Source organism: Impatiens glandulifera, chromosome 7 (assembly GCF_907164915.1).
Source record: "Impatiens glandulifera chromosome 7, dImpGla2.1, whole genome shotgun sequence".
NCBI classification, from domain to species: Eukaryota; Viridiplantae; Streptophyta; class Magnoliopsida; order Ericales; family Balsaminaceae; genus Impatiens; species Impatiens glandulifera.
The window spans coordinates 1,891,485-2,022,204 of record NC_061868.1 but is presented as its reverse complement, the minus strand read 5'-3'; the positions used below and the strand labels follow the sequence as shown (position 1 = coordinate 2,022,204).

Here is a 130,720-nt window from a genome sequence, read left to right as displayed (position 1 = left end):
TGTTTTTTTAATTAAGAAATTATGTGACTTTTCGCACGCCCAATCATGACAAATATCATAATAAATACATTATTTATTTTGCTTTCAATCAACTTTATTTTTTAATATTTTTAATAAAAATCTTTATCTCTTATTAGTTATTAATCTTTTATAACACTTTTTTTTTACTTTTTGAAGATCTACTAAATAAGTAAACATTTATGTTTTATCCTTTTGTTTTCATCAACATTCTTAAAGTTATATATTTTTTTTCTTAAATTTTTATCATCGTATAAATATTTAATTGGGTAATGAGGTACTCATCGGGGATTGAGTACCCTATAAATCAAGGATGATAATAGATATATTGATACTCATCGGGGTTGGGATCGTGTAGTAAAATATAAATCGGGTTCGAGGATGAGTACTTAACTATTTGAAGAGTATGGTACTCCTTGTCATCCAACTTCATACTCTAATAATGTTTTCACATATTTGACTATGCAAGTAACATTAACTTGATCAACAAAAATGCTTTCTAGTTAATCAGAATTTCAAGTTTTTTGGTATTACTAGTGCTAAAGCCCTTTTACTAACCTAAAGTTTCTCATTAACCATCTCCCCCTATCTATCTAGTACTAAGGCAATGAGGATATGGTATTTTAAGCGAAAAAATAAATTAATATCTTTTAATTTCAAAGTTATATTTTATTAAATAAATATAATAATTTTGTATTAATTTTAACAAAAGTAACATATTTTGTAAGCAAATATGAAAACTTCTTATAACTCGATTACCCACAAAATAAATATCAAAGTAAATAGAGTGAATAAGTAAGAATTATGTTGAATTGAATTTTGTCATATCATTGTTTTTGAATCTTCCAATGGTTCACAATATTTTTCATCACAAAGTCTCATACTTGACCCACAAATCTAATTTATGTAAGTGTTCCAAGAGAAAAATGGTCAAGAAATGGTGAGCAGAAGGAAGCACAATACAATTTCATCCCATGAACAAAACATCATATAATCATAATAATAGCACTAAAAAAAACACTAAAGAAACTCTGAATAAGAATCATCATCATCATTTGTACAGAAACCAGTTTTCCTTTTTCTTCTCTAGTCAGTCAATGCTGCCCTGCCCACCCAATTACAACAACAACAACAACAGTACAAACAAAGGAAAATGAAACAAGTTAGTTACAATCGGAGATAACAATAATCGATATTCAAACCAGTCCCAGCAGCTCCAATGGATCTTCTTCTTCCACCACTTGCTCGCTCCTCTTCGCCTCTTCTTCTTCTTCTTGGTCGTCAATCTCCTCGTTCTTGATTGTCTTTTTCTTCTTATCCTCCTCATCACAGACAGCAGCAGCAGCAGCAGCAGCAATTAGATTACTATTATTATTAATACAGTCATGGAACCTGAAGCAACCTATCAGATGGTCGTTGGTCATTCCACAACACTGCATAAACGAGTATACTGCTGTCGGCCCCACACCTCTAAACCCTCTTCTCACTAAGTCCTTGCTTATCGCATCTGCTTTCGATGTCTTTATTGGCACCTGACGAGCATATCGAAACTGTCCAACTATCGTTTTGTTGTTTATGAACCCCCATATATACTTGTCAAACGTCCCAAACTCTTCTATTATCTACAAAATTTTACCCATTTTTTATTATTTATTACCACCCACCCAATTTCATACTATATCCTATTTTCAAATTACAACATACATACATACATACATACATACCTTGCACATCTGTCGTGCATTCTCGATAATGCAACGCAGCTTTAGTTCTGACAGAAGTGAATTCGCTGGGCATCCTGCCATCACAAACTTCTTCTCATTTATTTTTGACACAGCATTCGGATCAAACTCCACAAATACCTCCCTATAAAATATCCATATTATTCAAAATGTTTTACAAAATAATAAAGGGTATTTTAATCTTTTTCACTAATCAATTACCTGAAAGCATGCCTTTTGTTGAGTATAGCAGGCCATGTAAGTTCGGCCAGAGCTGTCGAAAAGCTCAGCAGTTCAAACAGCCTCCTGCAAGTTTATTTTACACATTGGTTTATTTATAGTGAAAGGAAATTAACTAAGCAATTTATAAATTAAAAAAAGTTGGTTACATACTTGTCATCATGTACCGGGACACCCCATTCTTCATCATGGAAGGCTGAATAGCATGGATCTTTTTCACAAAAAACAAATGAAATGGTAACCAATCAGTTTCTGAAAGTAAATAACATTCCATAGATGTTAATCTATCGCAATTAATAAAGAATATCAATGATTCTACACATGGAAAGTATTGTAGACAGAAGGATGTGTGATAAAAGAAATTCTTAGACACATGTTTTTCTTGGGGGAGGCTAGCACAACCCCACTTAAGTTATACAATCTTAGTGGGAATTGAACCTTAGACTTTTGGTCTATTAGGTAAGACTCATTTTCATTTGAGCTACCCTAGTAGGTTAAAAAAGGATTTGTATTCGCTTCTGCAATTTATGAAGGGCATTACAAGAATTGAACTTAGGACCTCTTGATGCTTCTCTTTTGTCGTATATTCTGTTTAGGCAACCCTTGTCGTGATGTAATTGTTTGCTTGTTTCACCACAAATTATTCAACTTTTCAAATAATGAAAATCACTTCCTTTATAAGAAGATCCAAAAAGTTGTTTATTAAATATGTATAGAGAGTGAGCAAATGAGAGATAAATACCTTCTCATGTTATACCAAGCCTGTCAACAGTCGGATACAATAACAAACTTATATGGAAGGGAGACTAGGGTTCCGATGGGCCAATCACATGACAACACGTGGCCGGAGAATTAATAGAACTAGGGTTCCGCACCAATTATTTTATATTTAAATAACAATAATTAATTATAATACGTGTTGTCGTGTGATTGTCCCATTGGAACTCTAGTCTCCCTTCATAATCCTTCTCCAATACTAACATTCATTTAACTACCATCTCCTGGATACAATTTACTATCATACTAATTAAATTTTGAATATAATGAAAAAAACTATCATAGAAAGTGATTTCATATTATCAATGTTAGAGAAATGTTTTCTAAATGCATAAACAACTACTAAATTGAAGTTTTTTCTAATCTTAACATCTTTCATGTTCCCACAACTATCCTCTAACAAGCAAAGAGGATCTTTTGTACTAACATTAAGAGTTTGTTTAATGTAGATTATTTTCAATAACCTATTTTTTGGAACAGTAAAAAAACCTTGTTTGATTAAAAAGTTGACATTTAGGGTTATTTGGGTTAAATGACTAAAATATGTTTTATATTTAATATTTTAAATGTTATAAAAATAAAGTATGGATGTTTTAGTATTTTAGTTGATTAATTGATTAACCCTTCATCTAAAAAGGCCTAAAATTGCTTGAGGCAACAGAACCTTACAACCAGAAAAACTATATTCTAGTGAACAGTAAAACTTCCAGACAAATAATTTATACAAGAAAAATCCAACCATCAATAAAACTGCAAATATGACAGTATAAACTAAGGCCCTTATTGTCTCCAAGCTTCTTATCCTAGTGTAGGATGTCACAGACCAAGTACATAAACATATAATCTTCGTTTATCTACAATTTACAATGTTATGTGTACAAGAAAATACTGAAGAATGTGAAGATGATACTTCCTATGCAATTATCTAGTCCAGGCCTTAATAACAAAATAGGATTCCATGTTCATCTTCAATAGTCAACTTATCAAACTAATAATGAATGCAAGTAATGAGATTAATTATTGCTGGAGTTGCAACTAGCAGAATGCTTTTGGAAGGTTTTCAAGTATGTTTTATAGGTGGGTAAAGTCATTATTATAGGGCAACCTTTCATCTCCTATTAATAGAACCTTCACTTCAATGCTCTCCCTAATCAAGAGATTTAGCACAACTAGGTCCCAATTTCTTTGTACTACACAAATGGATGGAATTCGCATCAAGACTAGCATACACATAAAGAAGATATATATATACAATGTCTTGTAATTCACCCATACAAAACTATAAGTATAGTAATTCAAATACAAAATGCAGCAATAATCAGATATATTAAGCAAGAAAAGTTCTCACCAGTATTTGGTGTCACCCAAGCACACCTTCTTTTAACCGGTGAAGAATCAGCATCTGCGATGAGTTTATCAAACTTCTCCGACTTAGGACTGTTTTGCTTCCTCCGCATTGCAGTCGGAGTCAAACTCTTTAACCTCCCAGTCGAAGCACGACTATGCCACGAATCCGTCGATGCATCCGACGAGCACGACGCATTAAGCGACAAATTCGACCTTAACAGCTTATGTTCATGTTGCTTCACAACCGGCGGTGAAGTGAAACACTGTGAAGCTCCCATTGTATTAACAACAACTTTCTTCGTCTTAACATCATTCAATTCCTTCGTCTTCTCCACTTTCCTTAGCGGTTTCGAGACCTGACTTCGTGTATTATTATTAATCGGCGTTGTCTTATTCCCAGCCGGACCTAACACCTCCCTTGCCTCCGACTCAGCACAGTTCATAATAGATTTGATTTACGTAGAAACGATAGAACATGAGAATAAAAGAAGAGTGCGAACCTGCATTGTTGATTTGAATTTGAAAAATAAGTGAAGTTGGAAACCCTAGATAGTGGAGAAGGGGAAGTGAGAAGGGAAATGCAGGTGGTTTAAGATGAAATTGGAAGTCAACAATGGCGGATAGAGAGAGAACCTAAGTAAGTAGTTAGGTCTTTCTTCTTCTTCTTCTTCTCCAGTTGGCCGGTGTTTGATTTCTGGATTCGATCTAGAAAGGGACGATGGCAATGACAGTAATGGACTTTTCTAGAAAGAAATATGAGTTGAAGAGAGAGAAAATAAAACGACCTCCAATAACAAAAAAAATAAATAAAGTAATTACTTAAAACAGAGTGGGACCACATTTTTCAGTTACTATTCTCCACACAATTTGGGCTTTTCTAATCCTTATGTGGCCCAATAATATAACATAATGTGTTATTATGAAAATGTGTATTCGATTAGGCCCAACATAAACAACTAATGTATAAAAAAATTATCGAGTTTATAAATTATTTTTAATTTATATTTATAATTTAAAATTATAATAATTATTTGTTCAAATAAATAAAATCTTTTAAATTTTATAACTATAATTTTTTATTTTTTTTATTATTATATTATTTTTTAATTAATAATATATAATTTTATATATTATATATATAATTAAGTAGTTTGTATTTAGCCAATTTTAAGAAATTATATATTTTAATATAAAATTAATTAAAAATTAATAATAAGTAAATAACACTATAAAAATTATATTTACAAAATTAATTATATCAATTAATTAATTTAAATAAATAATAACTTTAATTTTTAATTTAATTAATATAATTTTTTTTAAAAAGTAAAACCGTATATAATCGTAAAATCGAAATTATTTATAAACTTGTAAAAACGTAAAATCTTATTATCGTAAATTTAAAATCGTAAGAGTTTACCTATTTAAGAGTTTACTTAGAATCAGACTCGTTAATCATACGTGAAATCGTAAGATTTTAAAAGTTAACTCGAAATTTTAATAGCTTTGACTATGTCCAATAGGTTATCAAGCTCATACGTACTCGAGAAAAACAATTAACCGATTATACACATGCTTTCCAAAACAAATATAAAAAAACGTAATAACAATAACATTACGAATGATATACATCAAACGACTACGATTGAGATTTCTTTTGAACCAAATAATATATAAAAAAGTAAAAGTAATTGAGTTACTAACTTAAATATGTAGACCTAACATATTAGTTATAATTGAACGTTTTTTAATTCTTAATTTTAATCCAGTTTAATTTAATTAAAATAGTAAAAGATTTATTTTAAAAAGTTATTAATTATATATTATTATTATTTATAATAAATAATTAAAAAAAATCAATAACATTAATTTATTTGAATAAATAATAACTTATTTTTGAAGTTAAAAATACAAATTCACTTTTAGATAAAAATCAAACAAATTTATAAATTTTGTAAAATTATAAAATCTCAAGATGATAAACTTAACCTTGTAAACTAGTTTAAAATTTTACTTGTTATTGTCAATAGTACGGTAAAATCCATACAACTTTAAGAATAAACTCGAAATTTTAAGACCATTGACTAATCTAGTCTTAACATAGTGAGGTAAAACATTGCATGGATTCAAACATTTAAAAATACAGAGAATCTACAATGCTTCAAAACATAGTAACCACTATGAAATGTGAAGGGTGATGGCCTTTTGTTAGAAGTATTTGAAAACATTGGTCACATATAAAGAAAAGTATTTTAAGAAACAGAAAACAGCACAAGCAACTACACAAATATGCAACAATTACATTTATAGAATTTGTCTTTTGAAGAAGAAGAAAGAACATGACAAGGCACGACGGTTAGTTGATATAAGTAAATAAAAATGTTCATACCAAATCGATTTGTCCACTATACACAAGCGGTTTTATTGCCTTATATCGCAAGAAGCATACATCCTCAGTATCCATGTCAAATGGCTCAGATTCACCACTGCAAAAAGCCAAAGAAAGAAGATGCTAATCTATCATTGAACTTTTTCATTTTCCACAGTTCATCACCAAAAGGAATGGTTAAAAAACAGTTTAAAGAAAAGAGGGTGCACTTGCCTGTCATCAAGCTGAAAAGCGCCCAAGTATCTCTTGGCTCTACAAACAACGAATGTATCCAGTTGCGGTTCTGGAACTATACGCCATCGAATATACAAGAAAAAAGGTATAGCCATCAGTGCAATTATATACAATTTATCTTGCTTCTTAAATCATTCTGCTTCCATTTAAAATAGACAACAAAAGACTTGAATTTTACCAACTTATATTCACTACATATGAATATATGATCAAGCTTGCAGTAAAAACCCTCTTAAGTTCAATATAGCAAATGTGACTAAACCCATAAATAAGCCCTCAATTTATTTTGTCAATTTTGTTTATTTTTATATCCCCCCTTCAACTATGACACCATTTTGATATTAACTATTTTCAAACTAATTTTTGTTGTTCAAACTCTTAACAAGACCATATAAGATGATTTTTGCTTACTGGTTTCTTTTATTTTTTTTGTCATGGGTAGATGATAGCTTGAACGGAGAAAATACTTTTAAAAATCGTTTAAAAATGTATTTTCAAAGGAGTCAAACCCACAACAGGGGGCTTCCACTTAAAAAGAAGATACTCTAAGCATTGAGCTAGACTACATTGGCAGTTTTAAAATATATAGGTTTTATAGCTAAAGGAATAGGCAAGGATACAAAGATGCTCCCCCGGCACATATCGCTTTAGAGGCTCATTTCGGTCAGCCAAGTGCTAAAATCTTGGCACAGTAGCCTTTATCTCATCAAGTGAGGCAAGAAAAGTCCTTAATAAACGAAGGTTGGACTATGGACATGGAATAAGAAGAAGAGTGAACCATACTTGGAAGAAGCAATGGATGAAATATTTTGAAATGGAACTACTCTAGGGGATTGAGATGCTACTAATGGGAGGGTCTCTTCGAGTATCTTCGATAACTTGCTTTATTGGAGGTACTACGAGAGGTCCCCTTTGCTCAATGAGGAAATGGGTTGGGTATGGGCCGAAGAGGCGATTTTATCAGATTATTGTCCCGGATGATTCAACTCCAGAGTTCGTTCAATGACTTATACACTCATTGAGAAGATGTAAAAGCAAGAAAACTATGGATTCACATGAAAATACAAACGACATCACTTCGGATACTACTCATGAATCCTAACCACTTCAGGTACTACTCATGAATTCTAACCACGGGGTTAGTGACGAATCAGGTAACAAAAAAACATCATGTTGAAACTCATTATTTTTCGGGAAACACTTCTGAGCAAGGAGAAAAGGAGCATCACTGGCCAATAACAGAACATCACCTCTCAGTTGAGGAGCCTCCACAACATTCTGAGGACCCAATTCATGAAGAGGCTGAGCCTAGCAGCGGCGCGCTGTTTGAGGAAGTAGATGTCTCTCTGCGTACCATGATGTGAGTGGAGGATGATCCTACCATGCGTGACTACGTCTTCTATTGACCATGTGCCACCAAGCGTCATGGAGATCAACAGAGGAAATGCTTCTGAAGCCTCAAAATCTGCCGCACCGATATGCTAGGAAAGATAGGTTTAAGAACTCATAGCTCAGTGGTAGAGCGTAAGAACTCATGTTCACAAGGTCATGGCTTCAAGTTTTCACACTCAAGCCATTTAAAAAAAGGCGAGGGGAAATTGACGAAGCTCAAGAAAATAGTCGGGTTGTGGTGTGGCAGTGCTAATGCCAACTACAATGACAAGAAGTTGGATAATATTGAAAAGATATTGAAAATATTTTGTTAAGAAGGATGAAAGGAAGAAGAAATCCAAGGATGAAAGGAAAGCCCAGAAACTTCTAAGTGAGGTAAACCGCAAGAGGTACACTAATCATAGGGATGCAAATGCAGAGGGCGTCAAGATCAGTGTTGACCTTGGCAAAACAGAGTTGAATCTTCTTTTTTATTTTCTATGATGTTTGGTATGAGTTTTTTTTATCTATGCGGTTAGTTTTGTAGGTTCTTTTGACGTTCTAATCTTTTGTTAATTGTGGTTTTGTCTATGGTTATGACCACATGTCATAACACTATGTATGGTTTAGATTTTCCCACAGTACATGCGATCATCGCGGTTCCATGAATCTATGAAAAAGAGTCACTTTAAAAAAAAATAACTTTTAAGAGCTTATTTAGGAGTTTATCATCTATTCATCACGAAGCGCTCTAGTTCATTTGCTTCACTAATACATTTAACAAGGGCAATACTTCTAATAATGAATGTCACTCTAAAATTAACAATATATACTTCTAGAGAAAGAATAATCTTCCAGCACACTCAACTTACAACAAGAACTTCAATATCTTCAAGACATGAAATATTATAAAATATAGTCGTTTTGATATAGTTTTGACAGTATAAATATGTAAGATGTTAGTGTAATCATAATTTGTTGGATTAAAAATCCCCCCTTTACCTCTAGATTTGATAAAACATTAGCAGTAGATAGAAAATCATTGCACTAATATTTAGATGGAAAAGTTGCTTACTCATATCATCTTCCTCACTTATAATGGATTGTTTTGTGCTTGATTTATAACGATCAGGAAGTTTTGAAAGCACAGATGTATCAAGATGGTTTTCAATATCATCAATGCACCTGCAATGATAGAATACATATGGGAATAAATAACAGTCCAATTCCCTGAGGACTTTCTATCGTGAATCCAACTGAAACAAAACTATGGGAGAACTGTAAAGTCTTCACCTCTTGGCAAACTTCTGCTCCTGACGAGAAAGCCTATCCCAGATCTCAGCAGTTTTCTGGATGTGGGACGTGTATTTCTCAATCTAATAAAACAGAAAAATAAATAAAATTAAATTAAGTGAAACGTCTATTAGAAGTTCATATCAGTCAGGTTGGTTTGGATAAAGCTAGAAAATAAGAACTGGACTCTACACGATAAAGTAGAAAGAGTAAATAGCAGTCAATTAAGTAACCAAAATGTCTTCAGCCTTGTTTGGGATTATTTCCAAATTATCCAATCAACAATCTACTCATTTATCACATCACTCAAATCAACAACCAAAATACCCTCTATTTAAAAAAAAAATTATTATATATTCATACTCCTAATGTCTTTTTACTCAAATAATCCCAAGTAACCTGGTTGTTCATAATCTACATCAAACAGAGTTATATGAAAAATAACCACTTGGTTATTCTAACAACCCCAGATCAAACAAGGTCTTCACCTTCTTGTTAAGACAGAAGTATGTTATAGTAAATGTACTTTCGAAAATAGTTAACTATATGAGAAAACAATGTGATAGAAATGGATTATCAATTATGGTAGAACAAGAGATAAATGAATGGAGCAAAATATTAAGTGAATTAAGGTAGAACCATATATCCAAAATGTTGAATTATAACTACATTCAAGTTGCTGGAATATCTACATGTGTTAATTAGTTAATGGATTTCATATATTACTATTGCTTAAGCAGCTTAACAATAAGAATACACATTTGTCACATGTGCGTCTTCCCAAGTAGATGGGGGCATATCTATCTTATTTGACCCCAAAAAACAATGATTAAATAATATAATAGGCCACAATTATTGCATATCTAAGGCAAGCATTCTGAATTGTTGCATGAGAAAGTTCTGATAAGAGATGAGCACCTTTAAAAGACGAGTACGTAAATAAGATCTCAACAAGAAAAGTGTTCTATCCAAGTCCATTTGGTACAGCGACACCGTAAGGGGATCATTGCCACTCCCCATGGATTCTTCAATATTCTCTTCCTATTGAAGAAATGAGTTCATCATCAGAATTTTAATAAACTAATGGCTAATATAATCTGAAGACTGAACAAAAGGGACGAGGTTTAAGTTTATTTTTTCATTGGGAATACCATCAATTGAATCTGTTCTTGGGATCTTTGAACCAAAGATGCCTCATACTGAAGTATCTCTGGAGCAGCCTTCTCATTCCGCCATGCTCGCTTCAAGATCTCAACATCAGTAGTGGATATCAATGACTCATAGTCATCCATCGCAGATGATTCAAATCCCTCTCCTGATCCAGACTCCATCTGACTTCCTGAGACATTATTTCAGGATCAGAAAAAAAAATGTTAACTGTTGTGTCTCTTGTTTCATCTCTATAGAAATTATAAATGCAATGGAAGTAGCAAACGACAAAGAAAATGAGCATAATAACAAGTGGTGGGATGTATTATAGGAAGGGAGAAAATCTATCTGGCAAAGCTAGGGGAATTTTGATAATTGAAAACATCCACTAGAAAAAGGCAATCTTTTTTGTGACCCGGGTTTATTCTCGGGGGTGGCTAGCACAACCCACTTTAACGACCTGGTGGGTTGCAATTTAATGAAGTTAAGCTCAAAGATGATAAGATTTCTAGAATACTAGGTGTGTTTTGACTTTAGTAATTAGTTTTAGAATAAAATCTCATTGAGGCTTTCTATCAAACAGTTGGTGTACACAAAAGTAATGCACAATAAAATCCCCAATTGGGTCCTGGTTCTTGACTGAATTCTTTTGATAAAATGAAGAATATCATGTTTCTTCAAAATTAGATTTCGTTTTTACCTCTAATGCCGGATTGCCGCTTCTTAGTTTGACGTCTCGCCGCAAATTAACATGTAAACTTCTTATGGAGAAGGTAATGGAGGTCGCGTAATCCCATGGTGAAAGGATGGCTGAGATAAAAGAGGAATTGTTGATAGACTGCGCTAGTGTGAAAGGAAAGAGGCGGGAAATAGAGTATATTTAGGGCTAATAATAATTCTTCCGTTTCTATTTCGATAGATTTCAAATATTACTATTAAATAATATATAACTAATTAAAATTTGGTTTCAAATAATAATTATAGTGATTTATAGCAAATTATTTATTATTATATTTTATAAATATCTGAATCTAATTCAATTGGTTTAAAAACTTAAAAATTGATATTTTAGGTGATATTTTTGATCAAACTCATTGTTAATTGGGTTTAACTATTTAAAAAACAGTTTTGTAATTCAATTGATAGTTATAATAATATGTTTTTACATAACTATGAGAATAATGCTACTATTTTCTTAAAAAAAAAAATCTTTTACCTTTTAATATTTAATATCTTGTTGGTTCAACCCAAATACCAGTAGATTTAATATACAATTGACTAGTTTCAGGGCCGACACCGAGTTTTGGGCTGCCCAGCCTAGACTAACGTAAACTTTGATAGCTAAAAAGAATATATTGAGGTGAGAATAGAATCAATACAAAATAATAATAAAAAATTCATCCTAAACGACTAAACTAGATATTTTATGATTTAAAACACCAATAACATCTTTTTTTTCTTTTATTAGATGTGTTGCTCTGATTATACCACTTCTCACATACACTCAAAATATGAAAAGAAAAAAAAAATGCACTTAAAAATATTTGAACTCTTAACACAATATGAGTAAACTAACAATTAACCAGACAATGTTATTTTTGTTAATACTAATATAAAATTATAATATTTATTCAACATTACATAAAATAAATCTCGTGAAAAATAATAAGAATTTTTTATTTTGGCTTAAAGCACTTAAAATCTCAGGACCGCTATTGTGTCAAACCTATCGGGTTTCGCCCATTTGACATTCCTAACCCCTTTCAGACCCTAATATTAGGTATACAACTCAATGTTCAAAGTGTCTCATTCCTAAGTAGAATGTAGTCAATTCGACCCCTCTTTGGTGCGTTTCAAAAATATTGAGTACACGTTTTGGGTTGGGGTCAGTGACTAGTTTTACATGTCTGATAGCTCAAACCCATCGGTTTCAAATAAAAATTATCAGCACAACCTAGAGCTAGGCTAAAACAATATTGTTGACTAAGATGCATTCATTTCAACAAGAGAAATAGATCTATAGTTGGCCTTATACCTTTCACACATAAAATTAGAACATCAAGATGAAATTCCTCCTTTTCCAACGCTCAAAGTTACACGCAAATCCATTTTTAGCATTAGTTAGTTTATAAGGTATTGGTTGCATTACATTGACGAGGCTTTGGCAAAACTCGAAAATCTGGACAAAGGATCCTGAACGAGAACCCGAGGGTTCCCTTGTTCCACCTACAACAACAAAAAGAATCAAGAGAAAGTTGAATCAGCAAAGAGTTTTATTTTTCAGATATATATTCTTCTTCATTTTTTATTGATTTTCTCAAATTTAAATTCAAAATTACCAGCATGCCACTATCGACAACTAGGATGTCGTCCATGCCCATCACTGTTGAGATACGGTGAGCAATTGTGACAACCGTTATGCCTCTACATTGTCCAGTAATCGCAGTTTGTAATTTCGAAGCAGTTTGAGCATCAACATTGGCAGTGCATTCGTCCAAACAGAGAACCTTACATAAAAAAGAAGTTAATTTCAGAATTTTCGAGACAATCCCATATTCATATTAGCTTTAGAACAAGTGTATACAGATTAAAAAAAATCTACCTTAGAACACTTGAGCAGAGCGCGAGCAAGGCAGAGAAGTTGCCTTTGGCCAACAGAGAAAGAATTTCCACATTCTTTTACAAGAATCTCCAATCCCCCAGCTGCTTGAACATCCTCTTTCACCTGGCATTTCTCCAAAGTATTCCAAATGGTGGAGTCATCATTTAGACTGAAGGGGTCTAGATTAGCTCTGCAAATCAAAGTAAGAAAAAGGAAAATTAAACTCATGGATCAAGACAAATTCCCAACCATGTATTGCATACCTTAGAGATCCTTCAAACAAAAACGGGTTTTGTGGGACAACAGCCAAATGAGAACGAAGATCTCTAACAGGAATATCATATATGTTTTTGCTGTCTACTAATATACATCCATGACTTAATGGATTGAGGCGGAATAGAGCATTCAAGACACTAGATTTTCCCGCACCTGTTCTTCCCACAATTCCCACCTAATCATGTAGACAACAATACATTAAAAGAGTTAGGGTGATTTTGATAGAACTTAAAAATGTGTTAAAATGTTTGAATACTAAATTTTAAGTGCCAAATTAGTTAAGTGTTTAAAAAATAAATGTTGAATAAACAAATGAAAATTTCTGAATTTTAGGTACTCAATAAGTAAGTTGATTTAATGAAATGTGAAACTAATGTAGGAAAAATACTTACAAGACTATTTTACCCTTGTGGTAACATAATTTGATTAATTTATACGGGTTAAAGTTGTTTTTTGTGTACTCTTAATTATTATAGAGTTAAGTCATTCATAACTTACTAAATATACTTAATTCAAATAAGTACTTAATTATTTAGATTAAGTGATAAGTTGTGTCATTAAGCAAACATTTTGAGAATTCTTGGCAGGAAAATGCAATTACCTGTGTCCCACCGGCAATAGTAAAACTGATATGGTGAAGGGCAGCAGGCAGGGACGGCATATACCTCAAGGTCACATTTTGGAATTCTATTTGTCCTTCAGAAGGCCATCCCGGTTCTAGTTTAGAAAACCCATCCAGTTCCTCTTGACAAATGTCCATATACTATAAAATGAGGATATACATACAAAGTTAGTTACAAGAATCTGGTAAGGTTGTTGGTAACTCGCACTTCGTAATACCTGAACAACCCTCTCAACGGAGACCATTTCCTTCTCAGTTTCAGTGAAACTCGATAAGAAGCTGCCTAGCAAAGATACTAAAGGAGCAGCATATGAAAGAGCCAACCCTACCTATTGGTGAAAAAATTAAACAGGAACTTGAATTATTGCCTCTTAATACTTTGCACATTTAGGAAACTCTTAGGAAAAACTTACAAGTCCTGGGGTTCCCAAGTTAATGGGTAGATACTCACGAGATCCAATAACCGCCATTACAGCAACGAAAAAGATAACAAATGCCCCTAACAACTAAGATGAAACCTTGAAATTAGTAGAGAATACATAATAATGTGATGAAGGTAAGCGGTCGAAATCTGGGCATACCTGAAGACGCAGAGAAAGCCATAAACTTGCTAATGTTTCTGAATAACTGGTACGCTGATACAATGTCATATGCTTTATGAATCTGTTCATAAAGAAATCCTGCTTGAAAAGAGCATGAATAAGTAGTTTTACATGAGTTTTGAAGACCATTGTAACTTGTTATGTTCTTCTAAGTAGGCAGATGAAAAAATAGGAATCTCAATGAAAATTAAAATTAAAAGTTGAGGGAGGGAAAAAACGTTAAAAAACATGTATGAACCCGTTAATTAAGTGGTGGCCTTTGTTCTATCAATGAAATTCCGATTTTATAAAAAAAATGTAAAATAGATGGACAGTAGAAGCCAGGACTATTATTGTATTAGATAAACCAACCTCAGATTTGAATGCTCTTATGGTCGATGATCCACAGAGTGTTTCTGTAAATGATGCATAAATGGGAGAACGGGAAACACTATCAAGTCTCCGCAATTCTCGGGATGTTGACCTGTAATAGAACTAAAATGCAATATTTTTCAGTCATAGAAATAAATTAAAATTATAAAACCATTTGTAGCAACATTATGTATAAATACCTGCAGATTGCTGTAGATATACCATAGTGGAAAGAGTAGAAGTAAGAATACAACCTGCACATGTATGTTTAAAAATTGTTAAACATCACTAATATGAGGAATGAACAAGACTGTAAATTAAACATAGGAACAAACCGAGCTCGTGTCTTACCTGAACATATGATAAAACTATAGCAATGCCCAGAAGAGAAACAAATGTTGCCAGAAGAATGTTGAGAATGAATGGAAGAGCATCATCAACAGTATAAAGATCCGAAGAAAATCTATAACAGAAAAAAGAAAGATAAATCAGAACAACAAGAATTCAAAGAAGAATTGAGATACTACATTTTTTTGTTGGGTTGGGAGGATTGGAAGTCTAATACAAGTTACCTGTTGAGTATTCTTCCAGTTGGCGTTTGATCAAAGAAACTAATTGGTGCATTAACGAGTTTAGCAAGAAGCTCATTATGCACCCTAATAGCAGCACACAATCCACCATATGCAAACAAGAAAGCTCTTGCCAATGTTAGCGAAGAATTGATAAGACAGAATACAGCCAGAATACCCTGTATAGGAAATTAAACGTTAAATCTAACCCAGAATTTCCATTTAGCCAAAAAAAAGAGAGAAGAAAAACAGAATTTCCAGGAGGAATGGTGTCATGAGATACAAGCTTTGAAGATCAGATTCTTTAGATCTCCCTAAACAAACATAAGTTATCTTAAATAATTTTGGATCCAGAAAATGGAACATGAAGAATGTTGATCCAATCTTCTTTTCAAGTTAAAACAAAACAATAAATAATCATAAAGATCTATTTATTTTTCTTATTTGTTAAAATAAATAATAAGCCCAGTCGCACTTACAAAAGCATGGCATCTTGGAACAAAAGAAGTGCCTCAAAAGAAGAAACAAAGCCCTATGAATTATACACTGCACCAAAAGGCCTCAAAAGGAAAAGCGGTAGATAACAAGAAAAGTAGCAAACTTTCCAAACTATCTAATGAAGAAAAAGTGAGTAAACATTGAGGGAAAGATAGTATTTAATGAGAATTTTTCAAAGAAAAAAAACTAAGAGGTTGAGGCATCATGTTCGAATTCTCACTAAAAGTACATCGATTAAAGTGGGGGTCATGATGGTGGGATTATGTGCTAGCCTCCTCCAAGGAAAAAAAAAACTCTGGTGTGAAAATAAAATAAAAATATCCTAAGGAGGTCATAATAAAGAAAAAGAACAAAACCCTGGTCGCAAAAAATAGAAGAAGAACAAATTGAGATCCAAGTTGAAAAATGAGATGAAAACGCTAGAGTGCAGAATAAGTTTTTCTTTATGGGAACAAATTGATATCAGAAGAGGGAGGATAGAATAGAAGGAAAAGAGAATTCTGAATCAACTTTTCTCCTCTCTGACAATTCTTCTTCATGGTTATATGAGCACCCACACTAATATGTTGACAGCACTACCCACTACCCACAAGAATGATCAATGGCTAGTTCGGGAAAGAAGGTTTGCATATCAAATGGAATGAACAAGGACAATAAAGTGAATTTCCAAAGGTATAACACAGGTAATAGACCGTTACCAAGTAAAAGGCCATCGGATATTCACTTTGGCTCCCAGCTGTTGTATCAACCCAATAGGAAAGCCATAGGTCATTTCCATTGCGAGATCCTTGCATAAGGACTGCTGAAAAACATGTTGCTATAGTGATAAACCAACCACAAAATGCTGCATAATGCCTGCAATATAATTTTCCTAAGCTGTAATGATCAAATTGTCAAGTAGGAAAACTTGAATAGTTTCTATCTCTGCAACAAGCAATATGAAAAAGATACAATCCCGTGTTTAACGTTGAGAACATAGCTCTCGAATAAAAGAGCTTATTGCTTCCACTTACTTGTATATAGCAGGTTCAACTCTTCCTTCTTTCCTTGACTCAACTTCAGTGATCTCTACCGCTTCTCCACTTTCGGGAGTTACAGCCTGTTGGTCTGCAACTGACAAGTCTGGATTTCTATCTTCTATATTGTCTTGGGAAAATAAAATGTGCTTTGATGAGAAATCCATATAGTGGCAAGCTGAGAGTTCAGCTGAACTTCCCAACCATTTTATATGGCCTTTATCCATTACAACAATCACATCAGCTGAAACTATTGCCTGCCAAATACCGATGGTTATATAAATATCACAATCACTGTTTACAAGTATGCATCTAATTAAATAATTATCAACTAAACTCTACCTAAAAAATAAAGGTTTGGAAAACATTACCTGCATATTATGGGTGCAAAGGATGCGTGTGTGATGTTTCATAAGCGGACTAAGCATGGCCTTGTGTAAAATTAAGCGAGCCACTTGTGCATCAACAGCACTTAAGACATCATCAAGCAAGAATATATCGGCACCATGGTAAATAGCCCTGTCATTATAAAGTTTTTTTTGTTTTTACAAAGCTAGTTACTATGAAATTAAGGTTTAAAGAGATAAAATTACCTGGCTAGAGCAAGGCGCACTTTCTGTCCACCGGATAAATTGAATCCCTTTTCTCCAACATAAGCCGTATCACCTCCAACCATTTGTGAAATGTCAACATTTAATGCACAAGCTTGTAACACATCGTAGTACCTGCTCAAGATTGAATAGGAAGTAAAACGACATTTTAAAAGAACATGAAATTTGTACAAGTACTCATGTTAATAACCTGACAATCATACAATATTTAAAAGGGACCTAGAGCGATTTGATAAAGAAGTTCAATTCTGGCCATGTTTTTTGTTGCCTTTATCTCTCATTTTTGTATGAAGATAGTTTTTCAAAAAAAAAAATTGTATGAAGATAGAAAACAAAGATTTAGAATTTCAAGCATTTTTAGTCTGTTCAATTGGTCCCATTTATTTGGATGCTTGTGACCCCTACTACTTCTACTCATTAATAATGTCAACATCATGTTCAGTAAATTGACTCTTAAATTCAAATCAATGCACTATATCAAATCTATAAAAAAAATAACATATTTTTTTTCAAATAGGCTAAAAATTTATTAGAACACTAACCTTCTTGGGTCATACTCCTTGCCAAACAGAATATTGTCGCGGATGGTTCCAGATAGAATCCATGGAACCTACAGTTCCAAATGACAAAGAAAGAATATGAGATTTATAACCCAAAAGAGCATATACAGAGGCCTATCTGACTGAAGAAAATGGTACAACCTGAGGAACATATGCAATAGACCCTTCTGAATGTACCAATCCTTCAAACAGCCTTAGTTCTCCAAGAATCAAATTCAACAAGGATGATTTACCTGAACCAACCTGGAACACATAAACATAAATATTAGCTTCAGAAATAGATGCTAGATGATCAACTTAAAAGATCTTGGGGGTATCTGATAAAATTCTTTATTAAGATGAGAATAGAAGTTTTTACCCAAAATTGCATAATCCAATAACATAGGTAACTTATTTATATAAGAAAGACACAAGCCCAGCATAGCTCAAGGCCCCGCTGCACAGATCCTTGATCTAGTTAGCATCTACTATCATTTATTAATCTATACTGTTCATTCTTCCTTTTAACATGTATTGTCCCTTTGGATGATTCGTTTAGGGTTCTCCATACTTCCTATTTTGGTATGCCACACATTTTCAATTGGGTTCTTCTAAATGAAAGAACAAGCAACTGGACGACAAAAAACAATTGTGGCTGTAGACTCAACCTCTCCAATAACTGTGACCAAGGAACCTTTTGGTATGGCTAGAGTCAAATGATTAAAAAATCCAGACCCTCCCTTTTCTTCAATGCTTGACCATGAGCCACACGCACCATGTATGTCAACAGCCATGCTACCAAGCTCATCTTTAGAAGAGAATGTTGATGAATTACCATAATGCTCCATTTGTTGTTCCGGGCAGGAAATAAATCTATTCAACCTCTTGATAGATATAACTGCCTGCCATAGAAATGAAAGCGATGTGTAATGATCAGATAAACAGGGGGAAATTTGAACTGTTCATCTTCTCTGGCTAAAGCAGGAAAGAGAATGGAGAACTCACATCAATCAATCCATTGATAACCCAAGGAAATGAATTTAATGGAGAGATCAAATTGTTGATAAGAGCAAGACAAGTGAAAACCTGGAAATTAAGATCATAAATCTTTTAATTTCAGTCATAGACAAACTCAATAGCTGTAGAAACTAAGACAGTACCGTTGCGGCATCAAGTTGGTAGCCCATCAAAGAATATAGTCCAAAAGTGGAGAGAGAAAAGAGAGTAGGTGTGGTTGCCCAAAAGAATACACACCAAGCATCCAAATATTTCCTAGTCTTTTATTGGGATCAGTTAATGAAATCAGCAGATGAAAAGTTAAGGGTATGATATGATATCCATAAATTTTTATCATCTTCAGGAATAAATAAAATATGCTCACAGATAAGTGTGTCACTTCTGACGATCTTGTCTCCTTCAACCAACTTGTAAAGAGAAGCTCCCAGCCGTACATTTTCAAAGTGCGAATATTCATTAAAAGTTCTCCCGTCCTTCTAATTCTGCCAACATCAAACATCATGCCCATGTCACAATGATAAAAATAGGCATTTGGAAATACTACCACAAGAACATGCAAAAGTGGATGAAACCAGTTATTGGGTTGTCATAAGTAACAAGACACTGCTTGTTGGTATCCTTCCATGGGGAAAAGATTATGTTTAAGATAGATAAGCCATTTCCATTCCACAAGAGAGGAAATAATATATAGACAAGATAAATTATAATCAAACACAGTATGGTTCTGTGACGTTTACTATTGAACTCAGGTTCCAATAAGGGGAGATGAGAGGGTTGAGAATTCCACACATAAACTAGAAAAATACTTCTTATTTTATTTCATACATAGATTCACAGATAGAATTAATTAGAAGGATATGTAATATTATATATATATATATAATACTCTAGTGGCTATATTCTAATTTATGTAGAGTTGTATAATTATTAAATAATTCTCATTTTAAAAGTCTTGAATTCACATCAAAGTGAGGGTAAATGTAGATTGTGAGGGCATCCAAAGTGCAAACGAATGGACAAAATGAGTCTTTTATGCAAGTTCTGTGGGCAAAATGACTTATTTTTTTCAATATGATTTCTAACTTCCTCTAATATCTCTCTCTTCATTATTCACTAATATGCCACAGACTATCCTATGTATGTATCAAATATGGGGAATATTATGAAATCGAAGACAAGTTGCATGCATGAAAATAAAAGATATGAACACTCTGTATTAATCTCCCTTCTAGACATATATCATAAAAGACTTGTCTAAGGCTAAAACATAGCAGATCTTATGCCCAAAAATTAACATATAAAAAGGTAAGTGATTAAAGAAAAACAAACTCAATTATAATCCAGACCTCTCATCTTTCTGTTCCATCATTTTCTTCGTTGCATTAGAAATCAAGTTCGCTATCCATTTATTCACTGCACCAGGAAAATTTGTATCAGTTTGTCATTTCCCCTGGAAAACAGGACAACTAGAAAGTGGGAAAAAATATACATAAATGAAATTAAGGATATAAAATCAAAACATCAAATCTAGGTCAGCATGGCATATTGGCATCAATCACCATTTCCGACTAAGCTCACAAAGCCCCATTTGGAAAAATTTATTATTTTTGTTTCTGGATATGGAAACATTTCCAGATACACAGAATGTTTAGAAACTAAATTTAATCAGTGAAAATTTCAGAAATTTATCAATATTTAGCCCTTAACTTGAAACGCCTCTGATAAATGAACTATGAGAACTTGTACCTGGTATTAAGAAGATGGTTATCGTGATTCCAGACAGAAACGCAAACTTAACTTGCGTGTAGAGAAGATATAGCGCAATTCCAATTTGTAATGGTAAACTGAAATTTGCATTAAAGTAAGAATGCTTGGAAGATTTAAATATAAATCATATAAATCAAAGCACCTTAGTTTAGTACTGAGGAAAATAATATTCAAACTAAAATGTGAGGGATGCCGATGTGGTTATTTACACATATCAGGAGCCAATATATGCAAAATATCTCTAATACAAATATAATTATATTCTTACCTCCACATATCATGGAAACTGTTACACAGGTTGACTGTTCGGTCCGAATCTACAGACATGAATGTCTGAATTTCTCCTTCAGAAAATTTGGATCTTTCTGCTAGGCTGACATTAAGGCACTGTAGGCAAACATTGTGTATAAGAGAATAACAAATGTAGGCAAAAAAATGCAGTTTCATGCGAGTGCATAAGTTGTACAGCGTCATGCTACAGGTTTAATAAGTAGCCAAAAAAAACTGCATTCCTTGAATTTCTGGTCATTACGAGTCATCAAGGGGAGCGAGTTCAAACCATCAATGATTATTACATAGATGCTCTATTATCATGATAGATCAAATGTTTATTTATATACCATGATCTCCACAAAGTCCATACAATTTAACCATCAGATTCAGGAAACTAAAATATTTGCATGATGTTATGATGCATTCATAGATTTATAAAGGTAGTAGGGTTACCTGCCTTATGGTATATGGTGGTCATGATACTAGATCTTAGTTTTAACTTCAATTTGGCCAGTAGGAACGTGTATTGTGTATCCAGAAAAGACCTGAATCATGCCACAACAACAAACTAGTTTTAAAAAATGCCATCAGTATAGCGATTTCACCTTCTTTTTTATACAGGAAGCACTGCCTAAATTATGTCCCTAACATGGATTTCCCTGATTCTTTTTCAACATTCATCACTTGCATCTCACCTAACAGGATTCCCCACAATAACAAACATCACAAGAGTCGATGATGGACATTTTGGCATAAGTTCCATCAACTTCTTGAAATGTAAGTTGTGAAATTTTATGGTAATGATTAAAAAAATAAACACCCAAATCAATAACTTCCCTAATTCCCATATCAGTTCATGTTGAAATTTTATTTGTGAACTGGTTCATGGATCAGTTTACACAGCACGGGGAACGAAACACAAATACCATGTTCCTTTTTCTTAGCCCATGAGCCAATCTGTCATCATCTCACTGCCTTTTGAAACAAGCATTGCATCCTAATGTTTAGCTAAAATAAGCTCGGATTTGATAATGGTAATACAATCCCATGAAGAAGTTAACATTGATTAGAAATTTATAGATCATGGTGAACTATGAAAATGATACTTACTTTGCCACTGAAGTAAGACCCAGAAGAATTGCAAAAACATAACCACTGTATCCAGGGGAACCTAACCAAGGAATAAAAAGAGGTCAATTGATCTGAATTGTTGTGTTCTTTCTGAAGCCAGCATAAGCACCAATAATTTTGTTATGTAAAAGTAATGAGCTGGGGATTATAGTCTCATCAAGAGGCAGCAGGATTGCATTTTCTAATGAAGGCCATAATGTGGAGAGAATCTATCAAGTAGAAAAGTGATTCCCCAGAATAATGTGACTTCAATAATGTGTAAAATCACAATAAATTGGAAGAGCAAACCAAGAAACTACCCTTTTTGAAGAAAGTGAATGAGACTATTATGTGGTAAAGCAATTCCCCAGAATAATGTGCAAATCACAATAAATTGGAAGAGCATACCAAGCAACTAACCCTTTTGAAGAAAGCGAATGAGACTATTCAAGAGTAATGGCCCCACAAAACCAATGCCATCATTAACTGCCTGAAAATAACAATCACCCAATAGTAAAATAGAATACAAAAAGCAAAAATAATCTGGTAAAATTTAAGCATGATTCTATATTTTTACATTCTTAATCATTGTTTAGTTCCATGATTCCTACACCTACCATCGAAGCTGGTCCCTAAAACAAAATTATATATCAAGTAGGAAAAGTGAAATTCTTTGATCAATGCTCATAATCAAACATCACCCATTTATTTTCCATTTCCTTGTATTGGTAAAAAGATGCAGAAAGAAATCACTTAAAAACAAAGGTTACCTTCAACACACCTAAACGGAGATATGGCCATCCATAAGCACCACAAATTGCTCTGAACAAGGAAGGATGAGAGAAGTTCCTTTGTTGACTTTGCCCTTTTTGCCAACAGCTTAACAACATATCAAGGCAAACAGAAGGTTCGATATCATTTGGTAGCTGAACCAAATCTTCCAAGTCAAGTTGTTTTACCATGCCACGCTCCATTACAGAAGTGATAGGCTTGAATGTAAAACGATGCCAAAACCTTTGAGCACTTGCCTTCAAACATAAGGTAAAAACATATTCATTAGAAACGATCCACAGACATATAAGTGTATGGAGAATTATTTCATACTTAGAAAGGTCACTTTTAGTTTACATGCTTATCTCATTCTCTGTATAATAAGAATTATGTTTCCACACAACTAATCATGATTGCAACTAGTTTTACACAAAGGCATAATTCTCTGGTTTTGCCATATTTTGGTTTCAAAGGGATGTAATGTCTTTTAAAAATATAAAAAAAATGACAAGAACATACAATCTCTTTGTGACCCTCTTCAATGTCAGTGTCTCTGGGTATAAACGGCTCATGCATAGACCCATCTTTTCTGCATAGTCATGGACTATATTCACATTAACATGAACTACATATAATTCACCAGCAAGTAACAAGAGATGCTATGTATTTTAAGAACATAGAATTGAGAAAGAAAACATAAAACAAAGGAATATCTCTAAGTTCTTATTGTAGACAATAGATAGGCTGCAGTAAAAGAATTCTATTTAAATTAGAAATGAAGGAATGGAGCAATCTGTTCTATTTTTAGTGAAGAGTCCAACATAGTTGAAAGGCTTATGGAGCAATTGAATTCTTTTTTGAAAAATAGAAGGCTACAGTTTCATTCTGAAAGGCAAAGTTTTTTCATATTAAAAGACAATAGAGGATCAACTGATATTTCAAAATTCACTTGTAAAGCATCAACAAAGAATCTAAAAGGACGTCTAGGAGATGTATCTGAATGAAAATAAAGTACTGAAATTTAACATATTTTTCTCAATTAGATGGGTAAATCAGGAAGATCGATCTATGCAGCAAACTAGTTAATGCATTATTTATATGTTGTGTCCAAATGAGCCATCTATTTTATTCCTTTCAAAATGATATAATTGACAACATATGATACTTACCTATACCTGCGAGAGGATTGTTTTATTCTGATGATATTAACAGTAAGCCCAAATGATACATCCACCAGAAATCCAAAACTTTCTTTAAGAAACCTCAATACCTGACATATGAAGCCTTCCCTGATGAGGAACTTAACAAAACATAAGTAAAGCATCTAGCAATCAATGTCATTAGAATCTAAATGAAATCAAAACAAAAGCATATATGATCATTTAGATTGTCATTTAGGGATTTGTAAACCATTACTTATCATTTGTGAATGTTTTGAATTAACTCATCTTTCTTATTTTTTTAATGATAAGTATAACTCACAATCTCCAGATCAAACAACAAACACTCTATCCACTCAGCTTTGACTATCGTTGGTTTAAATCTTGTTGGCACCAACTTATTTTCAATTTGCAATAACTCAACAAGTTGTTCACAAGTCTGATAAGCATGATGTCCAATAATGGGATAACAAGAATTTCTAAAGCTCAAGTTGAGAAAATATGTCAATGCTGTCTTGAGGTTTAGTTCCTATCTTCCACTTTTCCGTTCACTCACGCATGCCAATTAGGGAGGAAAGGCGTATGCAGAGGACAGAAATATGACTCATATGAGATTTATAAAACTGATCAAGACATGACTCAGAATGACCGATGTGTCAATCATTCCAATGAAGGAGTTTTAGTTGGAAAAGGAAAAAGATCATTGTAAACATGAATTACATAAATAAAACATAAAACTTCACATAAGAAATAGTCCTATTTGGAAACTAGTACTTTGTTACAATAAAGATCCCATTGGAAAATCGTCAAAGCTAAAATTGAAAGTGATTTTCGTTTTTCATTTGGCATAAGGATTTATTGGAGCGCGATTGATTATTTTTTCGATCATGATCCAGATAATACTGTGATTTTTTTACTTCAATTAGTATACCAATTATTATTTTAGATGATCCAAATTATAGTGTAATTTTATAGCTTGATTTGATTAGAGATTTTTTTCTCGATCATGATTAGATTATTTGTCAGATCATGATTGGATTACTTTTTAGATCATTGTGAATTTTCACAAACATAACAAATGTTGGTTTTCTTAAATCGTGATCACATGAAAATTTTGATAACAAAACAGCCCGATAATATACATGTGTTGCAGGCATCACACTCTCATGAACAAAACAATTATCAGAAAAAATAAGGTCTAAGATTAAACGGCAGTCAGTTAGTTCTGTACTGATTATTAATTATATTAAAAATTATCCCAGATAATCATATTAAAATTGTAACCAGCATTAAGAATATTAACCTCTCCAGAGGAAAAGGCTAATTGCAGCAACGGAATGCCCAGAAATGGTTTCATAATCCACCAAAAGCACCAGATCCGATTGCAAATAATGGAAAATTGACAGTCCCACTTCATGATAAGTAGAATGATTATCTGCCATCATCAACATGAAAAACAGACAAAAATTCACAAAGAAAAAAGAGGAAGAATTTTGTATGTGAATGGAACTGCAGTGCCTTACAGAAGCCTACCCACGTGAGAAATTGACAACTTCCAAGAAGCCACTCATGAAACACACTAGTGTGACCCTTTAGTGATTCCTTCAAAAGCAAAGCTATGTGAAGTAATCCCATGCTTGCTCCAATAGCAGGAAGAAGGAATAGTAAAACCCTCTCTTTGGAGTATACCTGGGCAATACCAGACAATTTAAGTATCTCATAAATCAATTCCTCTCTGTCAGAAGATAAAAGGTTAATGCGCTTCATTTTTAAATCGAGAGTATCAACTAGACGAGAGATATAACATGAAAATACAACAAAATCTCCAAAATGTAAGATGAAACGCTGTAAAGGATAATTGTGCCACTCTAACATATATTGGAAAATAAATCCTTAATGAATTTTTGGTGTGGAAGAAGTGGTTATTGTGATTAATATGATTAGTTGTTTCATTATTTGATCATACGCTCAAAAATGAATATCATTATTATTTCCTACTAAAACTAAGAAAGTTCTAGAAATTAAAAGAGGATTTCAAAGTCTTACTTTGCAAATCTTCAATTTATAGACAAAAAACTAAATATTTTTTACTGAAAGGAAGAAGAACCGTATTTAATGAGGCATTCTTACATATTAACAACCAATATTATACCCAGAGTAACTTACCAACCCACTTTGTCTTGAGGTCCATTTAGCAAGCACAGACAGGATTATCAAAGTCAGTATGTTCACACCACAACCTAGGACTGTAAGGAAAGTTAATGAAACGTTCATTTTTCATTAGTAAGGTACATATTTTATTTATTTTTTAAAGGAAATGATTTTTTGTTATTCCACATTTTATGCAAAGGTCACATAATATTTGGTGTAAACAACCCAACAAAATTAGTTACAGTACAAGTCCTGACAATGGTTGTCATGAGTTAAACAAACCGCATATAAAAAAAATTTGAAAAAGATATTAGAGACCGTATTTACACTAAAAGCACTAAGTTTAAAGAGTTTAGATCAAATCGGAGCTCAATTTCCTTCTCAGGAGTGTCCCGAACATGAGCAGACCTCGCTCACTTTTTCCCATCATAGTTTACATTGCTATAAAGTCATAATTTGTTGATTTCATTTAAGGTTCCATAGCAAGCATCTTTAGAAATGTCAAAATATTCAACAAAAAGGATATATGCTGATGAAACATGTCGAGAATCCATTGTCATTCCAAACCTGAACAAGATGAAGAAAATAATGAGAATCAACATTAAGAATCAGACATAAGAATTCCAAAAGTGTTTACAATAGTAATTGAGGAACCAAAAAAGTCCATCAAAAACAAAACAAAAAAATACATCAAAATCCCATAAGTATCACATAGAAAAGCTCATCACAATGAAAAAGTGGACAAATAACATCAATACTAAACTCTCATGAACCAATAGAAAACAAAGCATATGGAAACCATATCAAGAAATTTGATGAAAGACAATAATAATTTAATTGGATTAAACCTAAGGAAATCCACCGTTCATTTCAAGGTCTTAAACCTTTTTTTTTTTACCACAAACATTACTGATTCAGCTCTGGAAGAACTAACAAAAGAGTAAAACATGTACAGATTCTTATTTAAGCTAAATCGCAAACCTAGCTAAAACTACAACAGTTATCCCAATTTATACCAAAAAATATGATTTCCAAGTTCAGTCTCGTGATTTTTCTCCTTATTTTTATCAGAGAGACGTAAAATTGAAGGTTTTCCCTATGTGGCCAGGAGTTTAATAAGATTGATCATAGGTGCAATTTTCTCAAGATCGAACTGACTTTCTTCTGCAATCGCTAACGTTTTCAGAGTAAAGAAACGAAGAAATTGAGATTTTAGGGAACGTATAAGAGAAAGTAGCGTACGTATGGCGATTCAGGACAAACGAAGCTCAACAAGATCATCTTCATTCCACCGTTTGGAATGTCCGCTTGTACCATAGCAGCCATTGGAGCTTTTGTGCGTTATACGACCCAGAGAGAGAGAGAGAGAGGGTTTAAGAAATGGAACTTTCCATTTGCATGCATTCAATGGGGGGTTTGTGCTTTGCCAAAAGCACCTTACTGAAACAATGGCACTACAAGCTCATAACGAAAATATTCCAAATTTCTTTTTCAACTATATTTAAATACAATAATTAAAAAAAATATATATATAATATATATATTTACTAACTATCAAATATTTTTAATTAGATAGAGAGTCGTATTTTATTTTTTTATGAATTTTTAATTTGAATGTTTAAAAAAAACAATAGAGTTGGAAATTAATTTTAATTTCAAATTTTATGTTTGATAATATATAATATGAATATAAATATTGGTTTGTTCAAAAAAGAAAATTATAGAAAAAAACTTTATATCTTATTGGGTATTAATTTATATAAAATTAATAAATTTTTTAATTAAATATATAATAATAAATTTGATTACATTTGATCATTCAATTTCAGGTTTGAGAAATGATTTGGTGAGAGAATTTGGTGAGGGAATTTGGTGAGGGAATGACGTGGCATAATCTTCGATGAAAAAATCTAATAGTTTCTCTATTTTTTCTCTTTCCTCCCACTTTTACATTTTCCAAAGCCACGTCATTCCCTCACCAAATTCCCTCACTCTATCACTCCTCTTCAGGTTTTGAGTGTTAAACCTATGATATAGTTGTCAAAATTTTATTTAAGATCCTATTTTCAAGAAAAACAAATATTTAACTTTTTAAATTAAAATAAAAATATTATTTTAGCATGTTAATTTTTTAATTAAAAATATATATATATTAGTTAGTTAATTTAATTTTTTTAATTAAAAATTAATATATATATATATATATATATATATATATATATTTTGTTGACCTGGTTAACTAAAAATATATATTTGATATTTTAACTTTTTAAATTTAAAAAGAGTTATCGTTCAACACAAATAATGTGTCGTATATTATAATATAATAAAATATTTTGTTTAAAAAATAATTAAAAAATATTAAAATTTGAGTTAGTGTGCACTTAAAAAAAATGGTTTGCACTTAAAATAAATAACAATATTATGGATAAAATAAGGAAATAAAGATAATTTTTTCTAATTTTTTAACCTTATAAATAAATAATGAATTAAATTAAATATTTCTTTAACAAATTAGAGTTAATCTCACATTTTTTTTCTCAAACCAATAGAATTAGATAACATGGAATGTCACATTTTTAATAATTAAATTTATTTTATTTGAACAAATTTAAAATTTTAATTCTGAACCTATATTAAGTGAATTATTATATGAGTCTCTAAAATCATCTCCAACCCTATCCCATTCTCATATTCCAAACTCGTACCCAAAACTCTTTTTTCACTTCGATCCCAATACTTAAACCCAAAATGAGTTTTTACTCATTTTCTCTCTGCAAATGCAATATTCATGAAACTCAAAACTTTTTTTTGTTTTTTAAATTTAACCCTTACACTTAATTTAGGTCTATTTTATACATTAAACTTATTTATATAATTTATTATTTTAATTTTTTATATAATTTAACTCATTTATATAATTTTTTTATATAACATAAATTTATAATAATATTAAAAAAATTTATAATAATGTTAAAAAAAATTATAATAATATTCAAAAGTTATAATAATGTTCAAATATTATAATAATGTTTAAAAACATTATAACAATGAATATTAATTTTTTTATTTAATTTGTGTATTGTGATTTTTGAATTTTTAATAATTTATTTAAAATTAAATTTAAAATAATGGGGTGATATTAAAAGATTGTGGTGTAATATATAATATTATAAAATATATGGGGTGATATTAAAAAATTATAAAAGTTGATGTAAGAAAGAATATTATAAGAATATTCTTTTGGGTTTAAGAATAAGTTTTTAGGTCGAAGAAGATTTACTATTTAATGTGACATTTACACCCAAATGAGTTTGAAAATTGATTTTTCAATTACAAATAGTCTTAAAAATACAAATATGCGTGGCTAGTATTCTAAATGCATAATTTTAATTAAAATTTAAAAAAGTCCTTAAAATTTAAAAAAGTTTTAATTTTGATATTTAACAGTTTAATATAATTTATTTTAAATATTTAATTTGGTTCTTTAACTTTTAATTAAAATGAATTTTTACATTTAGTTTTTTATATATAGTTTTTTATGTGTTTAATTTTTTTATCCTATATATTTTTATTTATATTTAATACTTATCATAAATTTATAATAATAAATAATATTGATAAAAATTTTAAAAAATAACAAAATACAATAATTATATTTTTTTAAAATATTTATAAATAAAATTACATTTCTTACAATAATTATGTATATAAATTATTGATGTATAATTAATTTTTTTAATGAGTGTGAATTAAAAAAGTTATTGAAGTTTAATTGGTAAAGTTGGTATAAAAAATAATATTCTTAGAATATTTTTTTATTTTGAAAATGAGTTTTGAGTTAGAGATGAATTATTGTGATGTTTTATGTGACACATATTGCATTTTTAGTTTGAAATTAGTTTTTGACTTGGAGATGGTCTAATAACTTGTTTGATATTTTTATTTGTTTTATTAACTTATATATATAAATAATAATAATAATATCACATCACTCCTTTTATAGACTAAAATACTAAATAATATTTATTAAATTTTTATTAAATTTAAATAAAAAATAATTTTTAATAATTAAACAAATTAAAAATTCAAATAAAATAATAATTTTGTTAGATAAAATAAAAAAATAAAAAAAAATCAAATCAAATAATATTATTATTAGGATGATTTCTGATATTCATTCCGAAAAACTATTAGCGTCAGTGTTTGGAAGTTAATCGTTTTTTCGAGAATTTAAGAGTTTCATAATTTATTAAATAATAATTTTTTATTTTTTAATTTGTTTTCTTTTCCTATCATGTTTTTGCCGTGCTCAAATAATTTTGATAAATAAGTTTTTGATACGGATCTAGAATTTAGAGGTGGATGAGTTTGAAAGAAATTTTTGGATAAAACGAATAAATAAATATAAATTTTATAATTTTTTTAATAATTAGATAAATAAAACCGTAAATTATATTGATTACTTTTTAAAACTTAGGGTTTATTGTCACGTTTTGACCATAAAATTTTTATCTATTTTTTCGGGTTGGGCGGCATAGATTTGTTAGTCCTTATATACATGGACTTATCCCCTTTTCTAGTTTAGCGGCAATACGAAATGGATACTGATCCTAAGTTCTTGTGTTCGATAAGTTTCTGTGTTTGTGTTCGAGCTCGTCAGGCGGCAAGTTATACGTCTAATTAAATGGGTTGTCCCATTTTTTTTTTTATTTTGTATATATAAACTGTTTTTTTTTATAAAAAAAAAATCAAATAAGCTAAAGTAATGAAAAGATAAATAGTGGATTTTTACACGTAGAAACTGAGTGGGGACAACGTGGCAGAGATTTATACATCTCAGCTTTCACTTAACTTTTTCTTTTCCTTTAAAATAAAGATCATGACTTTGTTTTAAACTAATCTTCACTTTTCTCCACTTTTATGTCTTTTAAAAGAATAGGGTACAGTAAATCTTATAAAAAGTAAATAATTAAATATATAGTATTAATACGAATCTACCAAATTTTTTATTAATTTTAGGGAGAGAGAAAAATATTAAGTAAATTTCAGCCCAGATTCATCTAGAGAATTAATTTTCGATCAGTTCATTTTAACCATATTTGGTTCAGTGATAACGGTGGAATTGTCACTAAGGATATGTTTAATTATTAGTCTTGAAATTTTTCTAATTGAATCAAGAATATTAGACCTAGTTATTCCCCCAACATAATTTTAATTTTAATACCGGTAGAGTTCAAGCAAATATTCCGTACATTAATGAATAATTTTCATGTGAAAAAACTGTACTACTTTGTCTGTTAAACTCATTTAGTATGATATTTGCTTGAAAAAAAATAATTAGGAACAAAATATATTTGAATATTCATATGATAATTTATTAGAAAATTTTATTTTTAAATATAATATTAATTATATCAATATTATATATATTCTATCTTTATAAAAAAAAACATAAATTTCTCTTTTTCTCTTTCTAAAACAAATAAATTATATATATATATATTAAAATTTGTTAAAATTTTTGTAATCAGAATAATATTCTTAATTATTTATGGATAGTTGGTTGCTCCTGCACTTCGACTTCGATTGTATTAGTAATATTTTTTTTTTTGAGTCCGTGTTTTTTTCCTTTTTAGAAACAAAAAAATGACAAAATAATCGAATTTTAAGTAATTTTTATTTTTTCAATAAAAAGTTAGTAGATTTGATTTTTCATATGAATGAACCCTAATGTAATCTCTGAATTTAAATGAACTAGCATGCCTTTACACGAGTAATTATATAAAAATTAAGAAAAAAAATACAGTTAAAATGTGATAGCATAATTTACTCTCACATATATATACAAATTAACCATAGCTCTCGACCCGGTAATCCGGATACTTTGAAAATTAAGCATATATATATATATTAATTAGTTAGTTAAAAGTCTCGCGTTCATCAAATTCGATGTTGAATTTTAAATATAAAGTCTTATTAGCCTAGTTGGTTAAGGGTTGTACTTGTTTTGTTATGTTACAAGTTTTAAACATACTTATAGCATTTTTTATTTTATTTTTAATCGTTTTAAGTTTATGGGAAAGTCAACCCACAGTCCGACACAAATAACCATTTACTCTCATATATATATCCAAATTAACCATAACTCTCGACCCGACAATCCGGACACTTTGAAAATTAAGAATCATTATATATATAGATTAGTTAGTTAAAAGTTAAAATGTCACACGTTCATCAAATTTGGTGTTGAATTTAAAATATAAATTTTTATTAGTATAATTGGTTAAAATGTTGTATTTGTTTTTGTTATGTTACAAGTTCGAAACATACCTATAACATTTTTGTTTTATTTTTAACCGTTTTAAGTTTATGGGCGGGTCAACCCACAATCCAACCCAAATATCAATTTACTTAAACATATATATTCGAATTAACCACAACTCTTGACCCGGCAATTCGGACACTTTGAAAATTAAGCATCATTATATATATATATATATATATATATATTAGGTAGTTAAAAAGTTGAAACGTCCCGCGTTTATCAAATTTGATATTGAATTTAAAATATGAAGTCTTATTAGCCTAGTTGGTTAATGGATTGTATTTATTTTTGTTATGTTACAAGTTCGAAACATACCTAAAATATTTTTAATCGTTTTAAGTTTATGGGCAAGTCAACCCCACAATCCGACTCAAATATCTATTTACTCTCACATATATATCCGAATTAACCACAACTCTCGACCCAACAATCCGGACACTTTAAAAATTAAGCATCATTATTATGACTATTTCATCCATATATGTAGATGGTCTATTATTGTTTGGCATAATCTTTTTCGACGTTGTTTATAAACTATTGTCTAAAAATACTTTTAATTAATGCTCATAATATTTTGTAAAAATTATTTTTCACACAGTTTTATTGGTTCTTTCAGTTTGTTATATTTCAACACTATAGTTTATTCTATTTCAACACTATAGTTTGGGAGCTCAAATGAGTTTGTTTTGAGTAACTCTTGACACATTGTTTGATCGTTGATTCAAATAATTAATTGTTTATTTTGATTTTGTATATATTATTTTGTATTATTTACTAATTAATTTTTATAACTAATTTTCAAGCTTTATGAGAATTAATTTTTATTAAAAAAATTAAGAAAGAGTATGCAGAAATTTCTTTTTTTAGTTAATGGGCTGGGTTTTGAGATTTAATTTAGAGTTTGGTTTAGCCTTACTTAAGCCCAAATCTAATTACTAAATGCGACTAACAAATTCAAGGTTAATTAAAAGGTCATCAAAACTGGATTGATCAACCGATAATCGATAATCTGGTTAGTCATTTTTTTAAAAATTTTAAAATAATGAAAGATAAGTGAATTATTCATTTGTAACAACAATTTGTAGTACCTTATGTCTCATTTTGATATGAACTAGGAACTCTTTCAATTTATCACTATGACTAAATTGAAAGAGCAACCAAAGATCTATGTGCTTATAAAGTATCAAGACCGGACAGTTTTCAAGTATTTTCTATCATAAAATATTAAACTTGAATATCTTAATCTAATCGACTCGTTATTTTAGATTTGGCACATTCCCAAAGTTTATTTTAAAGGTCAGATAAGTAATAAGAATTGTTTAAGTACACAACAGAAAAACATAACATAAAAAAATGTTACTCAATATGTTACGCGTTATAATAATATTATTGTGAATAGTACACATTGGACGACTGTAATCATTGAAAGTTCGACGATTTTTCTCCAACTAGATAGTCGACCAACAAATTTTGGAATGGTAGCTAAATTATGTAAGTCTGTCATATCAGGTACATCAATCAAAATTTTCCAACAGCTACTATAGAGTCGATATCATTCAATAAATCTTAATAATACTCTACAAAAGACTTCATATAATTCTCAAAATGTCTTAATGATACAAATCTCATTCTTATACTAGAAGTGAAGAACCCAAAAAAAGTATCATCGAATTGTGTAATTTCACATACAAAATTATGGAGAAAGTTCTCGTGACGAGAATGCAACAGTTTTTTAATGACATTATTTGCCCCGAGCAATGAGATTTTGTCAAAGACGGTCAAATTCATGATAATATTTTTGTTTCTTAAGATATTTTTGACAATTTTAAAAAATTAAAAAGGGAAATTCTTATAATTGTGTGATTGACACTCTCTAAAAGTAATGCGGTACAAATTAGGTTTTAGTGCGTATTTTTGTAAGACTTATTATGCAATGTATCTCCAAATTCAATCAACAACGAGAGTTGAGACAAAGAGACCCATTATCGTCATATCTCTGATTTGATGTCAAATTGTCTTCTTGATATCTTTCATGATGCAGAAACTAGAGGCCTCCTCTAGGGCATCAAACTTTTTAGAAATTGTACATTATGTAAAATAGTAATCAATAACCTTTTCAAACTTATGATCATATTAATAAAAAGTAGGTCTTAAATAGTACAGCAAATAACCGCTATCCTACGAAATAACAAACACTAACTGATAAGAAAACTGCCAAACACTAACACTAATCCACTGCTAAATAAATTGTCAAACACTAATCCATTACTAAATAACATTAACCCACTATTTAGAATAGTATCAGCTTAGTCTAACTAACTAATTAAAAAATAACCAACAATTTACTCAAACAAATTCTAACACATTAATCAAATTACTCATTAGGTAGATAATCGTTTTTTATTCACGAAGGTAACAACTACTAATTCTCATGATGTACTTGTTATTCTTAACAAATATGAGTATGTTTTAGATCAAAAGATCAATAATAGAAAATCATCGATACACTTCTTTGCAAACTGTCATGATCATGTTATAAGCAGTTTTAGTTGTCTCATTGAAATCATACATAGTGATAACAAGGGAAGCTACCTTGGAATGTCTCTCAATTGGAGAGCAAAAAGAAATGATGTGTTGAAATCCATGGAAGATATAATTAACTCTAAGATGTTTAGTTGGAAACAACAAACCCTCAACAAACCTAGAAAATAGATTCTCATTGAATCGGTGCTACGATCCATACATGCTTACTATATGTCAAATTTTACGCATTTTTTAAATCAACTAGCATATATCCTGTGCATTTGCACGAATAATAATAATATAAAAAACTGTAAAAAAAATATTACGGTAAAATTTTTATAGGCGGGTCAACCCACAATCCGACCCAAGTATCCATTTACTCTCACATATATCCAAATTAACCACAGTTCTCGACCCGGCAATCCGGACACTTTAAAAATTAAGCATCATTATATATATATATAGATTTCTCACAAAGAAAATGGGATCACAACTTTAATATCTCCAAACTTATTTTCTAGAAACGTTTCCTTAAAATATTTTTTCTTCAATCTCACATTGTTTATTTTCTAAATTCTTTTTGAATACAATAATACTTCATGACGACCATTATCATACATGAGTAGTAAATACAATTGAAGATATGCACGGGAGAACAATTCGACAAGCATTATCATACAAGAGTAGTAAATACAATCGAAGATATGCACGGGAGAACAATTCACGTATACATGTAAAAATCAAAGTGTCCTAGGTATATTAATTTTTTTTTATATTTAGTTTAACCACTATTTCACATTAACAAGTTGTTTTCACGTGGTAGATATTAATTATTTTTGTTTATTTATAAATGACAAACTCTTACTTAAGATTGTATTGGGCCCACTTATAGGTATTGGGTTGGCTTTGTATATAGATACTTTACTAAATATTTGTAAATAGGTTGTCCTTGGGTTGAAATGTCCTGATCCATGGGCTTGCTGAAATTATCTAATGGCCTGTCATACAAAGCTATGATATATGTCTCCTCTAAGCTTAGTTTAAAAAAAATTAAAATATCTAGTGAATTAATAGAATTAACAGAAATCATAATGATTTGGTTGACCGAGGGTGATCTAGAGTTTTTGGTTATCCTTATCATATTAATATATATATATTTTTTAACTTAACTATTATTCTATATTGATAAGGGTTCTTCAATTTAATATATATAAATTAATTTTCTTATTTATAAATTAATAAAGTAGATAAATAATATTAGAAGAAAAACAATTCAATCTTGTCAAGTTGGTAATGACTATTAATAATTTTAAGCTTATAATTGATTTTTACTAATTGGGCTGCCCTAAGGTTGATTTGTACTAGGGCTTGTCGGGCTTACTCAGAACAGGGCCGACTCTCTTTAATTGGTTCGGACATTTTCACTAAATTTGAATATTGAGTATTAAATATTTGTCAAAACAATATTACCATTGTGATGTGATTTGGTAAATAAATATCATATATCTATAAATAACCATTCCCATCTCGAAACAAATAAACCCTAATAAAAATAGAGTTTATCCGTCTCTATTTATTTCTCTTAATCCCGCCGTCAACAAATACTTCCTTCAAACAACCCTAGTCTTTCTAGAAGCGCGCGATAACGGCTCGGTTGATGTTTTGGTTAATCGTTTCTCAATCAAATAAATAAATCTCTTTTCGATGGTGTTGGTATGCATTCTTCCCAACCAAGGTAACATTTTCACTTCCTAAATGTTTCAATTGTTGATGATGATGCTCTTTTATTGTCTTTTTGAGTATTTTGTTTGATCGATTGCTCAAATCGGACTTTAGTTTGAGAGTGGAATTTCAATTTTAGATCCTCGTAAACAAGTCATATTGAGACGGAATTTTGGAAGGAATCCCAAATACAAGTTTTCTTCTTTGCATGATTGAGGTTAGTTTTCTATATTAAAGTTTGATGATTAAAATTCTTAATTGGTTATAATCCTTGAATTGACAATTCATTTTGTTTGGGATGCATTATGTGATGATTTAATTTTTGAATTTATTTATGTTTGTTTATTGATTTTTTTTCCATTAAATTCTCATATTTTGATGTTTCCTATTTATTTTGAATTCTAGAATGTATATTTAAAATATTGGAATGCAAATTGGTTTTATAATGAAAGTTAATAGAATATATGTGATCATTGTTAGTTAATATTTATGAGGTTTTTTTTGTTTGAACTGGATCAGGTCTCAAGTTTGATTCTTATTGAAAATACACATACATGATGTTGATTTGAAGAAGATATGGTTAACTATTACTTCTCCAACTATTCAGGTGAGCACAAACTAACACCTTGTCTTCTTCTTCTTTATTTTTTATTTGCATTAGAATGTTAATATAAAATTATATTGGAAACTTAGCTGAAAATATAACAACCCATATCAAGTTGCATCTTACTATTTTTTAAACTGTTTTTTTTTTGTGTGTGTTTTTTCAAGAGAAACAACTATACGAAGATAAAACTCGAGTAACAATCCACTTGAGAATGACACAAATTTCAAGGACAATGAGAAGAACTATGTGTCGTTTCAAAGAGATTGATTCGATTCATAAGTTGAAAGAGGAAGACTGAAAGGGAAATCAAATTGAAAGATGAAGAGCCTTTTGCGGGTTGATTGATTCAATCCATAAGTTGATCTCCAAGTATTTTAGAAAAATAAGTAGTTTTATTTTATAAAATATCATTTTGATTTGTTGAGACATTCTTTTATAATTCAGTAAATATTTATTTATTTTGAATTTTATAGAATTTAATTTAAGACGTTTTTAGTTAGAATTAATATGTAGCATTTGCATTAGTAATTATATAAAAATAAAAAAAAAATAGATACAAAAATGTGACTTTATAATTTAATTCAATAATTTTTTAATTAGTTATTAAAAAATATGAAAAAACTTATCTTTATCAACTCGTTTTATTTAAAATTATTTGGTTAATTTTTAAGTCTATCCAAAATCATTTAAATTGAAAACATTCACTTGGAATAAAAGTAATTTGAATAAAATAAATTTTAAAACATTAAATTTTAGATTAAATTAGCAATGAAATATAAAGTTCTAATGAGATCTAATGGGATATAATATTAATTATTATTATATATTAATTTGAAAAAAAATAAGAATATTAAAAAAATCATCTAACCACTTCATTTAAGTTCTTATATTTTTTATATCTATAATAATTTTAATTATTTAATAACCAAATTCGAGGTACACTCTTAAACATTGATTACACCTTTAGACATAAACTCTTATATTTTTTTATCACCAATGTTTGTGTTACTCAAGTCAACATTCTCTCCATGGACGAACTCTTAGGTTTTCTCACTAATGTTTGCGTTACTCAAGCCGACATTTCATACATTGACAAACCCTCAGGTTTTCTCACCAATGTTTGCACTACTCAAGTTGACATTCCCTCTATGAACAAACCCTTAAGTTTTCTCAAGCCAATATTCTTGTTTTCGCTTCATCTACCAATGCCCGCGCACTTATATATAGTAATTACTTATTTTAGAGAGATTCGAACAATAGTTTTTAGTATAAAATATTAACACTTTAATTACTAGACCACTTATAATTGTTGAAATAATTTTATAATTTTGTGTATGTATATATATTTTGTATGTTAAATTTTGAAAAATTATAGGTCTAATATTACTTATAATTATATACATATTGAAAAAATATATATATATAAAAAATACACTAACCAATTCATATAAGTTTTTAGAGTAACGATGGGAGAGCAAAAGATTTACATCTAATGTGCAATAAAATGCTGAGTAGGAACAATGACTCAACATTTCAAATTTTATTAATTATTTACGATTCATTAATAATTTATCTCTCTTCTCTTTATTAACTATTTATTTTTTACCTTTCAATCTTTATTAATAATTTATTTCTACGGTTAATTTGTAAATATATATTTATATATTTTATTATTTAATTTATTTATTTATAAGAAACTTAGAATAATAATAATAGGGACAATAATAAATCAAGTAAAAAATAAAAAATATATATATTTTCAAATATATATTATATTTGATAAATATATATTTAAAATAATAAAAAATTCAATATAAAAATTCTTAAAATTTTTAAAATTAATTATTTCTCTCATATATATATATATTTATATATTTACTTAAACTTAATTGTTTTTCCTTTTTCTCTCATTAATTTTTTTATATTTTATTTTCTTATAAAATATATTATAAATTCAATCAATTAACTCAAAATGTTATATATTCTCATCTGGTTAACTTTTAACATAAATTATTTTTCTTTTTTATTTTCTCAATTGTAACACATTTTAAAACCTAATAAATAAATAAATTATTAACACAAATATATATATATATATATATATATATATATATATATATATATATATATTAATAGAGGAGAAAAATAATTAATTAAAAAATTAAGAATTTTTATATTTAAATTTTATTCTCTTAAATATATATTTATTTAATATATTATTTATTTAAAAATATATATTTTATTATTTTTTATTTAATTTATTATTGTCTCGATTATTATTCTAAATTTTATAAATAAATAAGTTAAATAATAAAATATATAAACATATATTTACAAATTAATAAGAGATAAAAAATAAATGATTAATAAAGAGAAGAAAGAAATTATTAATGAACTGAAGAGAAAAGAGGTAATTTCACATCATTTCGCTTCACACTCTACAAATTTTTTGTTCCCTTATCATTACTCAAGTTTTTATATCTATAATGATATTGATTGTATAATAACATTCTTAAACATTCTTGGGCATGATCATAAGCCTTAAATCACCATTAGGTGGACGAATTCTTAGGCTTTCTCTCCAATATTTTTTTTAATATAAACTGACATTCCTCCGTGTTAACCCTTTAACCTTAACCGTTAAACCACGATTATTGAAATAATTATATATATATATATATATTTTGTAAATTAGATTTTGAATATCTATATATAAATTTGTAGTTTTTTTTATATATAAAATATATTAAAAATAATTATATCTCTTATATTAATATTAAATACAAATTTTTTTATATAATAAAAATTATTAAATTTATTATCCTAATTTTTTTCAATATATTATATATATATATATATTATTCTAATTAAAAGTATTTTTCATCTAATTTATTTTTAATATATAATAATTATATCATATTTATTTGTATATTTTTTCTTAGCTAAATTTCTTTTTTAAACATATTAAATATTTTTTGTGTTTTATATATATATATATATATATATATATATATATATATATATATATATATATATATATATATATATATATATATATATATATATGTGGTAAGAGAAAAAATAATAATTAGAAGAGAGATAATTGATGATGCAGTTATTGTCGTGTTTTTGTTGACTTGAAGTATCCTTATATATATAATAATGTAGAATTGAAATTATAATTTGATTAATTATTTCTCAAACTCAATTGATTATTTCTTATTAGTTCTATTAGAATGGATTGATATCAATCTTGATTAATAAAATGTTATCATAGTCAAGGATAATATCATTTTATTTTCAATATTTTATTTGCACAACATAATTTGAGTATATTATTTAATAAATTTTATATATAATTATGATAAAGTGAATGTAAATGAGTTAGATTATTAGTATTAAAATTGTGAATAAGAAGTTGACATATTTTATTTTATTTTATTTCTTTCTTTAGGTGGATGCCTTTTATACATGTAATTGATTTTGAATAGAAAGTTTTCTTTTATAATCTTTTATCTAATTAAAATAATAATAATAGAATTTTTAATAAATTTGTTTTTTTCAATTATAATGAAAAGTTATACAAATAAGATATTATTCTTTAAAAATTTATATCAAACAAACTTTTGATATTTAAAAAATAAGTGAAATATTATCAATATTATATACTATTTTGATAATAAATAAATAAAAGTTGCAATCATAAACAAAATTAACAAAATTAAAACAATATATATTGGTGAACTCAACCAACCAAGTTCATTATATGGTGAAATGGGAGGATTTAAAAATGATGTATTTTCAAAATTAAATAGCTTAGTATTCTATTAAATAAATAAAAATTTGTATAAAGAAATAAAATTACTTAAGCTTTAAAATAAAAAATTTAAATACATTTTAAACCACTTAAATTTAAAAATAAAATTATAAAAATGTCAAATATATAATATAAATAGTAGATTAAAATATTACCATTTTTTATACCAAATAAAATTTCATCTACTTTAATCAAACTTTTCATACTAAATAAAAAGAAATCCCACTTTTTCTTTGATAATTATCAAAATTTATTAATTATGACAATAAATAAATACTACCAGTAACATATTTGTGTTTTTAATAATTAAAATATAACTTTAATTTTTTATTTAAAAAAATTATACATGTATTATAAAAATAAAATTAGAGTAATTTAAGTACAATTATACCTAACATAAAAAATAAAAATATAATATTTATAACAAATAAACAAAGAAGAAACATAAAACAATATGTCACAAAAGTTAAGAGATTATACGAAGAAATTCAATAAGAGCAAATAATTTTTTCACCTACACTATCTTTCCAAAACAAACTTATGAATAAAAAACAATAGAATTTATTATAAGTTGTTAACTATATGTATTGATTTTGTTCAAAGTTTACAGCAGTATATTACCAAATTATCTGTAAAATACAAATGTTATCGTAATCAATAATATTTTCCCAAATGATGTTTTATCATTTTCTAAAAAAAAATGCAATAGAGAAAAAAGTATAGAAATTTATTTTAACAATATATAAAAAAAAAACTCTAATTGGGCCGAGAAACCGTATCCTTTAATGGGCCGCTTCATTTTTAGCCCTAATTTACTTTTGGTACTTGATTTTTAAAATCACACATACAATACTTAATCCTACATATATATATATATATATATATATATATATATATATATATATATATATATATATATTTATAATTCAAAGGAAAACAAAGATATATTAAATCAATTTTATAATTACTAATACATTAAATCGAATTAGAACCAAAAATTGTTCTTTAACATCAATTATATTTAAATTGTTGAAACTATTTTGGTGCTTAAAATAAATAAATAACATTACAGTTACCTTAATAAATGAAAATATATTTGAGTGTTTCTTACCATCTCATTAAACTAACTTAAATAAAAAAATTATGTTATTTATGCTAATTAATAACTTAATTATGAGTAGTTTCACTTTTTTTTAACAACTTCAAAGGGTGAAAAATATTTCATAAAAAAATAAAAAATAAAATATAACAAAATCATACTCTCAACTAAAGTTAGATAGATGAAAGAAAAAAAAATGTAATGATAATAATTATATATATATGGATTAAATTTTTTAGCTAATATTTCAAATAATGATAGACATGTTATCTAATAGTAATAAACAATAATTGACATCTTTAGCATGTGACTTGAGGAATGAGGATCATCACATGATTTATATATTATGGAATACTTAATCCCTTTTTTAGAATAAAGTCAACAATTAAAATAAATATCAAATAATAATAATAAAGCTATGTGAAAATATAGCCCAAGTCAAAATGAGAACAATTTTAATTTTATGTGCTGTTTGGTGTGGTTTTACATTTTTTTTATTTGGGAATAATTTTATTTTTATTGTATTACTATTATTATATTAAATAAGTGTATTTTAGGGAAGATTTATTTAAATAAAATTGGATTTGTTTTAAAAAATATTGATTGGGTGATTTGAAAAAAACTTAAAATATATTAATATAAAATGATAAAAAAATTAAAAGAAATAAATAATTAATGAATTATTGTTTGATTATGGTTGAATTTTAAATAAAAGTAAAAATTTTATTGTTACTAAATTTAAAATAATAATACTATTAATATATTGATTAATTCATTTAAAAGTGATTTTTTTTTTTATTTGTGTATATTTTTACTTTCATGGTAAATATTTGATTTTTTAAATAAAACTCCTATTATTTAGTTGTTGTGAATTATTTAATATTATTTGATTTTAAACTTATTTCAGAGTTTGGTAGGATATTTAGTTTTTTTATGTACTTTTTAAAATTTTCTTATTTGTTTTAAGACTGTTTGGAAAATTAATTAATCAAGGTGGAAAAAAAGCATTTAGTTGTAATTATTGATATCTTTGTTAATTAATTTTATAAAATATTTTATGAGTAAAATTAAAAACTAAGATTTGGGCGGGAGAATTATTTTCCAAAACCCAAATATTCATACTGATTATGATGAACACGTGATTTAAAGTTTATACAGTAATCATGAAAAGGTAAAGCATTATTTTTCAAATGATCTAACTTTTTAATTTTTATTAAACACAAGGGCTTGTTTGAACAATCAATTATATTTCATTAAGTTATTCAAATCGTGAATTAAAATTGAATTATTTAACTCAAATAATTGAAATTTTAACAAATAAGTGAAATTTACAAAAGTTTATTTCATAGTAAGGATCGAACAAGTCACAAATTACAAATAAATTTACATTTGTCAAGTTTTAATAAAAATTATTATTATCTATCATTAATAGAGTCCAAATTATTCATAAAAAAAGTATGTATATCAAATGAATTTAAAATCATAATAATATGTAATCTGAATTATGAATCATAAATTTTTAATATCAAACCTAAAATAAAAAGGGAAAAAATAATTATTTTGTGATCTAGGTTTGTTTTTGGGAGAGTTAGCATTAGTACATTTAAATAGTTTTTTTAGTAAGTTATTTAGATGGGTATAACTAATTTCAAATATAAGAAATGAGATTATTTGGAAATTGGAATTATAAATTATATTTAATAAAAAAGTGAATTATTTAAAAATATTTGAATTATAATATTACTTTTAATTTTTATATAAATAATATAATAAAATGAGAAAATTTTAATATTTATATAAAGTATGAAGTGATTTAATGATTAAAAAATAAACTAATTAAATCAATGTAGCCCCAAACAAATTCAACTACATCTATAGAATTTTTTTTTAATAAAATAAAAAGTAATTTATTGAATTTTTAATTGGTTTAATATTTTTATTATTTTTAACTAAAATTTAATAAAAATTGAGGAATGATTTTACACATCTTTACATGATGCATTGTCGCCATCACACATGCTCAACTCCACTCATGCATGTCCCCACATTTTATTTATATATGTAGAATTATTTAAAATACTTTTTTTATACCCAAAAACTTTTTTAAAAATGTTAATTTTTTATATAAAAATATTTAAATAAAAGTAAAAAATATATTTTATTATAAATTGTGTAAGAAGTGTTCTTGACCAATTTGTTATTTTGTTTAACATGTTGGGATTATAATGATTCAAATTAATCTTTATATTAAATGAAAAGTAAAATATAATATTTATATTAAATAAAGCTAAAAATTATTAGGTGATTTTAAATATTAAATAAAATATAATTTCACTATAATTGACTGTGAAAATTTGTTTTTTTATATTAAATAAAACTATTAGTACAATTTTTTCTCTCTACTGTTACTTTCCTAGCTCTAATTTCTGATTTTAAAATTTGAAAAGTTATTTCAACTTAAACTTTTTCATTATCACAAAACAAATATTTTATTTTCTAATACTAAATATAACAAACAAATTGACACATCAATTACCTACCTCCACTTCAATTTATAACATTTTATTTTATTTTATGTAATTATACTTATTATTTAAATTTTGGAATGAGTTTATAACAAAATATTAATTTTCAAACAATCCACCTTAATGATAGAATTAGCTTGAATTCAACATTCAAAACGGAGAAACGTAAAATTGGAAACTCCAAAGTTTGTGATTCTCGTTACCTACAATTTTTTTACTACTCTCTACCATTATAACGCTTAACTTAACTTGTTTAAAAAAAAATTAAAGATTAAACTATTCTAATAAATTTATTATAACATATTAATTTTCAAATAATCTAACCTAGTTTTAAATTAACTTTATAATATAAACGATCATTTAGCTAAAATGAGTTAATTATAACAACCTCCACCATAACTATAATTTTTACTATAAGTTAAAATTGAACACTTAATTTATCTTTTAAATAATGATCTTCACCTTTTTAACTATCCTAGAGAATTTATTATATCGTATTAATTTTCAAATAATTCAACTTAATTATAACAAACTCCATCCACCACCAGTATAATTTTCACTTCAACTCAAATCTTTTTAAATAAAATTCAATTTATTAAACATTCACCACATGAACTATACCATTGAATTTATTATAACATTAATTTTCAAATAATCCAACTTAATTATAGTATTAGCTTGATATATAAACATAATCATTATTACACCAAAATTATTCACCGCACTTAAAATCGTTTTTAGTTTCAATTGAACTCGTAATTTTCAATCTCTTATTACCTATTTTTTGTTTGAACTCTTATAATGTGTTTATTATAACATATTAATTTTCAAATAATCCAACCTAGTTGTAGACAGTCCATTTTGCTGGTGGCAATTCAGTCAAATCCTAAAATCCAAAGTCTGTCTGTCATTCACATTCCCTCCCATTTTTCTTCTACCATAGTCAAAAGTATCTCTGCACCGAGCGGTCCGATCGAAGAAGATGAAGAAAAGCTTAATCTCTTTTCTTTTAATGTCATTTTACTTTAACTAATCACTAATCACCACTTAATTAAAGATAACATAATTATACTGTAAATGATTATCCAACTGTAAAGCCCTTTAATGGATACAAAGCTCCACGCCCACTTTCTTTACTCCCTCTCTCTTTCCCACTTCATCTTCTTCCTTCTTCATCATCTTCTTCTTCTTCCTTACTGATCAGAAGTGAAAACCCATCAATGACTTCAAGAGAACCTTCCCCTCATTCTCCATCACCAACCCACAAATACCAATCAACCATTCTCCTAATAGCAATCACCATTCTCTCATCTATAGTCCTCTTATTCGCCATTCTCTATTTCCTCTACCATCTCTGGTATTCTCTCGTCCGTGTTCGCAAATCTAGAACAAGCCCATTTGAAGATTCAATCGATCCGCTTATGAAACTCAGGAAGTTCAATTTCAAGGAGATGAGATTAGCCACCAACGATTTCGGAGATGATAACTCAATCGGTAAAGGTGGGTCGGGTACTGTTTTTCGTGGGATTCTACGAGATGGGAAACTCGTTGCTGTTAAGATGCTTGATTCTTCATCCGAACAAACGTTTCAGAACGAATTACAGATCTTAGGTACACTAAAATCCCCATTTATCGTTTCCTTAATTGGGTATTGTTCTGAAAAGGATAAGAGATTGTTAGTGTATGAATACATGCCGAATCGAAGTTTACAGGAATATCTTTTCTCTGATAGTAATTGGTATTTGGATTGGGAAAAACGATTTGAGATCATTCTAGATGTTTCTAAAGCTCTTGTTTATCTTCATTTAGAATGTGATCCGCCTGTAGTTCACGGTGATGTTAAACCGAGTAATGTCTTGCTTGATTCAGATTATCGTCCGAAGATTTCTGATTTTGGGTTGTCTAGATTGAAGAATGAGGCGGAATTTGGGGTTGATTTGTTCAGTCAAGAACTTTCCTGTAACTTGACTGGAACCGGAGCTGAAACACCTGTAATCGGGACTCCGGTTGATAGAGAAAGTGAGGTTGATTTTTCATTAGCTCTTCAAGCTTCAACTTCTTCGAAGAACAGTAAGGTGATACATAACTTGAATGGTCTGAATTTGAATTTGAATTCGTTTAGTGAAAAGGGTAAGGAAGTTTCCACTGTCGAAAACTGTAATGAAGATGATGCTGATTCCGTTAATGGAGGAAGAAGGAAGGATTGGTGGTGGAGACAGGACGATGTAAATGCAGCAGAATTATCCAGTAACGATTACGTTATGGAATGGATTGGCAGCCAAATTTGGGAAGAAGATAACAGAAGTCCTTCTGAGATTATAGATCACAAATCAGATAAATCCAAACCCGAAAACTTGAATCAGACAACTAATAAGAAACACAGGAAGATGCTTGAATGGTGGAAGGAAGAGCATTTAGATGAAATCAAGAAGAAAGCTAATAAGTCCAAGAAAAGATTCAGAATTTCGCGGCTAGATCTTCTCAAATTCAGAAAACGTAGAAAACCCTGCCAGCCTAGCCAAACTGCAGGCGAGTTCAGTTTTCGTGGCGATCTGTTCAGCCGAGAATTAAGCAGCACGACAAGCATGAGAGGAACTCTATGCTACGTCGCACCTGAATACAGCGGATGCGGTTATTTAATGGAGAAATCAGATATTTATAGTTTAGGAGTTTTGATTCTAGTGATTATTTCGGGAAGGAGACCTTTACATGTTCTATCTTCGCCAATGAAACTCGAGAAAGCGAATTTGATAAGTTGGTGTCGTCAATTATCACAAGCTGGGAATGTTTTGGAACTTGTGGACGAGAGGTTGAAGGAGGATTATGATAAGGATCAGGCGAGTTTGTGTATTAATGTGGCTTTGGCTTGCCTTCAAAAAATGCCTGAATTACGACCTGATATTGGAGAGATTGTTAAGATCTTGAGTGGGGAAATGGATCTTCCTTCTCGCCCGTTTGAGTTTTCTCCTTCTCCTCCTGCTAGAATGGTCAATAGATCGAGGAGGAAGCATAAGACAACGAACATAGAATAGTAACAATGAGTGTCATGGTGTTATGTAATTAGATGAACAAATATTGGAACTTTTGTTTTGACATAAAAATATTAATGAATGAACTTCAACAGATTTCTTTCCTGTCTCACTTTTATGTTTGTTTTTGCATCGTTATTCCTTATGATTCTACCATTTTATGTTAGAAAACACTAATCGCGAAACCATTTCATTTCAAAAGGGTTATTGTTTAAGTTTTTCATTGTTACAAAAGTATGATTTTGATTTGTCTTTAGTTACTCTTTCATGTTAAAATGTTATTGAATTGTTACTATGTATGATTTGTGTTTTGTTTTAGAGTCATATTGGATCCTGTTAAATTAGGGGCACAAATTGTGGAAACTGTGTTGAATTGAAATGGAATTGAGCTGCTTGTTATGTTGTTTGATGGAAATACATGATTTATTAGGGAGCTACAAAGTCAAGAACAATTATTATGGTTGTTTCTATTATGCATATTAGGGAACCACAAATTGCTATTAGAGTATTATTCAACAATGGAATTATAATTAAAGTTCATAAAACCAATTAAAATAGGGGCAAATACTTTTTTTTGAATGAGAATCGAACCTGAAACGTTCAGTTGTCGAACAGAAGAAAGTCCCAAAAAAAGGCCATCCAAGACCAACCCGCTAAATAGAGCCTAATATTGAAAAATCTCAAAAGAGTGTAACTCCAAATAATGAAGAACATGCACAATTATATCTCCTAGTTAAATTAAACATGATACAAGACTAATGTTTTCTGAAAACAAAATCACCTGTTGCCAATTTTGTCAATGATGTCCAAGATTGATTCTTTCTGCTGTTGATGAACATATCACATTAAGTGTTCAAATTCTGTCAAAAATACTCAAGATACCCTTATGGGTAGTAGACTGCCCGTCAAATTTCTTCTTTCTTTCCATCGCCTTTCTTTTATCGTATACTTCTATATTGTCTCTACAAACATTTCTCACAGGCTCTCGACGTTTCTGGCTTGATTCAGTTCGAACCGGCTCATTCAACAGCTTCATCACCTTTGGATCCAGCACAAACTCGTTATACTTCATCTCCGCGTATAATTCTTTCGCTTTCATTTTAAACCCTGAATTTACAAGTCCTCCCACTACAATATTGTAATGAGCAGAATCAGGTGAAACATTGTATTGCTTCATCTCAACCCAGATCTTCAACGCATCAGCAGCCTGTTTCATCTCGAAGAATTTCTTGAATATCAATAGAAATGTTTCCCTGTTCGGTCTGAGGCTTGATTTCACCATACAGTTAAGAATTTCAAGAGTTCCTTCCACGTTTGCTTCCTTTAGGAAAGCGTGATAGGTTGAGACCGTCGGAGCCACATTCTCGGTTTTCATTCTGGCTAACACGTTTTTAGCATCTTCCATTTTCGATAATTCACAAAGTGGACATATGAAAGCGTTGAGAGTGATGGAATCAGGTTGTAATCCGGTTTCTTTCATTTTGTCCAAAAGCTTAAGGGCATCGTTAAGGCAATTCTCGCGAGTGAGAACGTGTATCAATGAGTTGTATACATTTAGGTTCGGGATAAAGCCTCTTTTCCTCATTTCATCGTAGAGTCTGAGCGAGTCAAAGAGATTTCCGACTTTTGAGAAGCAAGAGATCATGTGTTGGTAAGAATCCCCGTTTGGTAAGATGCAAGATTTGGACATTTCTCTCCATATTCGCTTGGCTTCGTATACATCAACCGATATGTTGCACCAACCGTTAAGTATAATATTGAAGCTTTTAGTTTCTAAGGGAAATAGCTTCTTATTTAGAAACATGAATTCTTCGGCTTCTTCTATGTTTCCATGTTTGCAGAGGGTTATCAGTAATGCTTGTAAGGATTCCATGTCCGGTGACAATTTAAATTTCTCCATGAAATTGAAAGCCTGTATAGCTCCATTTGGGTCATTTGACGCAGCATATCTATTGAAACAAGAGAACAAAAGAAACGAAAAAAGTGAGGATTCATTGAAGATTCGCTGAAGATTTGGAAATTTATAATAAATCTGTTCTTGTTTAATATATATTTGATTTTCATTGTTTTCTTTCATCATATAGCCATGAAAATAGTGCATATATGTGTACATTTCATGATAAAGATCTCATATTCCATAACAACACATATAATGAGAAGAATACTCTTTCAGAGTAGAGAGTTGTGCCTATTCGTTATCACATTTTATGATTCAGAAAAATCTAAATCATAATGGTTCACCAAAATTTGGATCATGATCAAAAAGATAATCTTAAACCAGACTTTGACGATTTTTCAGTGGGGTCTAGTTTTCAAATAGAATCGCTGTAATCATACTTTTATAGAGGAGATCTTTGATTCTCTACATTTTTATTTTTCGTGTAATGCATATTTTGCGTTATAGAAAAGAGATTTCAATCTGTTTATTCCCAATCTATTTAGAATCCACAACGAGAAACTCCCACTATTAGAGGTTTTATTCAGCATACATCTCTTATATGTATATGTTTCTTATGAACACAATGAAGGGGGAGGCTAGTTCAGCAACCCACCATGACATTCACTTCAATTCAAACCCTAAAACCCAAAACCCTAATAAGCCCATACTATACTCATGGTGTTAGTTCTTCAAACCCTAAACCCTAATAAGCCCCTACTATACTCAGGGTGGATAGTTCTTATATGAACAACACAACACAAATTTCTATACTTTCAAATAAAGCATTCATATATGTCATTAATATGCAAAACCAATGCTTAATTATCAAGCAGATTCAAGCATGTATCAACAGAAACCAACTACAAAGAAGGAAGAGAAGCAGAGATGTTTTACCTATCAATCATGGCATGCATTGCCGGGTGAGTATCAACAGAAGATGAATGCAAATCTCGAATTAAACACCAAGCAGTATTGAATTTCTTATTTGTGCCAAGAATCCAAACCATCAGAGCTCCAATCTTCTCTCCAGCAAAACCCTTTTTCTTACCCCACATGAAAATCCAGTAAGTTAGCTTCCAGTCATCTTTCAATGCACAAATCAACGAATAAATTAAACCTTCGTTAGGTTCCAAACATGTTTCGTCAAGAAAGGATGATGTTTCCTCTTCTGAGGAGAATGAATCGGCGGCGTTTTTTATTGCATCGACTAACTTTCGGACATTCAATTGATAATTTTCCAGTGGAAGATCTAATTGTGTATTGAAATCGAATGCTACATGAATAGTCGAGTCGTTTGAAGTCCGAAAGGTGGAGAAGGTGATGGTTTGACGAAGGGAAGGAGGATATGTGAAGCATATCCGATGAGATGCCGAGTAAAATTGAAATGAAATCGGTGATTTTGAGAAGGAAATTGGAAGTGGGGAAGAAGAAAGACGGATATTTATTCTCTGAAGCTGTCTGGCGATGGCGGAGAAGGCCATTAGGCCATTCATAAAGAACTTTTCTTGGCGAGAAGAACGCAGTAAGTGTCAAAATACACTACTTGTGAGGATTTCTTTTTTTCTAATACAAATTATACAAGGTATGATTTTTGCTTCTTATACTTCAAAAACAAAGTTTCGAAAATATATAGCTTGAATTCGGGTTGTCGGGTTCGAATGGTCGGGGGGTTAGAGAGTTGCGATACTGATCTAAATCTGAATTATTTAATAATTTAAATTAAAATTTCTAATTTTAACCTAATATATTTATTTGTAATTAATCCGAACCAGATTAATCTGACTCAATTCGAATTCAATCCAAATTAACCTGATATTATTAATATCACGTGTTTTTTTCAAATTAAAATGACATACTTAAATTACAAATCTGCGAAAATCTTAAAAAAAAAATTAACAAAAGAATATTAACACAAAACTTAAGAAAATTATAAACGGCTTGACGGATCTACGTTGAGTATTCAAGGTCAATTCAATTTTGATCCGTTTATTAATCAGGTTAAACAGATGAACCTGATTTCGACTCGAACCAAAAAATATACGACCCTAACCTGATTTTTTTGTGTTCGGTTCGAGTCGTGTTTTCGTGTCGGGTCAGAAATTGTCGTTCCTAGTCAATATAGAGATGTCAATGGACAAATCTGAGCGAATTATACGTTTATCATCCCCGTCTCATTCTACTTCAAAGATTTATTTTTTATTATTTCTGTCTCATTCAGTTTCGGAGATCACCGTGGACACTGTTATACCATATTTCATAAAAAAAAATCTTTGAAAAACTTTTAATATTATATATACGGTTATATATTGAAATTTTTATATTATTATACATAAAATAAATTTAAAACTATTATAAAATACGAAGAATACATCAATATATTGGTTTAATAGTGTTTATTAGTATTCGAAGCGGAGACACAAATATCATCATCGTTTTATCTCCGGTCAACTACCCGTCATTGTAGATAATCATTGTGAAACACCGTTTATACCATATTTTCAAAAATAATATTTTTTTTATATAAACAATTTTTTTATTATAATATATTAAAATTTTATATTATTAAGAAAAATAAACTTTAAAACTTTTATAAAATATAATGAATAAATAAACATATTGGTAATTTTATATATTTAATTGTGTTTTTAGTGTTCGAGGCATAATCGTGGTGAAATCGGAACGAGAACTAAAATATCATTCTCAATCAACTACCGGTCAAACCGGGAAAAAACCGCCCAAAACAGGACAATTCAATTCGATTATCGTAAGATGGTTTCAAATTATCATCCTTAAATATATATTATTCAATTATTTTAAAATATTTACAAGAAGTATACAATAAAAAAAAATGAGGCAAGATCATATTATCCCACCTTTGTTGAGATATGTGAGAGCAGATAACTCTAGCTAAAAAAAAATGTATTTTACTCAACTTTAAGATAATTTATTTCACAATTTGTCTAAATAAGTGACATCAATAAAATTAAATGATTTAACTATCACTAAGTGAATTTTAAGAATAAAATGATCTTTTCTATCATAAACTCCCTAATTACAAACCAGGGAAATTTGAAACATTAGATTTACAATTTCCAAAAATGTGTTAAAAAAAGTCAGCATATTGAATCTTTTCTATGTCACTCGTCCAAAAACATTTTAGGTTTCAAACCATACCCTTGAAGTGGGCATTCTAATCACAATACTTTATAAAGGAAATCCAATAAACAAACTTTACAATATTGAATTCGAAGACATACATTTAGATGCTGAGAAAATAACATTGACAGATATGAGAATTAATACACAAACAAATTCATTTAAGAGAAATGCTTCACAAATTTACAGAAGACTGAATAAAAACTGCTTCTAACTAGAATTATATCATCAGAAATGACTTTTAGAACCTCATAAATAATGGTGTTTTATTATTATTATGTATAGAGTGCCATATAATAATCTTAACAATAAAAAGACATCTTCTTGAATATAAGATGACCTTTTAATTATAGAAAACAAAAGAGGTTGGATTGACACAGCTTTCCTACAGTGGCATCAACCTCTTATACTTGAAAAACCATAAGAATGAACAGAATATAACTGCCCCACATATTCCCGTTATTATTAGCACCCATTTGAATGCATTTGTATCGTCAAACAATGGAACCGCAAAATTCATACCAAATATTCCGGCCACAACACCAAATATGGCCACCACAAATGTTGCGGTTGTGAGGAGAAGCTCAAATTGGATAAGTTGGTTTCTTACATTATCCTGAAAGAAGAAAAGACGCAACCTTAGATTTTACTATTATCTGGGTCAAATGACTAAATTACCCTCAATATTTGATACTTTTTAAATGTCATAAGGAATAAAAAGTAAGGGTATTTAAATCTGCTACTAATACTCTAATAGTACAAACGAGGCACGAGGCGGAAAATGATGAAAAAACAAAGGAATGACCATAAAAGTATTTGAATACCATTAGTTTTTTATTTTAGGAAGTTACCACCACCCCATATACATTGCCCCCACTTCAATTTAGGTTGTTGGAATCAAATCTCAGACCTTTGGACTAAAATACCATTAGTATTTGACATTTTACGAAAAGTTATAAAAATAATATTTAAGTATTTTAATTGATGAAAAAGATATATTTTGTTTACGGTTTAGTAAATAATAACATACTATTTCTATTACTAATTCATCTTATTGAGAAAGAAGTTCATACCAGCTGAATGTTGATGAAATCTTCTGTGTCATCAATGTATTCCTTCAACTGGCATAACATGAAGCAAATCAATGAATAAATATTTTTATATTTAAGAAACGAAAAGAAAAGGAGAATGCAGATATCGTACTGATGTCAACTTATTGAGTGTGTTGTCAATAACAACGAAATAAGCCTCCAAAAGCATCTCAAGTTCCTCTATGCTCTCTGTAGCAGTTTCTGAACTCCTAGTGCTTTCATGTCGGCTCCTGGCAATACTCAAGCTCTTCTCCAGTTTTCTGCAGCTCTCCGGAGGAGATGAAACTGGAGATACAGGAGCCGAAGCAGACAAGAGACCGTCGTTTGATCTGTAACCCATTATCGATTGTTCGCCGTAGAATGATGATTCCATCCTACTTTTCTTTTCAGTTAAATACATCTCAGCCATGTCACCATCATCGTCCATTAACTGCTCTATTTCATCCCTCACCTGCACAATCAAAATATCAGCATCGGAATTAAAAGAGAGAAAAAATGTCATTTTTTTCTTTTTTAGACCAGGGTTTATTTACCTTCTGAACTCGTCGTGTCAAGGCAACTAATCTGCTTTTCAATCTTCGAACGCGTTCCAAGTTCAAAGTGCTGATTTTTGACGTAAGCTCGTCTAGAAGAGGGTATGCTTCGATCTCAAGTTCTGCTGCCTGAATGAGTTATTTGAGAATTTTCAACAAGTAAGGAAATATGTGAAATGTTAATAAAGATGGTTTATCCTATATAAGCTAGTCTATTATTCCAGCATCTTCATAATGGCAGATGTTTTTTCAGACAATGTTGTCTTGCATAGGGGTATTTCTGTAATTCTCTTTCGTATGATAACAAATTAAATACAATAAAAAACGAAGACAAAATAAGTCATCTCTATCTTCTTCACATATTTGAATTAAGCTTATTTGATAATTGTTATTTAAAACCTCTTAATTGTTTAAGCTAAAAACTAAAAACTCATTCGGTAAGTTATGAATGACTGCGTCTAACAGACAAACTTTAACCCTGAAAATTAATCAAATTACATCACTAAGAGGGTAAAATAGTATTTTCCCTATATTAGTTCCACATTTTCTGAAATCAATTTGGTACATGAAATATAAATTTTATTTGGTTTATTCAGCATTCTTTCTTAGTTTCCACACATACTTAACTCCTTCGACCATTAAAATTCAATATTCAACACTTAATTTCAATTTTAACAAAAGCAGCCAAGGACGTTTAATTCCAATAACAAATTATGCTTAGATCATCAGATCAATCACTCCCATGCATGGTTATCTAAACACATAATGCAACAAAAAACATATTTACTCATTTGTCGTGTCTCATGCATGGTTTACTTCTAGTTAATGATAACCCTTTAGTCCTTTACCCACCAACACCTATTCGTCCTGCTTACCTAAGGATTAAGGAACAAGTCTAAAACATAACATAAGAAAATGGATTTTTTTTATGCCAAGATAGATTTGTTCATTTTCTCATCTCCAAAGTATGAAAAATTTGGGCACAATCTAAGGCAGTAGTTAGATAACACGTCTTATCAATTAATCTAAATGATTAAGTACTTATTTGAATTAAATAACTATTATTTAAATCACTTATTATTTAGATTCATATCAAATTAAGCTAAACAATGAGGCTTAATTTGATAAGCTGTGAATGACTTTTCAAGTAAGAGCGTTCAAAAGACAACTTTAACCCCGTCATTATAAGGATAAAATACTCATCGATTATTTTCCCGACATTATTTCCACATTTAATCAAATCATGCAGAACAAGACTTTAAAAACTTAGATATTTTTATTTGATTTATTAACATTTATTTGTCAGTGACTTATCTCATTCAACATTTAAAATTTTTAGGTATTCAACATTCTAACAATTAATTTTCAGTTTGATCAAATCCATACTAAAATTTGGTTGATGCTACTAAAATTTGCATCCCTCAAATATCATTCCATGAAACATTTCAAACATCCTTCTACTAAACATTCAGCAACTAAACTGAATAATACACAACTGATATAATCTTTCTCATAAATTATCTGCAGAAGCTCACAGGACACTGATCTCTACATGCTAGCAATAACTTACATCGTCGTATGCAGAAGAACAAAATATTATTGATTAAAATAACTTAGACCTTCATCAGTGAATACAATTATCAAGTCAATTATTTTTCACACTTTCACTTGTAAAGTTTATTCTGGTCATATACAAACAATGTAGACAATTAAGAATAAATGTGATCTGCATATTTCATACACTAATCCACACTTGCCAGTCATAAAAATGCAAAATAAGAGGAAGAAAGAGGGAATCTCAAATTCTCAATCAATATAGTAAAGAACGTATCCATAAGCATCTTCCCATATGAAAATTTCAACTGATTCTCATAATAAAAAGATATCATGTATATTTTCAGAATTTGTAGAAATGTCTATTCATTAAAGAGATACATACCTGAGAATCAAGAAATGTACAAGCAGATTCCAGAGCAACTTCAAGGGCCCGAAACTCAAATGGCAAGTAATCAGGTGATGCATTTGCAAACATGTTATCAAGATTTCTACCACTTCTCCTTCTACTCATATCATTTCCGTCTGTCTGCCAAACCTCACCTGCTCCAGCAGCTAGTCGTCTTTGAAATTCCACTACATACTGCAACACATAGCTGTCAAGAGAATTCAAAAGAAGCACCTCATCAGCTGTAATGATACATCGAATCTGCTCCAAATTTACAACAATAGCCTTCTCCCTTCCCAAAATTGTCGACGGGTACACAAATAAAGGATCAAGCAAACGAAGATCACGAGCAGGAAGATCACATCTACGCATCATACTGAACTTATCAACTTCAATAACTTGAGAATTCCCAGATGCATCAACACGAATCCATGATCGAAGACCTTGTCCGCGTTTCTTTAAGCCTAGAACATCTACACTTTGAAAAGGTTGTCGCCCAGATGCACAAGGTCGATAAGATGTATCTCTAAGATTTATAGCAGATGCAGGTTTCGGTGGTAGCAATCTTTCTTTAAGGTCCGCCATTTACAACAAGAGCTCTAGAAGCTGAATAAAATAGGCTAAACATGAACACTCAATCCAAATCAAACTCAAATCTTTCTTTCAGTTTCAATAATAAATCATACCTAAAGATTATTAGGCTGTGTTCCTCCAACAGAAGAACAGGATTTAATTTTAGGGTTTTGCTCCACAGGCTTCAATTTACGATCTTAACAAATTGGGCGATGAATTGTTCTTGTTTTGGAAGAAACAGGGCAGTATTAATGAGAGAATAGACGAAGAAGTAACAGAAGTCTGGATGCAGATGAAGATCAAAGAAGACCGAGCAGATACCTCCAAAAACAAGCAGAAATTGAAAGGTTAGAAGGAGAGAAACAGCTAAGCTACTTGTTCGTCAAGCAAAGTTCCGATTAACTGAACATCGTCGTCATCATCATCATCATCGCGTCTTGATGATCAATTTTTATCATTAATTGAAGGAATTTAGCAACTCTATCTCTCAAGCTGAAACTACCTTTCTAACAGTGTATTTCCCTCACGGCCACGTTTAACTTATCGCCTGCTTCCGTTATCGCTTCAAAGTGTCAAAACCCCTAATATCTTTATTTCTTTTAGATTATAACTTAGGGTTGTAATTTTTTTATTTATTATACCCTTCTTAAATTTGACGAAATGATCCTCATAATAGGGGTAAATGAGTTGGTTACTGGTGCATAATTTTAAACGAGCCGGTGAATAACGCATGATTTTAAATGCGCCGGTGATCACTTTATATTTTTTTTTGACAAAATTGTCTTTGTCGCGAGATGCAACCGGATGCCATGTGAAAAGTCCACAAATCATGAGACGCAACCTCGGTTGCGATAAGCAACCGGCAATCGCGAGACGTAATTTTTTTTTTGAAAAATCCACAATCGCGAGATACATTCGCGAGACGCATTCGAGAAAGAACTTTTCATAGGCATCCGATTGTGTCTCGCAATGAGGGCATTTTCGTCTAAAAAATTTTAAGTGGTCACCAACGCAATATAATTTATGCGCTGGTCACCAGATAATTTGAAGCAGTTATTATGGTCATTTCGTCAAATTTCCCCCTTATTTTGGTATATCGAAATCTACAAGTAACATACCCATCATACTAAATATTGAAGGTCTACCGCAATTTTTGGTATGGTATAATATAAGTAACATATTCCCTCTTCTAGTCTAGCGACAAAAGAGATAGATATCCCATATTTCCAAGTCTTTCTGAGATCATGAGTTTGATCCCGTCAGAAGGCAAATTCTGCTCGTCTGGTAAATTGGTTGAGTAAATTAGCGGATTATGTACTTAACCCGCGAAGATTAGTCACATTTTGAATGAGAAGCGAAACTCAGCGTTATAAAAAAACAAAAATATTAACATATATCGCAATTTTCGATATTGTATAATGTAGTACGGTATCAGTATTATGTTCGGTACCTAGTAATATTACAATTTTAAGATATATTAATGCCAGTATCATTTTGTTAAGTGAATCTAACTATTGAAATAAAAATAAAAATTATATTTTTTTAATTATTATATATATTTGATTTAAAAATATTATTTTGGTATATTCTTTCAATATTTTCCGATAGGATGTTTTCTATAATGATCGGTAAGGTTCTCACCATAGTTTTTATATATATATAACTTTTTTTGAATAATAAAAATGATTTAGCCTTGTAATATATATATATATATATATATATATATATATAATTGAGAAATTCTTGGAATGAGTAAACACATGTAATGAGTGAATATAGCATGTTACTAATAAATATTAATATTTTTTTAGTGTGAATGTAAACATTAGATGTATTGATAATGTTTGTTTAATTTTTAGCATATAATTATGTATTTGTATATTGATGTATCTTACAAAATCTTATTTATAATAATATACTAATTTTGAATTTATACTAAAATATAATTGTATTTATTATATTGTATCTATCAAATGCTTATTAGGGAGCCATTGAGAAGATAGTAAATTTTAAATTATAATTTTTTTAGAATTATAAATATATTTTCCTAACTATTTGAATGTGAAGGTAGATAAAAAAATGTTTTAACTTTAAATGGTTATCATTAAATTCCATAATTTAAATATTTTATTTTATTAATTTTGAAATGATTGTAATTTTTATTTTTAAATTTTAACTATAATTTTATGGGTGATTATTTTTTTTTATTATTTTGATCAGTTTAATTTGTAATGGTAATTCTTTCCCATCTTATTCACTCTTCCCACGTGTCACAATCTGGATCATCCTTTCTCACCATGCTTGTTTCTCCATATTGTTCATCACTGTAATAATTTCCAATGTATATGAAAAAAATATGTGTTTTCCTTATAACTGATTATATTTTTAAGTTAGAATTCAAATTTGAATTTTTTTGGAAATATTCTTCAACCATAATTATAAAGGGGGTAAATGAACTGAACAAATCTCCGTAAACCGATTCAATGTCTTTTTAAAGAAAACCTAGACATAACAATCTCCCTTAACCGAATTGAAACTAAAAAGATTTTACATTGAGGCATTTTTACATTATATTATATTTCAAAGTATAAATCTTCTAAATCATTCTCCTTTAACATGCTGCTCACCACCTACAATCGTTGTAACAATAAACGAAGCTAGCATTCCAACAAAATATCCCGCCATTGCGCCATACGTAACGCAAATAGGCCATTCCTGTCAGTAAATCCAACAATTTATTCAGGATCCAACAGATTGACATAGCTATAACATAAGTATGTGGATTATGATGAGAAACCGTTAATAAATTGCATTCAATTTCCAAATTTGATCCCATCTGAATCCACATTTGGATGAGAAACCCGACAAAATTTCATTATTTCACACTCAGATAGTCGAGGCATGTTTCCAACCATAGTCTATGTTCGAACTCACTAACCAACATATTATGAGTTTCTCCACAATAAAGTAGTATTTATAGAAAAGAAACAAACCTGCCATGTTCTTTCCCAATCAAGAGGCATTGGCCAAGCTCCAAACCAAGCTCCAATAATGGCACCGTGTGCTGGTAAGCAGAGCATATAATCTACTGATCCACTTGACCTGCAAGTTTCAATCGAAATGTGGCAAATGAGAATAGTCCATTTCATTAGATTAATGATAGAATTTGGAGAATTTCCTCAAACTGTTAGTATGTTGCAGAATAGTATATTCCAATGAGGTTTTACAGAATAAGAAGATGAGACAAATTACTTAGTGTGTGCAAATATTCTTAGCCAGTCACTCCATGATGAACCAAACACGCATGCTGCAGGGGTGAACTGCAGACAAAGTAAAAGCAAGTCAAATCTCTCTTAAACTGATAATAATTTCAAAGTCTAAATTGGAAAATGCAACATAAACTCCATTAGAATATGTTGCAATTGAAGTTTATGTTTTTGGATTTAAATGGTCAATTCAAAGGCACATGTTTTGATGGAGTGAGATTGGGATGTGAAGATCTTGATTAGTTTGTTACTTTCAATTATAATCTCCATATTTAGAGATTATCTGACATTATATTGATGTCTCTTTCATTTTCCCCTTTTCTTCCCTTTGTTTTCCTCTATCTTTGACTTTAATGTTGTTTATAATGAAAACACGCCGCAAATCACCACACGTTTATACAAATTATAACTTAAAACAAGCCATTAGGATAGCTCAAGTTGAAAGAGTCTTGCCTAATAGACCAAAAGTCTCAAATCGATTCTCACTAAGAATGCCTTAAAGCCATGACACTACAAATGCTTCCAAGTTCCAATAGAGATTTAAGAATACAAATCTATTGATAACCAAACTACCATATAATAGGAGACAACCTCAATCGTTGTTGAATTTCCAAGAAAATAAAACATCTCAAGAAAGTTTATGATATATATATGTTAAACATAATGCAAGTTGTTGATTAGGAAAATAACACTTACGGTGAATGTTGACATCATAAGTGACCAATGCAAAGTTCTCATGATGTACCTTTCAAATAAAAAAAGTTTAGAAACAATCAGAAACTTCATAAGAAACCATTGAAAGGATTGAGCAAAAGGGTCCTTGGATCCTCTCCTATTAGGTTAAGAATAACCTTAAACTGAAATCAACTTAAACAAATTCACTTCAACAAATAATCTAATAGATATAAGATGAACATAGAAACAAATTTGGAAAATAAAGAAACTCGGGTCAATAAAATAAAGAGAAACCAAATAAATCTCCTATCTTGACATACTTTGTGCCAACAGGTGCTCCCAAAGCAATAGCCCCAAGTGCATTGACAACAGCACCTACATGATTCCAATGAAAAATTCACACTAAACACTTGTCCCCTATTTCATCATAAGCAAAAGGAAGGTTAGATTAACAATGGTGCTTTCTATTTACATGATATTCATCTTACAAGTTGCAATTTTGATGGAACAAATTGAAGAATCAAATTCCCATATTTCCTACACATATGACTAAGCTTTGATTAACTACTCATGAATGCATAATAGATCTGTCAACTCTTCCCATGAAAGATACATTTGGTATTGAAAGAAACAAACCAGCTATAAGTCCCAAAATGCCTTGTGCCAAAGCTTTCCAGTACTGTCAGATCAAGTAAGAACATTAAAGTTAAACCATAAATACATGAGTAACAACAACTAGAAAGAATTTGATGATTTCATAGTAATACCGAGTTGTGCTCTGGATTCATCCGGAAATTACTGTAAACAATTATAACAAGTGGGGATCCAATAACCTGCCAAATTTGAAGTAAGAAATCTCAGAAAATCAACTGGGAAATTGCTAAACAGATGATTATCAAACTACCCAGATCATTTGGAGGGTTTGCGTAGGTTCAGAGATTAGATTGATGTTGTATAGGTTGTGGGTAATCCAAAATGCTGATGATAAACCTAATCCGCATATCAGATGGGTGATAAGAACTTTCCATGGAGAAGCTGAATAATTAGAAGTCAATTGTCGCCGGAGTTTCATTCTGTCGTCACGACGATGATCGACGGCAATCGGGAGGAGGATGATACCCAGATGACTATGAAAATGTAGGAGGATATGGGGACGAAGCGACGTCGTTTTGAGTATCTTTGTAAGTTTGCCAAAAGTATCTAATAAGCCCTTCATTTTAAATTAATATTAAACTGTAGTTAGAAAAATAGAATTTCATTTCAAACTTCATTAATTAGGAATTAGATTAATTTCATATTTAAATAAACCTTATATTGGTGATTGGATAGTGCATAATAAATTGACTTTTATGATATCAATACATATCATATATACAACTTAGATTAAATTTTGATTCAGTTAAATCAGTATAACATTTCATATCGATTATGAGAATTCTACTATAAATTTGTTGAGTTAAATTAGTATATTGATTTTGAGACATAGCTTTTGTTTTTTATTATAAATAAAATTATGAAGTTAGGAAAATATAATAATAATAATAATAATCTTAAAACTTGTTGGGTTAGATTTGTCAGACTCCAATCAAATATCATTTTATATCTCATGTAATTAATCATATTACTGAATTTGATTAATAAAATATTAAACTATTCTATATTTTTAAAAATAAATATCATTATATTCAATGCATTTAAAGTATTTTACTAAAAAAAATATTTATATCCTCAAAATCAAAATCAAAATCTATCAACATTTTTTTAAATAAACTAAAATTTATTTAAAAAAAAAAGAAAAGTAAAGTTAGTTTGATTTCTAGCAAAATCATCTGAAATATCAGAATTAGTTCTCTCTCATCAAAGTATTTTGGATTCCCTCCCGACGTCAAATTGCAAATATATTTGAAATCCTATCATCGAGAAAATGAGAAATAAGTTGGCTCATTGGAAAAGTAAACTTCAAAGTCAATAGGTTGGTCCTCATTAAGAACTTCCTCATCACAATCTCAACATTCAATGTGTCACTCTTCCTTATCCCTGCATCGGTGACTAGCAGAATGAACACAATCATTAGAAATTTCTTTCGGGACAACTCAAACTCATATAAAATCACTCATTTTGTGAGATGAGACATAATGAAGTTTGACGTTGTTGACGACGGACTCAAAATAAAAAACTTTTCCCTTTTCAACACTTCGCTCCTCTGTAAATGGTGGTGGAGATTTCTCAATGAAAATACAAGTTTTTTAAAGAAAGCGATCATCGCCAAGTACGAACTAAAAGATAACGAATGAATGCATATTTTTAGGAGAAAGTATATGGGTAAAAGCCTATAGGGACGTATTTCTAAAACATGGGAAAAGCTCCACCCCTTATCATTTTTACGATTGGTAATGGTAAGAAAATTGATTTCTAGAATGATCCGTGACACTCTAGCGGAAAATTGTGAGACTCTTATCGAGATCTTTTCGAGATCTTTAGAAAAAATGAGGTTAAAGTAGCAGACTATTTTCGTCTCACTTCTAATTAAATTGTTTTGAATTTATTTTTTTAAATAGACGATTTTCCATCGAAGAGGAGGGTAGACGAGATCTCTTCATGGATGCTTTTATCAACGTTTCGATTGACCTAAAGACTAACGACAACTTTTCTCTGTCCGACTCTCCCAATTTTAAAACTAGCTACATTTATCACGCGTCTCTCCAAAAAATTTCATTCCAATTTCCTTGAAAAGAGGTGTGAAAATAAAATTTTTTATCAAAAATTTCATTTTTTTTTGTTGGGAAGCTATTAATGGATGAGTATTGACATCTAACAAACTGAAAAAGAAAAGATTTCATCTCACTAGTAGATGCAATATTTGTTTGAAGAGTGAAAAATCCACCGATTGTATTTTTCTTCATTGTGACTTTGCCAAGAGCATGTGGACTCTTTTGCAGAATTCTCTTCAATTTTAATAGGATACACCATCAAAAGTCGCTGATTTCTAGGTTAAATTGATTGAATTGAGTTCTAGCAACAAAATTGTTGAGGACTGGAAATCAATTCCCCTAATTATGTGGTGGAAAATCTATAATGAAATAAATAGAAGAATCTTCGAAGAGAAAAGTTATGGATGCAAGTGTCTCAAAAAATTTATGTTACACTTGTTAACCTCAAACCGAAAAAGAGGCTTGTACATGATGATAATTTTTCGATCTTTTTGGCATTTAAAATTTTTACGTTGTTTTCTTATTTCTTATTTTATTTTTTATTTTTTATTTTACATTTTTGTAACCCTCTTTTTAATATAAAAAATTGACATTTTTCAAAAACAAATAACAATGAAAACAAGCCTATGACCGTGATACATTGTAGTTAGACTTTTGACATTACACCAAATTTTGTCCAAAATACTAATCGAAAACTCATCCCTCACAATCGCGAAAACTTTTCACATAAAATAAATTATCCTTTAAACGCTATATTCCGACTGAATATATTTTGGTGAACTAATCAAATCAATTCGATAATCGATGTCTAAAGATTATTCTGCTCCGTATGAAATCCACTAAAATCTAACCTAATATAAGGCCTTGTTCGGTATAAATTTTTAAAAAAACTATTACAAAATCAAATATCACTTTACCCATTTTTATCCATCACATCACTCAAATCATTAACAAAAATACTAAAATACCCTCTATTTTAAATTATTATTTTATATTTTATTTATATATATCAATACCTTTTAAGTATTTTTACTAAAAATAATCATCACCTTCTCAAAATCATCACCAATAATTATTTTTTTCTCCTTCTAGGTTTTTAAAATAGTTCCAAACCGAAGAAGCTCTAATATAGAAAAATTAAAAGAAAATATGAGATCAAACCACTCTTGATTTTTTTTTATTTTTTTCAGTAAATAAGAATTTTAGAGAAAACCTACAAAACAATCACATAACTAATAAAAAAAATGTAAAGCTGTCGGAAACAAGAAAAGTTGAGCCAAGTGGAGAAGAACAGAGTCCGACAGCTTACAATCTGTGACCGTACCACACATTTCAAGAAAAAAAGTGAAACCCAGAAATCTAGACCCTCCAAACCTTCAATTCTTTGATCCTCCCGTCCATTCCATTCTTCTTGTTCATTCATCATCTTCAAACCTGAATCTTCTTTGTCTTTGTTGTTAATGGGGAATCCGAATTTAAAGGTGGCCGGAGGAGGTTTGACTGTCGGTTTCTCCCCCATTTCTTCTACTCCTCCTCCTGTCTTTTCCAAATCTCGCACAAGATCAGGTATCAACAAAATATACCAATTTTCTTAAAAATTATTTGTCATGTTATAAATTTTAATGATTCAATTGTGAAATAACTATTTGATATTTGTTTAAGATAAACTATTAAAATGTAACTTGGTATTTACGAATTAATAAAGATATTTGATATTTTAATTAATAAATTGAATGATGTATGACCATCAAACGAAGAGATTTAAAAAACAATAAAAATACAAAATCAAATCATCTTGCTATTTTCTTTCATATATGCAGCTTCTAGTACACAAAACATAAAGAATGATGATGCCAATGATAAGGTAAATGAAGAAATATTTCTTCACATGGAAGAAACAAAAAACGATCCAATAAACGAAAACAATGTTGTACTTTCGGAGAGGCGAAAAGCTCTTTTTGAGCCTTTGAAACCTATGAGAAACATAAATGGTAAGCGACCATCAGCCGAAAACCTCCTTCCTCCTCCTGATTTTGACTCTACAACTTATCCAAGAGGATGGCTAATAGGGAAAAAACGAAAGCTCGTAAATGTTGATGTTGTTGAAAGCATGAGGAGAATCGCGGTTCAAGAAATGAATAGGAAGGTGGTCATCCAATCATTTTTAAACTTTGAGTTGCTTTTTCATATTTAAATGATAGACGTTTAAACAAAACTAAATAAAAACCAAATTGACTGAAAATCATTTCTTAGTATGGAATGCTCTATTTTGGCAGGATAGGGAGATCGAGGGGTTAAACGAGCAGTTGGAAGAAGATGCAAAGTGCATGGAGCACTTGCAAATTCAACTCATGGAGGAGAAAAGTAATCGGGCACATCAAGAACGAGAGAACGTTAGGCTGCAAAGCCAAACCGATATGCTATTGAGCTTGTTGCAAGAAAATGAACCTATGGAAGACGTCGAGGCTACACACGAATCTTGAGTGCCATTCTTTTAGTTCTTCGTCGATTTGTTGGTTTGAGTAGTCATGATAATTGAGTTATATGCATTGTAAATAAATAAAGAGACAAAGACATTATATGATTTTGCATGTGTCAAAGACTATGTTGAATTATAAATGTGGTTCAATATATCTTGTTTTCTTTACAAACGTTAAGACCATATCTCATTAGGGTTTCGAGTTAATACATCATTTTCAACTTCAAGCCGACCCTTAAGGACAAATTAAAGAGCTCAAAACAAAAAGAATGCAAAAGCCCAAATATATTGAGAGAAATATTTACTTACAAACTATTTTAACCTTTCACAAGAGGTGTAGAAAAAACAAACATGGAAATCCCTTATTTTTACATTGAAATTACATATATGCATATACTACACATTACAACAAGACTAAACCTGACTAATAATAAAAACAACAACAAACAACACCTACACAAATTTAACTTCACAGGATTCCTCATCAACCTGTATCTCAGAATCCACTCCAGTAAAAAAGTAAAAACCCTACCATACAACATTTTTACTACCACAAAACGCCATCGAAATTCACTATTATACTTACCATCACGAAGGATTATTAAGGTTATCTCGCTCGGTTTTGGCAGTCCTCAGGAATGTTGAACAGGAACTGTGGGAGGGAAGCAATTCTCGGGAGATTAAGTAGTAACTCCCCAACTGAATCCTTCCTCGACATTTTTGGTGCCTGCTTTTGTTCTTCACAGGTATCAACAGGCTGTTTGGTCATAATTGAGTCTACGGGATCCTTTTGCAGTAGGCAACAAAGGGAATCAACTCTTTTCATGATTGACTGCTCCGATGCTGATGCACATTGATAGTCGCTGAATAAGCATCGACTGACCTCTTCAAGAAACTCTAAGCTCTGCCTTTCTTCGGCGGAAAGAGAGAGCTTGCTGCTGGATGATCTTTGTTCGGAGATTTGGTTTTCGATATGGTTTACTAGGTCATTCATTGACATGGAGGGGTGGATACCAGACTTTTTAAGGAGGTCTTGATTGAAAAGCCCCTTTAATTCCTCTGCTTTACTTCCCATGAACTCTTCAATTGCGTGATTGTCCATAACTGCATGTCAATCAGATGTTGTTTACACACATTAATCTCATAGAAATATAGACAAATCATCAATGCTGTAAAGGCCCAAATAAATTCGCTTATGATTAGCTTAGAACACTTGAAAGGCACTCAGAACCTACCAAAGTTCTTTTTCACTCATACAATTTTTATATTGCTATTGCTTGTTACCAGACAATTTTAGCATTAGAATTGCCTCTGCCACAACTCTCAATTTAACTTTAGAAGGAAAGTGACTATACATGCTAATGGTATCAATTTGTTTCATTTAATTATGATCCAAGAAAATCTACATTTGTTTTGTTTTCCAAAATTCACAATGATTGAGAAAATAATCTAAATAACAAAAGAAGAAAAATTAGACTATCCTTAGAATCATGATCTATAAAATCATTTGTATACCATGCGAAAAAACATCAATCATAATAAGACAATTCTGAAATTTGAACTTCAACGATATTTCAAGAAGATCGTGATTGTGATAGAGATCTTCTCAAAATACTAGTTACCCAATAGGCTCAATAATATCTTAGCAAACCAAGGATTTATGTCAATAACAAAGGTAATTCCCCAGAAAGGTAGGTTCAAGTAACTAGAGACAATAAATACGTCAACAGTTGCACTCTTATTACCTGAGCTAGGTGAAGGCCCATCATGTGGAAAACGTTGTGTGTGTCTAGAAGCATGATCATGTTCCTCCTCCTTTGCAGGAGAAGTTTGAACCCCTGACGATGATTCATCATCATTCAAATCAAATAAAGTCTTTCTTTGACCATCAAACACCAGGCTTGATTCATTTAAGTTATCAAATGCAGAAATTCTGGTCTCAAAATAAGGAGATTCGAGAACCATCTCTTCTTGTTGACTTAAGAAGTTAAGACGAAGGTCACATTGGACAAGTTTTTCAAAATGCTTCCCTAGCAAGCCTTGTGGGCACTGTAGAAAATGTTTCCTGCAATCAAATTAAAATCATCACTATCATTCCTTTGGAAAGACAAGACATGACCCGCAAAACAATACACAGAATCAGATAGAATTTTTAATCAATGTTAAAACATCTTTCCAACCAGCATTAGTTTAGTTAAAGAAATTGATGAGTATTTGATGTATTCAGGAGTTGGGGTGAGCTTGAAAAACTTTTGGGGTGAGCTTAGAAAATAAAGGGAAAATTATAGATAAAACTAGTAGATGAATGTAGGTTTTGCTTTTTTATTTTTAACTAAAGAAACAAATAGTGAATTAAATTGAAAAAAAAAAGGAAATTATTAGTCACGTCACATTTGAAAGGAAAATAAAATCGGGGTGGACTTAAGCTCACCCGAGCCCCTTAGTAAATCCGTTATATCATCGGGATACATTAACATTGCTAGGGCCGTGTTTGATAGAGCTCGTTTGATCTTGTATTTCTTTGTTTTTTTGGGTTTTTACAAATTCTCTCTATCACACTAATATCATCAAATAATTTAATTCATCAAACAAAATACAAATTTACCTTAACTTTATTTTTATTAAATTGAAATTTTAAATACAAAAGGATATTTTAGTCATTTATCTTAAACAAATCTCAAATAACCTATTTTTTTGGACAAAACCCATACAAATCCTAAAAAACACAAGATCAAACAAGCTCTTAGAAAAACCAAATATTATTTTCAAATAACCATGTTTGATGTAAATAATTGAAAATTAGGTTATTTGAATAAAAAGACATTAAGGGTATAAATATGTAATAAAAAAATAGTTAAAAAAGAGGGTATTTTAGTTGATAACTAGATTGTTGATTGGATAGTAGGTTATTTAGAATAAACCACATCAAACAAGGCCAAAATATACTTGTTCATGGTTGCTTGCCCATTGGTAAAGTCTGATGTTGCCTGCCACAAAGTATGCTTCCTAGGCTGCGGATTGGTCTCTCTAAAAAAGAGAGGTTGCCTAGACAGCTACATTAACAAAAATACATGCCCTTGTTAGAAAGATCAGCAATTAAGTAAGATGAAAAAAAAGTGAAATTGTAACTAAACAAAAAAGAATCAAAAGAATCATGTTTGTTACCACAATATCCAAAGTCCCAGGTCCATCTTCTGGATAATTAGCCTTCAATGCCATGATATCAGACCACTGGATCTCAATCTTATTCTTCAAACCACCATCAAGAACTTCCCATACAAGTTTGTGCTTAGCAAAGTAACATTTTGCTACCAAATCCCCTTCATGTTTGGATTTATACTGCATCCAAAACAAATACAATGAATTACCAATGCTCAAACAACAGTTGATTCAAGTAGAGAAAAGGTTTATTATTATATACCTCCCAAGAACCAATCTTCAGCAATGAGCCAGGAAAATTAGAAGCCTTCAACTTCTCAGATGCACCAGATGCTGCAGACTTGTGATCTTTCTCTAATGATCCAACTTTATTACCATTTCCTTGAGCGAGCCTCATCTGAATCAATTCCAGAAGAGAAGGACTCTTCCTTAAACGCAAACCTAAAGGACTCGGTTCATCAAGTGGGTTGTATTGAGATGGAGTTATCGAGCAAGACCCATCTCCCAAATTCTTCTGCAGAAAATCAATAGCATTAGATAACAATAATAATAATAATAAGCCACACCTCATGAAACATCATTCTATAAAAGGAAAGTTTTCATAGATGAACCTGGAGAGGAGATGAGAGCTTAGATCTCTTGTTGAGATTGATTTGTTCGTCGGGCAAAGCATCATCTTCAACTTCCCTTTTCACTGGCGCCAATTTACGGCACTTCGAATCGGACTTCTTTTGTTCGGGATTCATCAAGTGAAACATCAAAATTAGCAATTAGCAGGATTTTGAACAGAAAACTTCAAATTGGTCGATTCAGAGAGAATCTAAAGTCGATAGAAACCCTAGAGAGATGATAGAACAAGAAAGTTATATTGATTTACAGAGAAGCAAAACGAAACTCGTCTTCTCCAAAGAGATGTGAGAGAAAGAAGAAAATATGAAATGTGCTTTTTTACTCTAACTGGCTTGGAGGGATAATTATGTCATTTCAAAATAAAAATTAAAAGATGTCTTGCCTTATTTGATTTGTGTTTTTTTAAAGAATTTTATTTAAATCTCATTTATCCATTCATATTTTTAATTTTTTCTTTTATTTATCAAAATACTAAAATTATCTTTTATTTATTTAAAATTAATTTATCACTATATAATGAAAAAAATAAAAATATTTTTTCTTTAAACAATAAAAAAAACTAGTTCTTTTGAAAATCTAATCAACCAATTTTTTTTTTTAAATACCAATAAAAACCCATAAAATTAAGGATGAAACAAACTCATTTATTTGGGGATAAAATGGGGTTTTAAAAAAATAGTTTGAAAGGATTTAAGGAAAAAATAATTTTTATGTATATATTACTTAAATATATTTATATTTAATAAATAATAAAATTATGGGGTAATTTGATATTTTGTTAAATGAATTGAATTGGGTTAAATTATGGGGTAATTTGATATAATAGTTGAAAATATACCAAAATTGATAATTAATTTTTTTTTATAAAATTCTTAAATAATCCATATGAGATAGCCCTAAGAGTTTGTTTGATCTAGGTTTTCTTTTAAGATTTTTGTAAATTTTTGAAAATGTTATTTGATAAAAACAAGTATAATCGAGTATTAAAATATTTTATATTTGATAAAAGTAAAATAATGTCTTAATTAATTTTGTAGATTAATAATAATGTGATATAAACAATTTGTTTTGTAAACTATAAGAAAAAACAGCCTCACGAGTTTTAATTTGGAACGAAGCGAGTGGTCACGTGCGCCGCATTTGCGTTTCTCTTTGGATAAATAAGTGGGACCCCAGTCGGCCAAATCGAGAAGGTTCGATGGAACGGTGACGATGACAGAATAAGAATTACGTGGCAAAATCTGGAGCGGTCAAAATGGCTATTTCATGCATGGCTAAAATTGAAAAAGAAATAAGTTTGTGGATAATGTTGAGTTTCAAAATAATATTAAAAAATAAATAAAAGTTGTGGATATAAAGTTAGGGCTTATTTAATACTTTATTTTTTTTACTAATAATAATCACAATTTAGTTATATGTTTCAATCTTTAATTCAGTGGAAATAAGTGGTGTATGTTTAACAATAAAAAAATATAACACAAAATTTAATAATGTCATTTTTTTTTACCTGTTAAGACTTGTTTATTACATGTTAGATCATATATAAATCATATAAATCGTATCGTGTTTACTTTTATATATTTTTGTATCGTGCTAATGTGTGTTATATTTGTTTATAAATCTTATATCGTGTTTTACCAATCATTATTAATATTGTTATTATGATCAAATTAATTTAAGTAATAAAACTCAATAAAACCTTCAATAATTATAATTTAATTTATTTCTAAATTTTTACAAGTCTCTATATAAATAATTTGAACTACAAAAATTTCCAAATATTCATCTATGCGTTTAGAGATATTAGTTAATTAAGAAATAATGAAATTTAAGAAATTAATTAATTAAAAACATTTTTTAAATTTAGATTTATTCATTAGATGTTATAATATTTAACTTAATAATTTAAAATGATTTATTAAAAATAAAAATTCACTTCAATATAATATTATTTTTTAATTATTAATACATATATTTTTGAAATAATCTAATTAGACTAATATAATTCTATTGGTATATTTTTTTTATTATATTCATTAATTTAATACTTTTTAAAATTAATTATTTATTAATTTAGTATTAATATTAAAATAAATTTAATATTATTTATTATAATTATACATATATATGTATTATTTTAGTTTTATAAAGTTTAAATTGTTATCATACATTTATTAATTAATGTATTAATAATAATTAAAATTATAAATAATTAATAATATGAATAAAACTATTATTCAATTTAAATTTATAAATTTAAATTAAATAATGAATGATAACAAACTAGATTAATAAAAGTTTTAATATTATAAAGAATTAAATTAGTTAATATTATGTAAGAAGTAGCGTGACTAATTCATTCAAGTGTGTTAATTATATTATTTTAGGTAAGTATTTATTTTGTTCTAGCAAATATTTATTTTGTGGTTTACTGAAAGAATAGTAGTTTTTTTTTCAAAATAAAAATATAATAATTTATTTACCACCTTAATTGGGCCATGAGCCCCTAATTTTATTATTAATTAATTAACATATAAATTCATATTTTTCTTATTATTTATACTAATATTATGAATATTTTTTATATAATATATAGTATATATTATAATTATATATTTTATTTTTTATTAAAAAAATTAATTAATATAAATTTTGTATTTTTATGGGCCCATATGTTTTTTGTGGGGCTTCCAATTTTTAGGGCAGGTCCTAATAGCAGTTTATTCTACCACCGCTATAATCCAAATCATACTAGCCTCATGCTAGACATGTTTGGTATTTAATACGTATGTTCAAATTTAACTCCCTATGTATTGGTTTTAATATGACAAGACTCAATCTTAAAAAGATATTCTTAGGTTTTATTCTTAAATATTTGTTTTAAATGCTGTAACTTGATCATGATCTTAAAGTTTGCCAGAAGATGGGCTGGTTCGTAAAGGTTCCTTTATGATCTTGGGGCTTCGTTTATATTGGCCCAAAAAGGTTTCATATGAGACCGGTCAACTTTTATGATATTTGACACTTGAAGCCAATCTCAGCCCACTTACCCATCAACAAACCAAAGTGTGAATAAGTTTAAGGGTGTTAGTTGCGATATATCTTAATTTTGTATTCGTACCTTATATCTTACCTAAATTTTCGGTATATAAAATATGATTACATTTATATTACCTTACCTTAATTTTGATATACTTTTCATTCAGTATACATTAATTTCGGTACGGTATCAATATTATAACTTATAAGAATAAATTAAAAACCATACCTGCAACTTTCTTTCGACCAGGAACTTTAAACCTCGGTTGTGTTTCATGAAATAAGCTCACAAACCCCTTTCTTTCGACAACTTTAAATGATACTTTATCGAGAATCACATACTCGGTCAATTTTACTTCACACATATTTTGTTTAAAAGTACGTGGAACCAAAACACTTTATTGCCCATCATCTTCTTCGTCAATATAGTTTGACTTTTATCACTTCCATAGGCTCTACTTGTTTCATAGAGTACCTTTTTAATAAGTGATTTTTCAATCCACTAGTACTTCTAAAAACGGTTGGAATTTCAACTTACAGTACTTACATACTCCGATTGGTTGTATTATTCCATCAACCAACTCTTTTGTCTTCTTTTCACAATGTTTCCAAAATATACTCTTACTATATTTAGGAGTTAGGGAATTTTATTTTTAAAATTGTTCTTACTCTCTTTTGAATCGTATTTTGTATTTGAGATGAACTTGACAACATATTAAACTTCATTAGGTCTATTTTGAAAAAAATATCAAACACTTTTTAGTGAAACAAAATTAGTTTTATATTTTATAAAATAGAATGTCTAAGATTGCATATATTGAATTATATTACAATACAATTATATTTTGATTTGATTTTCAAAAATTATGATTATGTAATTAAATTAATATTAAATTTATTTATTTCCTTATAAGTATTATATAATATATATTTATAAATTTATAAATATTATTTCGGTATATCTCGATATACGAAAATTTTGGAAATCACATACCTTTACCTTAACAATAATTTTGGTATCGGTACCATATTTTACATTTTTTTGGTATACCAAAAATATTGATATTTTCGATATATTACGGTATAATATTTTCGATATACTTATAATATCAGTAACTTTTCTCACCCTAATCAAGTCTAAGTCACCAAGTGATTAAAAGGGAAGATTCAGATCTGAGTCAGCCCAAACAATCTCGAAGTTGGGGAACTTTTGCGAAAAGAAAACTTTTTTTCTTATTTTTTATTTAGCTTGTTATTATTTTTATGTTATATTGTAAAGAATAATAATTTTGTATTATATTTAACATAAATATTTTAATTAAGTTGATTAAATGATATAATATTTTCTAAGATGTCTTAATTTTAAACTTTCTTAAGGTATTTATTTTATAAATTGTTTTGAGGGCCCTAAGATTGAGGGGCCCTAGATAGCGACACCAGTTGCCTTACACTAGGGACAACCCTAACTCGGTTATAGTTAAAATATGATGCAAAACATGTGATCGATGTTCTCATTTTCATTAAGTCTTCAAGATGTTTGGGTATCACGAGGGCCAACCCATAAAAATTGGTTGTCCTAGACCCAATTTATGTTTTAGTTAAAGTGTTAAGTTCAAGTTTTTCATTAAGAAAAAAGGGGATGGGATAAGGAAAATGAATAAAAAAAGAGTGAAAAAATAGAAGGAAATAGGAGGGAGAAATATATTCATTGGGCTGCATATATAGGGGTTGAGTTTACCTTAGTCCATAGGGGTTTGTTGAGTTTATCATCACTTGCATAATAATTCTAACGCGACAATAATCTTTAATTGATTTCACTAAAATCACAAAGGTGATTGTAAAATTTCTGTTTCGATTGAGAATGAAGTTCAACATCTCGACTTCCTTCCAACTTCTTACTTGTACCTCTTAAGTAACACTTAAATTATTGGACACATTTTTTATCGACGATTTAATTGGACATTATTAATTTGTCCCTTCTTAAATTATTTTTTAAACACGTATAACCGATAAATTTATAATTCTCTTCGGCCTAAAGAGCTTGTTTTCACTAATAAAAAAGAGTAAATGACGACAATCTCTAGCGATTAGTTATGATACTAATCGATATTAAGCTAATAATACCGATTGGTATTATAACCAATTTGTATTAAGCTAATAATAACGATTGGTTATAATACTAATCAGTATTATTAGCTTAATACCGATTGGTCATAATATACCAATCGATATAACTTAGAAAAATACCGATGGATATTATAACCAATCTGTATAGACCCTAAAAATGTATAAAAAAATGGGCGACAATCTTCCACGTTTATTAAGTTATAGTACCGATTGGTAGAAACATCAATCGGTATTACGTAATTAATTAATAAAACCCGAGAACTCTTCTTCTTTCTCTATTTCCGAAATCTCTTGCGATCACCGACCCCTATTGATGTAACGAAGGCTTCGTTCACTCGTCGTCTTCGTCTGAATTCATTTTGTTCACTTCGATAATTTTCCTCCAAGTAAGATCATACAACCTCTACCGTTGATGTAGCAGAACCCCAAATTGATATATGTTTAGGTTTTGATGTTGCTTTTTGATATGGATTAAGTTTAGGTTTTGAAATGGCTTTTTGATATGTATTCAGTTTAGGTTTTGATATGGATTAGGTTTAGGTTTTGATATAGATTTTGATTATAGAAATGAATATAGATCTTTTATTAGATTGTCATTATAGATCTTGTATTTTTTCAATAGATATAATGGATATCCCTCATAAAATATGGATGATCTATACGAAAAAAGATCGACATCTTCCGAAATATATATTCAATGAGTCGAATTACCAACATTGCATGTACATGCGTTAAATGTGGTAGCAAAAAATATTTTGACAAACAAGGCGTAAGAAAACATTTAATTTTGTATGGAATAAGAAAAAACTATACATTTTGGAATTGTCATGGGAAAACGATGATGCAATGATAGTATTGTTGTATGGATTAATACTAGTACTAATGTACAAAATGAAGAAGATAATTGAGGACAACTTCATACTGATGCTACAATGGATGTGAACTCGGAGCACAATAATTTTGATGGGAATGATTGTATGAGAAATATCATAAATGATTTTTATCCACATTGTGTTGATGTACCAAATGTGGGTCTTACGGGTAATATTGATTCGAATGAGGATGGGGAAAATGAGGATGCTAAAAAATTCTATAGGCTCTTAAATGAATCTAATGAAGCATTATATGAAAGCTCTAGAATTTCAAAGGCATAAACATTATTAAAATTATTCCACCTCAAGAATATTTGATAATGGAGAAAATTTTCATTTAACATGTTGATAAAATTGTTAAAAGAATAAATATTACCGATCAATTCCAATCTTTCCGATTCATATTATCATTGTAAGAAGTTTCTTACAGATGTTGGTCTTTCTTATGAAAAGATAGATATTTGTAAAAATAGTTGTATGATGTATCGAAAAAATGATAAACTTTTGAATTCTTATAAAGTGTGTGGAGTTTTTCGAGAAAAGTGAAGAATCGAGAAACCTAAGAGGAAAGCAAATGGAAAAACTATCCCCAATAAGATGCTACGTTACTTCATACTAATATCGAGATTGCAAAAATTATATATGTATTCTAAAATTGTTCTTTTAATGATGTGGCACAAAGATACCAGAGTTAATAATGAAGTTTGGTGATATTCAGAGATTGCAAAGATTATGTATAATTAGAATTCAAATTTTGGTGTAGTACTGAACAATTATTATTATAAGATTTTTAATATGGTTTAATTTATTTTGGTTTATAATTTAATTGTATTTCTTTTTTAAAATTTGTAGTTTAATTAAAATATATATATATATATATATTTAATTACATTTCTATTTAAAAATATATACCGATTGGTTAAAGTCTGGTTGGTGTTTCCTTATACCGATTGGTTAAAGTCCAATTGGCATACCTCAAATTCGTATTACTGAGAGAGCTTTTAGCGATCAATGACGACCATATTAAATCCAATCGATGTTTTTCTATACCGATTGGAAATCAAAGTATTACCAAGCAGGAAAACCGAATGATATTACATTTTTTTTTTACTAATGTATGAGTATAAAATAAATTATTTTATTATTGATTCTCTTCAATGTAGAGATTCGAGTTATTCTTTGAAACTCCAGCTCTTGCTTACATGATTTTTTTCGCATAATACCTTCATTAATTCCATTTTCCACATGGTTAGTATAATAAAAAATGCCCTAGTCATTATTACAGAAAGATGCAAATGTAATTAAATAGATCTTCTTTGATCTCTATCACTACTTTATATTTTAAGAGTAACGATAGAGATCGAGAATTTGATGTAATGATGATGTCGGGAATGATGTGACAACTCGTGATTGTATTGAAAATTAGAATTTTTTTATTCTATTAGATTTAAGTCCAATCACGTGTTGACACATCATTTCTGACATTATTCATGACACCAAATTCTCATTATCTATTATGACTCATTTTTCAAAATAAAAAAAAATATGAAATTTTTAATGTTTATTTTATTGAAAAAATCCTATAAAATTGGCTAACATAACTTTAGGGTTTCTTTGCATATATTAATATAAAGACAAGAGGGTCACATTGTAAAGATCATTCATATTAAGGAAGAAACTTTCCTACAAACTATCTTGTCATTACATATATGACAATTTCACTTTTAAGACTGCAATTGTCTCAATAAAGAATATAAACAAAATTGTTGAGCTACAAGATTTGTATTTTTTATTAATATCAAGTTCAATAAAGTGTCAATGGTATCAAAAGTTAAGAAAAATAGAATAAGTGTTCCTAATAAAACAACTTCTATTTTTAAAATATGATATTTTGATATATAAAATGTATTTATCCAATTAGAAAATGGTAATATAAATAGTTTGAAATCTAACTTATACATTTGGTAAGATTAAGTTTAAGATTAAAGTAATATTATTGATTAAAATATTAAAGAATCATGAATCATTATATTGGAACTTTCACAATGCCGGTTTGCACTTTGGCCTTTAATCTCTCCCTCTCTCTGCCGGCTCTTTCCTTTCTCTTTCATCACCCTTTATATTTCTCCACATTTAGAGGATGACCCATTACCATAAAGTTTATTATATATATTATTCTTTCTCTAAAATTATATTATTCTCTCAATAAAATTGAAGTGATCTTCTTCAATGGCGAAAACCTCATTGAAAGTGTGCAAGAAGAACACCATGAATGAAGAGAAGAAGAAGGTGAAGAGAACTCGAAAAACTGTTCCAAGAGATTCTCCTCAACAACGCAGTTCCATTTATAGAGGTGTAACCAGGTAAGTAATTCATATATAAACTATCAATTTTTTTTTACTTTTTTTTTTTACTTTTTAATATTGATGATTATCCATTTTAATTTAAGATTACATGAACAATTTAAATATTAGATATTGATTGGGTCATATACAAAGTCAAGTTAAAATTGAGAATTTATGTAAGTAAGACTGAGTTTATATATCTGAAAATTTAAAAATTGTATATTTTTTAAAATATTAGTTATATATAATTAAAAAAAATGTTTATAATAATTTGTTTCTCATTTAGAATTATCATTATTGCTTTTTATATTAAAAAAATTAAAATTTATTATTTAAATGTATATAGTCTAACGATAATAAGATATGAATATTCTTATTATTCCTCAAAAAAATAAGTTAAAAAGTAATTATAAACAAACTATTTGAAATTTCTAAATGTATTTCAAGTAACCATGCAAAGTTGTTCTTAAGAAATCAAATATGAAGTATTCAATTTTCATTCAAAAAGCCTAAGTTAAAAGATAATTTGGGATAATATATTAAAAAAATAAATGATACTAATAAGATTTATAATTACAAAATCAATTACATAAATAAACTCGTAAATTTTTTAAAAAAAATATTGGAAGTTAATACTCTCAATACTACGACCTATACTTTAACTTAGTTTAAGATCGAGTTTATCTAAAATCAGAATCACGAAGCTCTTTTACAATTGTAAATTTTAAATATAGATTTTAGCTTAGCTTAGCTTATACACTTTTATTCTTTTTAATCTATTATATTAGCTTTGGATCATAATTCATTGGCATGGGTCTAACTTTGTATAGAAATATAAAATAGTTTAATATTAAAAAAAATAGCTTTAGTTAGTGGTTATGTCAATGCTATGTTACATTAACCTCATGACCTACATTTTTGCATACCTAAGTAAATTATAACTATAAAATAGTATATAATTAAATGAAATTAAAGAATTAAAATAAAACTTGAATATGATAAAAGGGTTATTGATAAAAACAGGCATAGATGGACTGGAAGGTATGAAGCTCATTTATGGGACAAGAATTGTTGGAATGAATCTCAAAACAAAAAAGGAAGACAAGGTTATAATTATTTACATTTTTACCATGCACATATATATATATATATATATATATATATATATATATATATATATATATATATATATATATACCAATTTTTTGTTTAATTAATTTTACTTTTTTTTCATGTGGTGGCCTGGAATTAAAATGGATGATCTCTAATTACAGTATATTTAGGTAATTAATTAATTAGATTTATTCTTTTAAATATATAAATGAATTGTAATTAATCAATTAATTGGATATTAGGGGCATATGATGAAGAAGAAGCAGCTGCACATGCTTATGACTTGGCTGCATTGAAGTATTGGGGACAACATACTATCCTCAATTTCCAAGTAATTTTACTTTTATTAATATTACTATTTTAAATGAATTTGATAAGAAATAAACTAATTTAAACAATATTTGTATCAAGTTTAAAATTGTTATTAGTAACATCCTTTATATTATCATTAGAGTTTTTTAGTGATATCAAAGCACATTTTAAAATTTCAAAACAATGTAATCATGATAATACATTTGTTTACATACATTTGTTTATAAATACAATAATCACAAAAAGTAGAAAAACAACAAAAATAAAATGATAAAAATAAAATGATGTTCTTAATTTTTTATTTATTAAATTTTAACAAATAATGTTATAATTTTGTTTATAATTATTTGATATTTTTACAACAAATAAGATTTTTTTTTGTTTATCGAGATTAAATGATAATCATAAGAGTAAACTTTTAAATTATAATCAATTCATTATATATATATATACACTAGTTTTATTGAATCTTGGTGTTATATTATAAAAATCTCATTTTCATTATCTTATATGCACTTTTGATTTAATTAGCAATAATAATATGTAATATCTAATTAATTTGTAGCTTTCAACTTATGAGAAAGAGCTAAAGGAAATGGAGGATCAATCTAAAGAAGAATATATTGGATCCTTGAGGAGGTAATGAGCTATGTTAATCTATTTACTTAAGAATTATATATATATATATATATATATATATATATATATATATATATATATATATATATATATATATATATATATATATAATGCATTAAATTAAATTTTTATTAAATAAATATATTTGCAGAAAAAGTAGTGGGTTTTCTCGAGGAGTTTCCAAGTATAGAGGAGTCGCAAGGTAACTCGTTAAAAAATCGTCAAAATTAAAATTGTAATTTTTAATGTATTCTTCTATGCTATTAAATTATGATTGATATCATTCTTTGGATCTATATCTAAATGAAAAATATTTTTTAAGATAAAGATATGATAAAAATGTTAGTTTTTATTCCATTTATTATAAAGATTATATTTGAGAACATTTATATTATTATAACTTTTAGAAAAAAGAAAAAAACATATATTTTTCATTAAAACCTAACAAGAGAAGAATTTATTGAAATATAATTTTTAATTACAATGTAGTTCGTCATAGCATTATATTACAATTTAAAGGTTACTAGTTCAATACTTTTATAATCACTTTTAATTTTAATGTTTTTTTTCCACTTTAAGTGATCCGTTTCAAGTTTCGTGGACGGATCAACGTGAATTAACGACTCATTTAGACTCACCTAATGGTTCGTATTTTGTGGTGCGAAAACTCTGTTAGGTGTAATACTATTTTATCTCTTTAAATGAATTCAAGACTCTAGAAGTGACATTGACAAATGAATGATTAGTTGAAGTTGCATGTAGAACCATTGCTATTGAAGGCTCCACTACTATAGCCATTAATATGGACCAAGAATTCGATCAATTATGAACTCACCCTTCTTAATTGTAATGTATATATATGCCCACTTATTAGATAGAAAGCAACTTTAACTTGTTAGATTTGTTTTAAATAGGCACCATCACAATGGAAGGTGGGAAGCAAGAATTGGGAGGGTGTTCGGAAACAAATATCTATATCTCGGAACATACGGTAACTTTTTTCTTTTCATTAGAAACTACTACTTATATTAATATTAAAGTTATGAGAAGAGATTGACCTAAGATTATATATTTTATCTTAGAGTTGAATTAAATGTGAATAAATTAGGTTAGATTGTGCCAAATGGATGTATTTATAGTAGTTATTGTATGAGGGACCCAAAAAAAAAAACATTATATGATCATCATGCGCCATATTAAAATCTAGGCATATAGTTAGTTGGTTGATATATGGATCACCAAACTCTAACTGCCACCTCCCCTCATTCAAATTCCAATCATAATTAGCACACCAAAATTTTAAAGCTAATTAAATGTTAGTGTCCTTTTATAATGTGGGTTACAAAAATTACCCCTAAGGTAAAACATACTATTGTTACTTTATTGTAGCCACTCAAGAAGAGGCGGCAATTGCATATGATGTGGCAGCTGTAGAATATCGTGGGTTGAACGCTGTTACGAACTTTGATCTTAGTCGTTACATCAAGTCATTAAGACCCGATAACCAAAATGACACGAGCTCCATTTTTGTTTCAAAAGAAGAAGTTACAACGTCGTCTTGTACTACTAGCGTTGTGGACTCAACATCGTCGTCGGCTTTAGGGATCCTTTTGCAATCCTCAAAGTACAATGAGATGCTTGGGGAGAATTCTTCTTTTACAAACGATGAAGCAACTCTTATAGAGTCTGATTCACGACAGAGTAGCTTTCCCGATGATATACAAACAATTTTTGATTGTTTAAACTCCGACAAATACACCGAGGAGACCGACAATATATTTGGTGACTTGAACTCGTTTGCATCCCATATATTTCACCATTAAATATATGCATAATTGTTGAAGAATTTATATTTTATTTTAATTTTAGGAAATTTCAATCTATTTTCTTCACCAAGTGTAAGGAGAATATAACATTTTTTCTTCTTTAAAGATATTTTATCTCCTTGTTTGTCATTTCTTTCTTTCTTTTGGGATATAGATATTATATTATACATGGAAACAGACAATTCATTTCATTAAGAATGATTAATCAGATAATTTGTATTATCTTTCATAAACTACTAGTGGGTATGCTATTACTTTCTAAAGATCTTTATATTTATAAGTTGATAGTTGACTAATAATAATAAGACCTTATTTAAATGACTAGTAAACTAATATATGATTTGTTATAATACAAATTAACATAATAATAATAAATAGTTTAAAACTATAGTAAGTTAAAAAATATTACAAAAATGTATGTGTTTTAGTTTTAAAAATAAATTAGCATTCCAAGAAAGTTAGATTTTCATTTAGCATTTTGAAGAGAAATGCACATTTTTTTAAAAAAAAATTTGATTGGAATGATATTTTTGTTCCTATCTCAAACACAAATAAACACAATCAAATAATATAACATTAATCTTTCTATTTTATAAGAGTTTTAAATTATTTTTTTATAATAATATAAAATTTTAATATAATATTAAAATTATATTTATATAATTTTATTAATATTATTTTAAGAGTATTGTATAAACGTACCCATGGAAATTCTTCGAAATCGAACGGGGTGTGAATGATAGTAAAACAAAATCTAGAATAGAGCGTAGATGGTAAATTCAATATGCCCTATTGTCATCCTTACTCATGAACCGTGACTAATAAAAATGTCGAGATTATCAAATATATATATATATATATAGAAAACTAGGGTTTCACAAAACTAATTTTCTATTATATTTATATAGAAAAATTAAATAATTGGGATTTGCACACACTTTGTCACAAAACTAGATACATTGTCCCCAAAATTCTACCAAAATATTACAATTTATAGTGTACAATGTGTGTACAATGTCAATATAAAATTCATATTCGAACAAACAAAAGCCTAAAATATGAAAAATACTTAAATCGTCGTAGCATAATTTCACAACAGCCCGTCTAAAGAACGTGCATTTATCGATTTTCCAAACTCCACAGTAGTGTACACACAAAAGTTTTATTTCAAATCAAAATTCAACTTGATAGAACTCAAATGAAACCATGCAAAAAGACAAAATTGCCACCCCCTTTCAACCATACACCATATTTTCATTTCCGGGATTATGTTGTATACACAAGAAAGCCGAATTATCGTAATCTACACTCCCAAAATGAAGGCTATAGAGAACATTCAGAATATCAGTTCCATGATGTATATCACATTTCTAAGGGGTAGGGAAGAAAAAGAAAACGCACCTGTCTGTACAAAGACTGTCTTCCGATGAACCGAACCGCTTCTAACTGAACCATAATCAGAACAAGTAAGTTTTCTGCAATCTCAGATTTCATAATCTGTTTCTACATTATTCCTAGATGTTGATTCTTTAATCAACCGTCCCTGTTCATCATACTGATCTAAATTCTCGCAAGGAGCTGGAAATATACTTCCTATCACACGGCCTGTAACAAACGAGCATTGAAAAATATGTTTCTTTTTATAAGTTATCCCAACCATCATGTCTTTGAATGTGACATTCCGAATAGGAATATCCTGGCTACCATATATACGAGCAGGCACACGGACTCCTTGACCATGAACTCCGATGAAATTAATATTTTTAATAATAGGAAGTGATTTGGGGTCATAGCCTTCATCTGGGTGCTCGTTATAGTCGGTTTTTATGACGATTCCAACTCGGACATTGTCTAGTGTTAGGTTTCGGTAGGTTATGTTTTGGATATAGGCACCCCTGCCTGCTGCTGTCTTTATTCGGACAGCCCTTCTTGAATTCCACACGTAAAGATTCTCAATTGTTATGTTTGAAATTCCACCTGACATCTCACTTCCTATTGATATGCCAGCGCTGTCGTGATCAAATAAAATAGGGTAACATTGTTAACAATATAACATAAACCTAGATGAACCTAAATTTCAATATTATCCCATTTGGAAATTATTTTTCCACTAGATATATCTTTTGCAAACAGAACTTAGAAAGGCACAAGTTTAGAATTTATTGGCAGTTTCTCATTTAGAATTAATATATTTTTTCACTGTATATTAATATCCTTTTTACCCAAATAACCCACTTATCATAACTACAATCCGAACATAGCCCAAAATGGGCCATTATCAGAGATTAATCAGGATTCACTATTGCTTTTGGCATTTGGTCCATCTGGGGCTTTAAATCATTGAATCAGGCGAGAATCAACTAATAAATTTATGAATTGGTCTCTAACTAAGTTTAGTTTCCAAACATAATCTCATCCAGATTTATTTCTGGAGTAGGGTGTCCAAATGAGGCAATATTGCCCCATTTGGAAAAACTTTTGTTTCCATATGGGTTTTGGACAAACTTATGGAAAGAAGATGATGCATCTGAAGTGCTTAAAGTAGTAATAAACTGTTCACACTCACCTTACCATGGAGCGTACAATGACATTACGGATGAGAATGTTGTTTGAAGGACGGGCGTAAGCAATCCCATACTGGTCCCAACCACTTTTAATTGCAATTCCATCATCACCAACACTTATGTAGCTGTTCTCTATTACCATATTAACACAGGAATCTGTAAAAAGGAAAAAAAGCGACAAATGAGAAACTCATCTGAGGTAGTGATGGAAGTTTGACAAAAGACATATATTTTTAAACTTGACTTTTCACATAAAGTGATTTTGTTTTATTTTTTGATTATGAGTGGATTAGATTACAATCTTGACCTTAAAAGTTCATCTGACCTGATGACAAAGCTTCTCCCTTCTCCCATTTATTTTTCTTCTCGTTTCCCTTTTTTTTTACTTTTATGGATTTTTGTACTGAAAGAAGAGCCCTTGTCGCGACAAATTATTAATACAAACTTTAGCATTTGAAAAACATAAGTCCTACATTATTTTCCTTAGGACAAGTGTCACTTTTAAACACAGTTTATATCATCTTTAAGTCTCATGCCAGCTCAATAAGGAAGTAGGACTTTAGGAGTAACAAATAATACCAATTAAGCACACAAGTAAAAATAAAAGCAAGTCACACTACCTACCAGGATCGATTCCATCTGTATTTGGTGCTCCAGATATTGGTGCTAGAATTGTCACATTGCGGATGGTGACATTAGAACAATCATAGGGATGAATAGTCCAGAATGGAGAATCACGAAAAGTTATATCAGATATATGAATGTCCCTTGACCATAAAATCTGCAAAAGAGGTCCTCTAGTGTGGTTCAGAAGTTTTTTGCGATGCTTTTCCCACCATAGTTTACCATTTCCATCTATTGTACCATTATTCCCTGCCACCCAAAACAATAATTCCGTGAAACTAAGAAAACCATTTGTTTTTCATTCGTTGCACGTCAATCTATTCTAGATACAACCAAGAATGTCATCTGAAATTCCTTATAGCAAGTTAGCAACTCAAATTTTCTTAAATATCGATTACAGAAAAGCTTATGTTCTTTCAGACATAGTGTCATGTTTCTGTTTTTGTCTTTGGATCCGTTTTCAGAAACAAAAAATTAAATTAATGTTCCTATCTTTGTCCCTAACTAAATTTAAATGTTTATAAAGTTTACGTCATTTTCCTTCAACTAGAGATCTTGTTCTTCCAATTGAAGACATATGTGCAATTAAGATTTTAGCAAGAACCTATTGCACGGTTTCAATCTTTGAATACCATATCAACATCGTAGAATACTTGTGAAAGGAATTCAGAGAACAATGTCATAAGCCTTCTTGTAAGCTGACCTGTTATGACAACATCCTTTAAATTCTGGCCATGGATTAAACTACCATAACGTGGTCCAGGATGCTCTCTTCCACGTCCATATGATGGCAAAGGTGGCATAAGTGGCCAGTATTTCTCATCCTGACAAAATAATTTAAGAGAATAAATAGTCTTTCATATGTAAGAAAATACTGATTTTGATAGGGAAGGTTAGAGACCAACAGATTAACATCACTATAAGACTTCTTAATTATCTTTCTAGTAAATCGAATGATACAGAGTTTCCAAAAGCAGTTAAGTCATATTGAACACATATCCCTTTCTAGTATCAATTTAAAATTGAACTCGCAATACCAATTTGAATCTTGAGACTTAAACCTATGAATCCAAACACACCTCCATAAAGTTGAGCACAATTAGTTACAGAACATATTCATAGAAGACCCAAATTTTCTCCTTTATAGCTATCTCTGTCTATTTTAGGCATCTTCTCTATTCAAGCACTGCCATCTAAACAACTTCAATTCATTCAATAAAATTTCAAGTCTTTTTACTTCCAATCAAAACCCTATACCTAGTTACAATTCTAAACCTAATTACAATCAAATAGCACAGGACCTACTCATCAAACAGAGCCTTGTTCATAATCACTGAACTTAACCTATTCTTCAGTAAACCAAGACCAAAATCTTGATATGTTCATACCTCAATAGGTTAAACCAACTTAAGTTGTATTAGATCTACAGTTCAAGGGGAGACAGCAGTTTTTATTAAGCTAATTTCTAACAACTTAGTTTTAATCAAGTCTCCTCAATCAATGAACAAACAAGAAATTCAGCTAAATTTGCAGTGAATGACAATGATACATACATCAATACCAATAATGACAGAATTTTCTGCCAGGAATAGCGTCATGTGACTAGTGAGATTGAAAGGCGCAGTAAGCCACCGTCCAGGAAGAACATTAAGCTGTCCACCGCCTCTCTTCCTTATTTCTTCCACCGCCTTTACAAAAGCCTCCGTGTTGAGCGTCACTCCGTCTCCAACAGCACCAAAATCAGTTAAATTGAACACCACTGACCGCAGCTGAGGAATGGGCCGCACTGGTAGGAAGTTACGGCGGAGTAACAGGATCCGTTCAACAGCAGCACGCTGCCAAAGAACAATCAAAACGAATGTAATAGCCCAGAGAAGTGTTAGGAATGTCTTGTGTGATGAAAGGTAGGTAGGGATCGACCACCGGCGTCGATACCTTGGAGTATCGGCCATATAGATGCGAGTAAATCTGGACGATGACGACGATGATGATCAAGAAGTAATGATCGAGAAGTGAGAAATGGAGAAATGAAGAAAGTGTGAATTCTGTGTTAAGGGTTTCAATTTGCAGGAATTTAAAAGCTTGATTTGTTGGAGAAGATGGAGAATAGCAGAGAGAGAGAGAACACTTTACTTCACTTTGTTTTTGATTAGAGCTTGGTTCATCTTAGTTTTCTTTATTCAAACTAATCAATTTGTTTTTGATAAAAATATAAAAAGTTTCACTTTTTTATTTTTTAAAATTTAATAAAATTTAAATAAAGGTAGTTTAGTTATTAAAATGATTATGTAATAGATTTAGTTAATCTAAAAATTTGGATAAAACCTTAAAAATAAAACCACAAACTCTTAATCTCCTCTGCTCTAAATGAAATTCAATAGGAAGTCTTGGTCAAATCCGAAGACGCTCAACCAATGGGTTCCTTTCCGGGCTCTGGTATTGTTGTTCCAGAATAATTAACTTTCAACTCTACCAATATGGAGTAGGTGGTCAATTCTTTGACTGCGAATTCAACATCACTCCCGATCTTTAATGCCCTAATAGTTACGGTTGCGGAAACCATAAAAAGTTGGGAACCTTCGGTTACCTTTTGAATCAAAGGAGCGACGAACTGAGTACTTGAACTCCCTTTTGTACTAACTGAGCTAACAGTCCTTAATTACTAAATAGAAGCACGTTTTGAATACCAAGAATATCAACTTATGAAAGTTTATTGTAAGAGCCTCTAAAACAAACAAATAGGGGAGGCATCAAAGTGGAGAAAGTTCATAAACGCCTTTCTCGCTGGTGCTGGTGCTATTAGATAGATATGCTATTAGATAGGCTTAGAGAGATTTATGCGCTCAGATAAAAGATTCATTCATTGCCCGAAAGAAAAAGAAGAGAAGAGCCTTTCTCTTTCTATTCCCTGGCCGGACGGTTTTCGGTCTATCTTCTTTCACAAAAATATACTTTAGTGCTAAAATAGGGTAATAGATGATTTGAATCCTATTTTATAACCCAAATTGGGCTAAGATAATTAGAATTTTGGATTTTTACGTGTTATTTATAAATAAATAAAAAATTGATATTTATAAAAATTCGAAACATACATAAAAAATTTAAGTTTATGGGCGGGTCAACCCAAAATCCGACCCAAATATCCATTTACTCTCACATATATATCCAAATTAACCATAGCTCTTGACCCGACAATCCGACACTTTGAAAATTAAGCATCATTATATATATAGAGAGAAATTAGTTAGTTAAAAAGTTGAACTTATATTGTTAAGAATATCCCGCGTTCATCAAATTTGGTGTTGAATTTAAAAATATAAAGCCTTATTAGTCTAGTTGGTTAAAGAATTGTACTTGTTTTTGTTATATTGCAAGTTCGAAACATATTTATAACATTTTTAATTTTATTTTTAACCGTTTTAAATTTATGGACGGATCAACCCACAATCCGACCCAATTATCTATTTATTTGTTTTGTTATGTTGCAATTTCGAAACATACATATAATAATTTTTTTTATACAAATTTTTACCTGACATAATTTAAAACTTAGCTTTTAACGTGAGTTGTGAACACTTTAATGGATAACTTAAAATTATTTATTTATATGAATATTAATTATTAACACACATATTATCATAACCATTTATATTAATATGAATATACAAAAATGAATGAGAATGCTTCCAAATATATATTAAATGATTTGTTTTTATTTTTGTCATGACAAAGAAGTGTGTAACAAAGTTGGCCACATTGAGACTACCCTAATCGTAGGGAATATTCATTACAATTAACTATATTATTTTTCCTTAATAAGCAAATGTGGCAATGTAGAAGAAAAAGATAATAACAATAAGATGTGATTGCACTAACTGGGGTTGTGTGGGCCAATATTGATCATCAATGATTAAGTCGGGACTTATTTCATTGAGTAAGATCCTTTAACTGTTAAACACAAAATAATGCAAATTAATTTGAAGTTATCAAATTATAATATTAGATCTTGCTATCCACTAAGTATTTTTTTTTTATCTTAATCATTTTATTATTATTTACATGAAAATTTAACCTACCCCAATTTATAAAAATATTAAAATAATAGTTTAAATTTTTATATTCAAATAATTTAAAAAAGAATTTATGATCAAACTAGGATTAATTATTGTAGTAATTAAGCTCTAATTAAAAATTATTTTAAAATCTAAAAATAATTTGAGATTAAAATATTATATTTATTTTATTCAAATTAACTCAAGGTTAAAATTATTTAATTTGAATTTTAAACATAAATTATGTATACTTTATGCCTTAAAACAATTAAATAAATACTCCAAAATACCCCAAAATAAAAATAATAAACATAATTTTTATTATGTTTATAAAAATATTTTTTTTAGAAATTTTGGTAAAGAAAAACGCAAGAAAGTGATTAAAATTAGTTTTCAAATAACCCTTTTATAAAAATAAAATCTAATAATCTAATGTAAGGGTGTAAACGAGTCAACCTGTTCGTGAGTAGCTCGATTAAAGCTCGACTCGAACTCAGTTTGACCGAGTTCGAGTAGTTCGATTCTAAAATGAGCTCAAGCTCGAACTTTATATTTTTTGTTCGAGTAACTCGTTATATATATATATATATATATATATATATATATATATATATATATATATATATATATATATATATATATATATATATATATATATATATATTAGATATAAATATATAAAAAATCAAACTATAATTTCTCTCCTCCTTCCATTCTCAAACAACCAAACTCATATGATTCTATTTTTTCATTCCATTCACATTTTTTCCTCCTTCCATTCCTGTTTTTTTCTCCTTCCATTCCCATGCCAAACTTATCTTCTTCTCCTTTTATTCTCAAACTGCCAAAACCCTCTCTCTTCTCCTTCCATTTTCAAACGACCAAACCTATCTCTATCTTCTCATTCCTCCATCTTACAGATTATTTCTTCATCAAAAGACCTCGAAATATCTATTTTTTGAATTATACTATTAACGGAGTAGCAGTTTGTTCAATATCTTACTATTTGATATTTCGAATCTTGTAAAATTTGAATATCACTATATGACTAGTGTATCATATTGCCAAACTTTTAATATTTGCGATGACCATCTTTTAAATATTTAATTTTGTTTGTAATTTCTGAATGAGATGTTTGTGATTGAATAATTATCTTTAAATGATGTGATTGTGTTTATATTTCTTATTCCTAAATAATGTTGTGATTATATATGTGTAGTTTTTGAAATATATATTATATTATGTTTGAGATATTATTTAGTAGTAAAATATAATTTTAATTTAATTTTCGAGTTTTCGAGCTCGAGTAGCTCGAATTTGTAATCGAGAGCCGAGTTCGAGTATAAATTTTGATACTCGATTGAGTTCGAGTTCAAGTTTGAGTATTTACAATGCAATTCAAGTCGATTTCGAGTAGTATGGTACTCGGCTCGACTCGACTCGTTTACACCCCTAATCTGATGTAGTCAAAATTATGTTTAAGTGATGCAACATGTTTCCAGACCATTGGATCAACGCTGGATTTTCATCAAGCACCCAGGAACGCGCCACACAACCGGATGTAATGAAGCTAGCGCACGCCCGCTCCACCCGATCAACTAACGGGATGGATAACCCCGTTAGCCCAGACGCTGAAGGACGCGGACGGAATGCCTAATGGTGCCACAAAACAACACTATTTCAACTCGTCTTCTTCGCCGATGCAAGACGCTCGCCGAAACGCGACTGATTGGCGACGATCCTTCTAAAAGGCTTATCTCCTCCTACAACCATTCTTATCCCTCCATTTTTCTTCCACGTGCTTGCCTTATCTCCGCCAGCAATACTCTTATACCCATTGATCTTATCCTACCCTAGAACTAGGCTGCCACGATTTGGATAAGAACTCCGATCATCAAATCGAAGTTGAATTTGTCCATCCCCAATCGACCTAACCTAGCATAAATAGTCCCTAGGCCACTCTCTACCAAATCATCAAACAATCACAACATATTCCGATCCAAATCGAAGAACTCAAATTCCAGCTAAGAATAGTTTTTTTAAAAACTTTTTTCGGTGATCTTAAATTCGATCCAGGCTTCTGGAAAGCTTCCAACACATCTAAGGAGTGTTCTCCAACTGTTGGTACAAATCTAGAATCTTTGTATATCAATTTGTGATTGAGAATTTGAATTTTTTTTAAAATTTTCATATTTGATCAGTTTGATCTGTTCTAGGCTAGGGATTAATTATGTGTGTCCTTTGTTTAGAATTACTCGAACTTTCAGTTGAAAAAGAATTGATCAAATCAACCTAAAACAAAATTTTTTGAAAAAATATTTTAAAAATCTGGATTTTTTTTAAATTGTTGTTCTTGAACTTTTAGGCTTGAATTTTGATTCAAATAGTTTCCTAACGTGTTTCTAAACATGTTACGATGATTTTCAGATGACTGTAACATCGTTTTGATCATATTTGATCAAACTATATTTTTGAAATATTTGAATTTTGATTTCATCTTTAAGAATCATTGTAATGATGTAATGATGTTCTTGTTTTGGTTGTGTTCTACTATGTTCATCATTTCAAAGCCAATGGAACAAGAATCGGACTTTGAAATGATCTAATTTAAAAATCCCAAAATTTGACCTAGAAATTGTTTTCAGAAATTGATCTTTGTAAAGTTCCAATGATCGTGATTTATGTAAGGGCTATTGTGCTTCATGATCATATGAACTAACTGTAACTTACAGATCATGATTCCATTATCTAAATCAAAAGTTATAGCTTCTTCAATTTCTCGATCAAATCAAAAACACACGGTCCTTAGGTTTTAACCTAGGACCGGTGATCCTCGGTCATGTTCTCAATCTAGGACCGAGAAAACGAACCCATGTAAAAACCTAGGACCGAGAAAACATAGCATGGGACCGAGAATCCTAGGACCGAGTTTTCTGACCTAGGACTAATGTTCTTCAGCTAGGACCGTGAATGAAGACGGGTGTTCTTCAGCTAGGACCGAGAATTAAGACTAGTGTTATTGAGCTATGACCGAGCATTCCCTTTAGCATCGAACCGATTTTTCTAACCCAAGACCTGTTGGTTTCTTTGCCTAGAATATTCTTTTTTGGTGTTTGTCCCACATAGGAAGTGAGTAAGAAAAATGTCTTGACCTGACCCTATAAATAAAGGCCTTGTGTGTTAGTTTTTTCTTGCACTATCAGTATCTGTAATTCGTGTTAACGATTATAGTGGAATATTTTCAGTGGCTTTGCCCGTGGATTAGTCAGCACTTTTGCTGGATACCACGTTAAATCGGGTGTCGCTTTCATTCTGTCTTTTATTATTATTATCATTGTTCTCGCATCAGTTATAACAAACTGGTATCAGAGCTTGGTTGTTCAGATCTGCTCAGGCAAGAACGATGGTTGAAAGTAAAAGTTTGAAAGCCGACAAGTTTACTGGGAGGAATAGCTTCAGTCTGTGGCAGATCAAGGTTCGGGCATTGTTGAAACAACACGGCCTATGGGCTCCCTTGATGAAGCATGCACCTGTCCCACCACCTGCTGATATGGAGTCTTTGGAAGAGAAGGCACACTCGACATTGCTCTTGGCTCTGGCAGACGATATCATTACTGAGGTGGCTGAGGAGGAAACCGCTGCTGGTTTGTGGTCTAAGATGGAGACTTTATACATGAAGAAGAGCTTAACCAACAAGTTGCTTTTGAAGCAACGTCTGTTCAGTCTGCGTATGCAGGAAGGTACACCTCTTAGAGACCATCTAGATCAATTAAATGCAATATTATTAGATCTGCGTAATATTGATATTAAGATAGATGATGAGGATGCTGCCTTGATTCTGTTAGTTTCTTTACCAATATCATATGAAAACTTTAGGGAGTCTTTCATTAGTGGTAAAGATTCATTGACTCTAGAAGAAGTTAGATCTGCCCTTCACAGTAGAGAATTGCGACATAGCTGCAGTGGCACTGTTTCGGATAGTCAGGCTGTTGGGCTAGTAGCAAACAACCATCAGGGATATGGTAAACCGGGGAAAAAGAAGTTCCCCAAGAAACCAGTCAGTAGGGGTCCGAAACTAATAGATGTGTGCAATTACTGTAAGGAGAAGGGACATTGGAAGAATGAATGTCCAAAGAAGAGACAAAGACAACATGAGAAGGCACCAGGTACTGTTGCAGTTGCTGAAGATGGTACAAACTCCGAAGAGGATATTGCCTTAGTTGCTGATGGTCGCACACATTACACTGATGTGTGGGTTCTGGATTCTGGAGCATCTTACCATATTTGTCCTAGGAGAGAATGGTTTTCAACCTATGAGCAGGTGGATGGTGGAAATATTTCTATGGCCAATAGCTCTACCTGCAAGGTGGTTGGGATGGGCTCGATCAAGATTAGGACTCATGATGGAAAATTCTGTACACTGAACGAAGTTAGACATGTTCCACACATGACGAAGAATCTCATATCTCTAAGTCTTTTGGACAAGAAGGGGTTTAGTTTCAAAGGTGAAAGTGGAGCTTTACATGTTTACAATGGTTCAGGTGTGATTCTGAAAGGTGTGAAGCGGGGCACTTTGTATCTTCTACAAGGTACTACGCTATCTGATTCTGCTGCTGTTGCTTCCTCCGAGATTGACCAAGGAGACATGACGAAGTTGTGGCACATGAGGCTTGGGCATATGAGTGAGAGGGAGATGCAAATTTTGGCTAAAGATGATCTTCTGTGTGGGCATAAGATAAAGGATCTTGGGTTTTGTGAACATTGTGTTTTTGGGAAACTACATCGCAGCAAGTTCCCCAAAGCGATTCATAGAACAAAAGACACACTTGATTACATCCACTCTGATTGTTGGGGGCCGTCACGTGTAGAGTCTTTGGGGGGTCACAGGTACTTTCTGTCGTTGATTGATGATTATTCAAGGATGACCTGGATATTCATAATGAAGCATAAGAGTGATGCTTTCAAGAACTTCAAGCAGTGGAAGGCATTAGTGGAGAATCAAACTGGGAAGAAGGTCAAGAGGTTGCGAACTGATAATGGTTTGGAATTCTGTTGGTCTGAGTTTAATGAGTTTTGCAAGACTGAGGGGATTGCTAGACATCATACGGTTAGGAATACACCTCAGCAGAATGGTGTAGCAGAACGTATGAATCAGACACTACTGGAGAGAGCTCGGTGTATGCTCTCAAATGCTGGGTTAACAAGAATGTTTTGGGCTGAAGCAGTTAACACAACATGCTATCTGATTAATCGTGGACCTCACACAGGTATAAATCTGAAAACTCCTTATGAACTGTGGTCTGGGAAGCTTGCTGATTACTCTAATTTGAGAACTTTTGGTTGCACGGTCTACTATCATGTCAATGAGGGGAAGTTGGAGCCAAGAGCAAAGAAGGGAGTATTTGTAGGCTATGGGGATGGTGTGAAAGGATATAGGATCTGGTCCCCTTCTGAGAGGAGGGTTATTCTGAGTAGGAATATTGTCTTTGATGAAAATTCCATGGTTAACCCAACTGTGAAGTTCACCATTCCGGTAGATTGTGGTGTCAAGAAACAGGTGGAGCAGGAAAAGACTGAGGCTAGTTGTGAAGCAGATGAGAGTTTTTCTCAACCACTTTCAGAGGCAGATTTTCCAGTTGCTCCATCATCATCTGTAGAACATCATAATCTAGCTCTTAATCGCCCTAGAAGAGCTAATTTTGGAGTACCTCCTATAATGTATGGCTATGAGGACATGGTTGCCTATGCTTTACAGGTTGCAGAGAAAGTGGATCCTCATGAGCCATCCACCTACAAGGAAGCTGTTACAGGTACTGAGTCTGTCCAATGGCTTGCTGCCATGGGAGATGAGATGGCGTCACTTCAAAAGAATCAGACTTGGGAATTAGCTAGAAGACCACCAGAGAGAAAGGTTGTCACTTGTAAATGGTTGTTCAAGAAGAAGGAAGGGTTGTCACCAGCTGAGGGGGTCAAGTATAAAGCTAGGTTAGTTGCTAGAGGGTTCAGTCAGAAAGAGGGAGTGGACTATAATGAGATATTCTCACCAGTAGTCAGACATACTTCCATCAGGGTGCTACTTGCTATAGTTGCACATCAGGACCTGGAACTCGAACAGCTAGACGTGAAGACAGCTTTCTTACATGGAGAGTTGGAAGAAGAGATATACATGACTCAGCCAGATGGTTTTCAGGAACCTGGAAAAGAGGACTATGTTTGCAAGTTGAAGAAGTCCTTATATGGATTGAAACAGTCTCCGAGGCAGTGGTATAAGCGGTTCGATAGCTACATGTTTGAGATTGGCTATTCAAGGAGTCCGTATGACAATTGTGTCTACTACAACAAGCTCAAAGATGGTTCCTTCATCTATTTGGTATTGTATGTAGATGATATGTTGCTAGCTGCTGAGAAGAAGTCTGACATTCAAAAGTTGAAGGGGCTACTCAATATAGAATTCGAAATGAAGGATTTGGGTGCTGCTAAGAAAATTTTGGGAATGGAGATCTACAGAGATAGAAGTCATAAGAAGCTATTCTTGTCACAGAAGGGATATATTCAGAAAGTTCTATCGAGATTTGGAATGGCTACTGCTAAGCCCATTGATACTCCTAGTGCTTCAAATGCACATTTGTCTGTAGCATTTGCACCTAAATCATCTCAAGAGAAGGAATACATGTCACATGTTCCTTATGCTAGTGCAGTGGGAAGCTTGATGTATGCTATGGTCTGCACTAGACCGGATCTTGCACATGCTGTTAGTGTTGTCAGTAGGTTCATGGGAGACCCTGGTAAGGAACACTAGCAAGCAGTGAAGAGGATTTTCCGCTATCTCAGGGGTACATCTGATATTGGTCTCAGTTATGGTGGTGATAGTCAGTGTCTAGTATCTGGTTACTCAGATTCTGACTATGCTGGAGATGTAGACAGTAGAAGATCAATGACTGGTTATGTATTCACGCTTGGTGGTTCTGTTGTGAGTTGGAAGGCTACTCTGCAGCCGACAGTAACTTTGTCTACTACAGAGGCAGAATATATGGCTTTGACAGAAGCTGCTAAGGAGGGAATCTGGTTGAAAGGATTGGTTAGTAACTTGGGTCTACACCACGATCAGGCTTTAGTGTACTACGACAGTTTGAGTGCAATATGCTTAACCAAGGATCAAGTTCACCATGAGAGAACAAAACACATTGATGTGAGGTACCATTTTCTGAGAAGTGAGAAGAGGATCAAGGTAAACAAAGTGGGTACTGCAGACAATCCAGCTGATATGTTTACCAAGCCGGTTCTGCAGAGCAAGTTTCAACACTGTTTGAACTTGCTCAATGTTAGAAGCTGTTGATTGCCCTTGAAGGGGCAAGGCCTGAGGCAGAGCAGGTCACATCTGGGCATTCGGTGTAATGCATCTGTTTTTTATCTGGGCATTCAGTGTAATGCATCTGGCACATCTGGTACTTAATGTACATCTGGTGCATCTGGCTATCTGGGAAATATTCAAGTCAAGGTGGAGATTTGTTGGTTTCTTTGCCTAGAATATTCTTTTTTGGTGTTTGTCCCACATAGGAAGTGAGTAAGAAAAATGTCTTGACCTGGCCCTATAAATAAAGGCCTTGTGTGTTAGTTTTTTCTTGCACTATCAGTATCTGTAATTCGTGTTAACGATTATAGTGGAATATTTTCAGTGGCTCTGCCCGTGGATTAGTCAGCACTTTTGCTGGATACCACGTTAAATCGGGTGTCGCTTTCATTCTGTCTTTTATTATTATTATCATTGTTCTCGCATCAGTTATAACAAGACCGAACCCCCTCTTAACCTAAGACCGATAGACCTAATCCTAGGACAAAGCCCTCTATAAGCCTAGGACCGGTAAACTTAGCCCTATGACTAAGCCCTCTCTTAGCCTAAGATCGGTGAACCTAGACCTAACCCTAGACCCTAGCCATGAGATGACTTAGCCATGAACCAACTTATCCCCGATCTAACCTAGAACCCTTGGCCCCGAGCCAACCTAGGGCTTAGAACCCTATTCCAAATATAAAACTAGACTCACAAGTTTTTACACCTAAGTCGGTAACCGCACCTAAAGACTAGGAATCTTCGATATCATGATCTAGGGACTCCGGACCCTAATTAGGTGTCTCGAACTAATCAGGAGCTTCTTCTGTCCAGAACCAAACCGCTCCGATCTTCGTTTGACAAAAAAAGATCCAACGCCTATGACTCCAATCTTAAGGCCAGTTTGGTTCTACTTTTCAAAACCCAAAAATTATTTTTTTATAATTTTGGGAACTCCGATTCATTTTTAAATGCTCCACAAGGTTAAAAAACAAAATATTTCCACGATGTCTCTCAAAACAAATATTTTAGCTAAGACCTTGTTTGAATTCATATTTTAACACTTTCTTCTGATTTTTTCATTGTTAAATCTGATACAAATGCAACATGTACATGCCCTTTTAAATAATTTTATACAATTATTTACGCAATTTAAACCAATTCTTATAAATAAAATGGAATATATAAATGGACCCTTAGACTACTAATAAAATGGAATAAATGTTATCATAAATCTTTTAAATAGACAGAATTTTTTGAAAAATAAGACTGTCCTTAGGCGGGCGCAGATGACATAGCGCGAAAGCCCTTTTCCGAGCGTAACTAAATACCGAACCCCTTATAGAAACTCTGATATATACATTTTATTGATTTTTCAAAAAATTATTTGGTGACATTGTTTTCACATATGTGCTCTGTTAAATTAATTATGTTAAATTAATTTAAAATCAGGTTTCAAATCAAATTGTCATTTGATTACAACAAGTCCCATATTACTAAAATTTGAATATAAAATTAATTATTTTTAAATGATTAGTTTTAAAGTAGTCAGGTCTTATCAAGATCTTTTAAAATTAATATTTTATTTTAAAAAGATGTTTAGCACGTAAATCAATGTTGAAATCGTAGAACTTCAAGTAAAGACTTGGCAGCACATGCTAAGCTATGAAGGAACAAGGGGAACTAAGACGAGATTCGAGCTATGTTTTCGCGTTACCGAATCTAAACAATATTATTTTGTTATTATTAAATTTAAATTAGGCATATTTTGTAATTTGAATTTCAGTAGCATACTAAGTATTAAGCTCGTTTGTAATTGCACCATTTGATGTAACGACTATATTTTTTTTTTACTTTTGGTCATTTTCAATAATAAAAAAGGGGTTAGGGTTACACAAAATAAAAATATATAGTAAAATAAAATAGACTAATAACAAAAATAACAAAAATAAAATATTCTGTTAAAATCCAATTTATTATAATTTATTTATTTTCAATTTGTGCCATTCTTTTTTTCTTATTATAATTTCTTTATAGTGGGAAATTAATTATTTATTTCCAAAATAATTAAAAACCAATTTGTTTTTAAATAAGACTAAATATATAAATAAATAAATAATTAAATAAACTAGATTGAAAATATATTTAGAATTTATCTTGATTTTATTTGTTACCTAATAGGATTTGAAAAAAAAAAGCAGTAAGGAGAACATGGACGGTTCAAATTGTTTCGCTAAAAGATCTAACCTAATTTAAGAGCAAATAGAAGTCTTGGACAAAATAATAAGGCTCTAGTTCAAGAAAAAAAAAAGAAAGAAAAGAAAAACAAAATAGAGAGAATAAAATTATAAAAATTAAATTAGCTTTCTTATTCAAAGCAATTAAATTATAAAAAATATAAAATCAATTCAAATGAAAATATAAAAACTTAGAAATGAAAGAAAATTAAATAATTAACCGAATAATTAGATCTAGAAATAATATATGAATTATTAGGTTAAATTTTGGTCAGTTTTTTTTTTTTAAAGTATAACATAATTGCATTCTAAAAAATACATTTTTTTAGAAAGAAAAATAAATGAAGAACACATGTATAATAAAAACAATAATTCAAAATATTATGCAACAATCATCAACTTATAAAAAGTATTGCTTGAACACACAAATCCATTATTAAATGTCAAGAATAATTTAACACAATATCTAAAGAAAAGAGAATTATAATTATGAATTAAGTTGTGAAAAATAAAATAAAAATTGATTTCCGATTTCTATCCCGATAAAGAAAGTTGTGTGAGGGGAAGGAACAATCGCCGATAAGTAGTAGTGCCGTGTCTGAGCTCCTCCCCCTTATTGTTAGCTCCGAATCCAAAAATTCGACCACGATCCGTCACTAAAACACTTTGATAGAGGTCGCCTGTTGTTTTAACTTGACAAATGTGACAAATGTGTTCGTCCCATTTTAAGCTGTCTTCCAGAATCAACTGATATCCCTCCCAGGGAAATCTATGACCATACACGTAAACGGTGCATCGGTCGTTCATTAAAATAGCCGTATTAAACTGGCTAACGCTTGCCTATATATATATATAGATATAGATAAAACAAATCTATTAAATTAATGTTGAAGAAATTGGTTGTAAATTAATTAATTACCTGTATAGCAATTTGGCTGCTCAGAGTTTTGACTATTTGTGGTGTGTATCGATATATCTCTCTGCGATGATAAGTAAAAGGGGAAGTATGGTCTAAACTTCCTCCATTACACAACTGACCTACTTTACCTCTCCCCCAAGTATAAACCTTAAATAAATAAATAAGGTTAATATTAGAATTTGTAATTAATTTGTTACAAACTTAATTAAATATTACCAATCCATTAGAATCAATAGCTACCACATGGTTAACTCCTGCATAGACTCTAACAATGTTCATATCCCATATATTAGAGTCAATATTGCATATATTAAAGTGCTCAACCAAACGAGGGCTTAGCTCATTTTTCTTAACACCGTGACCTAAACACCAATCATCGCCCGACCCGAATGAATACAATTTGCCATCCTTAGTTAGAGCTAATGTGAAAGTTTCACCAGCTGTAACATGAACTACTACACAATGTACTAGCGATTTTACTCTGGTTGGTGTCCGTCTATTCACCCTATCGCCATGACCAAGCTGACCGTGATTGTTTCTTCCACAAGTATATACTCGTCCATCTCTTGTAAGAAACACGGTGAAGTTATAACTGACTGCAACTTGTTTGCAAGGTATTCCCTTCAGTGCGCCTTCCACAAGTCGAGGTTTAAGGATAAGATTGTCATTAATGTCACTATCTGTTTTATGCCCACAACCACCGAACGAATTATCACCGCATGTAAAAACATCTCCTGATCGCGTAACAAAAGCAATATGTTTGTATTTGGTAGAGACAGAGACTATATTATCCACATATGATGATATAGGCTGGTGAAAGTTAATCCGAGTAAACTGGTCATGTTTTAAATAGTCCTCCAATAAAAGAGCACCCAATGAATGACAATTTGAAATGTACACTGAAGAATCCTTCAACACAATTGTAAAATTATCTCCTGTCCTGACCTGTATATAACCTGATAGAAAATTCAATGCTTGCTTCCAGTTGTTGTAGATAATCCCACTCAAAAGCTCTTTTCCATCTTCATTCAAAAATGAATATATTGGATGAGATTGAAATAGTTGAAACGCTGCAAAATCAACTAAAGATCGGAACTTTATTGTTGGGTGATGCTGTTCTTTGATTTTACCTAGTGTCGTGCAAGTTATCTCCAGACAAGCCAAATCAGACAAGCTCAAGCAGCCGGATTTAAGGATAATAAGGATCAATTCGGAGGGAAATTCCACAATAAATCTTCGATAATGGAAGAACCTTGCTAGGGCTTGACATGCCGCAAATACTCTTGTTCTAACTTGATCCATTTAGTTATAGCAAAACCAAAAGAAGAGGATCGAGGAGTGAAAAGAAAAAGAGTATGCAAATATAATATAACTTGCTCTTCAAGGTTTTATAATTAGTTCTAATCTATACAAATAATATTCAAATATAATATAACTTGCTCTTCAAGGTTTTATAATTAGTTCTAATATATACAAAAATTTTCTTATAATATATATATATAGCAGGTTATTAAGAAATAAAATCATCTCATTTAATAGATCTATGAAATTGATATTAAAAATATTATAATTTTTAGTCAATCACTAAAAAAAACTTAGTGAGATCTTTTAATAATTCAAATAAAAATTTGCAGTACCATTTAAAATAAAATAATGGTATTAATCGAAAAAAATAAAAATTGAATTTTACTCAATATTTAAAAATATATATATAATATATTTAGATTTTTTTTAGTTGAAATATATATAAATATATATTATTTTATATTATATGTATAATAAAAATAATCTCAATACACATTATATACCTAAAATAAAACAATAATATAATCGCTAAGATAAAATTATATTATGCTTAAATATTGACATGCATGATAAAGATATTTAAAACCATTCTTAACAATATCTATGAGAGATAAATTTAGTGATTCTAAGATCTTCATTTTTTGGTTATTATATTTAGAGATATCTTAATTATTGATTACTAAATATAGGTTCTTAAAATAGTGAAGAAATTTATTCAGATTAAATAATAATTCAATAGAATTGAAGAAGTTGTATACAAGTATATTGAATTCAAATACATCTTATTAATTGGTTTTGTTGTTTAGGTTACTTCATCAAAATTCTTGACAAGTTTTTTTCAGTTTAGTAGATATAAATTAGGTTTTATTTTTGAATTATTCTAAGTCTTGTAGATAATAAAATAAAAAGAATATTGAACTTGACCTAAAACTGACATATTTTATCTCTTAACCAAAATTATTATAATTTTGAATTTAGAAAATCATCCCAAATCCTATCTCAATTTAAAAGTTTACTAATGTAAATTAAAATATTTGATTTATTAACCAAAATTATTGAGTCTTTGACATTTTAGCTACCATATTATTATGTCCAAACCAAAATTTAATATACTTTAAATAACATGGAGACATGTAAAAGAAAGTTAAATATAGTATAAACTTTTTAGCGCAGTCCAAGTTTGACATTGTTAAATCGTTAAATCTAATAGGTATAAAATTGGGTTGTGAATTAGAGAATTTTAAAAGGTATAAAATTGAGATAATTATTATTAATTCTTAAATAACTAAAATTGGGCTGGTTTGATATTTGATTATTAGGATAAAACCCAATTTTTATCTCAAAACTCAAAAAGTAAATCAAATAATCTAATCATTAATTTTATCCATTTAAATACTAAAATTATCCCTCTCTCTTTGATTTATAGTTCCCTTACATTCATCATATTCTTTTAAATCAATTTTAAATTAGTCTTAAAATTTTAAAAACCAATTTTTTCTAACTTTTATCGAACAAGGATTTTTAAGAGAAAACTCACCTAAAACTCAAAAACTCATTTCCTCGTATAAGCCCCCAATCAGAACATTCATGATTCTTTTTAAAATTGAGATAATTATTACTCCAAACAATCCCAACCACCTTAATTACTAATCTACACGGTCGAGGTTAGGACTTCTGTAGTTCACGTAAGAAGTTGATGAGTTCAATTCTTGACGCTTTCATTTAAACATCAATTTACTTATTTTTACTTTTTAGTTTAGTGTAAAATCATTCACTAATAGTGTTTACTTGCAATTATCAAACTTTTTAACTAAAAAGAAATCACTATGTTTGCAATTATCATACTTTTCAACTAAAAAGAAATCATTATGTATAGAGTCTCCATAAATATAATACAAATCTCCATGTTTTTATAAATTCGACCAAATACATCAATTGTTCTCTTTTTAACCATTTTATTTTGTTAAATCTAATCAACTTAGAATTGGGATATAATTTATTTTGAATTATAATTTTAAAAAATATTAAATTATTTTAAGTTATGTAATGTAAATATTAATAATTATAAAAAGATATGTTATATTATAATATTGTTTCAAAAAATAAATATATAAAATTAAAAAATATATATTATTTATTTTAATATTTTAAGTTATTATTTACATATATTAACATTTATAAAAAATTTATTAACAATTAATATTATTTATATTTTAAAAAATATTAAATTTTTTAAATTGTTATTTTTTATTAGGGATAAATAGATTATTCATTTATTCTTTTTTTATTAATAATTATTTATTAAATAATTTTCGAAATTATAATTTAATATTTTTCGAAATTAAAATATTATAAAATATTAATATTTTGTTTTTACATAATATAATATATTTTTTATAAAAAATTGAAAAATATTAATAAAATTGAAAATAAAAATAATGAAAAATATGTAATTTATTTTTTTAGTTTTTTAATATTATAAAATTAGAAGATAAAAATATTTATTTAAGATTATTACAAAATAAATTAATATGTCTAAAAATATATATTATTTATTTAATAAAAAATTAAAATTATTTAATATTTAATAAAATAATAATTATTTATTAAAATTGAAATTTTAATTAATTTTTTTATTTTATTATTAAAAAATGATAAAATTATATAATTTTTGAAAACGGTTAATAAAAATTTATTCAAATAAAAATATATATATATATATATAATATAATATGATATTTATAATTATTTTAATTTATTAAGTATAATATTATTAATATTTATTAAAAAAATATAATTTATTATAATAATATTGTAAATATCTTAATCGACTACCATAATCCATCCTCTGCTACTTATATATTTTAATATTTTAATTTTATTATGTACAATTCTAATATTTATTAAAAGATATTTAATTAGAATTAATATTATTTATATTTAAAAGTTTTTTTATTAAAATTATTTTAATTATAAAAAAAATTAAAATTGTTATTTATATTTAAATATAATATATTTTATTTTCCCATAATCCATCCTTGCTTTAATATTACTTATATTTAAAAGTTTTTTTATTAAAATTATTTTAATTATATAAAAAATCAAAATTGTTATTTATATTTAAATATAATATATTTTATTTTATTTTATTTATTAATTATTGGTAAGTGAAAAATTAAAAACATATTAAATTATTTTTTAGTTTTTAGTTTATTTAATATTAAATTATTATATAAAAATATTTATTTAATATTATTACAAAATAAAATATATTATAAAACATTTATTTATGTGTAAAATATATATATATATATATATTAATTATTTATTTATTAGAATTTTCAAATTTATTTATTAAAGTTTAAATTTCAATTAAAAAATATTTATTTTATTATTAATAAACAAAATTATTTTAATAAATATATATATTATAAATTTTATAATTTATATTATATATAAATTATATTATATAATTTATATTATATTAATATTAATAATTATTAAAAATGGTATATTATTATAATATTATTTTATTTGTTTAATCTAAACAATAATATTTATTATATTAAATATTATTATAATATTTATTATTTTATAAATTATTATTTTATGTTAATAAATAAGAATAAAAAGTATATAAATAGGAATAAACATCATTATTTATAATTGTTTATAGTAAAATAAATGAATAAAATATTATGTTTTTATTTAAAAAATTATAAATTTAATATTAAAATAATATAAACTCAAAATTAATAAATAAAATGTAACATGGAAATAAAACTAGTTATTAGGTTAAAAAATAATTAAAATTAAATTTTAGATTTTATTAGATTTAATTTTATAATTTTTAATTTCATATTAATTTAATTTTATAATTTTCAATTTTATATTCTTTACCAATATTATTTTAATTTAAAAGTTAAAATATTAAATCCATGTAAGTTAATATATATATATATATATATATATATATATATATATATATATATATATATATATTATTGAATATAAGAAGTTAACTAATACTTTTTCAAAAATTTATAAAATTAACATGCCCATTTAAATTAGGAAGTTAAATTTTCTAAATATTTTATTTTATTTAACGAGAATTTAACACTATACAAATTTGATCAATAATATAAATAATATATTCAAATTATTTTTATTAAATTTTCTTAAATGTAAGAATTGTAATTAAACTGCAATAAATTATAATTTAATGTAAAATATAGTGGAATTAAAAATAAATTTTCAATTTCAATGAACCGAAACAAATATTTTGAATAATCAAAGGATAATTATCTAACAAAATATATTCAACAAAGAAAAATAAAAATTATAAAATTGAAAGGATTCCACAATAGACAAATTAGTTTTAATGGAAGCTTGGTTGATGGAAAAATACATAGACATAAAGGACTATAAACAGATAGCTATAAACAAGGAAAGTCAAAATTTATTCATTAATAAACATTTCTTACAAATACTTAATTAATTCCATTTAAATTCCCTACAGATTTTATACATGAAATCTACCTATAGTTCTATTACTCTTCTTTGCTATGATCATTCTCTTAATTTCTAAGAACACCAATCTTTTTATAATTCCATACAATAGAAACTCTAAATTTTTTACTCTTCTTCTATTGTCGTGTCTTGTATTTGCGCTTGTTGTTTCCTTATATGTTGTTTTTGTCATGCCAACCTCTTGCAAGGGATTTTGGTGTTCCTTAGCTAGCCCATTAAAAAAACTTACTCGGCCCTGGTGTCTTTGCTACACATTCCTGGCCTAGCCCATGGGTGGTTGATATCTTGACCAAGATTATCAAAATCGAGAGTTTACGTAGAATCGTTATCTAGTTGTAAACTCGTAAAATCTAGATTTTATATTAAATCGTAAGAGTTTAATTTGAAAAACTAATAGTTATTTATTATTATTATTTATATATATAATTAAGTGTTTTATACCTAACCAATTTTAAGAAATTATATATTTTAATATAAAATTAATTAAAAGATAATAATAAATAAATAACACTATAAAATTTATACTTACAAAATTAATTATATTAATTAATTTAAATAAATAAATAATAATTTTGTTTTTTATTTTTAAATATAATTTTTTTTAAGTAAAATCATATAGTATCGTAAAATCAAAATTATTTATAAACTCGAAAAATCTTATTATCATAAATTTAAAATCGTAAAAGTTTACATATTTAAGAGTTTACTTAAAATCAGATTCTTTAATTTTATGTGAAATCGTAAAATCATAAGATTTTAAAAGTCAACTTGAGATTTTAACAGCCTTAATCTTAACCCAAAATCCTAACCCCATTGGGTTAGATCCTTCTTGATCTAATCCTTAACTAATTAAATTAGTTTTTTTATTTTATTTATCACTTTGGTCTATATTTTATTAAGTCCAGTTTGATTTTTTTGCAGGTTTTATTTTTCACATTCCTTGTGCTACAAGTATTTAAAATTTCTTCGTTTATTTATATCCTATTTTTGAATGACCAAATTCTCTATTCTATATCAAGGTTCGAATTTCTAAACTTGAGTTTTTTGTTTCTAATTACGGATGGAGGATGAACACGATGATGAAGCACAACAGGCTCATCAAGAGCGTATTGCCCAAATGTGTAGGGAAGTTGACCTCATAGGCTCCGCAACCGATCATATTAGTGTCTTCAATGTTGCTTCTGCTAGAGATCGTATCTATGCTGCCAATGCTCCTCCTACTACTGCCAATACTGATTTAGATAACTAGTCTTGACTCGAGTTTGGCTCGACTCGTTTTTTATTGGCTCGGTTCGAGCTCGATCGAGCTTTCAATATTAAGCTTGAACTCGGCTCGATCATATAACCATAGGCTCGAGCTCGAGCTCGGCTCAATCATATAACCATAGACTCGAGCTCGGCTCGATCATATAACCATAGACTCGAGCTCGGCTCGAATTTAAATATATTTATATATTAATTTTTTATATTAAAAAACACATAATGAAAGTCGAGAGTCCATTCATCGGAATGTACAACCCACCGAGTATTTTTTTTGTTTTACACTGTAACTCTTCCTCAACTAGGACTTGGTTAACGTAAGAATTGACGTATTAGTTCGCGTAAAAATACATGTAAAATACCTAAAAGAGTTATTCATATTCAATTAAGTTTGAGAAGAATATTTCAAGCAGTGTATTGTATTTGAGATAACTTAAAACATATTAGACTCTATTATGTTTATTTTAAAAAATAAAACACTTTATAATGATATAAAATTAATTTTATATCTTATAAAATATAATACGAGATGGCATATATTAAATATTATTACAGTATAATTATATTTTGATTTAATTTTTTAAAAACTATGTTTATGTAATCAAATTAATATTAAATCTATTTATCTCATTATAACTTTTATATATATATATATATATATATATATATATATATATATATATATATATATATATATATATATATATATATATATTATTTAGTATATCTTAATAAATACTTTATAGTGAAATAAAAATAATTGTATATCTTATAAAATATAATACATTAAGTATATATTAAATAATATTAAAGTAAAAATATATTTTGATTTGATTTTCAAAAATTATGCGCTTCTTTAATTAAATTAAAATTAAATCTATTTATTTTCTTATAAGTATTATATAACATATATTTTTTAATTTATAAATATATTTTGGGGAGGCTCATAAGAAATAAGCTCAAAATAGTCCTATGAGTATGTTTCAAATTTTAATTAAAAAGTAAAATATAATAAAAAAAATTATATGATTAGGTTCGAAAAAGTTCGACGAGTCATTAAACGAGTTTTACCTAAGCTCGAATTCGGCTCAAATCTTAAACGAGCTCGGCTCGAATTCAATTTTGATCAAACTCGAATCGAACTTTGACTGATCGGCTCGGCTCATTTATACCCCTAGTCACAAGTATAAATACCTTTGTCAAACTAACCATTGATTAATTCAAATAGTATATATGTAGTGTGTTATTTTTTAAAATGTTTCATATTTATTAAAAATGATACGGGGTTTGATACTAGTTAGAAAAATAAAAAATAAAAAATAATAGTGGCAACGAAATTTAAAACGAATGCAAAGCCACGAATCTAACCTAGCCTACCACTTGGGCAGATGAGAAATAATAATAAAAATTCCCGAACATGGTCATTTTCCAAAAAAAAAAAAAAATTCTCTCATGCACATGTAATAGTTATGTTTTTTTTTTTTAAAAAATGAGACACCGGATTAAGTATGTAGCCCGCAAACATATTTAACTATTTAACCAGGTGCAGAATTTTCCGCCTGATGGGCTCGAACCCAGAAATTTAAGGTTAGTATCCACCTCTTATGTAATAATTATGTTGCCCAATATACAAGTGTTCATCTTGTCATTAAATAAATTGAAAACACAATAAAATTAACCATTTGAAAACAATAATAAAAATATTAAAAAAATGTTCACAATCAAACAAATATAACATAACTGCTAAAAAAAAATGCAACATATTAAACACTGCTATGCTCACACTGCTATGCTCTGAAGGACCATGTACAAAAACCTTTAAAATTTAAACTCTTTCACATATAACACTAAGCTCATAAAGAAGATCATAATCTCTATCAAATGCACAATTTGAAATGACATAATACAATCAATAGAACAAATATATTATAAGACTTCATCAAATTATGTAGTAATTAAGAACATACCATCTTTATATAAACCACCACCCTACTACCCAATGGTCAATCTATCTGTCTCCAGAAAGAATTCAATCAACAAAAGGTTGTGACTTTAAAAAAAACAAGAAAAAATAAAGAAAAAAAATTTAGAAAGAGATTTCATCTCTTTCAGCATAAGATCAGAACCAGCTCAAATAACACTACCAGTAATCTTTATGGAACATCATCTACACAAGAAGAAGAAAAGAAAAAGACAACAAAAACTAAAGGAACTTCAGTTTTCCATTCCCCATTGCAGCTTTAGCAAGTTCAGCATTACAAGACTCCTTCAGTTTCCCTGTTAAACCCGCACAAGATTTCCCGGGAACTAAAGTGACAGCAAAGTAGAGATAAACAGTACACAGAACCGCTAACAGGGCCAACGCGGTTAAAAGGTATCTATGCCTTTGAAGGAGAACCGAGCAAGACAAGTCATCTGGTTTAGCGTACTGTTTCTTATTCGAAGGCATTGAAAATGCAGTTGTGTTCTGTGATCTTCTGTGTGGGGATGATACTAAACCATCCAATGCCATACTATATACTGTACTCACCAAAAGGAGCTATATCTATAGGTACCCACCTGAAAATCAAATCAATGATCAATACAATGTTGGTCCAATCCATACATAAAGTTTCTATACAATATGAAGATCACAACCTGCAATCAAGTTTTATGCTTAAACCTAAATAACAGCATAAATAATCTCAGGATCAGCTAAATCAAAACTATTCAGACCTAATTTATGCACCATACTAGCTTTTAAGCAGCACATCAGGCAAGGAAATCGGCTAAAAAGTAAGCAGATTCATCCAACAAAGACAAATGAAATATTTCAAAGATACATACAAGGTTGATCTAATCCAAACATAAAGTTTCCATACAACATTTGATCATTAAATAACTCATCAATAATGAAGATCACAACCTGCAATATAAAGTTTAATGCTTAAACCTAAATAGAAGCATAAAGAATCTCCAGGATCAGCTGAATCAAAACTATTCAGATTTCAGACCTAATTTATGCATCATGCCAGCTTTTAAGCAGCACGTCAAGCAAAGACAAATGAAATATTCCAAAGATGCATACAAGGTTGGTCCAATCCAAATATAAAGTTTCTATACATTAATTTGATCATCATCAATTATGACGATCACAACCTGCAATCAAGTTTTATGCTTAAACCTAAGTAACATCATAAAGAATCTCCAGGATCAGCTGAATCAAAACTGTTCGGACCTAATTTATGCCTAATGCCAGCTTTTAAACAGCACATCAGGCAAAGATTCATATAAAATAAAGACAAATGAAATATTTCAAATCTTTCTCCGTAGAGATCTTAAAATAATCGAGCTACATGAATGATGAAACAGATCGATTCAATTAACGTAAGATAAAAAACAAAACAAACGAGCTAATCTTATATGATTCATCATCATCATCAACAACAACAACAACAACAAATGTCATAATCAGGTGAATAACACGATTAGTCATCAAGATCGGGTCGAGAATAAGACAGATCTGAATGAAAGATATACTTTAAAATCATTATAACTTACAATTGAAGAAATCAGGGAAAGGCTTACGCCCGATTAATCACTGTTTTTCGGAAATCAGCATTAAAAGCTTAATTAAGCTCTCTCCGCCGATCGAACTCTCTCTCTCTCTCTCTCTTACGTCTCAATCTCCTCGATGCATCTCTCCTTGAATTTCGCTTTGACGCCAAAAGCACCTTCGACAATCCGTTGCAGAATTGCCAAACTTAGAGAGAGAGGGAAGAGAGAGAAAAAGAATGGATTTTGCGCGTAAGAAAACTGACGGCCATAGTCGCTTTTTATTTTAGCTAGCTGCTTCCAGAAAAAGGAAATACCCGACCCTGATACCCGACCCGACCCCTTAAGAAAACGGCGCTTCGGGTCTCGTTGGGACACACTTAAAAACCTTGTCATGAGAGTCATGGCCCTCCTCAACTTTCCCTCCTTTGTCACTTTAGCCCATAATTTGATCACTAGTTAGTATTTTTTTTAATATTATTAAATTAAATTAATAATTTTTTAATTATTAAATATGTTTTATTTTATATTTACAACTTTTCAAATATTATAATTTGAATTTGAATTTCTCTTAATAAAATTAGAAAATTATTACATGTTATTTTGAATTATTTATTAATTAATATATAAAATTGATAAGAAACTGAAAAGATATGACAAGAAAGTGTAGAGAAAAATGATACGACATCTTTTAATGGATTAAAAATATGAGAATTAAATTTTCAATAATTTAATCCAAATTATTTTAAAAGCCTACATGATAATATAAATATTTTTTCTTAAATACCAACAACTTCATCAAATTTCAGTTATCGATTTAATCTAATCAAATCCAATTACATACATAAAACTCACAAAACAAACCATTATGTGAAAATATTAGGTCCCAAAACTGTCATAAAGTTTCCATAAGTTCCTTATATGCGACACAAATTTAAAATAAACAACTTTACATATTTTTATATTTCTCGTAAACATGTTAATAAAGATTTTATGCGAATATGTGAATTGAAATAACTTTTTCCATCTCTTTTGACTTTTCTCCTTAAAAGTACTTATTTTTATGGAAGTGAACTTAGCATTTGAAGAGTTGTTATTACAAAAGTTTTGATGTAAATCTAAGTTATACATTTTTTCATATTGTATGTCTCTAAGAAAACTATAGAAATGTTGAAACAAGATTTTTAGTTGGATCAAATTTGTTGTCTCAATCTTTTTAATTTGAATAATACTTTTAATATTTGGTGGGTCGTCTATTGTTTATATCCTCTAATCGTGGTAATAATCTTCTAAAATTTATGTTCATCTCTTTTTTTCATTAAAGAATATGTTGTTATTTAATATGGAGTTGGATTTTACTTCTTTTTTTCTTTTCATTCTTTTGGAATTTATCTTTATTTAGAGGTTATTTTACGTGTACTATCTAATAAATTTTATGAGAATTTTGCTATTTTTATAATATTTAAATGGTCAATTATTATTTGGCGTTGCTTACCAATCCTAAAAAAAAATTCACTCTCGTTTAAAATTTGGGTAGAGATTCCTCTAACGCCGCTTAATTGGCTTGTTTGGCTTGGTCTCCTTCATTACTCATTGTTATGAAACTAACATTGTTCGTCTTTGAAGTCACCTTCGTCTTTGAAGTCATCTTAAAAAAATTAAAAAATTGTATGACGGTTGAATGATTCCATTAATTTTTTTTTTTAAATTTGTATTATATTTTATTATTTGCAAACTAATGTTCTATTAATAAAATTTTATTTTATTTAATTAGAATTATTTTATATATATATAAAAAAGTTTCTTATGCATTTATTTTAAATATTGTTATGAGTAGATCTTGGGATAAGTTCTTCAACCCCTCTATTAGGGTAAAGTTCAATTTCTATGTTTTCATTTTCATTTTTTCATTTTTTTCATTTTTTTTATTTTTTAAAATGGACAATTGATTTATATGTATATATGAGACAATAAATAATGAATATGAGATGTATGGTCCTTGTTAAATTTGCACAATAAAATTAATTGAATCTTGGACAACCTAAAGATCAGGCCCACACTATGATTTATTCCTTTATCATGTGATCTATATATAGATTATCTATATATATTTCTTTTTGCCAAATCTATGAATCATAATGAGAGGTTGGAAGAGTGATTTTGATCTTATTTATTTTAAATTCATAATAAAGAATTAAAACTAAATTTAAAAAAAAATATTTATATTTTTTTGTATCTAAATATATAAAAGTATTTCAAGATCTGTTTCAGTTTAAAGAGAATGCATCCTTCCCAAGAATTATAACTAATATTTATTTGAAAATACACATTTTGGTCTGCCATTATTAGAGTTACTCGTGGTCGTGGGTTGTGTCATATATTGAGATGGATCTCGAATTTCGGGTTGTATTAAATATTTTTTATTTATTAAAATAAATATTGGATAGATGAGATCACAATTTCACTTAATAAAGGAAATTGAATGACTACAGATGATTATTATAATTTTTTTAAAGTGATTTTATTTTTGAAAAAATTAGCTGTATACTTTAACGATACATTTCCCACTTTATTAATGATTTTCACATTATAAGATTCTTATATATAATATTATACCCAATAAAATAATAAAAAATAAAAAAAATGAATCCATGTAGTAGTCAAATCTTTACTAATATTAATCCATTTCTTATTATATACTAGAATGTTATATAAAATTGTTTGAAAAAAATGGGTTGAAATAATTATATTTATTAGAATTTACAAGTTTAATAATACGTTATTGGTTTTTATTTCAATGTTTTGTCATTTTTTTTTGTATCGTTATACTTAAATATTTTTTTTGTCAACCACACTATCCTTACACAAAAGCCAAGATTCATATTTTTGTTATATATTGAACATTTTCAAAATAAAAAACTAGTGCATTTGTTATATAATGATTCATGTTTAATTTTTTTTTTATGCATTTATTAAAATTAATTGAGTGTTTTTTTTACACCATATGAGATTTTTTTGTTCCAGTAATTAGTTAATGATATATATATATATATATATATATATATATATATATATATTAGTTGTCACCAGATTATTTAATAATATATAATTTATTAATAAATATTTATTCATAATTCTTTTTCTTGTAAAAATATATATTTTTTAAATGTTGATATTAAAATAGAGAAATAATAGGAGGATAGAAAATATTTTTATCTTTCTTCTCTCACATTTTTTTTACATATCACTTCATTCCCTCTCATATTCTTCCCAAATTATTAGTTATAAATATTAAATATCAAATTAATTTTTTTATATCAAATATAAATAAAATAAATTTCACTTTCTTATTTAATTAGGATCCCTCTCATATTCTTCCCCAAATTATTAGTTAAAAATATAAATAAAATAATTTTTTATATAAAATATAAATAAAATAATTTTTTTTATATCAAATATAAATATTAAATTAGGATAAAATGGTCTAACTATTTCCAAGTTTGGGCCCTTTGGACTTGCTGGGGTGGTCCGTACAAAAAGCCCAATTATTCTGAAAAGAAATTTATATAACTCACTGAGTCAACTGAGTTAACGTGTTTATTCGTTGAGAAAAAGACGGGAAAAAGGTAAGATTTTTTGGTTCCGTCTACATAGAGTTTAGAATTGAAATTGTCTTCGTTCGCTTTTTCAATTGATCATCATCGCAATTCTTCTCCTTCGTCAGTCGATCGATCAAGGTAAATTCTGCTAAATTTTTACTTTCTTTCTCTATATATCCGATCGTGTGTATATATATGTTCTTAATATGTCTTAGATCGATGGTTACAAGAGGCTTAACCCTTAGAAAGAATCTGCATATGTTATGCGAGAAAGAATCAATTTTATGTTTCTTAGTTTTCATGCGATATGAGTACAGAATCTGATTGTGTTTATGTGTTCCGTTAGGGTTTATATATTGTTGAGATAAAGGAAAAAGAAGATGTGGGCAGCTTCTTGCCTAGCGTCTTGCTGCGCCGCCTGCGCATGTAACGCATGCCAGTCTGTGGTGTCAGGGATCAGTCGTCGGTCTGCTCGGCTTGCATATTGTGGGATTTTTGCTCTTTCTTTAATTGTGGCAGGGATTCTTAAGGAGGTTGCTGCTCCTCTTATGGAATCCATCCCATGTAAGATTGTTCTATTTTGTTTTTTCGGTTTTCATTGCTAAAATACTGATAAAGCTTGTGTATCCAGGGATTAATCACTTTCACCAAACACCCAATAGAGAATGGTTTGAAACAGATGCTGTTCTGAGAGTTAGCTTGGGGAACTTCTTGTTTTTCACCATTCTAGCTTTTATGTTGGTCGATGTGAAAAGTTCCAAGGATCCTCGTGATAGTTTGCAACATGATGGATGGATGATGAAGATTATTTGCTGGTTTATTTTGGTGATTCTGATGTTTTTCATTCCTAATGGAGTCATCAGCTTTTACGGTAAGATGATATTAAATATGGACAATTTTGACTCTCCGTATGTAGAATTTCAACCTATGCTGTGTTGATCTATATCTATTTGTTGCCTGCAAAACAATTTCCTTATAACATGAATAGATGATTGTTGCGATGTTGGATAGATCAAACATATAGAAGTTAGGATGTTGAGCTGTGATTTTTTTTGACAATAGCATAGTTAAGAGTGTTAGATACCAAAAGAGAATTGGTTCATTCTCTTGGAGAGATGAATACTGCTAAGTTAGTGTATGGAGCATATTTTGAGGGATTGCTAAGATTTAATCCAAATAAACCCTTATGGGCCTTATCCCATCATCAATCTCATGTACTAAAATACCTTTAGTTTATTTTTTCTTACATTTGAAAATATTAAATACAAAGGATATTGTAGTCATTGTCCCAATTAACCCGAAATAATCAACTTTTTCATCAAACAAGGTCTTTACCAAAAAATCGGTTTATTTAAAACAAAACCCTACACCAAACAAGCTCTTACTGAGAGGTTCTTGAGAAATGTTTCGGTGATATACTGCATCACATGATTAGACTCATAAATATGCAATAGAATTGAACTTATAAAACATTTTGTGAATGCAGAGTCGGCTTCGAAATTTGGTTCTGGATTGTTTCTTCTTGTTCAAGTTGTGCTTCTGCTAGACTTTGTTCATGGATGGAATGACAAATGGGTTGGTTATGATGAGAAGTTCTGGTTAGTTGAGATTGTCATTTTTTTTTCACTTTTTGTAGATGGATAGGTAACCAAACAGAAACCCTTTGGACTCAATCTTTTTGTTTTCTTTCTGAACAATGTAGGTATGTTGCTCTTCTTATTGTCTCCGTTGTCTGCTATGTTGCCGCGTTTTCCATCTCCGGTCTTCTCTTTTACTGGTTTACCCCATCAGGACACGATTGCGGGTTGAACACATTCTTTATCGTGATGACTCTGATTTTTGTTTTTATTTTTGCCCTGGTCACGTTACACCCTTCTGTAAGTATATTTTCAACTATTAATTCTCATTTGAACTTTGATCTTTCTAGGTACCTTTTTTTATCAGTCACTTTTATACATTATCTGATCGATCTGATGGAAATACGTCATTTAAGCTGATTATTGAGCCAAATTTGTGAAATTATTTGGATTAAGTTCATGTCTTAGAATTGGTTAGGAGCTTGTAACTATTCCTTTTGAGAATAAGAGCTTGTTTGATCTTGGGCACCTATCTTTTCAATCATCATTCACTTAATTCATCAACTAAAATATTAAAATACCCTTATTTCATATTTTTTATTATAAAATTTCAATTTTAAATACAAAAGGACATTTTTTCATCAAAAATAACTTTGATTTCATACCCTTTTTTTTCAAATAACCCCACATCAAACAAGCTCTAATAAAAAATAATTGAAAAAGTTAGCTATGTTTAAAACGGAATTTGTTAGATTTTCTAAAGTTGTCAAATGCAAATGTATGTTTTGTCCTAAATAAAGACAACAACTACTAATTAGCATACTTGGTGACCGTATTTGGAAACACTTCTTTTATTTCTGATTCTGTATTTGGATCTAGATAAATGTATGTTTGGAAACTAAATTTAGTTAGACACGTATTCAAAAACAAAAAATGTAAGTGTTTGCAAATGTTTCATCTTTAGCTGAGGGTGTTTCAGGAACTCTGAAAAGAACAACATTGACTTTTATGCAAAATGTTAATCTTTTCATTATTTTTTTTTATATGGAACAGGTAGGGGGAAGTATTTTGCCAGCTTCAGTAATATCATTGTACTGCACATACCTCTGTTACAGTGGACTCGCCAGTGAACCGAGGGATTTTGAATGCAATGGACTCCACAAGCATTCACAAGCTATTTCCACAAGCACAGTTGCCTTGGGACTGTTTACAACTGTTCTTTCTGTAGTCTACTCAGCTGTTCGTGCTGGTTCTTCTACTACCCTTCTTTCCCCGCCAAGTTCACCCCGTGCTGGTAAATATCCCTCACATTCACCCTAGATGTTACAATAAGGTTAACAAAGAAAAAGACTTAGGAGGTGTTTGAGAATACTTATTAATCTAATGCATATTTGAATTAAGTTCGTTTCATAACTGTTACTTAGAATCACTTATTTATTCTCAGTTGAAATTAAGCAAAATTTGGCTTAATTCAATAAGTTATGAAAGTTATGAATGACTTAACATAGTATGTACTTAAAATTAATCAATTTAAGTCATTAAGGGTAAGATGGTCTTTAGTTGCTTTTTCTACATTAGTTCAACGTTTGATCAAATAAATTTACATACCAAGTACTTAAAATTTAGGCCTTGTTTAATCTTGGGGTATTTGAATAACCAAGTGGTTATTGAAAATCAGAAGGCTCACTCAGTTGGTAGAACACAAGATTGATGAACACAAAGTCATGGGTTCGAGCATTCATGGATATTTTAGTATTTCTTTTATAAACTGGTTATTTGGGTAAAATGACATTAGGGGTATAAATATATAATGAACAATAATGTCTTTCTTAATTTTTTTTTAATTTGAGGGTATTTTGCTTGATGATTTGAATGAAGTGATTGATAAGTAGATTGTTGATTAGACAGTGGGTTATTTAAATTAATTTCAAATAACCCACGTCAAACTAAGGCCTTAGATTCTGCTCGACCCCTACTTGGCACTTTCGAAAGAAGGCCTTAAATATTTTCAACCTGTATTTATTTTATACACTGAATTACTCATTTGAAACTTAAAGTTCAATATTCACTTAATTAATGAACAACCTTCAACATGTTTTGGGTGTGAAGGTGCCGGGAAGCCTTTGCTACCTTTAGACAAGGCAGATGAGAAGGAAGAACAACAGAAGGCAAAACCAGTGACATATTCGTATTCGTTTTTTCACCTCATCTTCTCCCTGGCCAGCATGTACTCAGCCATGCTTCTAACCGGATGGTCAACATCAGTTGGAGAGAGCGGAAAGTTGGTTGATGTTGGCTGGGCCTCGGTTTGGGTTCGAATCGTTACTGGATGGGCAACAGCAGCTCTGTTCATCTGGTCTATGGTTGCTCCTATTCTCTTCCCAGATAGAGATTTCTGAGTAATCAAATGTGCTATTCTAACTGTATCTATTATCTTTTTATCACGTTATTGAAGTTTTTATTTTCTGTGGGTGTGCGTTTTCTATGAACAATACTGCTGGTTTTATGAGCCTTTGAGCAGATTTCATATTTAAAATAAAGCTCATAAGAAGGTTCGATTGTAAATTTGATACTAAGTGTTTATTATTATTATGTTACCTTTTCTGTGTGTAAAAATGGCCAGATATCAAATCTATTAAGTTAATTGGCCCTAAAGTTATTATTATTAGATCTTGTTTGATGTGGGGTTATTTGGAAAAGTGGGTCTTTTGAGATTATTTAAGTAAAATTATTAAAATGTTTCTTGGTAGCTCTAGGGTTAATATGTAGATTGATTTTTCTTAGAAGAGTTTATTTGAATAAAAATCTCATGAATTCAAAATTTTATTTAGTGAAAACATAAATTATTTGGAGAAGTGGATTTTGTGACCTAAATGGTTAGGGGTGAGTTACCGAAATTTTATATCCATAATCATACTGAATAATATTAAAGTTTTATTATATTTTGATTTGATTTTTAAAATAAAGTTTTATTATATTTTGATTTGATTTTTAAAAATTAGTTCTGTGTAAATAAATTAACATCAAATTTTGTATAAAAAGAAATAAATCTATTAAAGATTAAAGAAAAATAATAAATACTTTTAAAGTTAAGTTTCAAATTTATTTAAAAAATGAAATGTTTGATTTTGGTTGAAAAGCTCATAGTTGAGACATGCATCTAATTTTTTAATTATAAATATTATATTTACATTTTTTTAATTTATAAATATATTTTGATATACCAAAATTTTAAAAATTTATTATTTGTATTGTATCGATGGTATCGTAACCTAATTGATTGATTTTGATGATATGATTAATCTTTTCTATGAATCTAGCTTGTGTATAGAATTTGAAATAATATTTTACTAGAATCTGTTTCTGATTAGAGGAAAAAGTTATTTTATTTGTCGAATTTACATTAAAAGTATTTTTATTATAGCACATGTTACACTGTTTAACATAAATTATGTAAGTAAAATAAGGTATGTAAAATGATATGGTAGATGGATAAGAAATGACTAAAAAGACATTATGTTAACTAGCATTTAGCCCGTGCATTTGCACGAGTAATAATATAAAAAATCGTAAAAAAAATTACGGATAACATTTTTAATTTTATTTTTAACCGTTTTAATTTATGGGTGGGTCAATCCACAATCCGACCCAAGTATCTATTTACTCAACATCATTATATATTAATTAGTTAAAAAGTTGAACTTATATTAATATTAAAACGTCCCGCGTTTATCAAATTTGGTGTTAAATTTAAAATATAAAGTCTTTGTAGCCTAGTTGGTTAAAGAGTTGTACTTGTTTTGTTAGGTTGCAAGTTCGAAACATACCTCTAGCATTTTTAATTTTATTTTTAACCGTTTGAAATTTAAAAACGGGTCAACCCACAATCCGACCCAAGTATCCAAATTAACCACAGTTCTCGACCCGGCAATCCGGACACTTTAAAAATTAAGCATCATTATATATATATATAGATTAGTTAGTTAAAAAGTTAAACTTATATTAATATTAAAACGTTCCGCGTTTATTAAATTTGGTGTTGAATTTAAAATATAAAGTCTTTTTAGCCTAGTTGGTTAAAGAGTTGTACTTGTTTTGTTAGGTTGCAAGTTCGAAACATACCTCTAACATTTTTAATTTTATTTTTAACCGTTTTAAATTTAAAAACGGGTCAACCCACAATCTGACCCAAGTATCCAAATTAACCACAGCTCTCGACCCGGCAATCCGGACACTTTAAAAATTAAGCATCATTATATATATAGATTAGTTAGTTAAAAAGTTGAACTTATATTAATATTAAAACGTCCCGCGTTTATCAAATTTGGTGTTGAATTTAAAATATAAAGTCTTTGTAGCCTAGTTGGTTAAAGAGTTGTACTTGTTTTGTTAGGTTGCAAGTTCGAAACATACCTCTAGCATTTTTAATTTTATTTTTAACCGTTTTAAATTTAAAAACGGGTCAACCTACAATCTGACCCAAGTATCCAAATTAACCACAGCTCTCGACCCGGCAATCCGGACACTTTAAAAATTAAGCATCATTATATATATAGATTTGGTGGTAGATAGATAAGAAATGATGACATTCCTGACAATTGTTTGATATATTTAAAAGTAATTAAATAAAAAACTTTAATATAATAACAATTTGAAGCAACTGTTTATTTATTAAATAGAAACGTTGGGTTACTTCAGTTATTTAATTATATTATAATTATATTCAAACAATGAATTTTCAATTAATTAAATTAAATATTATTTTGAAAATTCTGAAATTAAGAAATCTACTTCTTTAATTTTATAACTGTTATTCAATTTGCATTTTCCTTTTTATGTGGGACAAAAGGATATAATAAAATAAAAAGAAATGATATATACATCACATTTATATTGTATATATCTGATTTAGCAAAAAAAACGAAAATATATCTTGAAAAAAATAGAAGTGAGAATTTTTTTTTTTTTTTTTACTAAATCAAGTAAATGTTGTATAACTTTATAAGGGTGATTTATATATCATTTATCTAACATAAATGCTTGCTCACCAAATATTTATATAAAGATAATTTATTTGTTTAGTTTCTACGAAAATAATTAAAAATTTTCATCCTTGTTGAGTTTAATGTAAGATATATAGATCACGTATGTTTGGTTGTGATGTTTTACCACACAAAACAATTAATTCTATAATAAAGATTAATTTTATCTTGCCAAATTTTATTTGATCTTTCCATAGTTTAGTCATTTCAAGCCACTAAAAATTGAATACGTCTCTACAATCAATTGTTATTAAAAAAATTAGGCCAATACTTGTAATATGCTAAAACATTTAATGTGTTTAATCGAAAATCGAAATCTATTTTTATATAGAATCTAAGATACAATAATCGTTCGAATTCATCGATTTCTAAACAAGCAGTAAAATTTGGCCGATTCATATTCAAATGCATAATTCGATAACAACAGTTTATTTTATTAGGCTTTGTTCAGTTGTGGTTATTTAAATAACCAAAACCAAAATATATCACATCACTCTCCTCTTATTACCATCACTGAATTTATAATCAAAATATTAAAATATTATTTATTTTAATTAATATTATTTATTTATCATTATATATTAATACACTTTAAATATTTTCACGAAAAAATACCACATAAAAATTATCCAGATCATTTAAATAATCGAGTTATTTAATAATGGGGTTATTTAAATATTTCGAAGAACAACTAAGAGTGATTGGACCAATTGTTATTTATGTAGATCATTTAAATAATCGAGTTATTTAATAATGGGGTTATTTAAATATTCCGAAGAACAACTGAGAGTGATTGTACCAATTGTTATTTATGTAGATAGGGTAGAAAGTGAAAGACACCCCATTTGTAAGGTTATTTGAGTTTTTAAATAATCCAAACAAAATTAAAAAGCATTTCACTCCTTTTTCACAATCACATCATTCAAATCATTAACCAAAATATAAAAATATTTTATATTTTAAATTATTATTTATTTATATATATCAATACTTTTAACACCGGTGAAAAAAGGGTCATTACCGAGAGTAAACTCTCGGTAATGACCCTATATCTGTCGGTATATATATAATACCGAGAGTTTTGGTAACTCTCAGCATTCGTCGGTATTGCTATTTTCGGTAAATGTAATTGGGTGTTTACTGAGAAATTTCATAAATCTCTCGGTTTAGATACCATAGAAAAAACGAGAATTATTTAAAAAACTCTCGTTTTTTCCTTACAAGAAAACCCGAGAGTTAATTGAAAACTCTCGGATTTTTCCTTGCAAGAAAAACCGAGAGTTATTTGAATAACTCTCGGTTTTTCCTTACAAGAAAACCCGAGAGTTATTTGAAAAACTCTCGGATTTTCCCTCACAAGAAAAACCGAGAGTTATTAGAAAAACTCTCGGTTTTTCCCTTGCAAAAAAAATCGAGAGTATTTCAAATAACTCTCGAGTTTTCTTGTAAGGAAAAAACCAAGAGTTTTTCAAATAACTCTCGAGTTTTCTTTTAAGGAAAAACCGAGAGTTTTTCAAATAACTCTCGAGTTTCTTTGTAAGGGAAAAACCGAGAGTTTTTTAAATAACTCTCGGTATTGCCTCTATAAATGTCTCAAATAGGGTGATCGTTTTGTGCGTAACCAAAACCTGTTCAGCCAAACCAATACATATATAATAATATTCATAAACCAAAAGATCATATATAATTCCAAAATTCTAAACCAAACCAAATCATCCAAACAACCTGTCATCAGTCGAACCAAAACATTTACAATTGTTCAAAAATTATAATGTACTAACTAGTTGGGGGAGGGGGTGTCATTAAGAATTCAATTTGTTGTCCATATTTCTCCATTATTTGCGTCATTTGCATCCTCTCCGCTTCCATTTGACTCTCCCTTTGCGATCTTTCTCTATCCCTCTTTTCCATTTCACTAATCATTTCCGCTCTTTCTATATTCCTCATTTGAATTTCCTCCATTGTCAATGCCATGTGTCTCACATCTGCCTTTAGCTATTCATTCTCCTCCAACAACCGATCAGTGGATCGTTGAGAATTGTTGCCACTCCAACGATCCTCTTGTGTGGGTCGGACGCCGGATCCCATACCGATCACTATCCCATGCATTTGGCGTCCGAACACTTTCTTCTTACTTTCTCCATCTCTGCCTGCACATTTGAAATTAATTTTCATTTATATAAATAAGCTATATATAATTTTTATTAAAGTCAATTAACTTACAATCTTCTCTTGCGCTCGTTCGTCTGGGATCGGGTTGGGGTTTTCTTTTATAGCTTTTGGGGTACGGGTCCTCTTGAAAACTTCAACGATAGAGGGGGTCCGTCTTATTTCACCCGCATGTTGAAATAAATGATTTATGAAATTAGTAACATCAATAATAATCAATTCATTCACAAACTTAAATCAAACTAAATTAAACTAAATCTAACATCAATAATAATCAAACCTAAAACTAACATTAATAATAATGAATTCATTCACAAACTTAAATCAAACCTAAATCTAACATCAATAATAATCAATTCATTCACAAACTTAAATCAAACATAAATCTAACATCAATAATAATCAAACCTAAAACTAACATCAATATTAATCAATTCATCCACAAACTTAAATCAAACCTAAATCTAACAAAATCTAACATAAATCAAACATAAAACTAACATCATTCAAACCTAAATCTAACAAAATCTAACATAAATCTAACAAAATCTAACATAAATCAAACATAAAACTAACATCAATCAAACTTAAATCTAACAAAATCTAACTTAAATCAAACATAAAACTAATATCATTCAAACCTAAATCTAACATAAATCAAACCTAAAACTAACCAACATCAAACCTAAATTTAACCATATAATATAAACATAATTAAACTAACCTAGAAGTTGAAGAGAAGAAGCACGGTGGGAGACAGATCAACGACGAGCTAGAGACACGGCGACAAATAGATCGATGACGAGCTACAAGCGGCGGAAGGATCAATCGACGACGTGGACGTGGGCGACGTTGGGCGTGGGCGGCGTTTGTCGTTATCGGCGTGGATCGTCTTTCGGGTGAGCGCGACTGTCGATCGGGAGAAGGGGAGAGAGAAGAAGCGGGCAATAGTGATCTAGAGAGGGAAATATGTTTTTTTAATTAAAAGGGGTTTTACCGAGAGTTTTAGGTATAACTCTCAGTTTTGACCCTTTCATATTTCCGAGAGTTTTAGGTATAACTCTCGGTTTTGATTTTTAATATTTCCGAGAGTTTTATGTATAACTCTCAATTTTGTTTATTTTTCCGAGAGATATGAGTAAATCTCTCGGTTTTAATGGATCTCACACAAATTTTAATAAAAGAAAAACCGAGAGAATTGTGTATATCTCTCGGTTTTGACCTGTGATTTTTTAACTAAAAACATCAACAACACACATTCATCTATTTAAAACACAACATAATTATTATTAAACACATCCTTTTTATAATCAAACACTACACATATTCTTATTATCATCAAACACAAACATATACATTTCTTTATATAAAAAAACACAATCATATACATTTATAAAATTAATCACAATCCATACACTTCAAAAATAACACACAATTTATTTGCTTAATTAGGAGTTTAGACAAGCTAATTAAACACCAAATAAATTAAAATAAATGAAGAAATCAAAAAATGAAGAAGTCAAATACCGAGAAATATACCTATAACTCTCGGTATTACCATTCAAACCCGAAAGATATTTGAATATCTTTCGGTATTTCACTTCTTCATTTTTTAATTTAATTGGTGTTTAAATTTCTAATTAGCTTGAACAACATTAATTTAACACATTTCATATCCTTACACAATCCCCGCACATCTAATAATCAAACTCTACACACATCCTTAATATAATCAAACACAAAACATACACTTCTTTATATAATCATACACAACCATATACATTTATATAATTAATCACAATCTCTACTCTTTAAAAACAACACACACTTTATTAGCTTAGTTAGGAGTTTAAACAAGCTAATTAGAAAGTGAAACACCAATTAAATTAACAAATATAGAAGTGAAATACCGAAAGTTTTCTAAATATCTTTCGTTTTTGAGATGTCAAAATCGAAAGATACTTAGAAATCTTTCGCAATTACCCCCTTTCCAACACTTAGAATTATTTTCAATTTTTTTGGAGAAAAAGTCAAAACCGAGAGTTTTTTGAAAAACATTCACAATTACCCCATTCCTAACACTTAGAATTATTTTCAGTTTATTTTAGAAGAGTCAAAACCGAGGGTTTTTTGAAAAACTTTCGCAATTACCCATTTCCTAACACTTAGAATTATTTTCAGTTTTTTTGAGAAGAGTCAAAACTGAGAGTTTTTTGAAAAACTTTTGCAATTACCCCCTTCTCAACACTTAGAATTAATTTCAGTTTTATTGAGAAAAGTCAAAACCGAAGGTTTTTTGAAAAACCTTCGCAATTACCCATTTCCCTACACCTATAATTATTTTTAGTTTTTTTAGGAAAAGTTAAAACCGAGGGTTTTTTGAAAAACCTTCGCAATAACCCTCTTCCCAACACTTAGAATTATTTTCAGCTTTTTTGAGAAGAGTCAAAACCGAGAGTTTTTTTTGAAAAACCTTCGCAATTACCCATTTCCCAACACTTAGAATTATTTTCAGTTTTTTTGGAAAAAGTCAAAACCGAGGGTTTTTTGAAAAACCTTCGCAATTACCTCATTCCCAACACTTAGAATTATTTTTAGTTTTTTTTGAAGAGTCAAAACCGAGAATTTTTTGAAAAACCTTTGCAATTATCCCTTCCCAACACTTAGATTATTTTTATTTTTTTGGCAAAAGTCACAACCGAGGGTTTTTTAAAAATCTTCGTAATTACCCCCTTCCCAACACTTCAAATTATTTTTAGTTTTTTTGGAAGAGTCAAAACCAAAGATTTTTTGAAAAACCTTCACAATTACCCCTTCCCAATACTTAGAATTATTTTCAGTTTTTTTGGAAGAGTCAAAACCGAGGGTTTTTTGAAAAACCTTCGCAATTACCCCTTCCCAATACTTAGAATTATTTTCAGATTTTTTGGAAAGAGTCAAAACCGAGGGTTTTTTGAAAAACCTTCGCAATTACCCCCTTCCCAACACTTAGAATTATTTTCATTTTTTTTGAGAAGAGTCAAAACCGATGGTTTTTTGAAAAACCTTCGCAATTACCCATTTCCCAACACTTAGAATTATTTTCAGTTTTTTTGGAAGAGTCAAAACCGAGGGTTTTTTGAAAAACTTTCGTAATTACCCATTTTCCAACACTTAGAATTATTTTCAGTTTTTTTGGAAGAGTCGAAACCAAAAGTTTTTTGAAAAACCTTCGCAATTACCCATTTCCCAATACTTAGAATTATTTTCAGTTTTTTTTGGGAAAAGTCAAAACCGAGGGTTTTTGGAAAAACTTTCGCAATTACCCTTTTGGAGAGAGCTAAAACCGAGGGTTTTTTGAAAAACCTTCGCAATTACCCTTATCCAACACTTAGAATTATTTTCATTTTTTTTGGGAACAGTCAAACTCGAGGGTTTTTTGAAAAACTTTCGGTGAAAACTCATATCACCGAAGGTTTTATACACCTCTCGGAATTTATTTTTAATAACAAAAGATTTATTTCTCTCGGGACCATTACCGAGAGTTTTATAAAACTCTCGGTAAATTCTGTCGGTAAAGGTCATTTTTTCATTAGTGTAAGTAATTTTACTAAAATTTATAATCACTACCTTATCAAAATCGTCAATATTAATTATTTTTTTCTCTTTTTAAGTTTTTTAAATAACTCCAATTCAAAAAAGGCTTAAAACTACATTTAAAAAAAACTTATGTGGGGGCATCGCATCAAACTAAAGTGTTGTTCTTGATTTTTTTTTAAATCGAAGAAAAAAAATAATGATTATTGATGATTTTGAGTAAATAATGATTATTTTTAATAAAAAGACTTAAAAGGTATTAATGTATATAAATAAAATAAAAAATTAATTTATAATATAGGATGTTTTAATATTTTGGTTAATGATTTGAATGATAATATATAAGAGGAAAATAAAATAATGTTTAATTTTATTTAAGTTATTTTAAAAAAATTATAAAAAAAAAACTGAATAGATGAAATACCCTAATTCAACGCTTTATCAAGGACAGAAACTTAGGAGTTAGGGTTAGACTATATTGAGTTATAATTGAAACAACAAACAATAAAGATAAGACAATGAAAAAAATATTACATAAGAAAGAAAAAAAAAACATTCATTCTTAGGTTATTATAAGTAATAATATATTTTACATTCATTCTTAGGTTATTATAAGTAATAATATATTTTATAGTCTAGCGGTAATAAGATGCGGACCTTATCACCCTAAGGTCTTGGGTTCGAGTCCGTCAGCTAGACGACAAGTTCTGCACCTAGTTAAATGGTTAAGTGTGTTTGCGGACTACATGCTTAATCCGTTGTCCTTTTTTTTAAGTAATAATATATTTTATATTGTTTAAACAAAATGAGATAAATTATGTTTTAATGTTAATTATAATAAATAAATAATTTTAAATTCTAAGTTAAAATAATGTATATTTATTTTTTATTTTTTTGAGAGAGAGTTAGGTGATTTAATCATATCAACTAGGGATGAAAATTAGATGACAATAATAATTTGTTGCGCGATTTTGAAAATTGTCTCGTTAAATGTAATTTTTTTCTGGTATGATCGAGAATGAGGCGAATAAGGTATTTATGTTCCCGTCCTGACTCTGCCCCGATTTCACCTTGATTCTGTTCTGAACATTAATAAACACAATTAAATGTAAAATATCGTTAGCATATTTATTTATTTTTCATATTTAAAAAAGTTTTAAATTTATTTCTTTTTAATAATATAAATTTTTAATATATTATAATATAAGATTTTCTCTTAATAAATATCTTTGGAAAATGCGAATTCTGTCCCAAAACCAATGGTATCTCCCATCATAGCCCCTCTGAGATGTAGCCCCTCTGAGATGTAAAATATATCTCTTCTCACCATAGGGCTACATCCCCTTGGGAGATTCCTTAGCTTTGATATTTTAAAAGTGGTTAATACAATTTTATCAAATACATTTATTTTAGAGAATATGGTATAACGGTGCCCCGTGTGAATTATTCAAAGCCGAACGAAAATTCCCAAAAGTAGAATAAGATGAGGACGATAAACGCATTCACCACCTCGACCCGCTTCATTGTCGTCCCTGAGTCTGAACTAGTATCACTCTTTTTTATTATTAAAAAGAAAATAGAGATAATATAATATTTATTGTTAAAATTAAAAAAAAAAATTAATTAGCAGGTAAGTATATTTTTATTAGTTTAGTAGTTTAGGTTTCAGTCACTTGATTAATTTTTTTTTATTAACTTATGACTTTACTATTATTTTTTTTCATAATAATTTAGGCTGTATTAAGTGAACTAGCATTTAGTTAGTGCATTTGCACAAGTGATAATATAAAAAATCGTGAAAAAAAATTACGTAACATTTTTTATTTTATTTTTAACCGTTTTAAATTTATGTGTGGGTCAACCCACAATTCGACCCCAAATATCAATTTACTCAACACCATATTATATATATATATATATATATATATATTAGTTAGTTAAAAAGTTGAACTTATATTAATGTTTAAACGTCCCGCGTTCATCAAATTTGGTGTTGAATTTAAAAAATAAAGTTTTAGTAGCCTAATTGGTTAAAGGGTTGTACTTGTTTTTATTAGGTTGCAAGTTCAAAACATATCTCTAGCATTTTTAATATTATTTTTAACCGTTTTAAGTTTATAAGCGGGTCAACCCACAATCCCACCTAATTATCCAAATTAACCACAGCTCTTGACCCGACAATCCGGACACTTTAAAAATTAAGCATCATTATATATATATAGAGAGAGATTAGTTAGTTAAAAAGTTGAACTTATATTAATGTTAAAACGTCTCGCGTTCATCAAATTTGGTGTTGAATTTAAAATATATAGTCTTAGTAGCCTAGCTGGTTAAATGGTTGTACTTGTTTTGTCAGGTTGCAAGTTCGAAACATACCTCTATCATTTTTAATTTTAATTTTAACTGTTTTAAGTTTATGGGCGTGTCAACCCACAATCCGACCAAAATATCCAAATTAACCACAGTTCTCGACCCGACAATCCGGACACTTTAAAAATTAAACATCATTATATATAGAGAGAGATTAGTTAGTTAAAATGTTGAACTTATATTAATGTTAAAACGTCCCGCGTCATCAAATTTGGTGTTGAATTTAAAATATAAAGTCTTAGTATCCTAGTTGGTTAAAGGGTTGTACTTGTTTTGTTAGGTTGCAAGTTCGAAACATACTTCTATCATTTTTAATTTTATTTTTAACCGTTTTAAGTTTATAGGCGGGTCAACCCACAATCCGACCCAAGTATCCAAATTAATCACAGCTTTTAACCCGACAATTCAGACACTTTAAAAATTAAGCATAATTATATATATATATATATATATATATATTAGTTAGTTAAAATTTTGAACTTATATTAATGTTAAAACGTCTTGCGTTCATTAAATTTGGTGTTTAATTTAAAATATAATGTCTTAGTAGCCTAGTTGGTTAAAGGGTTGTACTTGTTTTGTTAGGTTGCAAGTTCGAAACATACCTCTAGTATTTTTAATATTATTTTTAACCGTTTTAAGTTTATGGGCGGGTCAACCCACAATCCGACCTAAGTATCCAAATTAACGACAGCTCTCGATCCGGCAATCCGAACACTTTAAAAATTAAACATCATTATATATATAGATTATAAAATATTGAAATAAAAAGTAAATTGAAATTTGTCAAAAAAAAAAATATATATATATATATATATATATAATTTAAATTTAATTTTGGAATTCAACTACATTTAACACGACATCATTTAATGAGGTGGGTAGTTAAAATTAATAATTATATACAAATCAGCTCAATATTTTGTACCATAAATGGTTGTCTTATCAAGTTAGCTGCTTTAAATTAAGTAGTAATTAACAATGATGTCTTATCTAAAATATTAAATTATTCACTCAAAATGTTAACACATAAACTGATAAGAAAAAGGAAAAAGAATGACAAAATAAGTATAAAATGTAAATGTAAACCCAAGCCATTTTTTTAAATAGAAAATGTAATTGAACATATTTGAAAAAACATATATTATATACCCGTAGCGGTTTCACTTCTCATCATTCTCGAATGTTCCACTACCAACTATATCAAATGTTCGGTGACCATACTAATTTGACATTATAGAACATTTTTAATTAGAACAACATTTAAAATACTTCGGGACGAATATATGCTGGGTTGCGTTTTAAAAAAATTAATTTGAGTTTGATTTTTTTTTTTTAAATTTATGAATGAAACGGGTAAATTAACGTATGTTTTTGCATAATTTTGAGAATTAGAAAAATAAATAGTAAATTAAATTAAAGATGTTAAAAAAATAAAGGTTTATGTTACATTTTTAACGTAAAAAAATTTATATATAATT

The 130,720-nt window shown here is 29.4% G+C and overlaps 14 protein-coding genes across 15 annotated transcripts; 4 read left to right on the top strand and 10 right to left on the bottom strand.

Annotated features, from left to right (window-relative positions):
• Positions 1 to 1,016: 1,016 nt before the first annotated feature.
• On the bottom strand, positions 1,017 to 4,848 carry LOC124910654. Its single transcript, XM_047451327.1, has 5 exons — positions 4,105 to 4,848; positions 2,133 to 2,190; positions 1,962 to 2,045; positions 1,743 to 1,884; positions 1,017 to 1,640 (listed from the first exon to the last, which is right to left on the bottom strand). Exons 1-5 carry the CDS (start codon positions 4,544 to 4,546, stop codon positions 1,215 to 1,217), a joined length of 1,152 nt encoding a protein of 383 aa, XP_047307283.1. The 5' UTR covers positions 4,547 to 4,848; the 3' UTR covers positions 1,017 to 1,214.
• A 1,388-nt stretch (positions 4,849 to 6,236) lies between these two features.
• On the bottom strand, positions 6,237 to 11,401 carry LOC124945762 (DNA replication complex GINS protein SLD5). Its single transcript, XM_047486254.1, has 7 exons — positions 11,240 to 11,401; positions 10,542 to 10,729; positions 10,309 to 10,431; positions 9,391 to 9,473; positions 9,173 to 9,282; positions 6,706 to 6,781; positions 6,237 to 6,589 (listed from the first exon to the last, which is right to left on the bottom strand). The coding sequence occupies exons 2-7, from the start codon at positions 10,719 to 10,721 to the stop codon at positions 6,487 to 6,489; spliced, it is 675 nt and encodes a 224-aa protein (XP_047342210.1). The 5' UTR covers positions 10,722 to 10,729; positions 11,240 to 11,401; the 3' UTR covers positions 6,237 to 6,486.
• A 1,042-nt stretch (positions 11,402 to 12,443) lies between these two features.
• LOC124945308 (ABC transporter C family member 13) lies at positions 12,444 to 27,889 on the bottom strand. Its single transcript, XM_047485718.1, has 36 exons — positions 27,717 to 27,889; positions 27,001 to 27,041; positions 26,490 to 26,571; positions 25,857 to 26,012; positions 25,627 to 25,758; positions 24,333 to 24,433; positions 23,683 to 23,752; positions 23,163 to 23,420; positions 22,813 to 22,882; positions 22,393 to 22,453; positions 21,740 to 21,827; positions 21,278 to 21,396; positions 20,989 to 21,086; positions 20,589 to 20,655; positions 19,607 to 19,724; positions 19,386 to 19,502; positions 19,231 to 19,311; positions 18,894 to 19,127; positions 18,388 to 18,489; positions 18,229 to 18,296; positions 17,669 to 17,800; positions 17,447 to 17,594; positions 17,073 to 17,332; positions 16,758 to 16,914; positions 15,565 to 15,740; positions 15,344 to 15,455; positions 15,193 to 15,246; positions 14,993 to 15,115; positions 14,621 to 14,719; positions 14,453 to 14,545; positions 14,258 to 14,368; positions 14,019 to 14,180; positions 13,405 to 13,592; positions 13,142 to 13,331; positions 12,879 to 13,046; positions 12,444 to 12,765 (listed from the first exon to the last, which is right to left on the bottom strand). The coding sequence occupies exons 1-36, from the start codon at positions 27,798 to 27,800 to the stop codon at positions 12,685 to 12,687; spliced, it is 4,401 nt and encodes a 1,466-aa protein (XP_047341674.1). The 5' UTR covers positions 27,801 to 27,889; the 3' UTR covers positions 12,444 to 12,684.
• An 18,345-nt stretch (positions 27,890 to 46,234) lies between these two features.
• LOC124910389 (putative receptor-like protein kinase At1g80870) lies at positions 46,235 to 48,229 on the top strand. Its single transcript, XM_047451023.1, has one exon. It carries the CDS (start codon positions 46,316 to 46,318, stop codon positions 48,125 to 48,127), a length of 1,812 nt encoding a protein of 603 aa, XP_047306979.1. The 5' UTR covers positions 46,235 to 46,315; the 3' UTR covers positions 48,128 to 48,229.
• Positions 48,230 to 48,776: 547 nt separating this feature from the next.
• Positions 48,777 to 51,591, bottom strand: LOC124945250 (pentatricopeptide repeat-containing protein At1g80880, mitochondrial). Its single transcript, XM_047485648.1, has 2 exons — positions 50,958 to 51,591; positions 48,777 to 50,073 (listed from the first exon to the last, which is right to left on the bottom strand). The coding sequence occupies exons 1-2, from the start codon at positions 51,554 to 51,556 to the stop codon at positions 48,978 to 48,980; spliced, it is 1,695 nt and encodes a 564-aa protein (XP_047341604.1). The 5' UTR covers positions 51,557 to 51,591; the 3' UTR covers positions 48,777 to 48,977.
• Positions 51,592 to 53,485: 1,894 nt separating this feature from the next.
• On the bottom strand, positions 53,486 to 57,863 carry LOC124945795 (magnesium transporter MRS2-1-like). Its single transcript, XM_047486293.1, has 7 exons — positions 57,680 to 57,863; positions 57,472 to 57,580; positions 56,783 to 57,391; positions 54,844 to 54,972; positions 54,423 to 54,761; positions 54,293 to 54,340; positions 53,486 to 53,835 (listed from the first exon to the last, which is right to left on the bottom strand). Exons 3-7 carry the CDS (start codon positions 57,368 to 57,370, stop codon positions 53,605 to 53,607), a joined length of 1,335 nt encoding a protein of 444 aa, XP_047342249.1. The 5' UTR covers positions 57,371 to 57,391; positions 57,472 to 57,580; positions 57,680 to 57,863; the 3' UTR covers positions 53,486 to 53,604.
• Positions 57,864 to 59,783: 1,920 nt separating this feature from the next.
• LOC124945577 (phosphatidylinositol-glycan biosynthesis class F protein) lies at positions 59,784 to 62,439 on the bottom strand. Its single transcript, XM_047486033.1, has 8 exons — positions 62,204 to 62,439; positions 62,067 to 62,132; positions 61,936 to 61,978; positions 61,620 to 61,674; positions 61,321 to 61,369; positions 60,611 to 60,678; positions 60,352 to 60,460; positions 59,784 to 60,073 (listed from the first exon to the last, which is right to left on the bottom strand). The coding sequence occupies exons 1-8, from the start codon at positions 62,369 to 62,371 to the stop codon at positions 59,960 to 59,962; spliced, it is 672 nt and encodes a 223-aa protein (XP_047341989.1). The 5' UTR covers positions 62,372 to 62,439; the 3' UTR covers positions 59,784 to 59,959.
• A 2,985-nt stretch (positions 62,440 to 65,424) lies between these two features.
• On the top strand, positions 65,425 to 66,544 carry LOC124944444 (protein HEADING DATE REPRESSOR 1). Its single transcript, XM_047484697.1, has 3 exons — positions 65,425 to 65,576; positions 65,831 to 66,156; positions 66,287 to 66,544. Exons 1-3 carry the CDS (start codon positions 65,471 to 65,473, stop codon positions 66,491 to 66,493), a joined length of 639 nt encoding a protein of 212 aa, XP_047340653.1. The 5' UTR covers positions 65,425 to 65,470; the 3' UTR covers positions 66,494 to 66,544.
• A 209-nt stretch (positions 66,545 to 66,753) lies between these two features.
• LOC124945152 lies at positions 66,754 to 70,584 on the bottom strand. Its single transcript, XM_047485534.1, has 6 exons — positions 70,260 to 70,584; positions 69,911 to 70,162; positions 69,655 to 69,828; positions 69,436 to 69,542; positions 68,235 to 68,554; positions 66,754 to 67,593 (listed from the first exon to the last, which is right to left on the bottom strand). Exons 1-6 carry the CDS (start codon positions 70,404 to 70,406, stop codon positions 67,097 to 67,099), a joined length of 1,497 nt encoding a protein of 498 aa, XP_047341490.1. The 5' UTR covers positions 70,407 to 70,584; the 3' UTR covers positions 66,754 to 67,096.
• Positions 70,585 to 78,584: 8,000 nt separating this feature from the next.
• LOC124945153 (AP2-like ethylene-responsive transcription factor At1g16060) lies at positions 78,585 to 82,642 on the top strand. Its single transcript, XM_047485535.1, has 8 exons — positions 78,585 to 78,679; positions 79,685 to 79,767; positions 79,936 to 79,944; positions 80,017 to 80,105; positions 80,652 to 80,725; positions 80,877 to 80,927; positions 81,640 to 81,716; positions 82,115 to 82,642. Exons 1-8 carry the CDS (start codon positions 78,585 to 78,587, stop codon positions 82,546 to 82,548), a joined length of 912 nt encoding a protein of 303 aa, XP_047341491.1. The 3' UTR covers positions 82,549 to 82,642.
• Positions 82,643 to 83,761: 1,119 nt separating this feature from the next.
• Positions 83,762 to 87,866, bottom strand: LOC124945065 (probable polygalacturonase). 2 transcript variants are annotated; one of them, XR_007099969.1, is made up of 6 exons: positions 87,293 to 87,866; positions 86,443 to 86,563; positions 85,740 to 85,988; positions 85,118 to 85,271; positions 83,953 to 84,560; positions 83,762 to 83,874 (listed from the first exon to the last, which is right to left on the bottom strand). XR_007099969.1 is itself a non-coding variant. In XM_047485436.1 (5 exons), the coding sequence occupies exons 1-5, from the start codon at positions 87,689 to 87,691 to the stop codon at positions 84,035 to 84,037; spliced, it is 1,449 nt and encodes a 482-aa protein (XP_047341392.1). In that variant the 5' UTR covers positions 87,692 to 87,866; the 3' UTR covers positions 83,762 to 84,034. The 2 variants fall into 2 exon arrangements, 1 of the variants encoding a protein (XP_047341392.1); XM_047485436.1 differs by having other exon boundaries at positions 83,762 to 84,560.
• Positions 87,867 to 99,892: 12,026 nt separating this feature from the next.
• LOC124944886 (probable E3 ubiquitin-protein ligase HERC1) lies at positions 99,893 to 101,579 on the bottom strand. The gene is made up of 3 exons (XM_047485235.1): positions 100,494 to 101,579; positions 100,278 to 100,424; positions 99,893 to 100,198 (listed from the first exon to the last, which is right to left on the bottom strand). Exons 1-3 carry the CDS (start codon positions 101,577 to 101,579, stop codon positions 99,893 to 99,895), a joined length of 1,539 nt encoding a protein of 512 aa, XP_047341191.1.
• Positions 101,580 to 109,276: 7,697 nt separating this feature from the next.
• Positions 109,277 to 111,160, bottom strand: LOC124945708. The gene is made up of 2 exons (XM_047486188.1): positions 110,913 to 111,160; positions 109,277 to 109,931 (listed from the first exon to the last, which is right to left on the bottom strand). The coding sequence occupies exon 2, from the start codon at positions 109,882 to 109,884 to the stop codon at positions 109,576 to 109,578; it is 309 nt and encodes a 102-aa protein (XP_047342144.1). The 5' UTR covers positions 109,885 to 109,931; positions 110,913 to 111,160; the 3' UTR covers positions 109,277 to 109,575.
• Positions 111,161 to 114,505: 3,345 nt separating this feature from the next.
• On the top strand, positions 114,506 to 118,678 carry LOC124945401 (probable serine incorporator). The gene is made up of 7 exons (XM_047485829.1): positions 114,506 to 114,643; positions 114,852 to 115,069; positions 115,137 to 115,376; positions 115,992 to 116,103; positions 116,208 to 116,382; positions 117,136 to 117,376; positions 118,192 to 118,678. The coding sequence occupies exons 2-7, from the start codon at positions 114,886 to 114,888 to the stop codon at positions 118,479 to 118,481; spliced, it is 1,242 nt and encodes a 413-aa protein (XP_047341785.1). The 5' UTR covers positions 114,506 to 114,643; positions 114,852 to 114,885; the 3' UTR covers positions 118,482 to 118,678.
• Positions 118,679 to 130,720: the final 12,042 nt, after the last annotated feature.

Excerpts from the sequence above, each read along its gene's own strand:
- LOC124910654 (XM_047451327.1), bottom strand. The coding sequence starts at position 4,546 with ATGAACTGTGCTGAGTCGGAGGCAAGGGAGGTGTTAGGTCCGGCTGGG. Across the intron at positions 2,191-4,104 it reads TTGGGTGACACCAAATACTG|ATCCATGCTATTCAGCCTTC; the intron begins GTGAGAACTTTT and ends TTTGTGAAAAAG. Across the intron at positions 1,641-1,742 it reads ATGCACGACAGATGTGCAAG|ATAATAGAAGAGTTTGGGAC; the intron begins GTATGTATGTAT and ends AAAATTTTGTAG.
- LOC124945762 (XM_047486254.1), bottom strand. The coding sequence starts at position 10,721 with ATGGAGTCTGGATCAGGAGAGGGATTTGAATCATCTGCGATGGATGAC. Across the intron at positions 9,474-10,308 it reads TACGTACTCGTCTTTTAAAG|ATTGAGAAATACACGTCCCA; the intron begins GTGCTCATCTCT and ends CTGTTTTATTAG. Across the intron at positions 9,283-9,390 it reads GAGCAGAAGTTTGCCAAGAG|GTGCATTGATGATATTGAAA; the intron begins GTGAAGACTTTA and ends CTATCATTGCAG.
- LOC124945308 (XM_047485718.1), bottom strand. The coding sequence starts at position 27,800 with ATGGCTGCTATGGTACAAGCGGACATTCCAAACGGTGGAATGAAGATG. Across the intron at positions 27,042-27,716 it reads TTTGTCCTGAATCGCCATAC|GTTTGGAATGACAATGGATT; the intron begins GTACGCTACTTT and ends CATCTTGTTCAG. Across the intron at positions 23,421-23,682 it reads AAGAGGGTCACAAAGAGATT|GCAAGTGCTCAAAGGTTTTG; the intron begins GTATGTTCTTGT and ends TTATGTTTGAAG.
- LOC124910389 (XM_047451023.1), top strand. The coding sequence starts at position 46,316 with ATGACTTCAAGAGAACCTTCCCCTCATTCTCCATCACCAACCCACAAA.
- LOC124945250 (XM_047485648.1), bottom strand. The coding sequence starts at position 51,556 with ATGAATGGCCTAATGGCCTTCTCCGCCATCGCCAGACAGCTTCAGAGA. Across the intron at positions 50,074-50,957 it reads ATGCATGCCATGATTGATAG|ATATGCTGCGTCAAATGACC; the intron begins GTAAAACATCTC and ends TTGTTTCAATAG.
- LOC124945795 (XM_047486293.1), bottom strand. The coding sequence starts at position 57,370 with ATGGCGGACCTTAAAGAAAGATTGCTACCACCGAAACCTGCATCTGCT. Across the intron at positions 54,973-56,782 it reads GTACATTTCTTGATTCTCAG|GCAGCAGAACTTGAGATCGA; the intron begins GTATGTATCTCT and ends TAACTCATTCAG. Across the intron at positions 54,341-54,422 it reads CACTCAATAAGTTGACATCA|TTGAAGGAATACATTGATGA; the intron begins GTACGATATCTG and ends ATGTTATGCCAG.
- LOC124945577 (XM_047486033.1), bottom strand. The coding sequence starts at position 62,371 with ATGAAACTCCGGCGACAATTGACTTCTAATTATTCAGCTTCTCCATGG. Across the intron at positions 61,979-62,066 it reads TGAATCCAGAGCACAACTCG|TACTGGAAAGCTTTGGCACA; the intron begins GTATTACTATGA and ends TTGATCTGACAG. Across the intron at positions 60,074-60,351 it reads ATTGGGAAAGAACATGGCAG|GAATGGCCTATTTGCGTTAC; the intron begins GTTTGTTTCTTT and ends ATTTACTGACAG.
- LOC124944444 (XM_047484697.1), top strand. The coding sequence starts at position 65,471 with ATGGGGAATCCGAATTTAAAGGTGGCCGGAGGAGGTTTGACTGTCGGT. Across the intron at positions 65,577-65,830 it reads CAAATCTCGCACAAGATCAG|CTTCTAGTACACAAAACATA; the intron begins GTATCAACAAAA and ends TCATATATGCAG. Across the intron at positions 66,157-66,286 it reads TTCAAGAAATGAATAGGAAG|GATAGGGAGATCGAGGGGTT; the intron begins GTGGTCATCCAA and ends CTATTTTGGCAG.
- LOC124945152 (XM_047485534.1), bottom strand. The coding sequence starts at position 70,406 with ATGTTTCACTTGATGAATCCCGAACAAAAGAAGTCCGATTCGAAGTGC. Across the intron at positions 69,829-69,910 it reads TGAAGATTGGTTCTTGGGAG|TATAAATCCAAACATGAAGG; the intron begins GTATATAATAAT and ends TTTTGGATGCAG. Across the intron at positions 68,555-69,435 it reads GGGCAAGCAACCATGAACAA|GAAACATTTTCTACAGTGCC; the intron begins GTATATTTTGGC and ends ATTTGATTGCAG.
- LOC124945153 (XM_047485535.1), top strand. The coding sequence starts at position 78,585 with ATGAATGAAGAGAAGAAGAAGGTGAAGAGAACTCGAAAAACTGTTCCA. Across the intron at positions 78,680-79,684 it reads ATTTATAGAGGTGTAACCAG|GCATAGATGGACTGGAAGGT; the intron begins GTAAGTAATTCA and ends TGATAAAAACAG. Across the intron at positions 80,726-80,876 it reads TATATTGGATCCTTGAGGAG|AAAAAGTAGTGGGTTTTCTC; the intron begins GTAATGAGCTAT and ends ATATATTTGCAG.
- LOC124945065 (XM_047485436.1), bottom strand. The coding sequence starts at position 87,691 with ATGGCCGATACTCCAAGGTATCGACGCCGGTGGTCGATCCCTACCTAC. Across the intron at positions 86,564-87,292 it reads CTGTCATTATTGGTATTGAT|GATGAGAAATACTGGCCACT; the intron begins GTATGTATCATT and ends TTATTTTGTCAG. Across the intron at positions 84,561-85,117 it reads ATTGTACGCTCCATGGTAAG|CGCTGGCATATCAATAGGAA; the intron begins GTGAGTGTGAAC and ends TGATCACGACAG.
- LOC124944886 (XM_047485235.1), bottom strand. The coding sequence starts at position 101,579 with ATGGATCAAGTTAGAACAAGAGTATTTGCGGCATGTCAAGCCCTAGCA. Across the intron at positions 100,425-100,493 it reads CTATTGATTCTAATGGATTG|GTTTATACTTGGGGGAGAGG; the intron begins GTAATATTTAAT and ends TATTTATTTAAG. Across the intron at positions 100,199-100,277 it reads GCAGCCAAATTGCTATACAG|GCAAGCGTTAGCCAGTTTAA; the intron begins GTAATTAATTAA and ends ATATATATATAG.
- LOC124945708 (XM_047486188.1), bottom strand. The coding sequence starts at position 109,884 with ATGGCATTGGATGGTTTAGTATCATCCCCACACAGAAGATCACAGAAC.
- LOC124945401 (XM_047485829.1), top strand. The coding sequence starts at position 114,886 with ATGTGGGCAGCTTCTTGCCTAGCGTCTTGCTGCGCCGCCTGCGCATGT. Across the intron at positions 116,104-116,207 it reads GGTTATGATGAGAAGTTCTG|GTATGTTGCTCTTCTTATTG; the intron begins GTTAGTTGAGAT and ends TGAACAATGTAG. Across the intron at positions 117,377-118,191 it reads GCCAAGTTCACCCCGTGCTG|GTGCCGGGAAGCCTTTGCTA; the intron begins GTAAATATCCCT and ends TTGGGTGTGAAG.